This window comes from Chiloscyllium plagiosum, chromosome 19 (genome assembly GCF_004010195.1).
Source record: "Chiloscyllium plagiosum isolate BGI_BamShark_2017 chromosome 19, ASM401019v2, whole genome shotgun sequence".
Taxonomy (NCBI): Eukaryota; Metazoa; Chordata; class Chondrichthyes; order Orectolobiformes; family Hemiscylliidae; genus Chiloscyllium; species Chiloscyllium plagiosum.
The window spans coordinates 18,697,846-18,836,596 of NC_057728.1; the positions used below are offsets into that span (position 1 = coordinate 18,697,846).

General features: G+C 40.6%; 1 protein-coding gene across 5 annotated transcripts; it reads right to left on the minus strand.

Annotated features, from left to right (window-relative positions):
* Positions 1–20,362: 20,362 nt before the first annotated feature.
* On the minus strand, positions 20,363–121,522 carry kiaa0930 (KIAA0930 ortholog). 5 transcript variants are annotated; one of them, XM_043709229.1, is made up of 11 exons: positions 120,705–121,520; positions 62,063–62,211; positions 55,879–55,983; positions 45,905–45,982; positions 44,739–44,840; positions 43,148–43,288; positions 40,964–41,158; positions 38,553–38,585; positions 29,348–29,522; positions 24,756–24,911; positions 20,363–21,503 (listed from the first exon to the last, which is right to left on the minus strand). In XM_043709229.1, exons 1-11 carry the CDS (start codon positions 120,835–120,837, stop codon positions 21,463–21,465), a joined length of 1,308 nt encoding a protein of 435 aa, XP_043565164.1. In that variant the 5' UTR covers positions 120,838–121,520; the 3' UTR covers positions 20,363–21,462. The 5 variants fall into 5 exon arrangements, with proteins under 5 accessions (XP_043565164.1, XP_043565168.1, XP_043565167.1 ...); XM_043709233.1 differs by lacking the exon at positions 120,705–121,520 and adding an exon at positions 119,722–119,851; XM_043709232.1 differs by lacking the exon at positions 55,879–55,983 and having other exon boundaries at positions 120,705–121,522.
* Positions 121,523–138,751: the final 17,229 nt, after the last annotated feature.

A 138,751-nucleotide genomic window follows, 5' to 3' on the forward strand; every position in this document is an offset into this window, starting at 1 on the left:
GTATAATGAAACTTCAGGACTTAGTAATTGCCCAATATTTAGAGCACTGCAATAGCCGATTTATGTCCTGAGAGATTTGGACAAAATTCATTCATTCATTGATTTTCTTGCTGATGGACTAGGATTAAACTTTGTGCAAGTGGGAGTTCTGGGTCTGTGGTAATCAGGACCAGAGCTGGTCTTGATTGAAGCATCAGCAGGAAGTTGCAGTGAGATCATTAACAAGGAACATCCAATGTTAGACTGGGAGAGTGGAGTGGAATGGGCAGTTTGTATGTTAAGGTGGAATTTGGGGAGGATTAAAAATCTATGAACTATAAAGATTGAAAAAAAAAGAATCCGGCTATAACATTAATGTGGAAATTCACCACTCTCCATGCGGACACAGGCTGAATTTTCCCATGTTTAGGTCATGATGTTATTGAGGAGTTTGATAGAGTATTTTTGTCATGCCTCACAACAACCCTCATTCAACCCTCTGCTGCTTATACAATCGGACCCACTTGAAATCATGCAGCAGCAAATGTGGAAGTGCTCATTTCTGCCAGGACTTTGCACCATTCATACAACTGGCTCCATATTTCAACCCCAGGTGTGTACCACTTCAAACTTTCTGAAGTAGGACTAAAAGAAATGCTCAGCAGAGCCTGGAGAAGGTAAACAGCAGGCTTCACTCTGCAAGGGTAAGTGCCACCATCTTCTCCCTGCCTTCCCACTCTCATTGGATCTCTAGCCTTGGTGATGTTACTGTGCAGTGGCAATGTTCTAACACTCACAATTGCAGGCAGCACCTTTATTCGGCAGCTCTTAGGTACCTCATCTTCCTAAAGTACTAACCCTTTGTTCCCTCCCTATGAAATAGGGACTACTAACCCTTTGAAAAACAAATGGAATAGGAGCAGATGTGGACCATTTAGGCCTGTGAGCCTGCTCTGTCATACAATAAGATCACAGCTGATCAGTTTGTGTTTTGAATTCCACATCTCATCATACCACTGGGCCATCATCTCCCCACTATACCTGAATCACTCGTCTATGCACAGCTATGTGTTTTTTCCTTAAGTTTGATGCTATCCATAACTTTTTCAGTTAACCACAGGAGGGGGAAGATTAGGTGGATTCTTATATAAATACAAAACAACTGTCCAGTAAGGAGGAAAGACCTTAAATGCATTTTATGCAGATTCCTGAGCTGGATTTGTGTCCCTGCCCATGGAGCAGCCTGGGAGAAGAATTACAATGTTAGGGTGATCTTCAAAATACAGCAGTGAGATGCTGAAGTATATTATGAGTTAGTCCAAGCTCGATCATGATGAAATGGTGAGGCTGGTGTTTTTCCAATTCCAACCTTCATAGACATAGGGCAGAGGTAGTCGCTATCCTTAAAATCTTGCCCAGAGATGATTATGAATGGATCGTAAGAAGAAAGCTACGAGAAGCAAGTGGTGAGCTATTTGACAGGTAACTACTTTGACTTTCACATCAAAAACCTAATGCCATCTCATTTTTTGGTGGTGGGCTAGAGAATCACAAGCTGTGTATAAATTAGGCAAGCTTTGCCAGTAGTGGGGTACAAGTGCATGAAAGTAAGATGGTCGCCACACGTTTGTGACATTCAGAACATACCATTGAAACTTTGAGAAAAATCAGAATGGTTTCTCTTGATGTCAAGAATCACGTTTTTCCATCTTGCCATTGGCTAAGCTGCTCAAGGGCTGGAAAACTTCCACCCCCATATCCTCAAAGTGCTGCTGCTTGTCATCTCTAAAGTTATGATATCTTGTTGGCTGTGTGATCCTTTCTCTTTCAAGATCCAGAATCATTATTAAAAAATAAAATCTGTGCATGATTCAAGCAACACAAATTCCTCATTGCTCTGAATCTTTTAAGAAAAGACAATTATGTTGTTATAGGATTGACACTGAAACAGAACTACCCTTTAATTAAAAACCTTAAATATTCTAAGATAGAAAAACAGGGAGTGGTGTCTTCCTAGCTTATTAATTATTCTCATTTAAGAGCCATTTCATAGAACACAAGATCTAAAACACTCAAGTCTTGAATGCTTAAAACTTTAAACTGGCATCTTCCTGGTTTAGCACAGTAATGGAACAGCTGCAGAATCATTTACAAAACAAGTTGAGGAAATTGCTTTTTCTTGCTTTAATAACTACTTCTAGTGAAGTTTAATTCATAGACAGTAGATAAGATTGTGTAGAGGGCTACAACAGGCCAATCAACCTTTATTTTCTATAAAATCCTCTGCACACGATAAACAAAATAAAGTTTAGCAATGTGTTATTGAATTCACCAACATGTAAAATTAAAAAAGCAGATTTCATAACTAGTGGCTCATATTTAAACTTGCAATTATCTTAGAATGTTCTATGGCACATAAAGGAGCTACATAATTGAAACTTGTCCATCTCCAACAGTTAGAAAGAGAAAAGCTTTTTGCTTCAATCAGGTAATGATATTCTTTCTCCATACATTCCTCATTGAGTGTGGAGCTATGAAAAATGCCAACTTTAATTGAGAAGCAAAGTTCTGCTCTCAGCTTTGTGCCCTTTAGAAGAACAAAGTAATGCACACTAGCTACCAACAATGTGTTTGGAAAACTCAGGAGTGCTCCTCCAAGCCCAGTCAATGTATCGTGAGGTAGGTTGTGGCAGTATGGGACAGCCTGTTGTGTAGTAGATTTGGGAGTCTACATAGATTTCGCCAGCCACACTAGAATTTTCACCAGCACAATCTGTGCAGGTTACTCAAAGTAAAGCAGGAAGACAAGAGCATAAACTCCAGCATCCTGATCAAAGCCTTTCCTTCAGCATCATTACCATGATCAGGTGAGATTAGCTGCTCTGGCCTACACACTAAATAACTAGCTTCCAAAGCAGATACTCTTTGCTCAACATAAGACATATTTTAAGGACATTCTGAAGGCCTTATTGAAAAGGGGACAAATTGACCTCCGTACGTGGGAGGAAAATGATGCCAATCATGCCATCTAGAGGAGTCTAACTCAACAAGACAAAATGTAGTCAGAAACTGACTGCATAAACCCTGCTGCAAGAGATATCACAAAAGCAGAGCAAAAGAGAGGAATCCTCTTCCCCGGGATCAACTCTTGCCCTCTGCCAAAGGCCAATGGCTCCAGGGTTTGTCTGCTAAGTCACCCAGGCTACAAAAATCAGAGAGTCTGGCAGATACCATCATTGTTTTGAGTAATGACAATGCCAAGTAACTGAAGGTGAAATGGAAGAAGCAGGGGCAGCCAGGAAGATTGCTAGAGTAGACATCATCGATAACTGATTCTAATAATTCTCACATCTGATCCTGAACTAATCCAGATACAAAAGAACCAGCAGTATTTTCAGAGTTAGTATGGTCCATTTTTATCTCATTTAAAAAAAAGCCTTTACAAAAAGCAAAATGTTAAGGACATTATAGATTACAGTGTTTATAACTGAATGTTTCATTTTTCCATGATTTGTCTTTGTAAATGTTTAATTACTCTAATTATATGAACTCTTACTTCATATCTGCATGTGCATGATATTACATTAATCTACATTAAGCTCGAAATAAAATTGACACGACTGCCTCCCGAACCACCCTGAGTACTCTGATCACCCCACTTTAAGCGCACGCATGCGCGCGTGGGGAGGTGGGGAGAAGATGTTAAAGAGACAAAATAATATTTTCTTTAAAGGGGAGAATCTGGATGCAATTTATTAAATATATTTGTGGGTATTCCAGCTTTAAACAAACTCAGAACCAAAACTGGATCAGTCAAATAATTAACTGAAACATAGGTGAAATTTGTTTCAGAATCATAAGTGATGATTTGATCTCAGAACGTATATATCAGAAAGATCTGCTCATTGTTTTTCAGGTACGTAGGAGAGCAAACTATATTAATCAAAACTCGCAACACACACTTAGTGCATACAACTACTATTAAAACAAATTTATTTTCCTTGACAGTATTTTGGATCAAGGTTACAAATTTCATTTCATGCATAATTTATTGATATATGCAAATGAAATAGAACTATAATATGCGATAGGCTATTTTCTTAAAGATACATTATTCAACCGTATTATGTCATAGTTACTGAAGTCTTCCTAATTATGTTTTCAATTTAGGAATTTCTGCAAAAAATGCAATAAATCTCAGTGATAAAACAGAATTCTTCCACTAAAATACACAAACATGAATTATTTGTGAGGTACGTGCTGAGCTTGTGAAGTTTTATACAAGAAATTGAAGCAATCTCGAGATGCAAAGTCTTTTCAGACACGGTTAAACAGATGGTTTGTGATCTGATTGCATCTGAATACCAAATTACCAGCAACCACATTGCAAAGCTTGATTCTCAGTAATTCAATCATAACAGAACTTCCTATTCCAGGTTTTAATTATGGCTCACAGAACAAGCAGCTGGAAAGCATATAGCTACAATTCTGTTCTGTAATAATTGTATTAATTCTAATTAGAGCAGACACTCTCAGGGCAGGAAGTAATCAATGCATAATCAGAAGAAAACAGATCACAGAATATTTAAGTTGCTGGAAACGCACTAACTTATTGGGATGTTTATACAGTGTGTGCAGGATGCCGTGGTGCAGCTGGCTGCTCTTGCCCTTCTAAATCACTTTGAGCCGTCTTTTAGGGCGAGATGGGATTTTGTGTGGTTTGTTTAAATGTTAAGAGACACCATAGTTATTGGTTGCTATAGACTGTGCATAATACATTGGATTGTTGTTGGTAAAAACAAAATGGAAACAATGTAAAACCACACTGAGAATAGGACAGAGATTTGAAATTCGCCACATCACTAGGTTTTGAACTTACTTCCTCATAAAATCTGGAGATATTACATTTACTTCCGTCATCTAAACCATGAAAAAAATATTGTAAATACTGGGGTCCAAGCACTGATCCCTGTGGTACCCCACTAGTCACTGCCTTTGGAAAAAGATCTGTTTATTTGTATTCCGTGTCGAAGGAAATTTCACCTGATCATGGTAATGATGCTGAGGAAAGCTATACATCTGTACTGCGTTTCTGAAATTCAATAGCCTTTTCACATCAAGTGTTTTTTAAAATCCATCTCAATATCAGTGAATAGATCAAAACAGAAAATCCATGTGGATATCACTTCTCCACCCTGGGACCCCTGACTAATCTGTAACATCTCTACTCCACCACAATTGAAATTGATAAACACAGGCTGGTCCAGCACCAGAATTGCACCGTGCTATGTCTCTAAACAATCATTTACCTTTCCACAAGATGGCATTAGGAACAGGTATGTTCCATCTCATGCACACAGGTATAAAGTCTGCTATTCAACTTATGACTCTCTGGCCTTTATACTTGAAGTTTAAAGCTGGTCTAGAAGCATTTTAATTCTCAAACTTTCATTTCATATATGTTTTATTTGCTTTTTCTTTCAGATTGTAAAATCTTCATTTTCATCATTGCTCTCCCTCTTCTCTCAACGTTAGCTCATTACTCAATGAAACTTGAGTTTGTCGATCGATGAAGGATTCACACTTGATCACTTTTTGAACCATAGATTGGTTGAACCATCTTTATTCCTTTCCCTGCCCAATCTAAAACTGGGATAGAACCAAACATTTTATTTTAATCTTTAAATATATTTGCTAAATTATGACAATATATGCTTTCCCTGGTAGGGAATTGGTTGACAGATAAGCAGCAAAGAATACAAATAGACAGGTCTTTTTCCAAAGGCAATGACTAGTGGGGTACTACAGGGATCAGTGCTTGGATCCCACTATTCACAATATTTTTTCATGATTTAGATGATGGAACTAAATGTAATATCTCCAGATTTGCAGGCAACAAAACTGGGTGGGAAGATGAACTGTATAGGTAGTGAGAAGTTGATTCAGTATGATTTGGACAAATGGAGTGAGTGGACAAATGCATGGCAGATGAAGTATAGCATGGATAAAAAGGTGATATTATCTACTTTGGTTGCAAAACCAGAAAGGCAGATTATTATCGGAATGGCAATAGATTGGAAAAGGCAAAGTGCAATAAGTTTCAGCTGTCCTTGTGCACCAGCCACTGGAAGTAAGCATACAGGTACAGGAAGTGGTGAAGGCGGTAAATGGTATGTTAGCCTTCATAGCAAGAGGATTCCAGTACAGGAGCAGGAGCGTCTTGCTACAAATGTATATGGTATTGGTAAGACTAACCTGGAGTATCACATGCAGCTTTGGTCTCCTTATCAGAGGAATGATATTCTGGCTATGGAGGGAATGTTTACTAAGCTGATTTCTGTGTTGGCAAGACTATGTATAAAGAGACTTGATCAGTTAGGACTATATTCACTGGGGTTTAGAAGAATGAGAGGAGAATCTCAGAAACCTATGCAATTCTAACAGGACTAGACATGGGAAATGTAGGAAAGGTGTTTCTAATGACCAGAGGGCACAGCTTAAGGATATGAGGTAAGGCCAGTTAGGGCTGAGATGAGAGAGATTTCTTCACCCATCTGTGACAGAGAATTCCACTGGCTGAATGTGGCCACAACACTGACTATCTTCAAGAAAGATTTAGATATAGTTCTTAAGGCTAAAGGGATCCAAGGGAAAAAGCAGGAATGGGATATTGATTAGGATAAATCAGCCATGATCAGATTGAATGGTGGAGAAGTCTTGAATGGTGAATGCGGGGTTTACATCAGAGTGGTGCTAGAAAAGCACAGGTCAGGCAGCATCTGAGGAGCAGGAAAATCGATGTTTCAGGCAAAAGCTCTTCTTCAGGAATAGAGGCAGGAAACCTCCAGTGTGGAGAGTTAAATGGGGGTGGGTGGGGCTGGAGAGAAGGTAGCAAAGAGTACAATAGAGGAATGGGGGTGGGGATGGAGGTGATAGATCAGAGAGGAGGGTAGAGCAGATAGGTGGGAAGGGAGAATGGCGGGTAGGACAGGTCATGAGGACAGTGCTGAGCTGGAAGGTTGGAACTAGAGTAAGGTGGGGGGAGGGAAAATGAGGAAACTGGTGAAGTCCACATTGATGCCCTGGGGTTGAAGTGTTCTGAGGTGGAAGATGAGGCATTCCTTGAATGGTGAATGGCCTACTCTTACTTACAGCATTCACTTGCCTGAAAACACTAATTAAATGTACAATAGTTTTGCAATGTTTATCTGTATCTTTTGTAATTTTGACAGCTTCAGGGCTTTCTGACTGGTGAGGCATAGTTTAAACCTTGACATTCAGCTATGTGCGCACAAGATCAAGGTAGAAAAAGAATGAAAAGTTGTCATCATTAGCGGACAGTACAGGGAACAGGAGACTCAGATTGAAGGGTTTAAAACAAGAGATAGAGAAGGACTGTGAAGAAATTGTTTTATGCAGCGAATCGTAATAACTTGAGACACGTTGCCTACAATGCAGTAGAATGGGAGATAAAGAATATTTCAAAAGGAAAAAGTGTGTGGACACTTCAGTTTTAAAAAAAACTGGTATTTCCTAATCAATCTGTTCAGAGAAGTTACTACACTGCTGTGGAGCAGGTGGGACTCAAACTTGGGTTTCCTTGCTCAGAAGCATTACCACCATGCTAGAGTAGCACATTTTTTAGTAAACAATTACACGGATATAGCAGGGAATGGGCCTGATTGCATTGCTGTGCAGAGAGTTGGCCTGAACTCAACAATTAACTTTGTTAAATTGCACAGAATTACCTTGAAGACCCACTCTGGGATGGTACTCTGGTACACATGCTGCAGATTAAAGCAGGGAGTTGAGAAGGTCCAGGATTTGGTGACTGTTTTATCTAGGCCTCTTCTCAGCCAGCAGATCTTTCCATTCTCCTCACCTCAAGCAAAGCCCTTCCTAAGAGGTGGCAGTGATGGCCAGATATCTGAAGTTAATGGCCATTAGCAGCATAACATCAGTAATGCTTTATAATGCAGTGTGGAAAAAGCATCCTGGTCCATTGCCTGCCTTCCTGCAGCTGGTGGTGATGCATTTTGCAGGCAGAGAGTGTATCCACGTGCCACTGAAGATATTCCTCAACATGGAATGCATCAACTGTATTGGAGTTGGTGGACATGTCTACACAGCTTCCACTCAGTTCTGGGTGTATCAGTAGAGAGACACCCCATACAAATGGACTGTAGAACTTAAAAACAGTATGGGCACCAAAAGATTTCTCTAATTTCATTTCATCCCCACCCCTAATTACCCTGGACAAGATCGTGAACCACCATGCCTTGGTGTCCCATTTATCTACTGCCCTAGTCATTTTAGGTGGCAAATGTGGAGGTGCTGTCAGGGGAGCCTATAATGAGTTACTGCATGAACAGGTCATTGTTAAAAAAGTAGAAGTAGAGAAAAATATTAAAAAGACAATGTCATGTCTAAATCACTATGGACAAAGCAGCAGTAAAACCCAGGGGTTTTGAGACATGTAATTATGCAAATACATAAAAATAAACTGTTGAACATCTGATCAATTCATTCAAGAATTGGAAAGCCTGAAGATAAGGGAGAATGAACATTAGCAACAAACGTAAAGAGATATAAAAAGATATCAGCATAAGATTCAAGAGAAGCAAGCACATCTCCCTCATCAGGGATGAGTTGTAAATTTATTTCCAGTAAATTTAAATGACAGTCTAATTACTTGAAGAATGGGAGATTTTTGTCTTTAAGTGCTTAGACGAAGAAAGATTGTTTTTTTTTTCCCCATTTTGTACAAACTAAACAAAAGCTACAATTGATCTTGATAAGGATATGGAAGAACAGTTTGAATGTCTAGGCTGCAGTATATGGGAATTTGTGGATAGTCAGACTGTTCCAAACATGCTTATAATAGATTTCCATCTTGAATCACTCCAGCTCAGAATCAATGAATTGGATTGACAGTCATTGAGATTGACTCACAAGAATGCAACAATATCTGGACAATTTGTTCCACACTTTGGTCACTCAACAATAAGTCTATGTTCATGAAGCACGAATACAACCAATAGTGTGCAAAATAAGGAGTACCCAGATTAGATAGACAGCAATGATCTGCAGAAACTGATGCTGTCCAACAGGCACAGCGTAATTTACTGCCCGGAGAGGAATGGTAGGGTGCCCCAAATGAACCTTAGATCAGTAAACTGTCCCAAGAGATTTAATTTGATATTAATGAGTAGCAATTCAGTTATGGGCAGAGGCAGCATTATTTTGAAGGTAGATATATGATGTGTTGTGTATAGATCTGAAACTACATTTTCTTTGCAACAGGCTATTTCAGTTAGAGCAAATGGTAGCTATTCTTATCAAGACCATACAGGTCCTTGAGAAATGTATACAGGGTGATCTGGTATAACACGATAGTAGAGTTCCTCTGCAACTTGTGCTGTAGAAAATAGTGTTGTAGAAAATCACTCTGTTCAGTAGAAATTTTGTGTTACCAAAACAGTGTTCACAAATCATCAATTGCATTATAGCCAATTTATGTTGACTAAACATTTGTTAGATTAGACTAGATTCCAGAGATTTCCTACAGTGTGGAAACAGGCTCTTCGACCCAACAGGGCCACACCGACCCTCCGAACAGTAACCCACACAGACCCATTTTCCTCTGACTAATGCACCTAATACTATGGGCAATTTAGCATGGCCAATGCACCTGACCTACACAGCTTTGGACTGTGGGAGGAAACCAGAGCACTTGGAGGAAACCCACACAGACATGGGGAGAATGTGCAACCTCCAACACAGACAGTCACCCGAGGCTGAAATCAAACCCAGGTCCCTGGCACTGTGAAGCAGCAGTGCTAACCACTGAGCCATCGTGCTGCCCCAAACAGAATGACCTGCAAGCAGAAAAGTATTAGTGGCAACACATACAAGATTATGTTTAGCCTGACCATACGACATGCTGTCAAATCTGATGGTGAGTGAGGGACATCTCAAATTGGCTTGAAAGGATTTTGGAGGGGGGATGGGTCTTGTCTTTGTCATCATTGTCAGGATCCAACAATAATAGGAACAGCTGCCAAACAGTCCAACAGAGAGAGTACAAAGAATGGCTACTGAATGATAGAACAGAACTGCAAAGAAGATGATTTCTGCAGCCATGTGAAACTTTTAGGGATAGGTAGATTGAGGTGGTGAACATGTGGCATGGGCAACTGACACCAATATTTGGCCAGGTTGGAACATTAATAGTGGGATGGCTCCTTTGTAACTGAATAGGAACTAGGGTCATGGAGGAAGAAGTGAATAGAGAGGTCACAAGGATTTTAAACAAGATGTTGGGGGTGGGCATGAGGTGGGTAAAAGAACTCTCAAGGAACAGGTCATGTAAATAAAATACTTCTCTACTCAGTTAGTTTGGAACTATCAGAAATAGTGCTTAAGGCACGACAGGTAAAGGGAAAAGATGCAATGTGTTTAAGGCTGGCGGGAGAAATAAGAAAGTTAAATCAAAGTGATTACTGCCCAGAAGGAGGACATTCAACCCATCAAGTCATGCAGTCTTTCTGGAAGAACAACTCACCTACTCCCAATCCCCCACCTTTTCAGCACCCTGCAAATTTTCTATCTTCACATAATTGTCTTTTGTTTTTTGAAAGCCACTCCAGAAAGTACTTCACCCGTTTGCATCCACAGGACATCCCATAGACCAAATTTTTACATTTTTACAAAGAAATTCCTAATCACTGTTGCTTCCTTTACCAATCAACTTAAATCAGTGTCCCTTGGTTCCAGATCCTTCTGCAACAAAAACAGTTTCAGATCTATTTTATCTGGACCCCTCATGATTTGGAGCACCTCCAGCCAATCACCTCTCAATTTTCCTTAAAAGGAGGAACAGCCACAGCTCCTTCAATCCATCATTTTAATTGTAGCTCTTCGCGAACAGAATCATTCTCGTCAATCTTTTCTGCACCCTCTCAAACACCTTCACATAATCTTTGAAGTCTGATGTTCAGAATTTGACACAATACTCCAGTTTAGGTGGAGCTAGTGTTTAAGATGTAACTAACTTGCTTTTGTATTCCATGTCCCTATTTATTAAGCTTGGGATCCCATGCCCTTGATTAACCGCTTTTGCGATGTTTGATAGAATCATAGAATCCCTGCAGTGTGGAAACTGGCCATTTGGCTCAACAATTCCACACCGACCCGCTAAAGAGTATCCCACCCAGACCCATTCCCCTACCCTATTACTCTACATTTTCCCTGACTAATGCACCTAACCTACACATCCCTGAACACTATGGGCAATTTAGCATGGCCAATTCACCTCACCTGCACATCTTTGGACTGTGGGGAAAAAACTGGAACAACCAGAGGAAACCCGCGCAGACATTGAGAAAATTTGCTAGCTCCACACAGGCACAGTTGGCCAAGGCTGGAATCGAGCCCGGGCGCTGTGAGGCAGCAGTGCTAATGACTGAGCCACCATTTCCTGCCATCATTGTTAATTTGTCCTCTACACCAACAGGCTTTTCAAATTGTGAACTTGCTTTTACATTATCTTTCTCATTTCTCTTACCAAAACATGTCACTTCACATTCCTTTGCATTCATTTTCATTTTATCCATTCCATCAGCCATCCCATGGTCCTTTGAAGATTGTTCTCCTCACAATTCATTGTACTTCCAAATTGTTATCTGCAAACTTTGGAATAGTGGCCCACACGCCCAAGTGGAATAGATAATCAAGAAAAGAACAGACCCTAACATCAATCCCTAGAAAATCCTGCTGTATACTATCTTTCAGTCTGAAAAGCAACATTGAAGCAACTGCGTATCCATATTGTAACTGCTCCTTTTATTCCTTTGGCTTTAATTTTATGACAGGCCTGCAGCACTTCAGACATCCTTTGGAAGTTTATTCTAATCACATATCACCAGACTCTTCAGTCACGAGAGGGCCCATGAAATAAATATACAAGAATCCATCGCAATGGAGGTCCCTGTGCAGCACATCAACTCTCTCTATCACCTCTTCAAAAGTTAATCAGTGCTAGCTTTCTGTACTTTTCCAAATTTGGAAATTATAATTTTTATATCAAAATGGTTTCTGAAAGCTTTCAAAAACCAAAAAAAAAGTTAAACAAACTGGACTGAACAATAAATAAAACAATGAACTATGGCTACTGATTTAAAAGAAAAACAGCAATTTCTGGAGAAACTCAGTAGCTCTGACAGCATTTGTGGAGAGAAACCAGAGTTAATGTTGCAAGTCCAGTGACACTTTCTTCAGAATTGGACTACAGTCAATGTGTTTATTCTATTTTTTTTAAAAAACGTGATACAATATTCACAATTTTCCAATTGTTTGGATAACCACAATACCCGAGGATCAGAATTTAATGACCAGCACTTTCACTTATTCCATCCTTCATTTTTTGAATACCATAGAACATCTGTAATAATTTACTAACTGTAAACACAGCTAGCCTATGTAAAACATTATCTTTCTGTTTACTTAGACCAGCCATTATTTCAACATACACCATTTTCATCATGACAAGAGTAGCATCTTCTTTCTCGGTAAGGATAAATTTCAAACATTCATCTTGTCCCTCATCTAAACCTTCCTTACTTCCATGCAGACATATTGAAGTCCCACTCCTCCTACCACCATCTTTTTACTATTTTTATGCCTATATAAAAAGTCTATTTTTAATTATGTTAGCTTCTCGTCTCTTTTTATACATTTTAGCTTTTCTTCAAGAGTTTCTATATTCTACCCAGTTCTCTCATACATTAGCAAGACAACTGTCTGTGCAGCTTTTGTTTGAGTTCACAAAAGCATGGAGCTCTAGTTTTGTTTGTCGTACCTTACTCCCTCATGACAATGCCCTAACTTTGAAGGCAGCCCATTTTTCAGTTACTACTTTTCCCCTTCAATCTTGGATTCCAATTTATCTAGGCCAGGAACTTTCTCACTCCATTTGAACTGGAGTAAATCATTAGAGAATGACAGGCTAGTGTGTATGGCTTAAATAAGAGTTTTTCTCCAAATGCAGAGCGTAAGAAGAACAAATTGAATGAGTTGTAGGTGCAAGATTGACTTGGAAGGTATAAATCATTGCTATTACTGAGACATGACTGTAAGACTAGTCAGGCCACACTTTAGGAAAGATATATCAATCTGCGGAGCCAGTGTAGAGATTTCCCAGAATGTTAACTGAAGTTCACAAACTTAATCATGCGGAGAGATTACACAAAATGAGGTTAGCACTGACTGAATTGTAGGTGATTAATGGTGATTTGATTAAAGTTTTCAAGATATTGAGGGGATAATAGATAGAAATGATTTCTGCTGGTTGTGAAATCCAAAGTCAGGGTGAGATATTTCAGAAATTGTAATAGAAAACACTTCTACGCATTAAAAGTGAAAGTTAGAATTCTGGAACATCCATGCAAACAACAATTAACATTAGATCAATTGTTACATGAAATCAGTGCCTGATAATATCTTTGATTCACAAAACTGAAGGGAAATAAAATAAAAACAGGTACGTAGATTTGGGTCACAGATAAGCCATGATCTTTTTGAATGGTGACAGAACAGACTCTAGGGACAAAATGAAAACCACCTATTCCTATTTCTACTGTTAATGTAACTTACCGATTACAGCAATGTTGTTACAAGATCATTGCATTATTATAGAAACTAACAACATGCTGAATGTTCCTGATTTGCAGTATTATTGTACAGAAATTATGCTTTCTTTGGTATCAGCCAAAGAATTTGCAGTGATATACCAGCTTTATATTTACAAGTTGGGGAATTTTGCTCTTGGGGAAAATCAACTGCAATTTCATTATTATTTTGATAATTGCTTGTATACGGTTTTAAAAAATGCATTTTATTGTCCAGACTTCTAGCCCTTTGCTATCTTCAGTACCCATTTCCTAATGAACAAGCCCAACTTCAGAAAAGGTGAGATGTAGCCTTAAAAGTAGCATAGAAGCTACCCTGCTCCTGAAATGAGAGATAAAACAGCAGTTGATAGGTTAATATGAAGCCATACTTCGGAGTTTCTCTCTCTCTCCTGCCCCTGGTTTGTTTTTTTTTGTTTAAACTTCCATCCGTCACATTGGTTTATGTTTTATTTTCCCTCCCTAACATTTTGTTCCTTTTATATAACGTATTCAGCACAGTAGCCTTTACAGTATGACTTAGATGGATAGAAAGGTCTCCTACTTTATTGACAGTACTACATAAAATGCAAATTCAACAATTCTGGTTCCAACACTTCAACATTCCCATTATACAATGTTATTCAAATCATACAACAGACTGACAATAGACTCATCTATTTGTTTATTATTAAAATGAAGCATTAGAATCTTTAATAGTACATTTACATAGAAGACTGAAGCCTACATTCTACAACTTGACAGCATTCCTATAATCAAAATGTGTTAAACACATCGCTTTTGGCTTCAACACTATTTCGGTAGCAAACAGCGGTAAAGCTGAATCTACAATCTGTTCTCTTTATCTGATTCAACACAGTTAACCACAAGACAAATTAGAAGGCTGGAAGAAAGCTTAAATATGTAAAGCTTTAGCTTTTGTGTACTACAAAAGAAATATCTAGAAGACAAGAAGATTGGTGAGTTATTGATAAATGGAATTTGAAGGCCTTGGGAGAATGAATCACAACAATAAACTGCTCAGCACTGTTTTTGAATCATAGCAATCATTCTTTGCTGCTTATTTTCTTGCGGGTGCTGTCAGTCCTTAAAATATAGCAGCCTGGATCAATATGTCTATCACTGATTCAAGAAAGGAAATACAAAAGAAATTCAAAGTGATCTTTAGAGGATATTTTTAAAAAAGCAATATTGCAGTATTGATGAATTGAGGCAGGACTAGCCTATCCTGGGTTCCACAGTCAGCAGACTGCCATTTCATGAAAGCTTCAATACAGTAGAAGATAAATTAATCTTTTGATGATGAAACCAGTTGTATTTCTCTATTGTAAAATGTCACTGATTCACTGAAGATTGTAAACTATGCAGTCCAAAGCACAGTAGTAGTGTGTCTCATGAGGGCATCTACATCTGAATGTTAAAGGATACTGAAAAGCCAATTAGAACACTAATTATGTTTCACCAATGTTAAAAGACCAAGGACACAGAGGTTAGTTAAGAAAATCTCTGTACAATTAAACTTCTATTTTTAAATTTTATAAACTTCATTGTTGCTCTTCTTCCCAGCACAAAAAGTTGCTAAAAACAGAAATCAGCATTGAAGTTCAGCTCTGAATGGTATCTGAAGTGAAGGTTAATGGAAATGGAGCATTTGTAGTTCTTAAGGAAATATACTTTGTTTTAATAATATTCTCCCTTTGGATTCTGCTGCTGTAAGCGGCAGGTGACCTTTTTGCTAGGCAAGCCATTGCTCTATATGCCTAACCAAGCCAGCATGTTACCATGGCAACAAGCCCTGTGGAATCCCACCACCAACCTTACAAGCTGTATCTTTTTTCCTGTTTACTCAATGCTTCTTTTCTATAAAGCCTGCACATGCAGACTTAGATTTAAATAAATACAGTTAAAACATAGGCAATTAATTAAAATAGACGCAGCAGAGCATGTTTAGATCTCATTTATCAGAATACATTGACTTTTGGAACATAGGGTTTTTGAGGTAAATCATGGCATTTTGCCTCAAACGCCTAATGATCTTTGTAAACAGCTATTTTTCATACACAATACACCGGTCCCCATCATTCTTTAGTTGTCCCATTCTTTTTCAATGTTTTTAGTACATTTCAGGGCCATTTCTGTATATCACTTGCTATGAAGTAGTGTAGTGTAGTGTAACCTGAATTAATAAGTAATGAACAATTTAATCACAGACTACAATTTATCAGAAAATATCCTACGTACATTTTTCTTTTTTACAATCCTCTGTGGAAAGCTTTGGAGAAACAGAAAAATCCATTGTATCTTTCGTAAATAACTGAACAATGACAAGGTTTCCTGTCTTCCAAGAGTTGGTCAAACCAGTAAGATTTTAATGAAGTAGCTCTAAAACAATGAAATAATGAGACGCTAAATGAACAATGATACTGTATAAAAATTAGAAGTTTTTTTTTAAAACTAGGCTTCAAATAACATTCAGGATAAACTTGAGCCAGTTACAGTACCCATTTAAAAGGATGATTCTGTCCCGTGCTCACAAGTTGCAAGTGCAATGCTTCTAATTGAATCCTCCAATTAATCTACAACATAATTGCAATGTTAATATAATTTAAGTTCATACATCATAGCGGAATACAAACAAAAAGCACAGTGCATCCTAAGTTGGGAAATCTCTACTTTGCAGATTCTGTCTTTGGAAGAAGTCGCAGTTTGTTCAACTGGGTTATCACTTCCAGGCTTAAATAACACCTTCTGACTAACACAACGCCTGTGGCGTCAAATAGCACTCATTGGTTTTGATCGACTTCAGATATACTGCAAAGTCTTCATTGCAAATAAATGTGAAAAATTTAAAATGAAAAATAACATTTTAAACCAAGTGACTCAGCATTTTTGTCAACTCCATACACATGGGTAAGAGTGTTTTGGCTATAATTTCTCTTTTGCCTAGAATGGATTTTGCAGCCATTTTGCTTTTCATTCTGAAAGAAACATCTATAGTTTATGGAAGCAACTCAGCATTTGACAAAGTAGTGAATGTATATTTTTAACAATCAAAGTGACCATTCAATTCCCTACTAGGACTCTGAGCCGATACAGATCGCTATGTGGGATATAGGTAAAGTAGTGTTACTTCTGCCATCATAATTACTTATGCAAGGTAAATGCACTCACACCGGTGTATAATTGTTTCAACCAAGAGCTGAGTCAACAAGAATGAAAACTATGTGGAGGAAATATATAATTGTTTTTGTATTAGCTAAAATGTGCATACAAGAATGAAACCTGCCTGCAAACAATGGTAGATGTTACAGACAACTAGATAAGGTGCTGAGGGTGTAGGTTAAGCCAGGTATGCTTGTACAAACAGTAGTTATAAGCATTTGGTTCCCACTTCTGCAAAAACACAAAAACAAACCCCAATTAAAAGGTCATAAAGCTCAATATGGATGAGGAATGGGAGGAAATGTTACAAGTAAGGGAAACAGACGGTAGTGAAGGAGGATATACCTAACAATGGACCACAGCAGGATGTGGTGAAATGGCCAAATAAAACTTGTACTTTGTTATGCACAAGGCCGGATAAGGCAAGAGATAAACAATAGTGATGGGCACCGGGTTTGGAGTAGTGAATCGTATAGGATATGTACTTGCTAAACTCTGGGTGCCTTATTCCAGGCACCACACTTGCAAGCATATAATAAACATACTGATTGCTTCGGATCTTCTCTCGGACTGAAATTATTGAAGTGAGTGAGCTTTGTTTCTCACATCTATAAGTTAATGAAGTGACCATTTAAAATACTTCACACCCACCTCAAGTGTTGAAGTATTACAAGTATTAAAGTATTAAAAAAAATTAGCAGAACACTCCCAAATATGTACCAGGTAAATGTTTTGTCTTAAGAATGATGAGGTGCGAATCTCCAATCTGAAAGTAAGAACAAACAAAAGAAACATCCAACGTTTGTGCAAACAAGTTAAAATTATTCAGTATTGGTAAAGTGATATTTTCTTTAAAATCTGCTAAGATGCTATAGAAATGGTGCCCTTTATAGTGCACTTTTTCTAAGAAGAAAGAGAGACTGCCTACAGAAAACTTTAGAGTATGTTCCTGTATTGACTTTGGAGTTTTTGAATTGGAGAAAAATGTAATGACTTTTCATCTAATCAGAACTTGACATGGCTGCCCGAACATAAAACAGAATCAAACATTTCAGGTCACTTTTCACTAGAGACCTCTTTCAGGTTTTTCCTTCTTAAAAAGGTCTCTACTGTTGCACTGGCATTTTTTGCTAAAGAAATGGGATGTACTAATCACAGCCTACATTTTGCGATCATCACATGGCATCACAGATTAACCTGCAGAGTCATATAGAAATAAAAGGTGGATTGTTGTGGTGGAGAGCACAAAAATAAGAGAGAAAAATAAAGAACAGAGGAAACTAAGATGAAAGAAAGTTCACTTTAAAGAATTATTTCTCATTCTCCAACCAGATATATTGAACTGCTCAAAAACATATAATGAGCAAGTATGATGTATTTAATGTTTCTAAATGATTGAATTGATACCATTTCTAAAAGCAATATCCATAACATTCCTTCAACTATTCATATTTGTTCCCACACTTTGGAGATGGCCTTTGCCTAGTGTTTCCATTATACTGTCTTGTAGTGAGAAGGTCATAGTTTAATTTTCTGCAAGGAACCTACCAAATCAATATAACATTAGAAATGTCAGCCTTTCAGAAAGGCCATGGGAAAATTCTAAGGTATGCAAAGAGAGGCAGCAGGGATAGTGTGTAGGAACTGATAGCTGAACACCTCCATAATCATATTGGAGTGGGTCAGACTTCTACATTTCAGCAACCAACAACAATTACAAAGGCCTTAACTGGATAGCAGCTAAATCAAATGTTCAGGAAAACCTTTATATTAAAAAAGGAGAAAACTTTAGTGATTTTTAACATCTGTCACTTTCTTATAACCATCAATGAATTGTTATTGGCATCTCCACAGATGCCGCTCAGTTGCTGAGTTTTCACATTCGTTTTAATTTTAATTTTAAAAATTATTTCTGTGGACACTTTGCCTTCTGCCAAAAGACAGAAGTTTCAAACATAGATTTGTTTCTGACCACAGTAAGATTTTTCAAATTCAAAATGACATTTGTTAGCTTTTTGCTAAATTATCATGACTCCAAACATAATTATTCCCAATAGCAGTGCACAAATATGAACTCAGAATGTTGGGAACCAGTCTTCCAAACACAAAGGAATCTAGTGTTGTACTGCTAGAAAAAAAAACACCATATTAAAAAGGATGGTTTTAAATCAGGATTAGATCCCCTACTGCACTATAAAACAAACTTGGTGGCTCAGTCAACAGTGAATTCTGTATCCAGCAATTAGCAGTAAATACATTTTAATCACTGTTCAAATTGGAGCAAAAAAAAACCGAGCAGACTCGTGCTCGAGAGTCACTGAACATCTAATATTAAAAATGTAGCAGCCATACATCATGATAACTGAAGTATGGTTCTCAGGCTGAAAGTTAGGCTACTATTTTTTTTTAAAAAATCAACATTTCAGACAACAGTGTCCAGGAAAATGGCACTGAAACAATGAACCAGTTAAGCTGGCATTCAGCCAGTACATAACAGTAGCTATTTTTCCCTTAAAAGCAATTGCTTCTTGGGCCTCTTGTTCCATTTAATATCCATCGCCACTTTAATCAAGTGGTGAATGCTACACTCGCTCTTTTACAAAAAGGGTATTCACAGAAAATAATAAAACTTTATAACAAACTAAATGAAAATATACTATACAACATCAAAAATTATCACAAATCCAATCTAGTTTTCTTTTGGTAGAGAAATGGTGAGATTATTTTTATATATGTCAAATGTTCCCTTTTAGAATTCCAAATTCTCTCACACTGATTGGCATTAGTACTGTTTTGCCACATCACCTTATGTTCTTTCAGCCTAAATGTCAAATGCTCCAGCAGAACATCTGGATGCTTCAACAGAGACAGAAAATAGAATTTCTATTTTACTATGCACAGAGTTGCCACCTGTTCATTTTTGGAACAGCGCATTCAGAAAATGTCTGGCTTTTTGAAAGAAATTGAACTTAGAAAGTCAATTTTTCCTCCATGGACTTGGATGTTTCACAATGTGGAAATATTTGTCACCAATTTAAACTCCACAACAAAGGAGATTTTTTAAAAAATCAAAATCAACAGCATATTAAAATGTTCAACTCAAACCACGACTGCATTCACATTCTCGTCCCTATTCAGTGTTTGGTCTGCATTTGGGTACACTAAAAAAAGGTGGCAATCCCAGCTGTTCACTGCAGAAATATGCCACGCAAGCATTGTTAATCTAACAGCAAATATAATTAACACTAAAAACAAAGGCAAGCTGGCTCCTGAACAGGAGAGGGGCAAATGAGTGTAAAAGGCTGCCATCAAAATATTGCCTGCAGAATAGAAGGAATAGAATTATGAAAAACAAAAACTTGGCACATAGGTTTGATGAACAATTCAAATAGCTGCAGCAACCCTATTCCAACAAGCTTTTGGCTAACATTTCAATTCAATTCTGTTCAAGAAAAGAATAAGAAATGAGAATGTCAAACTTGGTGGGTGTCAAAATGCTTCAGCTGGCGAAAAACAAAATTAAGACTCTCGAGTTGGAAATATTCTTTTTCCTATAATTCATATATTCATTTTTTATAGTCCAGTTTGTCTCAATATTTTTTACTCGAGCATTTTCCAGATGCATCCCCATAGGTGGCTGCTGACAGAACCAATTGCAATGCTGCTGGGTTCTCAGGGTAGAATAGTCTTCATTGCACAAAATCAGCTTATCAGCGAGAATGACCTAAGGTCATGAGAGGCTTGCAGAGTGCGCCACTTAAGTCACATCTCTGCAGTACACCCATTATGGCAACCATCCAGGCTAGTGGATTACAGAAAAAGATCCATTTCACCACATGCAAAAATCAATATTCTCAGAAAAGGGATTCTGTAATGACATTCATTGTTACAGTTTCTAAACATGTTCAAAACCTGATATATACCTGTAGAATACAAGCAGCACAAAGACATCTCCCAAACATTTGTTTCACTCTAAACATACTTGGGTCTTGAAAAAAAAGGTCAATCCTCCTCCCACCCTCCCCACCCACCCATCAGCAAGTTTCACTGATTACTAGAACAGATCCATTAAATATAACACTGTACGGTCCCATTGATTCCTGTCTCTTGTTGAACCTTTATCTCATTTTTATAAAGTGAGCAATTATTCTACATTACTGAATTTAAGTACGCAAATCAAATGTTGCTTTGACAAAGAAGAGGGTATGGGAAGAAAACTGTACTGTGCTATCTCCGCACTAAGCAAACTTCTTTGAAGATTAAACTTGAAGTTTTTTATCAATATAAAGTTCAGCAAATATTTCCCTTCACCCACCAACCCTCTCCCCACCCTATGTTCGTGTTTACTGTTCTTGTTAGGTACAAAGTAATTGTCTTGAGACATTGTTCATGAAGCATTCCTTATTGGTTTCATAGGAAGCAGCAGCTCCTAACTGGACTCTATCAAAACACAAATGCGGTGTGATTGGAAAATGAACACTGGTGATGTCCTGTGGGCAGGTGAAGGAGGCACTTTGATTGGCTGGTATTCTCAAACTTTCCTTCCATCCCAACACTAGGTGGTAGTGTCGCCAAGAATCCAGTTCCAGTTAGGCACTTGGCTGCGAGTTTATAAGGCAGTGCCTGCTGTCTGCTATGTCATCAAGATTGGCTTCTGCCGTATTTCTAGAATATCTGAAGGAAAAGACAGATTCAGAACTCTTGAATAAAATAAAATCATTCAGAAGCTTAATCAAATATTATGTAAACCTGAATAAGATCTCAAAATAATTAACGTTCTATGGGTGGTCAAAGTAGTCACAATTTTGTTGTTACTTAAGAGTGAAGGGATCAAGCACAGGGAAACTTGGATACAGATAATTGTACATTGCTCATCCAAGAATCTATTTCTGGATCACTTGACAGGGTGTTGGTGGTCAACTGTTTTTAACACGTAATCTTGTTCCAATTCAGTCAGTTGATGCAAGTCATTTTACTTTGAAACTGTATTTATTCAACGTGTTGGCAAAAGATTATTTTTAAAAATCACAAGTGAAGGTTCTGCAGAAAACTTTAAAAAAATGTAAAAGAAACATGTCCAGAGGAAACCACATGTTAGCCTCACATTTGTAGGACCTTTCTCTACAAGATTCTGGTTTCAAATACCAGCTCAGTGTTGAGCACAAAAGCAAGCCTAATAGAGCACAGCTGAAAGTCCTACCTTTCCATAGAAACATTAAACAGAGTCTCTATCTGCCCTCTGAGATAAGCATAAAAGACTTCATAGCTCTATACTGAAGTGCAGACAAGCTCATTCTGGTGACCTGGTCAACATTTAGCCCTCAACCAGCATCACAAAAGCCGATATCTGGTTGCTCACTATGAAGCATTTTTGACTCACTTTAGAATCCACTGTGCCTCTTACTTATCCCTCCTTCAAAATATTGCACCTTTAACAAACTTTTGACCACTCTTCCTAATTGCTCCTCCATTCCAATATTTGTTGCCCCAGTTCATTGTGAAGGAATTTGGGTGGTTAATATTGTTGCATTCACACAATCGATGGTAATACTGGCACATTAGACTTAAGTCCACTGCAATTTATCATTGTTTTGTAATGATGTGGAAGTGCTGGTGCTGGACTGGGGTGCACAAAGTCAAAAGTTACATGACACTGGGTTATAGTCCAATAGGTTTATTTAAAACCCCAAGCCTTCAGAGACCCCATTCCTTCCTCAGGCTGCCTGCAACTCTTTTAAACCTTCTTACCATAAAACTTCAACTATTGGCACCATTATTTAGGGTGGCACAGTGGTTAGCACTGCTGCTTCACAACACCAGAGACCTGGGTTCAATTCCCACCTCAGTCAACTGTCTGTGTGGAGTTTGCACATTCTCCCAGTGTCTGCGTGGGTTTCCTCCGGGTGCTCCGGTTTCCTCCCACAGTCCAAAAGTGTGCAGGTTAGGTGAATTGGCCATGCTAAATTGCCCATAGTGTTAGATGTAGGGGAATGGGTCTGGGTGGGTTGCTCTTCAGAGGGTGGACTTGTTGGGCCAAACTAAGTATTCTAATTATGGAGGGAAATCTTTCTCCCTACCTACACCTCTCAGCAATTTTTATTAGTCGATTCCCCTTAAACTTTTTCTGCTCGGAAAGAAAAACAGCTGCAGTCTGTCTAGTCTCTCTTCATAGCTGAAATACTCCAGCCCAGACAACAATATCCTGGTTAATCTCTTCTGCACCCTCTCTAGTACAATTATATCCTTCCTATAGTGTAGCAATCATAACCGCACACAATATTCCAGCTGTGGTCTAACTAAGATTATATACAGCTCCATCATAACCTCTCTGCTCTTGTATTAAATGCCTTAATTAAGGGAAAGTATCCCATATGCTTTCTTACCTACCTTGTCTGTCTTGTTGCCTTCGAGGATCTATAGACAAAGTTCCTTTGATCCTCTGTACTGCCTAGAGTCCTACTAAAGTGTATTTCCTTGTCTCATTACTCCTCCCAAAATGCATCCCCTTTCACTTTTTAAGGCTAAATTCTATTTGCCACTGCTCAGCCCATCTGACCAGTCCTTCTATCTTGTCCTGTAGTCTAAAGCTTTCCTCCTTGCTACTTACCACACCAGCAATTTTCATGTTACTTGTGAACTTACTAATCACACCTCTACATTTCACGTATAGATCATTAACTTAGCTACAAACAGCAAGGTATCAGACACTGAACCCTATGGTATGCCAGTGGACATAAGCTTCCAGTGATAAAATCGCCCTTCAACCATCACCCATTGCTTCCTACCACTAAGCCAATGTTGCAGCCAATTTGCTAAATTGCCTTGGATCCCATGCGCTTCTTAAATTTGCCATGGGAGACCTTGTCAAACAATACTATGGCTAGTTTCCTTTAGCTAACCCACCTGTGTGATCATTGGTATATTATAAATGTACAAATACATACAGAAAGTCAAAAATCAAACGAACTGAAAACCTTGGAAATAAAACCATAAAACAGCAAGATGTTGGGGATACTCAGTAGATTGTAACAGCATTACCTACAACACATGGACTGCAGCAGTTCAAGGTTGCAGCTCACCTTCTCAAGGGCAATAGCAACAACTAATCCCAAAAAAGAATATCTAATGAAAACATTTTAAAATAAAGAATAATGAGGAGTAATTTTAGATCAGATTTGAATAATGAACAATTTATAGAACTTTTATTTATAGACATCAGTGTTTTTAAATAAGAGAAAAGGATGAGTTAATATATTGAACATAACAGGATTAAAATTAGAAGAATGTTTTTATTGCACAGGTGTTTAAGTCAAGATGCTGCAAGCAGCTTTGTTCCTTGCAGACCAGCTACAACAGTAACTTTTTTTTAAAAAACGAGCCCAGGTTCGTATTTGTACATCCATATGCTTAAGACCTCAGCCAGGCAAGGTATTCATAAGAATAACACATCGGACTAAAAAGGAGGCCATTTGGCTCATCGAGTCTAGTCCACCAATCATGGCAGATCTGATGCTCCTCAACTCCACTTCCCTGTATTTTTTCCATAACCAGTGAACCCCTCGCGGATTAAAAACACTGTCTGTCTCAGACTTGAATATATTTAATGACCCAGCCTCGAAAGCCCTTGTGGTAAAGAACCCACAGAATCACCACCTTCAGAAAACAATCCTCATATCTGCCTTAAAGGGATGACTTATGATGGCCTAATGCACCACTGAATGTGTTTGGGAAAGGGAACTTAGGCATTATTTTGATTAATCACATCAAGTACACTTAAATTTACAAGGGAATGAGGAAGGAGTGCCACGCTTTCCCTTTTCCTTGCAATATCCTTAGCAATAATCTATTCATATAGAATTATCAACACATTTCACTTTTCACTGGCCCCAGTGGAGCAAACTTCAGGGAACTTCTGACAGAATTTACCTGTTGTGATGCGATGCATTGGTAAAGTAACATAGGTGAGATGTGCATAGAGTAGAAAATTTACTTCTGTTCGATTCAGCTTTAGCCAAGATCCAACCAAGGACCGTCCAGTCCCAGACAATGAGCGAGATCGAAGGTTGGACACACCATGCATGTCTGCAAAGATACAGAAAAAGGAAAGGTTCATCCATTTATTTCTTTTTTAAATGAAAACATTCATTGTAGCAGATTCTATTTCTAAATGAGAAAGAAAGAATACAGAAAAACACAACGAAATCCAACAATTTTGAACAAAGGTTTCAGAGTAACCATAGCAACGGTATTCAGTGCCTTTGGGGAATGAGTTTTTCCCCTGGCCTCGGATGAGAGAAAGCTGATAATGGTATTCCATTATTACAAGGCACCTTTTGCGAGCAGTCTTATGAAATGGTTCTTCGAAAACATTGACAAATTGCAGTTGATTTGAGGAATTAAGCTTAGTGTCGTCTTGGAAACCAATGTTACCAAGGACTTGCACGAATGTAATATCCAACAGAAAAACATCTCAAGGCCCTTCACAAATTTATTAGGAAAACATGTACTGAGCCAGATGAGGAGAAATTAAGAGGGTTGGACACATTCTTATTAATGATGCATATTTTCAAGAGGGTCTTTAAAAGGAGGAGGAGACGCCAAAATATGAGACCAGATAGTTTAAGGCACTGTTTGCACAGAGTGTGTGTAACAGGCTTTAGATTGATGAATGAAAAGCTGCAGGGTGGGAGGAATATGTAAAACTGAGGTGAGCATGAGTTTTATAGAGACACTGCGACACTTGAAGTTAATGCCAGTCAGTGAATTTGCTGATTATAATACTAAAATAAGACAGAGGCATCATTTTGTATGAAAAGCTACAAGAGCACAAGACTAGGTTAAAGGGAGGCACAGGGGCCTTGGATCTGAAAATCATTGGGTTAATGAATTTACAGTGACAATGACATGAATGAGAGTTTCAGCAAAGAATCAGCTGAGCTGGTGACCGAGATGGAAGATGTCATGTAGCAACGTTGTGATGGAAAGGACATAAATTCAGAAGCTCGGTCCTGAATCAAACACAGCTCCAAAAAATTGCAAGTGGCATTATTCAATCCAGGGACACAGCCCCAGAGGGAATGGAGGTGATGATGAGGGAATGAAAATTGTGCTGCAAGTTGAAAGCTGTGATTTTGAATCTCCCAACATAAAGCTGGTAGAGCTTACCACATGTAAAATCCAGAACAGTGAGAATGTCAATAGGGGAATATGGGAAAATAGAACTAGATGGTAATATTTGAATAAATATAAACAGACAAGCCAATTCCATGGCTATGAATGATTTCACAATGAACGATCTGTAAATGAGGACAAGGAGGGAGCCAAGGACATATACTTGGCGAACTGCTGAGGTTTATGTCTTTGAATGGATATCTAGGAATATAATGAAGGGCATTCCCCTCCCCCACCCCAACCTCCCCTGTAAAATAGTGACTTTTGTCTGAACAGCTGTGTTGAGTGTTGCAGCTCAATAAAGGAAGGGGAAAGATGGCCTACATTGACAGAAATCTGTCTGAAACTTTGTCAAGAGCATTTCAGAACAAATGGAAAGGGCAAACATCTAATTGGAGGGATTTCAACACAAACAGTGGTAGGATGACATTAGTGGCAAGGTCAGCATTAAACCCTCCCCACTCAAAGGTTGATGCACAAAAATGAGGTCACACTGAGAAATGCTAAATTGTGGGAAACACAGGTTTGGAAGGTCCAGTCAGAGGAGGTTTGGAGAATTGCTCCAGCACCTTTTATAGAAGCAGTGAATATTCAAGGCAGTAGGGCTAGGGGGCTGGGCGCCAAGCAGGCTGCTTTGACCTGGAAGATGTTGAGCTTCGTTACAGCATTTGGGGAGTATTCCATCTCAATCCTGATGATTTGTGCCTTGCAGATGGTGGAGGTTCAGGATGATAATGACATTGAATGTGGACGCTTCTGCTAATGGGTTGCAAATAAGTGTAGTATGCTGTGGATTGTTTCTGTCCTTTTGGGGATGGTTATTTGGGGATGGACTCACAAATGTTACTTGTCAGCTCAATGTGGATGTTGTCCAGGTCTTGCTGCAGATGTACACAGACTGCTTCAGTATCTGGAGGTGTTACAAATAGGACCAAATGCTGCAAACAATGGCAAATATCCTTAGAACTCTGACATCCTGATGAAAGGAGATCATTGATGGAGCAACTGAAGGTAGTTGGGTCAAGGCCAGTGGAACTCTTGCAAAAGTCTGAGGGCTCAGATGATTGTCCCTCAATAACCCTACAGCTTGAACAAATGGGAGATGGCAGGCTCTAGCCAGTGGAGAGAATTCTTCTGTTTCCATCAACTCCAGTTTTATTCAAGCTCCCTAATGTCCCACTTGATTAAATGCTGCCTTGATGTCAAGGAGAGTGCTTTCACCTCTTGAATTCAGCTACTGGTCACCTCAAATCCAAACTTGGAATGTGCTCTGGAGCCAAGTGATCCTGACAGACCCCAAACTAAACATTGGTGAGCAGCTTATTGCCGAGTGAGTGTCACTTGATGGCACCATCACCAACATTTTCCCTCATTTTAATGAGGGAGCAGACTGAAGTGGTGGTCATTGGCCAGGTCAAAAGTTAACGAGGCAAAAAGTTCCCTACCATTTTTAGGCAAACATATCTGGGTCCTGATCTCTCCGCGCCCACCCCCACTCCAGCCTATCACCCTCACCTTAACCTCCTTCCACCTATCGCATTTCCAACGCCACTCCCCCAAGTCCCTCCTCCCTACCTTTTATCTTCGCCTGCTTGGCACACTCTCCTCATTTCTGAAGAAGGGCTCATGCCCGAAACGTCGATTCTCCTGCTCCTTAGATGCTGCCTGACCTGCTGCGCCTTTCCAGCAACACATTTTCAGCTAATTTTCTACGTTGTCAGCTGCATGCCAGTGGTTTTGCTGAACCAAAACAGCTTGGCTAGGAACAGGATGTCAGATCTGCAATGGGATTTATCAGGGCCCACAGCCTTTGGAGTATTAAATTCAGCAGTTTCTTGATGGCATGTGGTGTAAACCATATTTGCTGAAGATTTGCATCTGTGACTCTGAGAATCTGAGGAATGAGGTAAGATTAATCACATATGTTCTTTCTGACTGAAGGTGATCGCAAAAGCTTCAACCATTTTCACTGTGGCTCCCCTACCATTGAGAATGAGGATAACCTTGAAACCACCTTCTCCGATCAGTTGTTTAAATAACCCACCATTGTTTAGAACTTGACGTTGCAGGATAGCAGATCCATTGGTTGTGTAATTGTATTCTGTCTATCCCATGCTGCTTCCATTATTTTGCATGTTTGTAGCCTAATTTTTGGGTATGGCTACTGTTGGACATATTCTTCGACACTCCTCGATGAAACAGGGTTGATCCCCTGGCTTGCTGGCAATGACATTTGGGGATGAGGGGGTGGGTGATGTGCCAGCCCCTGAAGTTACAGGGGATAGTCATATGCAATTCTGCTGCTGGCCATCAGTACCTCATGGATGCCTAGTTTTGAGATGCTAGTCGGCGGCACGGTGGCTTAGTGGTTAGCACTAGTGTCCCAGGTTCGATTCTGGCCTCGGGTGACTGTGTGTGGAGTTTGCAGATTCTCCCAGTGTCTGCGTGGGTTTCCTCCGGGTGCTCCGGTTTCCTCCCACAGTCCAAAGATGTGCAGGTCAGGTGGATTGGTCATGCTAAATTGCCTCATAGTGTTAGGTTACATTAGTCAGAGGGAAATTGGACTGGGTGGATTACTCTTTGGAGGGTCGGTATGGACTGGTTGGGCTGAAGGGCCTGTTTCCACACTGTAGGGAATCTAATCTAGACTGGAGTATATTCTAGTTGACACACTTGCATTGCCACACAACACAAGGAATATGTCCTCATTGGAGGTGGCACAGTGGTTAGCACTGCTGCATCACAGCACCAGAGACCCGGGTTCAATTCCCGCCTCAGGCGACTGACTGTGTGGAGTTTGCACGTTCTCCCCGTGTCTGCGTGGGTTTCCTCCGGGTGCTCCAGTTTCCTCCCACAGTCCAAAGATGTGCAGGTCAGGTGAATTGGCCATGCTAAATTGCCCGTAGTGTTAGGTAAGGGGTAAATGTAGGGGTATGGGTGGGTTGTGCTTCGGCGGGTCGGTGTGGACTTGTTGGGCCGAAGGGCCTGTTTCCACACTGTAATGTAATCTGTAAATCTGTAAATCAGGACGTCATCTCCACCAGGACTGAGCACAAATCATTCCTATTTGTGTATCATCGATAGAGACGTCTGTGACTGTTGGATTGGGTGAGGATGAATTCAGGTAGGATCTTCCCTCTTGTTAACTCTCACCATTTGATCAAAGTGCAGTCTACCACAAAAAAAGCATTTAGCCAGCAGTGGTACCATTGAACCACTCTTAGTGATGGACACTGAAGTCCCTACCCAGGGTAAAACAAAAAGGTCAATTTGCAATAAAACACAATATTGTAAAAGGAAACACAAGCAGCTAAAAGGAACTGTACAAGAAGAAGCTGGAGATGCACCTTCAGAGTCTGCATTGTCTGAGCCATGCCTGAAGAATTCCTCACTGTCATTGGCTGAATGAGACTTTTTCATTTCTGCTATCCGATTTTTGGGGGTCTTTCTACGCAAGGAAGGAGAGAAAAAGGACGGGCGATTGTTGCGTTCTGGAGTTGGTGGCGTGCTGAAGGAAGTTACCTAAAGTCAAACCCAAAAACAAAAGATGTAAGTTCCAGCAGTATTATCCAAACATGTCTAATATTAGATTGCAGTCTTCAATAAATGGAAATGAGAAAGCATATGAGGGAGACAATGTCATTACTAGCACTAATTCCAGTCGATCAAAAGGCTGAGCAAGTTTAATAGAAGACTATTTATGATGGTCAAGCATTGGTGACGAGAAGCACCCAACTTAAAATGGTCACTGGGATAGTCAGGAGAGAGAGATTAAATGTCTTCATACAGGCACTAGCTGGGTTATGACATGCCTTATCGCAGGAAGCTATTGAGGCAAAGCTGTTGCACCTTCTCCATAGAAATAGGGTGAATATTTGTTGCAGGAAAATGCCCCACTATGGGCAAAGATATCTGCTTCAAGGTAATTTCAGGTTGTTCTAAAAAATACTAACATGGAAACAATTAACATCTTTCAAAATACTACTCCATCTCATATTAGCTGACTTCAAATGATAGCACACTTGCCACAGAATCAGAAGGTTGAGAATTCAAACTCCACTCTCGGAATACACATCTGTGCTGACTTTCAATGCAGTACGCTGAGAGCACTCGCTTATCAATGGAGCTCTCTCTTGGAGACATTAAACCATGCCCCACTCGCCTGTTTGGGAATGAGACCTTTTCACTCGACTTGAGAGAGAGTGAGAGATACTACCTGCACTGAGCTATAATGGTCTATTCTTGATCATTACAATTTTACTAACGCTAGATATAATTAAAATTACACAATTAAACTTGTAAAATAGTAAATTTACTTCATTTCTGAAGAGCTGGAGAGTGCAATTTAAAGTGATGCAAAATCATTCATTTTGGAATTTTACAACTATTCAACATCTTTGCCTTTTGTGCCTAATATTTAATTTTATATTTCCCATTTGAAACCGGGCCTCAATCTCTCTTGCCATCCAAGAAAATCTGGTTAGTTCACTGTTTTTCACCTTTGTTGGAATGTACCCAGCCTGGATCTGAACCATCTCCTTAAAAAGAAAATCATGTGTTCTATCACAGATTTTCCTGTTAACCTTGGGCTAGATCCTTTCTCAGCTTATTGAGGATACTCCACTTCCCACTTGGGAGTTCTACTTAAAACCATTCCTTGCTTTTCTCATTATGAATCTACCCCTTATGTTACGAGAGTCATTCAAAAGCATTTTCCAGTAGACACATGCTCCACCTTATGCTCAAAACCAGCAATGCCAGCCTTTCTAATTGGAATGAGGAAGCATGATCAATAAAGTTCTCCAAGGCATACTTTTCCACTGTTCAGAAGTTCTGAAAAGGGTCAATTGACTGGAAACATTTAACGGTTTCTCTCTCCACACGTGCTGCCAGACTTGCTGAGTTTCTCCAGCATTTTATGTTTTGTTTTGGAATTCCAGCATCCACAATTTTTGGTTTTTGTTTAATGCTTTTCCACTCTTCCTCTTCGCTCTAACATTATCCCAATGAATACTTGCACATTAAAGTGCCCAAATACTCCTCTAAAGGCTTTGTACATCAGATTACCCTGAAGATTTGCTGCTCCGTCTTTCTCTCTCCCACTCGAGACCTTTAAATATTCCTGAAAAGTGATTATCAAGAGAAAGAGATAGCAGCAGCATAAAGGCAAGTTCAGCACTCAAAAGCTCAGAAACTGGTAAGAAACAGCAGAAGAGGAGTTTGGGTGAGAAAGAGAGAGACAGAGAAGCCAGCCACATTTAGAGAATATCTTAGGTTAAGGAGATTCTGTAAGAAGCAGCAGAAAATTCCCAAAGATAAAAGTTAGAAAAGGGAAAAGGAAATAACTTTAATGAAAAATGATTAAAAAAAACAGAAAGGAAAGGTAAGGGAGTACGAAAGAGAGACTTCTCATCTGTCACAACAAGTATTTCACCACCAATATTTCACTCTATAATGGGCATTGGCAATGCAAGTTCCAGAAAGCAAACATAGGCACAGGCTTCAGAACCTATCCAAACAAAGTAAGCAGATTTCAAGAAATTTAGAGAAAGAATTTTGCAGAAGAAAAGTCAGGAAAAAAATGATAATTTAAAAAAAAGGATCAGGATTCAGTAATTAAGCCACAAATTTGGCAGGAAGATTTAAAACTTGTAGCTTGGGAATTTTACTTAGAGATGTTTGTAGAAGATTGCGTGGGGTTTTAGACCACGATAATGGAGTTAAAATGGATGCTTTCTCAGAAGGAAGTGGGTAACTGCACCTTAGCTGCAGAAAACTGAAAATACTAGAACTGTGGGTATCCACCGATTCGATCAAGTGAAGGCCAGGAAAATCCAGTAAGCTGTACAGAGTTAAATATTACAAAGAAACCAATTTTAAAAGCTGGAAATCAATAAATCACTTCAGAACATCACTTAAATGTAACTCAAAGCATTATGGAAGAATTTGCTAAAGTATAACAGCAATTGTTTGGATAGGTTCTGAAGCCTGTGCCTATGTTTGCTTTCTGGAACTTGCATTGCCAATGCCCATTATAGAGTGAAATATTGGTGGTGAAATACTTGTTGTGACAGATGAGAAGTCTCTCTTTCATACTCCCTTTTTAAAAACTGGCTGACAAAGAAAATATTGCACAGAATTTATTAAATCCTAGAGTCATTTAATTTATAAGAGCACTGGTGAATACAATCTTAAAAACCAGCAGATTTTGAAGTATAGAAATAATATGTTTAAATAACATTACAGTAATAAGATTAATCAGTAATGTTCAGAAGAACTGGAAAAAGATAACAGATCCCTAGCAGATTCACAAGCAAAGAACCACAGCAAGCAAGATTGAACTTCATGGAGGCATTTGTTTGCAAGATATTGATTTGCCTCAAATCTAAACAGACTAAGCTGAGCAAGTCCATACAGTAGTGTATTTACCAAGTCTGTTTGTGAACAATGCCATTAATACACAAAACATCACAGTACAGACACCATTGAAGAAAATAACTTCTGATAATTTCTTCAATTTATAAACACAAAAATCATGAAGAAATATTTAGCAGTAGATTCCCCTAGAAGCTGGACTTAACCATTTCTGTCGATTAGGGGAAAAACGGAATGTGGAGTTTTGAAATTTGAACTCACAGGAGACAAAATTATTGTTGGTACTCTTGATGAAATCGTGAGATTTCCTATAGCTCAAGGAAGATTTACACTTGGAGAAAGCTATTCAACTCCTGTTAGAAGCAGAAACCAGAGAGACCCAGATTCTATGAAGAAAAGTCCAAAACCACCTCAAAAGGACAACAGAGTGCATCTAATTTATATGGCATGGTTGCAAAAGAGAGGCATGTTACAAGGGCAGCAGGACAACAATGCCTCACAGGCAGGAAGAATATCCAGCCATCACAGAGAAATACTACATCTATAAAATTGTAGGTCACCTTCAGAAGGTTCCCATAGTTAAGACAGTTTCAGAACAGTAGAAATACAAGTGGTTAATGGTAAAGAGATTTACACAATAGACTCTACACTGCCATTACAAAAGATACCTGATAAATGTACCTGATGAGATGCTTCCACTGGAGAACATACCAGATTCATTCCTACAGGAACGAACTAATCTAGACAAGCCTGAACAGAAGCAACATGGCTAAGTAAACGGGCAGCTTTGATTTGATGCTGTAGCAAGAATCACTTTCATATCAAAGCAGTTACCATGGCTGGAGAAGTTATTAAAGCTCATAGAAATAAGACTGCATGGTGTTCATGAAGTAACTACCTGAAGTTGTGAACTCCACAAGTTACGCTACTATGCCATGCAGAACTGTGGAAAATACACAGTTCACAATTAATTAATTTCACTTCAAAACCTTACGAGGGTCTCGACCACCATGAAAAGAGAGTTGGAGGAGATTGTAATCCCCCCGGAGAACAACTCATCTAGAAGCAAACAGCTGTCTAAATCCTCCTCCAAATACAAAGAGTTATTGACCAACCCATCAAGGGATAACGAGAAGATGGATTCATAGACCTTCCCAGTTTCACAATGAATCCAACAGAAGAAAGAATCCAGTGAGATCTCTCACATTATTATCATCTTAGGAGGAAGTCACAGATCTCACAGGGCTGGTAGGCATGTTCAATCCGCTACTTTCTAAAACGGAAGGGTCAATGTCAGAGAGACAGAGATAGTGCTGAGTGAGCAGTAACCTTTTAGGAGCAAGGCTGACAGTCTGATAAGTTTTTTTTCCACTAGTTGAACAGTGACAGTGGGCAGCTGAAGGCTTTCAGCCTGAGCAACAACTCTAGGGAGGTTCGGTGCATCTGATTCCATGGCAACCAGACCAATAGGTCACTGATTCAGGACATGGTCAAGACAACAAAACCACTCAATTATCCAAGATACTGTTAGAAGGCAAAATCTTCCAATTAGACAGAGATTGCCGAGTCCAGAAATCCTGCATATTGCAAGGAAGAAAGTACTTATTTCAACAGAACAGCTGTCTTTCTGGAAGGAAGGTCTGGGAGATAAGGACCTTCCAAGTTAAGGTAATGGACAATGTCTGTAAAGAATAACTGACCTGCTGCGCTTTTCCAGCAACACATTTCCATCTCTGATCTCCAGCATCTGCAGACCTCACTTTCTCCTCCAGTTAAGGACCTTCCAAGTTAAGGTAATGGACAATGTCTGTAAAGAATAATGTCCTCAGTGAGGGATATCAAGACATTTTTAAAAATTCTCCAGCTGAGAAATGGATCAGAGGTGGGTTTAAAAAGTGCTCAAGTGAGGATGTGCCATTCTTCTGTATCTAATAGAGCGCATCTGAGAAATATCCAGACTCCCTCTGCATGTGTGAAGTCTGAGACTTGGGAAGGAGAAGAAGCCAAGATAATAGTATTATTTATGTACACAAATTGTATAAACATGTTAATGTGTGGGGAAAAAAATGGAGTAAAATAATGCTTCTGAAGGGGTTCCTGTTACACTGTGATGGCAGTAGAATAGGTAGAGCCAGTCTGTGGGTGGAAACTAGGAATTCTATGGTAGCTTTTGCAGGGAGCAGACATACCTCTATCAGCTCCCTAAAGTAACTGTTCCTGACCAAATATAATTGTACTTAATTGCTATCACATATCAAACCACTTATGTAGGAACAATGCCTTTTTTTGGTAAGAGGGTGGTGAAGCCTCTATTACTAATCACTATATAGATCCAAGACAAAGCAGAGATAAAAGAAAGTTAAAAATCTCACAACATCAGGTTATAGTCTTATTTATGGCTATAAGTTGTGTTTTACGATCTTATACTCCACAACCACCTGATGAAGGAGCAGCACTCCGAAAGCTAGTGTTTCCAGATAAACCTGATGGACTATAACCTGGGATTGTGCGATTTTTAACTTTGTACTTCCCAGTCCCATGCACGGCACCTCCAAATCAAGACAAAAGAAACTTTGGGATAGCTAATTATCTCAAATAATCCTCACCTGGTAGTGTTGGCAAATGTCACAAAGTACCACCAGTGATTATCTGGTAAAATACCACACTCATCATTTCTGATAGGAGGAGTCATTTAGATTACAACTGGGAATATTAATACCATTCTATAGACATACATATTTTGCAAGAGCAAATTCCTCAATGTTCACAGGATGTTCCCGATGACAGGGTATCCAGAATTAAGGGGTCACAGCTGAAGAATACAAGGTGGGACATTTTGGGACCGAGATGAGGAGAAATTTCTTCATCCAGAGAATGGTAAGCCTGTGGAATTCTGTGCTACAGAAAGAGGTTGAGGCACGGTGAAGGTGAAGGTGAAGGTGAAGGTGAAGATGATGATGAAATAGCTCCTGGGGCTAAAGAGATCAAAGGGATGGGGAGAAAGTGAAACAGTTGGATAATCAGGCATCATCATAGGACAGAGCCAAAATGGTCCACTCTTAGCTCCTAGTTTCTACATTTCAACCACAATGAGTGCCATTTTAGATGTTAAGCTTTCTCAAAGTACAATCAGTTACAATTCCATTAATATACCCATTCACTTCAATCGCATCGCCATATATGAATAGGAAGGGTTTGGAGAGATATGGGCCAGGTGCTTGCAAGTGGACTAGATTGAGTTGGGATATCTGGTTGGCATGGATAAGTTGGACTGAAAGGTCTCTTTCCATGCTGTACATCTCTATGACTCTATAACTCTGTTCATTTACTCAATGACTAGCTTGTTTGTGAAGAGCATTGCAGTGTGCCACTAATGCTACAGACTACACATGCGATTCAGGAAGCAGACTTCATGTTCTGGAATTGGTCCTCACAGTCTTTGGAATAGGCTATCAGCTGCAAATCTGCTCAAAGCTGCCACTCACTTCAGGATAGATGGCCGTGCCATCAAAGCAAGGCCATCAGCAGGAACTTCTATTTTCAAGCTGCTGCAGGCATTTAATTCCTGAATCTGCACATGATTCCCTTCCCCCTCCCTTATAGAGTAGCACAATATTATAGGTTGGAGGTCATTGTCACTGTTCAAACCAGCTAATCTCAGGATCTCAGACGGTTACAGAGAGTGGTGAACTCGGCCCGGACAATCACAAAGGCCAACGTCCCATCTATAGAATCCATCTACCAGGCCCACTGTCAAGGAAAGGTTGCCAATATTCTCAAAGATCCATCCCGCCCTGGCAATGGTTTTTCTACAACCTTTACCATCAAGGAGAAGGTACAGATGCCTGAACACACATGCCAGCTGGTTTTGAAACAATTTCTACCCTACTGTTGTTCGAATACTGAATGGACTCTCAAACTCTTAACATTCGCCTGTACCTTTGTTTTTGTCACTGTTTACTTATTATTTACAATCTATGCTATTTAACTCTATGATCTGCCTGTATTGCTCGCAAGACAAAGCTTTTCACTGTGCCTCAGTACACGTGATAATAAATTCAATTCGATTCAATGATGAAGTGCAACTAGTCAGACTGTCATGAAGGAAAGTATTGGGGCTGTGATTTAGATATTTGGTCTTCGTATGCTCCTTACTTGAAACCAAAACTTTGGGGTAAAGCAGCATTCAACCACATCACCAAAAGCACCAGTGGAAATAAATTAAAGTTTTCTAACCTCTGTCGCCAGTAAACTGCACAATGCCCTAGTAACTGCATTTAGATCCACTTCATCATTCCAGAAGCTGGCTTTCAATAAAATTAAAATAAGTTTCTCTTTAAAATACAACAAATACAATATTCAGGATTTAAAATCAAATATCTAGAAAGAGGAAGTGATTGAGCTGAGTTAATACTCACTGCATGGATCACTATAGAGCAAGTGATTTACTTCAGCTCAGGAGAAATCAGACTCAAAATATCTTGTGTGGAGAGCTGGATTCCACATTACACACAATGGATCTCAATAGAATCCAAAGCAAACTAAGAGAGAATTACTCTGGCTCCACACAGCTGATAAAACCCAGGCAACCAACTGCTCCTGCCTCTGCATTAACTGCAAACAAACCCCAGCCTTGCTCTAACTATATTTAATAAACAGAGAGGGGCTTGTCAGATCTTTGCATTCAGCTCAGTTACACTGCAGTCTTAATCACAGCTGTCAAAGCACAGTTCATTACAATGCAGTACAGAACTCCAGCCTTGCAGCAAAAAATAATGACTTTATATATCTTGATATTTCAACAGAGGTGCAAGGGAGAGAACCAGAGTGAACAGAGATCGAGGGAGATCGAGGGAAAGGGGGGGGGGGGGGGAATCTAGGGGAGAGGGGGACTCTGTGCAAGAAGGAGAAGGCAGGTAGACGGGGTGTCTGAGACAACAACACAGTGGAGGTGGTCAGGAGAAAGTCTGAGAAGGAAAGGGGGGTGGAATTGAGAAAAAAAAAGTACAATCGTTACATTGATTAATTAATTAAAGAATCTTTGCTCATTTTAGAGAATAAATAGATAATATCTTCAAGCAGTCATTAATAATATCAATGCATAGCACAAAATAATTCAAATAAAATGGGTTCAAATCCAGACCAAGACGATTTCTGCCCTCTTTCTCTGCCCTCTCGCTTGGAAGTGTATTTGAGCAGCCCTCAACCAGCATGTAAAAGAGCCCCTGCATAGAACTCACCATCCTTCAGTAACGGAACATTAAAAAGCCAATTTAATTATTTTATATTTACATAAAATATTTATTGGATTGCACAAATAATGATCACAGCCAGAGAAATTATTCCCCCAGACGAAGCAAGGCACCTAAATAGCTGAGGAACTGAGTTTTGAGCGTTCATCATATTCATCCGATTTTGTCGATTAGTGCGATCTTATTTGTTGGTTTTTTCATGCTCAGATTAAGCCAGATTTTGTTTCAAGGCCGCAGTGGTTTAGTTATTGATTACGATACATTATTAAACATGGATAAAAAGTAATTTTTTTCCAATTCAAATGCAACGCATTCACAAAGCAATTGTTTTACATAACATGACATTCCTGATGGTTAGAACAATTTATTTAGAAAAACAAAATGAAAGCCTTTTGTCTTCACTGAAGTGGCCAATTTGTGTTTCAGAAGTAGATTAATTGTATTCGCTGGTTCCATGTTGGGCTGAACTAAGAAAATGTTGTTCTGTCAGTATCACAATAAATTGAACAATGCCCAGGCCAGGATGAAAGGGAGGGAAGTAAAAATCAGCAACAGCATATGGACAGAACCCGTGTTGGGTGGCAGGTGGCATGCAACATGCAGCTCTACACAAACAAAACAGATTGACATCTTTGGCCTGCACACCTTGGGTCAGCTACTACCAGCAGCAGGATCTCAATATCACCTGGTAGCTTTTACATTAGTGGGAGCTGTACACAAGTTTTTAAACAACATTTACACATCAATCATATTCATGCGACATTCCAGTTACAAGTCACTTTCTTTTCCCATTGGGTGAAAAAAAAAGGCGAAATTACTATCAAGCAATGTTTACGAGCCAAACTATTCCTTAATATCTAAAGGGAGGCATACAACACAACACAACACAGACTACTGATGGAGGGATTGGGGAAGGTTAACCTACCCAAAATGCACTGCAGGATGGAGAAGCATCCCCCTGGTGGTGAGAAATTGCAATGTTACAAGTTGGATGTTGTCACAATATGGTAGAACATGCTTCAGAACAGTTGCCAAGAGGCTCTTTGCCAAAGTGTAGTTTTAACAGGACACATTCCAATGACATAACTAAAAATGAGGAGGAGAATAAAATCTGGTGTCCATGGGAAACATTCCCACATCTTCTTTAATAAATTTATATTTCAAAAGGGTCCATCCTCCTTCCCATATTTCATATTTCCTCTTTCACCAGGTTAAAATTAATGTTGCCAGCAAGCACCAATTTTCATCTGTAAATGGTCATTCAGGGTTTGGGACCCTATATGGCACTCCATGACACCTGACAGTAAAGAAACTTTAGAGCTGAACTAATCCTGCTTTCAACGAGGCTCCCCTTGTTAGCCAGAAATCCGTGCTGGAAATCAGTCTGGTCACTGGAAACAGTAATACTGCAACTGAGTTACAACTATGCTTTAGACATATCATTGTCACAAATTTTAACTTGCAACTTGAAGTATAAACACTTGCGGAGTTGTTAATGGAACAGTGAATGTCCAGGCATGTCAAGAATGGGCATAACTCGCTCTTTGTAACTGGATGAAGTAGCAAATGTAGCTATCCCATCCTAGTGGCAATGCAAACCATGCAACTAAGCCAGTTATGGTAAATCAGCTGGAGGTACCAAAGAATACCATGGGGATGACACTTTTTTTAGGTTCACTGCTTCCTTTCAGGAACTCCCTATCTCTATTCAGTACCACCTTAATAGAAAGGGCAGAACAGGAACCATGTACAAAATTCTGAGGGGTCATGTATCCTTTTGTGGCAAACTCTAGAGCAAGGGGTCACTGATAAAGGGGTTGCTCATTTAAGTCAGTGATGAGAATTTTTCAGAGGATCCTGAAAATTTCAAACTCTTCCTCAAAAAGCAGTGGAAGCAGAGTTTGCATAAAGTCAGAGATAGATGGATTCCTGATAAATCAAGGGGGTCAAAGGTGATCAGAGGGTGGCAGGAATCTGGAGTAATCAGATCAACTGTTATCTACTCTGAAAAGCCCACTTCTCCTCATTCATATGAATGTCATATTCTGCCACTGGCTGGCGATATGGCAGTTCCCACATTAGGTTAGATTTTCCAACTTGCCATTTACCACGATCCATCCATCCATGGGCATTAATATCCATTGGCTTTAATGACAATAGGGTGAGACAGTGTCTAGGATGGGCAGTATGTTTTACACTAATGTCAGAAGGCAGACATCAACTCTATCAAAGAAATGGAAACATTACATTTACATTTCACGAGACCGCGATTTGGGCCTTTATGCCTGTGCCAGCCCAAGACGATTTATCCAGCTTAATCTCCCTTCTCAAATCTCAGCCCTTGGCCCTGTGCAAATCACATTCAAGTTTAGGTTTTAAAAGTAATGTGACGCGAGTTTCTGCCTTTGCTACCCTTTTGGACAGCAAGTTTCAAACTCACTCTGAGTGAAAGAGTTACTCTTCAATTTCTCTCTAACCCTCTGCCTCTTAGTTACTCATCTCTCTCAGAATAGAAAGAGAGAGTGAATACAATGAACCTATCTAGGCTCCTAAATTTTATATAGCTCCATTAAATCTCCTACTGGCCATCCTTCCTTCAAGACAGTGACCAGAACCAATGCAAGCTTTTCTCAACAAAATTCTCCCTTCCAGCAGTCACTGAAGTAAGCATTCTCTATACCCTCTCTAGAGTGAGCACATCCTTCCTGTAACAATCAAACCAGGTCTGAATGCACTAGTGTTTTCTACAGTTCCAGCATAATTTCCCTATTGTTTGTGTTATTGGTTAAAGTTTAAAAAAAAGTGGCCTGCATATTTTAAAATCATATCACCTTGTCCTGCTACTTTATGGATCTGAGAATTGCCTTTCAAAGTTCTATAGGTCATCTATTCTGCTCACGTTCCATCACTAGATCTTCCTTTGTTTTATTTGCCTTCCCAAATGCCTTAGTTCACATTTCTGAGGATTGAATTCCAATCGCCATTTTTCTGCCCATCTGATATCATTCAGTGGGCCAAGGCTTTCTTTCTCACTAGCCTAAGTGGCTAACAGTGCTGGGGGTCATGAAATTGCTAATGAGCTGGCAGGACCATGGTAACGCCAACATAAATAATAAACCCAACAGCTCTAGACTGCATAAATGCTAAATAATGCCAGAACCAAGGGAGACATTTCATCCAAAATAGTCAACCTTCAACAGTTGGGGCTTTTGCCTGAAACGTTGATTTTACTGCTCCTCAGATGCTGCCTGAACTGCTGTGCTCTTCCAGCACCACTAATCCAGAATCTGGTTTCCAGCATCTGCAGTCATTTTTTTACCTAGTTCCCATTCTTACCTGTTCATGCAAAGGGGAGTCTGGATCAGAGCCCTCCTCTGTCCCATAGGGTGACGTGTCTCCCGTTGCAACACGACTCACGGCCATCTCAGCGTGCCCCTTCCCCTGTGGGCCCTTCATCCGGACAAATTCCATGTTGTTGTATTTATAGAAGCCAAACGACATTTTCTGGGCCATCTTAGCAGCAACGCTCACCTGAAAGAAAAAGCACACTGCTTTATTCATCAACGCTCTTTAAGTCCCTGTCACAGTTGCTAGCTCTCCAGTTATTTCCTTTCTTGCACGAATTCAAGTAGTTCCAGTGCACTACCCTACTGGCCTGCTACCTCAGCTCTAGCTCTTTTCCTACTTTCCATCGAGACATCAAGGAGTAGCACGGTGGCTAGTACTGCTGCGTCACAGCACTAGAGTCCCAGGTTCAATTCCAACCTGGGTCGATTGTCTGGGTAAAGTTTGCTCATTCCCCAAGTGTGCGCGTGGGTTTCGTCTGGGTGCTCCGGTTTCCTCCCACAGTCCAGAGATGTGCAAGTCAGGTGGGTTAACTGTGCTAAATGCAAAGTTATGGGGAGAAGGTGGGGGTGCTGGGTCTGTTCGTAGAGTCAGTGCAGACCCCATGGGCCGAATGGCCTCTTTCCGCACTGTAGGGATTCTATGATTTTAATGTTCCAGCTTCTCTCCTATGATTCTATGATCACTGGATAAAAACTGGGTCTAGGAACCAGGACGGACTTGCCCATCTCTTTCGTTGTTCAGCGGTCAGTTGTACTGCTACCATTGCCGTCTTGGCCAGTATTAGCTCATTCAGATTAGTGGGTCCAAACTGGAACTATAATGGCAAACAGCTCTCATTTTTTGGATTTATACATAGAGGAAAAGGCACCAGATGTTACCATTTCCTTTTGTTAAACAAGCCAATTTAGAGATGACGAGAAGTGGCAGAGAAGTGGAGTGAAACAAAAAAAAGTTATCACATTTTTAGTTAGCACAGGTCAGCTTGCCAGTCTCTCTCAAACTTGGATGGATGCTGCTATTACTTACATTAAACAGTGAAGCACTATTCTACAACACTTAAAAGAAAATTCTATGCATTTGCACATGACATTGGTCTTCAGTTGGTAACTTTAAAACAAAATTAACAATATTTACTAAAAGCAGAGGAAAAACATTTACTTCTTAATCAAAATTATTCAAACAGCCGAATGATGTAATTGCTAGTTTACACACATTTAAACTTGGAGCAGCTGGGTGAGCTACAAACTGGCACTTTCAATGTATCTGGGAGCTGGTTACTTATCTCACATTACAAGAACAGCAGTTTTTTTTTTAAAAAAGTAGCTTTTCATTCGCTTTAGAGAGGAAACAGCTTCTCTGTACGGAATCTCTTAAATCCCTTGGTTAGGTCAGAAAGATGGCTTGGTTCCCATTCCAACCGAGTTGAAAAGTGTGGCGCTGGAAAAGCACAACAGGCAGCATTCGAGGAGCTGGAGAATCAACGTTTCGGATATAAGCCCTTCATCAGGAACGATGAAGGTAAATTTAGAACTTGCCTACTCACTCAGCCCGACAGTGGAAAGTAATAATAAACCGCCACTGACAACAATAAAAAAAACTTCCAAGAAAAGCCCGGAATGAAGCATCAAAAGACAAGGAGTGAAGGGCCTACCTTCAGGCTTAATTCTCAATGAATGAATGAATTTTTTTTTTTGGAAAAGAACTCAATTTCTATCTTGAGCATACTCAACGATTGAATAACTATAGCCCTCATGAATATAGATTCCCAAAGGTTCTCAATCCTTTGAATGAAGGAACGCTGCCTACCTCAATCAGAGCCACCTCCTACTGTGAAACGGTGACCATGGGAAGCAAGCTTTCAAATTCCCTAAGAATTTTAATTTTAATTAAATGGTCTCTCAATCTTCTGAACTGTAGGCAATGTTAGTCTAGTCTATCCAATCTCATAACATAGGCACACCTTTTCAAACCAGGGATTGACCTCTTGAAACTTTGCAATTCCCCTCAGCCACTGGATATCCAGTGAATATATATGAAGAAACCCTAAACAGTACACAGCGCTCCACGTGTGAAGTCAGCAAGACCCTATATAATAATTTTCATAAAAGATTTCAGCTGCAAGACTACAAGACCATTCGAGGTTTGTATATTGCAGAAGGGTAGTTCACTTACCCGGTTATCATAGACCTTTTTGAGTGCTTCGTATCTTATGGATCCCTGGAATATTACTCCTTGAAATGTGTTGTTTTTATCACTGGCGACAAGTTCAACACAGACCATTTCGCCCTCACCCACAGACATGTCACTGAATACCTGTGATTGCACATAGAAATGAGTTAGGTTACACAGCAACAACAATGCAGACAGAATCACTGGTTCAGACATGTATGACAACTGAATACAAATGACAAACTGGACCTAGAACAATCAAGACCTCAATATTATTGATTACACAATGCTGTTTAAATCACTCATCCACAAAGAATGCCAAAAACCCATTTTGATTGTTCAACATGATGCACAACAAAATACACCGCAGTTCATTAACGCCATGAGCTGATGTCAAACTTTTTAGCTACAACTATAATAACAAAGCTTCAACAGGGTAAGGAAACATATGCAACCAAAATAAACTGCTGGAATATATACACAATTTGAGGGAGACGATCTAGCCAGAATACATTTTTTGTTTGGGCTGAGGAAGTTGTTCTTGAGAGTATTTGAGTTATTGAAGCTAAAAGTTTGTAAAATACGTCATTCTATCAAGGCAGCGGAGATCACTTGCATCCTCCCAAAATGACAGGCATCAACTCCTACTCTGAACAAAACAGTCTGCAGTGATAAACAAAAACAGAAATTACTGAAAAAGCTCAGCAGTTCTGGCATCATCTGTGGGGGGTGAGGGTGGGGAGGGCAAAGGATCAGAGTTAATGTTTCAGGTTGAGTGACCCTTCCTCAGCCCACCAATGGGTGCAACAGTTAATACCGCTATAGGCTAGAATTAGAAGGCAGCAGAGGGCCTTTGGAGGACATTACACACATCGGGAGGAATTCAAAAACAATAATGTTCAAATGAAAACAGAAAATGCTGGAAATATTTGACAGAAGCTGCCAAACCCGTTGGGAGGGAAACAGAGTTAACAGTTCCAGTCACGTCCTTGCATCAGGAACTCTGATGAATGAGTAACGAACTTGGTTTCTCTCCACAGATGCTGCCAGACAGGCTGGGTATTTCCAGCATTTTCTGTCTTTTATTTCAAACTTCCAGCAACCTCAGTACTTCGCTTTTTCATAATTGTGAGAATTTTAAAATCAAGGCACTACTTAATCAGGAACCATTTCAGGTCGCAGGGTGAAGGGCAAATGGGGAGATTCAGATTTCTTCAAGTTACAATAGGTTAAGTTTGGGACTTTTTATATTGACTATTCCAACAAAGGTGTCTTTATTAATATCTTTGTTAATGGATGCCAGCTCCCTGAGAAGTATGGTATGCATGCATGAAACATAAACCAGTACACTCCAAACATTAACATTTTGCTGCAGGTGGAAAATAGTTATTGAAGGAGGAAGTATTGACTCGGAGCCTGAATTTTTACAAGCAACTATAGTTTCAAGAATTTGCCCATTTGGATCACGAGGTCAGAGGCAAACTTCATTGCTAATAAAAATTCAATTGCTGGACATAATAACAATGTCCCAAACCCATTTAAAATGCGCAGATTTTCTCTCCAGGCCTTCCAGAGAATAATAGAAAAAGATTACCTCTTCAAAACTGTCAATCATGAAGAAGATATTTGGATAACTGATTTTGGATTCCTCTCCTTTACTATCCATTGGATGCTTACTTGGGGAAGCGAATACTTGCTGTTTCAAAAAGCAAAAGCAGCAGAAAAATGATTTTGATTTCAACAGATGAAAGCACTGCACCCCAATACAAACTTAAATATTACCATGGCTAAGAGCTTTGCAGGACAATTCAGAAAATAAAAACCTTCACTCTTTCACAGAATCGGAACTATTGCTGATATTCACTGTAATATTTTGAAGGTAATGAGTATTGAGCAGAACCTAATGTTGACACTGCTCACCACAGCTGGTAACTAACCCATTGAAAATCCTCTTGTACAATCATCACCAACTTGGCTATTCAGCTTAGAGCAGCAATTATGGCTTTTGTTTCCCAGTACACTGGCTGAATTGATTATTTGATTAGTAGCAAGGAGGCTAAATAGGAAAATAATAGATTCAAACTTGCCTGGAAAGCATTTATGATGGATTAAAACAAGGCCAAATTTGAGATATGTACATGCACGAGTCCAAGCAAAAGTAATACTATGCGTTGGTGTTCACTTTAAATGTACTGAATCCCCATGGGCACATTATCAGTACAGAATTGCCCTGTTTACCAAACTAGTTCCATTTTAACTGATTGAAAATTGGTTGAAGAAAAGTCAAGGCTGAAAATGTGTTGCTGGAAAAGCGCAGCAGGTCAGGCAGCATCCAGGGAACAGGAGAATCGACGTTTCGGGCATAAGCCCTTCTCCTATGCCCAAAACGTCAATTCTCCTGTTCCCTGGATGCTGCCTGACCTGCTGCACTTTTCCAGCAACACATTTTCAGCTCTGATCTCCAGCATCTGCAGACCTCACTTTCTCCTCCCTGAAGCAAAATCAAACCATCTAAAGTGTTGCCTGTGATTAAACTAGGAGAAAGTGAGGACCGCAGATGGAGATCAGAGTCGAGTGTGTGGTGCTGGAAAAGCACAGCCAGTCAGGCAGCGTCCAAGGAGGAGAATCGGTGCTTTGGGCATAAGCCCTTCATTAGGAATCAGCCTTATTGATGCTGCCTGACCTGCTGTGCTTTTCCAGCACCACACTCTCAACTCATATGACCATACGTTGCTATGAAATACGGAGTTGGTGACTCACCTGTGACTTTTTCTTGTGAATGTGAATGTCTCCTCCATCTGACCGTGTGCACACTGCACACGTTACTACATATTCCAGCTACAGAGAAAAACACAGGTTTTACAACAATTTTGCAGCTGTTAAGATTTGCATGTGAATCAAACAGCACCAAAAGGCCATTCGACATTGCGATGCATCATACTGAAGACCCATTCTGCTTTCACCAGATATCCACATTTGTGTATTACATAGCCATTGATGCTGGATTTAAGTGAGGAATAGGATAGCTAATATGTTCCTATACTCTAGTTCACTGAGCTTGGTTGCAACCACTCCATTGGTGACCTGACTAACAAGATCTAATTCAGTACAGACTAACATTTAAAGCTGTATATTTGAGAGACCAGCATCTTGCAGGTGCTCCTGGGGATTGCAAGCATAGTCGACAATTTATTATAGTTTTTTTTAAGAACGTTATTGCAGTCATTATAGTTTACCAATATAATAGTTTTATTCATTTTGTTTCATTAGCATACAAAAAAACCATCACAGTGATTTCTTAAACTGAATTTTCAAATGTGCTATATAGGGTCAACAGTGACTGGCTGAGATCAAAAGAGAAAATGCTGGAAAATCTCAGCAGGTCTGGCAACATCTATAAGGAGAGAAAAGAGCTGACGTTTCGAGTCTAACTGACCCTTTGTCAAAGCTTGGCTGGCTGAGGTATTTTTTATTCTAAATACAGAAATTGTAAAAGGTAGTTTATTTTATGTACAAGGGGTCATAGAGTCAGAGATGTACAGCATGGAAACAGACCCTTCGGTCCAACCTGTCCATGCTGACCAGATATCCCCACCCAATCTAGTCCCATCTGCCAGCACCCAGCCCATATCCCTCCAAACCCTTCCCCCATATCCCTCCAAACCCTTCCTATTAAAAGAAGGGCCTGTGCCCGAAACGTCGAATCTCCTGTTCCCTGGATTCTGCCCGACCTGCTGTGCTGTTCCAGCAATAAAGTTTCAACTTTGATCTCCAGCATCTGCAGACCTCACTTTCTCCTTCCTATTCATATACCCATCCAAATGCCTCTTAAATGTTGCAATTGTACCAGCCTCCTCCACTTCCTCTAGCAGCTCATTCCATAACTGTACTACCCTCTGTGTAAAGAGGTTGCCCCTTAGGTCTCTTTTATATCTTTCCCCTCTCACCCTCAATCTATGCCCTCTAGTTCTGGAAAAGACTGTCAGTTTCTCCTATCCATGCCCCTCATAATTTTGTAAATCTTTATAAGGTCACCCCTCAACCTCCGACGCTCCAGGGAAAATAGCCCCAACCTGTCCAGCCTCCCCCTATAGCTCAAATCCTCCAACCCTGGCAACCTCCTTGTAAATCTTTTCTGAACCCTTTCAAGTTTCACAACATCTTTCCCATAGGAAGGAGACCAGAATTGCACGCAATATTCCAACAGTGGCCTACCCAATATCCTGTACAGCCACAACATGACCTCCCAACTCCTGTACTCAATACTCTGACCGATAAAGGAAAGCATACCAGACGCCTTTTTCACTATCCTATCTACCTGCGACTCCACTTTCATGGAGCTATGAACTTGCACTCCAAGGTCTCTTTGTTCAGCAGCACTCCCTAGGACCTTACCATTAAGTGTACAAGTCCTGCTAAGATTTACTTTCCTAAAATGCAGCACCTCGCATTTATCTGAATTAAACTCCATCTGCCACTTTTCAGCCCATTAGCCCATCTGGTAAAGATCCTGTTGTAATCTGAGTCATTGAAAATTCCTTTTTTGTAGGCTTATTATTAAGGGCACATATGAAATACAGGGTGAAATGGCTAATAGATTTAGAAAAGTTATTACACTTCAGGATCAGCCATATAGATGGGTGATTGTCAGGAAAGGTAAGAAGGCAGTTCAAAAGTCTCCGATGGCTATTCCTCTAGCAAATAGATATTCTGTTCTTGGAACTGTAGGTGATAGTCTCTGAGGAAAATGGAAGGGCAGTCAGTTATTGAACACTTGGAATGATTCTTATGTGAAGTAACATTTGACAAGATTTAATAGAATTACTAGTACTACAGGGTACTCTCCTGTCAGCAGCATAGACTGCTGCTTGTGGCAGTGAGCATGAACTTAGGATGGTTTGTTTCTTTCTTGGTGCTAGGATTAAGGGCATCTTTAAACATTTCAAGCATATTGTTAAAGGGGAGATTGAGAAGCCAGTAATTATTGTACACATTGTTTGAAATGACATTTTTCAGGGAAAAGATTAAAGCAATATAGAGTTGAATTTAAGAGGTTAGGTCGAAGGTTTAAAAAAAAAAAAAGAAACTTTAAAGTAGTAATTTCTGGTTTTCTCCCAATGCTAAACTCAAATGAGGGAAGGAACAAAAAGGTTAAAAGGCGATAAATCAATAGCTGAAGAGCTGGTGCATTCAGGGATTCAGGTTTTTGGACAATTGGAATGTCTTTTGGGATAGAAAAGACCTGTGCAAAAAAAAAAAAATGGGCCTAACCTAAACTGGAAAGGGACCAATCTTAGTAGGGAGAGTTGCTCATTCTATTAAGGGAGGCTTTATACTGATAGTGAAGGTGAGTGGAGGAATTCTAAGTAGCAGCGTAAATGGAAGGATTGATGGGGAAGGTTCTGAATGAGAGGACAGCACGTCAATTAGAAAAGAAAGGCAGAGTCAGTCAGAGTATGTAGCAACTCAGAAGAACTAAAATGCATTTATTTCAATGCAAGAGGGCTTCCATGCAAGGCTAATGAACTCAAGGCATGTTTAAGAACATGGAATTGGGACATCATAGCTTTTACAGAAACTTGGCTGAGTGATAGACAAGACTAGCAACTCGGTGTTCTGGGTTTTAGATGGTATAGGAAGAATAGTAAAGGAAGGGGATGGCATTTTTGGTTAAGGAATACAGTTCTGCTGTAACTGGGGAAGAGATTTCTGAAAATCGTCCGGTGAAAAAATATGGGTAGAAATTACAAATAAGGAAAGAAAGATCACTGATTGACTGTTTGGGGGGGGGGGGGGGGGGGGAAGGGGCCTATAATACAATCAGAGGGAAATTGTGAAACAAATATGGAGGGAGATCTCAGCTATAATGAAAGATAATAAGGTGCAATAATGGGGGATTTTAATTTTCCAAACATTGACTGGGGCTACCATAGTGTTAAAAAGTTTGGATGATGAAGAATTTGTCAAAGTTGTTCAAGAAAATTTATCAATATGTGGATGCTTCTACTAGGGAAGGAGCAAGATTAGATCTTCTTTGGGGAATAAGGCAGGGCAGGTCACAAAGCTAGGCCCTTTTTTCTAAGAGCTATTCCTTGGCTCAAGGATATTTTGTCCTTTATCTTTTTCAGAGGGGTAATAAACCAGGCCGGGCTCTGATCAGTCTGGTTTGGCAAAGAGATGGAAAGGATTTTGAGAGGCCGTTTGTTTATTTGTGAACAGTTGAGACTTCAGGCCAAAGTGGTCATGATTATAGGTGACCTGTATCATGAAAGGGGGTGGTCAGCTCTTAGCTGAGCAGTTTAGTTCAGTCTTGAGCTGGTGAGGAGTTCAAACGAGAGCTGTCTGGAAACACTCTCTCTCGCTCTTTCTGCCCTTCAACATGTAAGCACATGTTCCATTTATGCTGGGTTTTAAAGGGAGTTTGTTTATTGGGACTGTTGTGTATGTTCGGAACAGCATAATTAAGTCTAGTTTGGATAGATTGAGTTCTGTAGGGGTTCCTTATTCTGTTCGTGTTTCATTGTGTAATTTTGTGAATAAATTTGCTGTCTGTTTTAAATTTGGTAGTCAACCTCGCTAACCTAATCTGGGTAATTTTCCACTGTACACGTACTGAAAAAATTGCAAAGTTATAATCTGGGATGTCTGCTTAAGAATGCTTTGAGTGGTCTGGCCTAGTCCATAACACAGGTGACTGAAGCAAAAGTGGGGGCACATTGAGTCTAGCGCTTAGACTTCTATTACTTTGAAAGTGATCATGGAAAAGAATAAGCCTTCCACAAAAGTTAAAGATTTTAATTGGAATAAGGCAAATTTTTAAATGGTGTGATTAGAGTGGACTGTTCGCAGGTAAAAGAGCATCCGACAAGTGAAAGGTGTTTAAGAATTTGATGATGACAGTACAGAAGCATTTTGTTCCTGTCAGAATGAAGGGTAAGGCTGATAATATTAATGAAAAATAGATAAATAAAGATATGAGGTTCTGGTCAAAAATAAGAGAATCGTAGCTTCACTATAGACAACTTGGTTCAATTGAATCTCTTAATCAATATAAAAAGTGTAAGGGCATTCTTGAGAGAGAAATCAGGAAGGCAAAGAAGTGAGATAGGATTGGCAGATAAGATTAAGGTTAGTCCAAAAGAGATTTTACAAATACATTAAAGAGCAAGAGAGTAACTAGAGAGGGGGTAGGTCAAATGATCAAAACCTGTGTGTGAACCTCATGAGATGGGAGAGATGCTAAATGAATATTTCAAGTTGGTTTTATCATGAAGAAAGAAATGGAGTCTAGAGATTGCAGGCAAATAAACTTTGTTTTAAAAAATAGTTCACACTACAGAAGAGGAAGTTTGGAAGGTCTTAGAGACTATAAAGGTGAATAAATCTGCAGGACCTGAGCTAATGTAGGTGGGAGGTTAGGGAGGAAATTGAGAGACCCCTTGCATCATCTATAACTAAAGGTGAGGTGTCTGATGACTGGAGTGTGGTGAATGTTGTACTTTGACTTAAGAAAAGTTGTAAGGAGAAACTGGGAAACTATAGTCCTGTGAGTCTGACTTCGGTAAATTGTTGAAAGGGATTACAAAATATAGGATTTATGGACATTTAGAGAGGTAAAAACTGATTAAAGGATAATCAGCATAGTTTTGAGAGAGGAAAATTGTGTCCCACAAACTAGATGGAGTTTCTTGAGGAAGCTACCAAAAAGAAAGACTGAGGGCAGAGCAGTAAACATTGTTTATTTGGACTTCAGCAAAGCCTTTGACAAGATTCCGCATGATAGTAAAGTTAGGTCATATGGGATTCAGGGTGAGCTTGCCTATTGGATGCATAATTGGCTCAATGGCAGGAGAGAGAGAGAGCAATGGTGGAGGGCTACTTTTCAGACTGGAGACCTGTCACCAGCAGTGTTCCACAGGGATCGGTTCTGGGTCCTCTTTGGTTTGTCATTTATATAAATAATTTGGATGAGAAGAGGAGTCATGGTTAGTAAGTTTGCAGACAACACCAAAATTGGTGGTACTGTAGACAGTGAAAAGGTTTTCTAAGATTACAAAGGAATCTTGATCAAATGGGTCAATGGGCTAAAAACTGGCTGATGGCATTCAATCTGGATAAACGTGAGGTATTGCATTTTTGGTACAACAAACAAGGGTAGGGCTTATACAATTAATGCTGGAGCCTTGGGCAGTGTTATAAAACAGAGGAATCTAGGGGACTAGGTTTATAATTCTTTAAAGTTTGTGTCACATAAACAGGGTGGTTAAAAAGGCATTTGGCACGCTTGCATTCATTGTTCAGTCTTTTTGAGTACAGGAGTTGGGAAGTCATGTTGAAGTTACACAGGATATTGGTGATGATTCGGAGATGCCGGTGTTGGACTGGGGTGTACAAAGTTAAAAATCACACAACACCAGGTTATAGTCCAACAGGTTTAATTGGAAGCACACTAGCTTTCGGAGCGACACTCCATCAGGATATTGGTGAGCACTCTTCTGGAATAATGTGTCCAGTAACTGAATGACCAGAACAGGAGGGATATTAAGCTGGAGAAGGTTCAGAAGAGATTTACCAGGATGTTGCTGGGTATGGAAGGTTTGAGTTAAAGAAAGGGTGGATAGCTTGGGACTTCTTTTCACTGGAGCTTAGGAGGTTGAGAGGCAACCTGACAGAAGTTTATAAAACAATGAGAGCTATCCTTGTGCATCTGGATGGAAGAACTGCTCATGGGTTGGAAGGTACTGTCTAAGGAGCCTTGATGAATTTCTGCAGTGCATATTGTAGATAGTACAAGCTGCTGCTACTGACCATTGGTGGAGGGAGTGGATGCTTGTGGATGTGGTGCCAGTCAAATGGGCTGCTTCGTCCTAGGATGGTGCAAGATTCTTGGGTATTATTGGAGCTGCACCCCTGGCAGGTGGGGAGTATTCCATCACATTCCTGACTTGTGTCTTGAAGATGGCCGACAGACTTTGGGGAGCCAGGATGTTGGTTATTCATTGCATGATTCAGAGCCTCTGACCTGCTCTTGTAGCCACTATATTTATATGGCGAGTCCAGCTCAACTTCTGATCAATGGTAAATCCCCAGGATGTTGGCAGTGGGAGATTCAATGATAATGTTATCAAACATCAAGGGATGATGGTTAGATTCACTCTTGTTGATGATGATCATTGCCAGGCATTTCTATGGCATGAATGTGACTGGTCAATCTATTTTTGGATAGGGTCAAGATCTTGCAGTCTGTGTCTAAATGCAGCTTCAGTTTCTTAGGAGTTGCAAGTGGTGCTGAAAGTTGTTCAGTGAACATTCCCACTTCTGACCTTTATAATGGAGGGGAGGTGATTAATGAAGCAGCTGAAAGTGGTTTGACTGAGGATATGGCCCGGAGGAATTCCCGCAGAGGTACGCTGTTCTCATAAGGAGGAAGAGGCTGTAGCTTTAGAAGATGCTGTTGAAGGAATCTTGAGGAGTTCCTGAGTGCTGCCATTGTTTATTGTTGGTGGATAGGATACTCTGTTGTCCTGGATGATGTTGAGCTCCAGAAGTGTTGTTAGAGATGCAATGTGTAAAACTGTGAAGCCATCCCTAATAGTATAAAAATTCACATATAGGCCAGACAGCAGAGAGGGTCTGTAAACATCACTACACATCTAATAAGAGAAACAAATTTGAGTTTTGCACTTCAGCTTAACTTGATAGATTACACAAATCTAGTTTCACGGTTTCTCACTGGTTAAATTCCTAACCTGTGAACTGGTGATCAAACCTCATGCCTGTTGAGTTACCCTACATGAGCCAAAGTTCCCTGTCACTAATGTGTATCTGAACTCTAATGATTATAAGTCCACCCATAAAAAAATCTACTGCTGGTTCGTTAACCACATTTCAGGTTTCCTCACTAATACTCAATCTCTAGATGATGATAATAGCAGAGATACCCATCACCACACAAACCACAAGTTCCTGTTAACCCCATAGGATTACAATAAAATGTATTTTAATCAAGATTTTGTTTAAAAAGCATGAATTTAGGGCAGTGATACAAAAGTAGAGGCAAGCCTCTCATCCTAAGAAAAACAGAGAAATTGGGACTGCTCTGCTCGAAACAAAAGGTTAAGGAGAGATTTAATTCAAATTTTCAAATAGTGAAGGATTGTGAGAAAAAAATAAGGGAAGCTATTTCACTGGTAGGAGGATCAATAGCCAGAATATGACAATTAACAGAAGACCAAAGAATGATAATAAGGACTTATTTTTTTTTAAATTACAAAATTATAATCTGTAAAGATTTGTTTGAAAGGGTGCTAGCAAAAGATTCAATTATAGCTTTTGAAAGGAAATTGGATATACTTGACAGGCAAGCATTTACAGGGCTGTGGGAATGAGCTATGGGATTAATTGGAAAAGTCTTCCAAAAAGTTACATAAGCCTATTTGGACATTTCCTTTGCAGAAAAAAAGCCTTGTAATCTATTGTTAAAAGAAGAGATAAATGGTATTAGCAATTATACATGCATAGTGTTGCAAATTTAAGGTGACAGCAGATGGGAATTCAAGAATCGCACTGCTTTGTTGTTAGCTTGGTAAGGGTGGTATCTCCGATTGCCTTGCGACTGGTACTGCTGTCCCTGCACACAAACTAAACCAGTCCCACAATGTTGCACAGCCATTTCAATGTCATAAGTGTTAATTATTGTCAAATGACTTTTTTGGCACTGCAATTAACAGGTACAAGTGTTGAGCCTCAGATTGTAATTGTTATTGGAGATTTAAACTGCAACAAAACAATGTTTCTTTTCCACTATCCTTTTTCTCTACCTGATTTAGTATTGATTTGATAGATTTCACAAACTTTTATTCTGCTTGTTTAGGAACACGGACTGTTGCATGTCCTGTTCACTCAGGTTTTCGCTCACCAGCTTCCCCCTCCTCCAGTGGTTTATAGCCAATAAATCAGATTCAGAACTGAAAACTCAATCGTCACTAGAGGGTGCTGTAGCTCTAATGCAATTGGGGTAATAGAAAAACTGCTAACGATTTGGGAAATTTATTCCAACTACAAGAAACTCAAAGCAGCAAGGAAGAATTTGGGTGCAATGATTACATTTACAGTTTGGTTGATTCAGGTCGTATGGAACGGAAAGGTGCTTATTTCATGCTAAATATCTTCCTGCTCACATAATTTGGTAAATAAAACATCTATTCAGGGAGTAGAAAATGATGCATTATTGAGTTGTTGCAATAGACAGATGAAGTCAAACAAGTTTTCATTTAAAATTTCCCATATGCGCAGGTACAGCAGGAGTGACCAGGAAAGGAAAACCTGAAACTTGCCTTATCACACCCTCAAGACATCCCAATGTGCTTGACAGGAATTAGTTACTTTTAAAGTTGTTGTTCAATATGCAAGTTCCAAGTGTCAAACCCTGGTTAGCTTTCCCCTTCCTAGACACTAGGTTTAGAAACACCCCAGTTCCCCAATGGTCTGCACCACACGGTTGACAATTTAGTTACGTTTTGCCTGCTTCCCTGCATCAAATACTCCATTTAGTTAGTCAAGCCTAGAGGCAGAAAACCAGCCATGAATGAGGATTCTGGGTAATCCAAGATGGAGAACAGGGAAAATTTCTGGCTGTAACAGCTGCTCCTTTTTTGGAGGTGTTTTAGGTGTTGGAGGTAACTTCCTCGAATTCCAGGAGCAACAATTACTTTGGGGGAAAAAGTCAAAACAACAGCATTTTAAAAGGGAGAAGAACAGACAAAGGAAGCACATGGTGAGGTTATTGCAGGAGAGAGAGAGAGAGAGAGAGAGAGAGAGAGAGATAGAAAAGTTGAAGTTCTAAATTGGAGAAAGGCGAATTTTGACGGTATTAGGCGAGAACTTTCAAAAGCTGATTGGGGGCAGATGTTCTCCAGTAAAAAGGATGGCTGGAAAATGGGAAGCCTTCAGGAATGAGATAACGAGAATCCAGAGAAAGTATATTCCTGTTAGGGTGAAAGGAAAGGCTGGTAGGTATAAGGAATGCTGGATGACTAAAGAAATTGAGGGTTTGGTTAAAGATAAAGAAGGAAGCATATGTCAGGTATAGACAGGATAGATCGAGTGAATCCTAAGAGTATAAAGGAAGTAGGAGTATACTTAAGAGGGAAATCAGGAGGGCAAAAAGGGGACATGAGATAGCTTTGGCAAATAGAATTAAGGAGAATCCAAAGAGTTTTTACAAATACATTAAGGACAAAAGGGTAACTAGGGAGAGAATAGGGCCCCTCAAAGATCAGCAAGGTGGTTTTTGTGTGGAGCTGCAGAAAGTGGGGGGGGATACTAAACGAGTATTTTTCATCAGTATTTACTGTGGAAAAGGATATGGAAGATAAAGAATGTAGGGAAATAGATAGTGACACCTTCCAAAATGTCCATATTACACACAGGAGGAAGTGCTGGATGTCTGAAATGCATAAAAGGTGGATAAATATCCAGGGTTAGGATATCTAGTTGGCATGGATGGGTTGGACCGAAGGGTCTATTTCCATGTTGTACATCTCTATGACTCTAAGTGCATTTAAGAGATATTTTAATCAATTGACAGTCGTAGAGTAGTAAAGATAAGAATATACAACCGGTCAGACCATTGAAACCCATAACATATTGGTGGTCATGAGTCTGAAACAAAATCGGGTATAGCACCTCAAGACGGAGCATGACCATTCAGGAAGTATCCAGTCTCAATGTACCTTTTGTAAAACCAGGTTCAGGTAAACACTCTCCTCCCAGTCAATGTCTGGATCACCAAGACCAGGCAGCTTTTTGGAATCTCGGCGGTAAACTTCAACTTCAACCTGACAACACAACAGGAGAAGACAGAACCAAAACACAGTCATTTAATATTCCCAGATGGAATCATCCTGATCAGTCAAGTTACTGATTTGTGGTAATTTAGAGAATCATTTTTTTTTTTTGCACATAGCATTCTGGGTTTTCTACTGATGTTTCCAAATAGATGGATGTTACAGAAAATTGTCACAGTGGTTGCAAAAGATGGAGCAGTGGGAATACAGATGTGGAATAGAGGTGGCATATTGTGAAATAAAACACTAACTATAGGGAAAGTATACTCAGCTTACGATAGTAAAATTAAAAAGGAATTGGCCTTGCTGTGCATAATAGAGACTATTAAAGGTAGCCATAGAGGCAAAACATTTAGCTTTCTTCGAGCTTGCATGGAAAGCAAGAGCAATGATAATATTAAACTTGTACAACAATCCAGGAGAACAGATATATAATAACTGTGGAATGACTGAAGTGACTGTCCAGGATGTTAGGGGTGTCAAATACAGCTATACAGCGAAACCTGAAGTTAATGTTCCTTCTACCCGACTTGGTCAAAGAGAATGAAGGCCTGATAAAAGGAGAATTGAGTTATTACAAAGAAATAATTAATGATGTGTTGTTCCATCAATTGGCAGGCTGATAGCAAGACAGGTCCAGAAAAGAAAGCAGTGCTGTTTAAATTTTTTATTTTGACTATTTTAACTAAAAGCAAAACTATATAGTTTCACCATGAAATAATTTGGTCCAGGTACACTTAGGCTCCAACAATTCAAAGTCTGGATTAAGGATTATAATGTATTTTTCTCACATGGACATAGATTAGAACCCTCAGAGTCATGTTTTATCATCACACAAAGGTAAGGAGTTGTTCAAAGCACCTGTTGGACCGAGTTTTCTCTAATGACTGTACAAAAGTATTGTATTCTTTGTATACACTGGTGCTTTTGATACACAGACCACTTATGAATGTGGCAAAAAATCCAAGTCCTAAGGTTATTTGGAAAACGTAGACGCTAGTGGGCTTTTCTTTCCCAAACAGGGAAGGAAAGCAAGTTAACCTTGACGGTGTAGTATTCCCTACACAGGTTCAGTCAGTTCTGTATTATCTTGCCTCATTGTTCAGCGACTTTGGAACTTACTCTATTTACACTAAAAATACTGCTTGTTTACCACAGATACTTCATTGTGATGAGGACATTTTAGTACTAATCATGCACAAAAAAACTTCAGTCAGGATGTAACTTGATCTTTGGTTAGTACACAAATTATTCTAAATAATTTTTATTGCATTTTTTTTAAAGGAACTGTCAGGGTGCTCAGATAAGGGTAGTGCAGTAGTCGACATGGACTTCAAGTACGACTTTTGACAAGGTCTCCCATAGCTGACTAGTTAGGAAGCTAAGAGCCCATGGGATCCAGGGCAATTTGGCAAATTGCATCGAACATTGGCTTTGTGGCAGGAAACAGAGGGTAATGGTGAGAGGGAGTTTTTCTGACTGGAAGCCTGTGTCCAATGGCTATTTGTTGTGTACATTAATACATACATCTATACATGAATGTAGAGGGTATGATCAGCAAGTTCACTGCAGACAGGAATAGGTGGTGTGTGGAACAGCAAGGAGGGAAGAATTAGACTACAAGACAGTATAGATGGCCTGGTCAGATGTGAGAGGTGATGTTTTTGGAAGGACACATTCAATGGTTGGACCATAGGAAGCGCACAGGGTGAAAGGGACCTAGACATGCAGGTCAATAGACTCTTGAAGGCAGCAGGACCAGTATAGATGGCCTGGTCAGATGTGAGAGGTGATGTTTTTGGAAGGACACATTCAATGGTTGGACCATAGGAAGCGCACAGGGTCAAAGGGACCTAGACATGCACGTCAATAGACTCTTGAAGGCAGCAGGACTGAGTTAGGGTTAAAAATAAAAGAGCATACACAATGTATTCCATGCCTTAATGAAGAAAGGGAACTAAGAGCAAAAATAGAATGATGATAAAACTGTGTTATGTTGGTTGGGCCACAGCTGGAGTACTGTGTGCAGTCTAGGAAGGATATGATTGCATTAGAGAGGATGTAGAAAAAATTCACCAGGATGTTGCCTGAGCTGGAGCAATTCAGCAATGAAGGGAGACTCGATAGGCTGAGGTTATTTCCCTTTGAATAGAGAAGGCTGGGAAGGAGTAGGTGGGGAAATCTGATTGAGATGTACAAAGTTCTGAGGGGCATAGACAGGACAGGTAAGGATAACTGTTTCCACTTAGTAGCAGGGTCAATAACCAGGGGGCATAGTTTTAACAAGCTGAGGAGCAAGTTCAGAGGTTTTAAAAAAGGCAACAGTATTTCACTCCAGGGTTGTGGGTATCTGAAACTCACTGCCTAAAAGGTTGGCCGAGGTCAGGACCCTAAAGACATTTAAGAACCATTTACATGAACCTGAATCACTATGGCATACAGGGATCGGACTCAAATGCTGGTAAACAAGATTAAAATGGATGGATATTTAATGATTGGTGTGAACACGTTGGGTCAAATCAGCCTGGTTCTGGAAAAACCAACTCATGAGTTGAAGCTTCTGCCTCCACGTATGGAGGTCCCCCCCTTCCCCTTAGTATATAGCAAGATGCTGAGACAACAAAGCACCAAAATAAATCTGCAAAGTTTACATTTTCACATCTATCTACAGTCATAGGTCTAATAACTCTCTAGAAATACCTCACTGCATGGTTTGGCAAAATAATCCATGCAACCTATTCAATCACCACAGCCACAAACCAAATCAGAAGTAACCAGTTTAAGGGTGTGAATGTCTCCTGGAACAATACCTCCAGATAACTTAACCCCCTCCATGACACATTGCAATGTCTGAAGTTATGACTCCAGCTCAATAATGCTGAGCTGCTGATGTGGTTGCTATGGAGTAATGCAGGGGATCACCAGACCCCAACATGCTATACGTCACCTGCTGTGCTATCTTTTCTTTAAAAAAATTAGATTTCAAGATTCAAACATCACTTAATAGTTATCTGCAACAAAATGTAGATTTATCTCATTACTCTAAATTTCATAACACTTAAGTCTCCTCAGTACCATTTAAACGCCTATCCCAGTTTAGATACAGCTGGTGTGTGGAACTGATGAGTCACATTGATGGATTGATGTTCTTTTTACTTAAAAAGATATTAACATACTGCATCAGTTAAATCAACAAGAAGAATAACCAGAAGTAAGTGACCAATCATTTGCTTCAATTGGAAAATAATTTAGTAGCCAAAAATAGTTGATGAGAAAAACAGAAATCTTTGAGCATATTATTTGTATTTGAAGTCTGAATACATTTGCTAGGAAATGTACATGTTGTCCAGTGCTAAATAATTACTATTCAAAGTAGAACTAATTAAAATCTGCAAGAAAGAAAACTTTAGCCATGTCCACAGTACAGCTCATGAATAATTATTCAAGTGCACATAATCCCTTGGCAATTACCAGAGAGTTGAATTCTCCATGCTACTGAATAATTTGCTTTTATTGGGTGGGTGCACTCCCTAAAAGGAAGCTGTATGGAGAAAAGATGATCCTTAAATTTAATGTTGTTTGCTGTCTAGCTGTGCCCAAAAATTTGAAAAGCCAGGGAATCTCATTATGCTAAAGATGCTGTACCTGTAACAATACTGTGTGTAAAACAAAAGGCAAAAAAATCAAGAGTGAAAATCTATTCAAAGTGGCAGTGGTGTAGAAGAGAGAGAGATTAGAAACCATTCTGGAGGTTTTTTTTTAAAAAAATGAGACAATCCTGAATTGCTGATCTTTTCCCATCATCCAGTATAACATCCCACAAATATACAGTATTGAAATTGCTGTGTTTGCTGCTCCATGTGTGATATACCATGGTGTTCCATGACTCAGCACATGCTGATATCACTGGCTCCACTGCACCTTGTAATTTGCCTCAAATCTATTCAGATCGTTTCCATCAAATTCAATTTTGGGGGGTTGGGAAGAGGAGGACAGGGATAACCACTCTACTTTATGGCTCAATAAATTTAAGTGAAGGCAATTCTTAAAAATCACATTAGAAGTGCTCAAACATTTTAATCTTAATCAGTACAGAATTTACATGCATCAAAACAATACGATCAGATTGGCAATCTGTCAAGATTGTCCTGAAATTTTCAGGAATTACTGATTTTTCAAAAAAGTAAAAACATAGCACAATTAGCAGTCATTTTACAGTGAATAGCAGGAGGAGAGTGGACTCCCTCATCTTTGGGATGACAAGGACATCATTTCCTGATAATAGAGACTTGAGGAATATTCCTTTGCAAATAATGAGTCTGTACTGTCAGATATGACCACAACATACGATCATTAAGTATGCTGACCACATCATTGCACTTATTTCCAAGAGCCCAACAGCAGAAACAGTATATTTTTAAAAAGCAATTCAGCTCATCAAGCTGCCTTTATCCAAGAAAGTAACAGGGACAGTAACCATGTGAGAGCTGCATTTAAGTTATTAAGGATGCTGCTACATTTAGATGTAGTCTAGATGACAGGGAGTGTCAGTTTCTTTATCCTGTTGGCAGACTGACTTTTGTAAATCTGCAATTCTGTGATTCTGCCAGTGTGAGAGAGTTATTTATAGCTATGTTTATAGAGCAGCTTTAATATAGTAAAACGTCGTAATGCATTTTGGAAGGATATAATCGGACAAAATTTGATATAAAGCCACAAAAATATACAAGACTATTGACCAGAAGCTTGATCAAAAATATCAGTGTTAAGGAGTGTCTCAAGATTGTTGATTAAGCTTTGAAAGTGAAGAACATTGTGGAAGAACATCTTTTTTTAAAAAAAGGAAAAAAATCTAAGTGTGCAAAGAAAACTAGAGCAATTCCATTGCTGTGAAATTCCTTTAGGAAAACACAACTGACCGGAGTTGTACAAGTTGCACAGCTTTGAAATGCCAGCCTGGTGTTGGATTAGGATTTCCTTCCATCTAATACCCATTAAGCAGCTTTCTTTCAACTGCACCCTCAAATCTCAGATGGAGTGGAAATGCAGTGTGGTTGCTAAAATGCTATTCAGGCATTCTGCTGAAATATCACAAGAGAAAGGAAATTGCTTTTGTTCATCTTACACAGACAAATATTAGCTAAGCAAAGGGAATCTCAAACAATGGTCAAATATACCTGAATTGTCCTGCCCAATTTACTTTATAGTTTATAATGTATTCCTTCCACAAGACAAACTACAAGTGTACTTAGGGCAAAAAAAAAACCTTTTTACTCAGGATATTCATTGACGAGAGTGAATATAATAAGGTAATCTAATCTTTATCACCATGAAGAACTCCAAAGAAGAGTGTGTGTCTGGGACCTTCCAGTTTGACTTTAGTTTAGGGCAGCAATGCAAGAATAAAGCCATGTTGCTGCATGTATGGCCCATCTTTCAACAAGGTCTGGACTGATCTGACTGCTCAGCATTTGGTGTGGGGAGCTAGGTGGAGCTTGCTGTTGAACCTTAGTCTGCATGTGACATGCCTATTAGCTTTCTGCCAAAGAGAAGAGGGTGGGCATATCATGTAACAACTTAAACTACACTGAATGGAAGGTCTTGTACCGCTACAGGCACAGTCCCTGTTCTGAACTAGAAGCTTCAGGTCCTGTACAACTTCTATGAAACTTCGCATTTTTATATTCTATTCCCCTTGCAAGAAGCACCAAAATCACCACAATGACTCTGACCCCAAGTGAACTAACTACTGATCTGAATATATCGAAACAAAATGTAACAGTTTCTTCCCCGTTAGCTTTTATGAAAAGTTTTAATTTCATGAGGAGATTAAATTGATCAAATACAAAAATTACACCCAGGGAAAAGATTCCCTAGAAAGCTCTCTATTTAATCATTCCTTACTTGATATTTATTCATTTAAAAGGTATTGGAACAACTAATAAAAACTGAAAGGAAGCCAAAAGATTTGAATGTTCAATTAACAGCAAGTCATTTGAAAACTCAGAAAAACAAGACATGGACTAACTAACTAACATGAAACATCTTTAATTTCATCGCCTGTGCCTACCTGCTTGCCGTCACTGCTGTCTGGACCAACAAAGGTCAGCTTGCGACGTACGTAGAACAACATATCATCTTGTCTCGAGGCCCATTTCTCCATGAAGTAAGTCGAAAACATCCAGGTCCAAAAGACAATCCGGTCATCTTTGAAACAGCCTAGTAAGCAAATAAATGTTCTAAGTGGAAATCTGATAGGCAAAATGTTTAACCAATGTTCTATTAACCTCTGCCAACAGCTGTTCAACGCTGTTAGCACTATCGAATACATAGTTCTCAATCTTTTCGACAGTGGGCAAAACCAACCGAAAGGTCCATGTTTTGTTTAATAAGCAAAATTTGCTGTACAAGCTAATGGTTCTGAAGTGGCTCATATTAGTGTTGTATGGTGTCTTCATAGCACAGGTGTAGCCAGTCTCAGAGACAAGTTCTACTCTTAGGTTTAGGGGGAGATGTATTTGTATCAGCTCCCCAATGTCTGAGTAATTGTGTCTGACCAGATGTAGTTTTACTTATTGCTATTGTGCAGTAAATCTTATCTAAAAACAGTGCTCTTCCATAGATTTTATACACACCCACAAAAGAAAATCACAAACTGTTCAATTTTGTACAATAGCAGATCAAGAAAACAAATATTGGAGTTTGACTCTATCCAAACAAACCAAAGACAACTCTTACACATACAAGAGTACATTTACATGCATTTGACATCCAATAGCTGAAAGGCCCCTCATTTAACCCAGTGGTCTTTCCCCACTGCATCTGGCAGCAGCTGCCCCAAGCTGCAGTACATCCCTCAGCATATAGTCCTCGGCCTTGGATCGTTCCAGTCAGAGTCAACTCTTTGTTCTGGAAGACCAACTAATTTCAAAGCAGACCAAAGAGCACCTTTCAGCAAGTTGATGGTTTTCCAGACACAGTTTGTCTCTTTGCGTGTCCCAGGGAACAGCCCGTGGAGCCCAGTCTCTCTGTATATATTCTACAATGGTGTAGCCTCCGTTTACTAGTTAGGGAGCACTGGTGGCAATAAACTACCTCAAACAACCCTGACCTAGTACCACATACTGAGAGGGGTGGCAAATTTCACAAAATATAGCAGCTATGGTCATTTGGAAAAATACCACATAGATCTGCAGTGCTGCAGATTTGACTGCCAACATGAGGAGAGGTCCAGTTGAAAAAAAAGAATTGGAAGCATATAAGCTTACCATTTTAAAGAGTAGAACTGCTTTAATATGATGGGTAATTATACTTCAGCTCTTGACTGACATCAAGACAGTAACAGCTTTGGAAAACAGCAAAAACAAAGTCAAAGTGTGTGGTACTGGAAAAGCACAGCTGGTCAGGCAGCATCCAAGCAGGAAAGTTGACATTTCAAGCATAAGCCCCTCATTCCTGATGAAGAGCTTATGCTCGAAACATCGACTCTCCTGTTCCTTGGATGCTGCCTGACCGGCTGTGCTTTTCCAGCGTCACACTCTTCGACTGCAACGCTCCAGCATCTGCAGTCCTCACGTTTCTTCCAAAAATCAACAGGGCAAGATCAACACTTCAAAGTCAAAACTGTATTCAGAAACTGGTTAAAAAATACTAGGACAAGACAGTGGGCCTGAAAAAGGAAGAAAAGCCAGCTATATTAATGAAATAGAAGTCTTAGTGAAGGAGGCTTTTTAAGGGAGTAATAGAGCTCCAATAGTAAAGAGCTCCATGGGATAAGGAAATAACTTTTTCAAATATAGTGCAAAGACCAAAAAGGGAAGATCTGGGAGCATAAGAGAGAGTGTATCATCTCAGAATGATCACAGCTGCCATCAACATTAGGCTCCACAATGAAACGGTCCTAAAATAAACTTAGACCAGGCTTACAGAATGACAAGTCTTCAGAATTTATTATAGCTGATAGTGAGGAAATTCAAAGGCATCTAGTGAAAGGAATCTAGCACAAGAAAAACCAGGAAAAATTAAAACTCAAATAGACAAGAACTCAGTAATTAAGCAGTGATTCAGTGGGAAGATTTATAGAGCTGCAGCCAGAGAACTACATGGTAATATTTGTGTAGAGCAAAGTAGATAATGCCGTAGACCTGAAGAAGGGCTCATGCCCGAAACGTCGATTCTCCTGCTCCTTGGATGCTGCCTGACCTGCTGCGCTTTTCCAGCAACACATTTTTCAGCAATGTTGTAGACCTCACTGGTGGGAATTCATTTATTTTACCCAGCACAAAGTAGGAAAACTGTCATAGCTGCAGAAGATGTACAAACCCAAGAAAGCAGGAAGCCATCATGTTGATCATTAAAATACATGGTAAAACTCAGTGATCAGTGCAGAGGTATAGTAATACAAAGAAACATTTTTAAATGCAAAACCATGACTTATTATACAATATGTAGTAACAATTTAAAGCTTTTTAAAGGAGTATTAAAAATAAATTTTAAAAAAAGACTAGCAAGAGAATATCCTGCAATATTGCTCAAGGCACAGTCTAGCAAACTTGACATTCATTCAGTTTAAAACAGAATTGATTAAAATAGAAATCCAAGCTGAAAGAATAACAGATTTGAATCAATATTGAAATGGTAAGGTTTAAAATATCTTTATAATAATAAGATTAATCAGCACATCAACAGGAAAGAAAAGATAAACTACTTCCTAGCAGATTAAATGTCAGAAATGGACCACACAGCACTCAAGTCTAGACTTCAAACAGAGTCAAAAGGTTCATAGGAACAGCATTGTTTCAAAATTAAACAAACAGTCTGATGCTGACCAAGTTCATACACTATTATTTTCCAATTATGGATGTTACTCCTCAAAACACCAAAGCATGCAGACACTTTTGAAGCTGTCCTAAGAGATTTTGGTAAATAACTCAAGAACAAATAGAACTTTGGAGAAAGCTATTCAAAAATGTGCTGGAAGCAGACACCAACAACACTCAGACAGATGCAGAAAATACAACCATACTTCAATGAGCAGAGTCTCTTCACTTAATAAGATATGGGCACATGACCAGCTGAGCCCACAGTGAAAACTAGTTAAACATCTGATGCAAATGACCAGAGTCAGTGCTGCAGGATAGCAAAGCCTCATAAGCACAGACCATGTCCAGCTGTTACTAAGAAATACTACATTTGAAAAATTATATGCCTCCTCTAAATGAGATGCAGAATTGGGATCATAATCGCAGAACAGCCCAAGTACTGGTGGTCACTCAGAGGCCTACACAAAAGGACATTTGCGTTCTTTAGAAAAAAGATCATTGGAGAAGATACCAGAGGGATTCCTAGGGGAACTAACCAATCCTGATGAGCCAGAAGAAACAGAATATTTCTACAATTGGGGAGGTCCTGTTGATTTTGATTAAAGCAAAATACTGCAACTGGTGGAAATCTGAAATAAAAGAAATTCAGCAGGCCTGGAAATAGAAACAGTTAACGTTTGAATCCATTAGGACTCTTCTCTGTTCATACAAGGCTTGATACAGGAACAAAATGTTACAGTCCTATCAAACCATTTACTATGGCTGGAGGTGTTAAAGCTCACAGAAATAAGACTGCATGGTGTTCATGAAGTAACTACCTGAAGTTGTGAACTCCACAAGTTATGCTACTATGCCATGCAGAACTGTGGAAAATATACAGTTCACAATTATTTAATTTCACTTCAGAGCCTTCATGCAGGTCTCGACCTTCATGAAAAGAGTTCGAGGAGATTGCGATCCTCCTGAAGAGCAACTGGTCCAGAAGCAAACAGCTGTCCAATCCCCCCTCCAAACACAAATCATTATTGACCAACCCATTCAGGGACAACTAGAAGATGGGTTCATAGACCTTCCCAGTTTCACAGACAAATCCAAAAAGAAAGAATCCATTGAGATCACTCACATAAGTTAATAATATTAACCAAGGAGGAAGTCACAGATCTCACAGGACTGGTAAATATGTTCAATCCTCTGCTTTATAAAAACAGAGGACTCAATGTCAGAGAGAGAGAGAGAGAGTGCTGAGTGAGCAGTAACCTTTCAGGAGCTGAGTGTCTGATAAAAGTTTTTTTTCCACCAGTCGAACAGTGACAGTGGGCAGCTGAAGGCTTGCAGCCTGAGCAACAACTCTAGGGAGGTTCGATGCATCTGATTCCATGGCAACCAGACCAATAGGTCACTGATTCAGGACATGGTCAAGACAACAAAACCACTCAATTATCCAGGATAATGTAAACAAAAAAAGGCAACAAAATCTTCCAATTAGACAGAGATTGCCTAGTCCAGAAAGCCAGGATATTGCAAGGAAGGAAGTACTTAGCTCAACAGAGCAGCTGTCTTTCCGGAAAGAAATTCTTGAAGATTCAAAAGGTAACGGACAATTAACAATATCCTCTGAGAAGGATAGCTAGGAGGCAAAATTATCTTCCAGTAGAGAATACCAACAGATCAGAAGCAGGATCAACTGTCCTCAAGAGAGACCTACCATTCTTTAAAATCCAAAAAGTGTGTTTTTTTTATATAAAATTTATTCCTGTGATGAGGGTATCCCTGGTTAGGCTTGCCCCTCCCTAGTTACCCTGAGGGCAGCTAAGAGTCAACCACATTACTGTGGACCTGGAGTCACAGGTAAGGATGGCAATTTCTTTCCCTAAGAGGCCATTACTGAACTGGCTGGTTATTCTGACAATTGACAATGACTTCATTGTCATCATTAGACCCTTAGTTCCAGATTTTTTAAACTTGAATTTAAATTCCACCATCTGCCAAGGCAGGATTCGAACCCAGGCTCCCAGAACATTACCTGTATCTCTGGATTAACAGTATTGAATTGAATTTATTGTCATGTATACCAAGGCACATTGAAAATCATCTTCTTGCGAGCAGTACAGGCAGATCACAGTTAAATAGCATAGATAGTAAATAATAGGTTAAAAGCGGCAAAAACAAAAACACAGGTACAGGCAAATGTTAAGAGTTGAAAGTCCATTCAGTATTCTAACAGTAGTAGGGTAGAAACTGTTTCAAAACCAGTTGGTGTGTGTGTGTTCAGGCATCTGTACTTTCTCCCCGATGGTACAGGTTGTAGAATAACATTGCCAGGGCAGGATGGATCTTTGAGAATGCTGGCAGCCTTTCCTTGACAGTGGGTCTGGGAGATTGGCCTTTTTGATTGTCTGCCACTCTCTGGTCACCAGTCTCTGTAACTGTCTCCGATCGTGAATGGTACAGTTGCCACACCAGGTAGTGATATATCCAGACAGAATGCTCTCGATGGCATACCTATAAAAAGTTGACAAGGGTATTCGCCATCATGCCAAATTTTCTCAGCTACCTGGGAGGAAGAGGAGATGTTGTTGGGCCTTTGTAACCAACGGTTCCACATGAGGAATCCAAAGAAAGCTTGTTGTGGATGACCACTCCCAGGAGCTTGACACTCTCCACTCGTTCCACCTCTGTGCTGTTAAATGTGTAGGGGAGCACGAGTAACATCCCGCTGAATGTCAATAACTAGTTCCTTGGTTTGGCCGGCATTGAGAGCTAGGTTGTTGGAGATTGGCCTTTTTGATTGTCTGCCACTCTCTGGTCACCAGTCTCTGTAACTGTCTCCGATCGTGAATGGTACAGTTGCCACACCAGGTAGTGATATATCCAGACAGAATGCTCTCGATGGCACACCTATAAAAAGTTGACAAGGGTATTCGCCATCATGCCAAATTTTCTCAGCTACCTGGAGGAAGAAGAGACGTTGTTGGGCCTTTGTAACCAACGGTTCCACATGAAGAATCCAAAGAAAGCTTGTTGTGGATGACCACTCCCAGGAGCTTGACACTCTCCACTCGTTCCACCTCTGCGCTGTTAAATGTGTAGGGGAGCACGAGTAACATCCCGCTGAATGTCAATAACTAATTCCTTGGTTTGGCCGGCATTGAGAGCTAGGTTGTTCTCAGTGCACCATTTTTCCAGGTCTTCCACCTCCCGCCTGTAGTCTATCACCACCAGCCGAGATTCGACCGACTATGGTGGTGTCATCAGCGTCCTTCTAAATGTTATTTGGCGATGCAGTTGTGTGTATACAGTGAGTACAGCAGGGGCCTGAGTCCACACCTCTGGGGGAGCTCCAGTGTTAAGCGTTAGTGAGGATGAAATATTGGGCAGCAACTTTCACTGATTGTGGCCTGTGGGTCAGGAAACTGAGAATCCGGTTGCAGAGAGTGGGGCTTAATCTGAATTCACTAAATTTAGTAATCAGTCTCGAGGGGATAATAGTATTGAAGGCTGAACTGTTGTCAAGGAGTAGGATTCTTACTTGGCTGTTCTTGGTGTCAAGATGTTCTAGGGAGGAGCGAAGGGCAAGTGATATGGCACCTGACATGGATCTGTTGGTCCGATAGGCAAATTGGAGTGGGTCAAGAGTAGTGGGGAGGCTGGAGTTAATTAATGCCATGACCAGCCTTTGAAAGCACTTCATGACCACCGAGGTTAGGGCCACTGGTCGGTAGTCATTGAGACAGGCTGCATGAGCCTTCTTAGGTGCAGGGATGGCCCTCTTGAAACAGGCAGGGACAGTGGCCTGTTGCAGGGAGAGGGTGAAGATGTCCAAGAAGACCTCTGCCAGTTGATCTGCGCATGCTCCGAGTGCACGGCCTGGTACTCCGTCTGGTCCCATCGTTTTCCTTGGATTCACACAAAAGGAAAACTGATTTGACCTCTGATGCAGTGACTGTTGGGATAGGTTCATTAGGAGTTGTCAGAATGGGTGTTACCTCTCCACCGAAATTCTGCTCAAAACGAGCATAGAAGGTGTTGAGATGATCTGGGAGGGATGCGTCTTTGTCTGCTATCTTGCACTGTCTCTTTTTAGAACCGGTGGTGTCATTCAGTCCTTGCCATAGTCGCCGGGTGTCTGTCTGGGTCTCTAGTTTGGATCGATATTGGTCCTTGGCTATCTTAATGGCTCTGTGAAGGTCATACTTGAATTCCTTATACTTGAGTGGATCTCCTGATCTGAAGGCCTCTCATGGTTTCTAACAGATTCTGTATGTCCTGGAGTTTAGATTAGAGTGGTGCCAGAAAAGCACAGCAGGTCAGGCAGCATCCAAGGAGCAGGATGCCCCTCAGATGCTGCCTGACCTGCTGTGCTTTTCCAGCACCACTCTAATCTAAACTCTGGTTTCCAGCATCTGCAGTCCTCACTTTTGCCCTCTATGTCCTGATTCATCTAGCGTTTCCTGCTGGGAACACCCAGATTAACTTTCTCGGTATGCAGCCCCCACATACTTGCTGATAAAGTCTGAGATGGTGGTGGCGTACCTGCGGATTGTTTGAACATGGCCCAATCAGCCAATTCCAGACAGCACCAGAGTTGATCCTCTGCCTCCTCCGACCAGCACTGGACCTGTAGGCCATCGTCTCCCCAATAGTGTAGAATAGTGCAAATTTCCTGGAATTTGGTATTTGTGACAGACATTTTTGGAGGGAAGGGGAAGAAAGACCGGATAGGAGTAAGAATATTACATGTGATTAAATAATGATTTAACTTTGAGGAATAAAACTCAAGAGACGTTATAGAAAGTAATGGCTCTGGACTTCATCTTACACGGACTTCTACTCAGGGCACACGGTCTGTATGGAGAAAAGGAATTCAACCCTAGCTTTTGGAGCAAGATGTTTATGAGCCTTCCAACCATAGTCGAAATCCTAAAATAGCTTAAATCAACATATTATACATGAGGACTGCTCTCAACACAATGAAAGCTTGCCACGTTTGGAAGTGTTGCTGGCTTGCCATTCATTTATTGCACACATCGGCTTTTCACCAATGATAACAGGAACACATGCAAATTAAATTTCATAATACACTTCCTAAAATGTGTTGACTCTAAAATTAAATATGGTAATATGTTGACTCAAATGTGCAATCCACAATTTCAGTTCACTTTCAGTAACTGTGGGACTGGTTAAAAAAACTGCAAGAACTGTGGATGCTGGAAATCTGACACACAAAAAACCAATTGCTGGAAAATCTCAGCAGATCTGGCAGCATCTGCAGAGAGAAAACAGAGCTAATATTTTGGGTCCAGTGGCCCTCCCTCAGAAATGCTGAATTGGTTTGATGATTTCACACGTCACCAGTATTCACTCAGGACACCCAGCCTTCTGAGAACCTGGTAAACACAGGATCAACCTCAGATAGATATCGATCAAACCCGCAGCAGTGGGTCATTATTGATGACTGAAACTTTGCATGTAGCATGAAGACAACAATTGACTTGTTGAGCACCTTCAAGACATGCAAAGATCCCATGCCACTGCAAGATGCAGGAATGGCCTTTGTGATCTCATATTACTGCACCAACCCAAGAAATAGGCATTTAAAAAGTGTAAAAATTAAAAATACAAAAATCCTGTTATTGGCAGATTTTGCATTCATTCCAATACAATTTATCCTAGAGTGTTAAATATTATATTTAATGCTTTTTAGTACAATAAATTGAGCCTTAGCAACTGTAAATGGCTATTAACTCAGAGCTGGATGCAAATTGCAAAACTGGTAGGTGTAATTAATGAGCTCTAGTTTTGAATCAAGTAGATTGTATCACTATATTAAGTACTTGCAAATTGAGGAACAGTCCTTTTTGTGTTGAGTCAACTTACATGTGTGAAACACATATTACAGTTACTTCTGCAGGAGACAATAAAAAAGTAATAAATCAGAATATTGACAATGTTGAAACTTCACTGCTATTTCGGGTCATCAAGTATGAGTACTGAAAGTTCGAGTGGCAGAGAACAATAAAGTTTGGTGACTGATGACCGACTGCAGCATTTACTGTGAGGAGTGCAATAAAGTGACAGACATTCTGTATAAACACAATCCAAATGGACCTTTGTGGGGATTTCACCAACTCTCAAATGCATCCAAATCCTTTTGGACAGCACTAGGACAGGCAGGAAGAAGAGTTAGGGTCACTGGAGTATAAAAGTTATACAGTCTGGGTAAGGGAATAGAGAGAAGTAAAATACTGTAACCCATACCCAAATCAATTACTTTTTCATTTACCACTTTCTTCCAATGGATTCCAAATTCTAGAAGATTTCATTTGCAGTGAAAAACCTTACGGTGTTACATATAGTTTGTGATTATGTCTCCTCCAATCAATGAGTGGATGTGTATTACAGTCAGTTAAGAAACATGCTCATGATATCATCAATGCACCATTTCCAGAAGGCGAGAGATTTCATGCTCCATCCTATCACAGTTCACTTGAAGCATGACACTACTAAAAACTTTCTCCTCTGCTGGAAAATTGTAGCTTAATATTAGCTCAAACACTGATGCACCAGAGGAATATATTGTTTGTATATAATAGTTAGTTGTCATAAATACCTTTGGATTCTTCGATGCCATGATATTCACACTTAGTTCTTACATTACAAAATGTAAAATACCCTGTTAGAAGGCAAACTCACATCTCCAAATAACTACAAGTTTCCATTCTGCAGTTAATAGAAGAGTAAGTGAGGTCCTAGTAGTCATAAACCTCACTTTGCTAATAATTCTTTATCTCTTATTTACATTAATGTTCTTATTATCTTAGTATAAAATGTTTCAAAGATCGTTGATCCCATCCTGTGTTATGTAATGTTTGCTCCTTCCCACATTTTGATCTTTTTAGAGAGAGCAAGTCCAAATTCAATTCCAAAATGGAATCTAAACATCGGAATTCTTTAAAACATAACTATAGCGCTATTACATAGACTGGAATTGTGAGAAAGTACATAATATGGCATTAATCTTTAAAGTTACACTGAAAAGGATGGTTTACACATGCATATTAATGGCAAAGTAATAAACAAACAAGCCATAAAATAGGAGTACTTGTTATAATGAACAGAACATGTCAGACCTTATACTGATGAGCCATGTTATACAAAAGGGCATGTTTTTAATAAACTGCATCAAACAATGAATCAAAACACTAAGAAAGGATGGCCTGCCCAGGTATAAAATCTCTAGGGAATTCAGTACAGGTCATTCTGCTATAATGAGTGTTGCGTTAACGCAAATTCACTAACACGGTTGACAAATTGGGGAGTGTTTCTCAAGTGCAAACCTTTTAAAAAGGTGCTGCCTGTAACACAATTACATCACCAACACTTTAAGCGCTGTTTCTCAAACGTGATTTTTCTATAATGTGGGGTTGCTCAAGGATACAACCATTGCCTTGTAGAACAACAACCTGTACTCTCAAAATTAAGGAATCCATCCTGAAAAAGGTGTCCAAGACCAAGTTAAAAATCACAACGCCAGGTTATAGTCCAACAGGTTTAATTGGAAGCACACTAGCTTGGAGCGTCGCTCCTTCATCAGGTGGTAGTGGAGGGCTCAATCCTAACTTACAGAATTTATAGCAAAAACTTAGTGAGATGTAACTGAAATTATACATTGAAAAATTGATTGTCTGTTAAGCCTTTCATCGATAGTTTCACTTCTTGTGTAAATCACAAAACCTTTTTTAAAAAGTTGCATTCTCAGGCTAGCTGTTAACAATGGTGATAGCTAGACAATATGTTGAAGGTGTTGGCCCCCTGTGTTCTCTGTTATGTCATGATGTTTAGATTGATTCTAATCTAAAAAGTGAGAGAATGGAGTTTTACATGAATTAATGCAGTTTTTGAGCAAAGTACAATCTAACCCTGCAAGTACAAATTCACGGTGACACAGTGGTTAGCACTGCTGCCTCACAGCGCCAGAGACCTGGGTTCAATTCTCGACTCAGGCGACTGACTGTGTGGAGTTTGCACATTCTCAGTGTCTGTGTGGGTTTCCTCCGGGTGCTCCGGTTTCCTCCCACAGTCCAAAGATGTGCAGGTCAGGTGAATTGGCCATGCTAAATTGCCCGTAGTGTTAGGTTAAAGGGGTAAATGTAGGGGAATGGGTGGGTTGCGCTTCGGCGGGTCGGTGTGGACTTGTTGGGCCGAAGGGCCTGTTTCCACACTGTAAGTAATCTAAATCTAAATCCCACAAAATGTGTGTGTGTGTGCATGCATGCATGTGGGTCTTTGTGTGTGTGCACGCGTGTGCGTCTGGGTTGGGGGTTGAGAGTGAAAGTGAGTGTGCGCGCGTAGTGAGTGTAGAGTGTCACCTGTAATGTGACATGAACCCAAGGTCCCGGTTGATGCCCTCCCTATGGGTACTGAACTTAGCTATCAGCCTCTGCTCGGCCACGTTTTGCTGCTGCCTGTCCCGAAGTCCGCCTTGGAGGATGGTCACCCGAAGGTCCGAGGTCAAATGTCCTGGACCACTGAAGTGTTCCCCAACTGGGAGGGGACCCTCCAGTCTGTTGATTGTTGTGCGTTGCCCATTTATCCGTTGTCGTAGCCTTTGCTCGGTTTCCCCAATGTACCTTGCCTCCGGGCATCCTTGCCTGCAACGTATAAGATAGACAACGTTGGCTGAGTCACATGAGTACCTGCCATGTACAAGGTGGGAGGTGTCCCCACACGTAATGGTGGTATCTATGTCCACACTCTGACATGTCTTGCAGCGCCACCGTGACAGGGTTGTATGGAGTTGTCCTGAGAGCCGGGTAGCTTGTTATGAACAACGATCTGTTTGAGGTTTGGCGGTTGTTTAAAGGCAAGTAGTGGAGGTGTGGGGAAGGTCTTGGTGAGGTGCTCATCCTCATTGATAATGTGTTGCTGGTCACGAAGAACATGGCGTCGTTTTACAGCTCTTGGGAAATACTGAACAACGAAGGGTACCCTGTCGGTTGCAGCACGTGTCTGTCTCCTGAGGAGGTCATTACGGTTCCTTGCTGTGGCACGTCGGAACTGGCGGTCGATGAGTTGGGCATCATACCTCGTTCTTGTGAGGGCATCCCGGAGTACTTCCAGGTGTCCGTCAAGTTCCTCATCTGAGCAGATCCGGTGTACGCGTATGGCTTGTCCATAGGGAATGGCTGTTTTAATATGTTTTGGGTGGAAGCTGAAGTGTAGCATTGTGAGGTTGTCTGTGGGTTTGCGGTAGAGTGTGGTGCTGAGGTGTCCATCCTTTATGGAGGTGCATGTGTCCAAGAATGAGACAGATAGTCAAGAGTCGTCCATGGTGAGTTTAATGATGGGATGAAACTTGTTGATGTCACTGTGTAGTTTTATCAGTGACTCCTCGCCATGGGTCCAGAGGAGGAAAATGTCATCAATGTACCTGGTGTACAATGTTGTTGGAGATCCTGCATACAGAAGTCTTGTTCGAACCTGTGCATAAAAACTTTGGTATATTGGGGTGCAAATTTGGTCCCCATGGCTATTCCATGTGTCTGGATGAAGAACTGGTTGTCAAAGGTGAAGACCTGATCAAGGATAAATCGGATGAGTTGTAGGATGGTATTTGGAGATTGGCAGTTGTTGGTATTGAGTACGGAGGCTGTTGCTGCAATACCATCATCGTGGGGGATGCTGGTGTCCTCCAAGGTGGACTTCAGGACAGGCAGCAGCAAAGATTGGCCGAGCAGAGGCCGATAGCTAACTTCGGTACCCATAGGGAAGGCCTCAACCTGAACCTTGGGTTCATGTCACATCACAGGTGACCACCATTGCACTACACACACATACAGATGCGCACACAGACACCCACATACACCCTTACAGACACACATTCCCACACTCACAATCCCCCAACCCAGACAGACAGAGACAAAGACCCACTTGCACACATTTTGTGGGGTGAATTTGTACTTTCAGGGTTACATTGTACTTTGCTTAAAAACCACATGCATTTATGTAAAACTCCGTTATCTCACTTTTTAGATTAGAATCAATCTAAACATCATGGCATAGACAGAACACAGGGGGCTAACGCCTTCAACATATTATCTAGCTATCACCATTGTTAACAGCTAACCTGAGATTGCAACTTTTGGGAAAAAAAGGTTTTCTGATTTACACATGAAAGAAGTGAAACTATCATGGTATCAAACAGAAGAAAGACTTAACAGACAAATCAATTTTTCAACGTATAATTTCAGTTACATCACTAAATTTTTGCGATAAATTCTGTGTGTTAGGTAACTATTAGATACAAGACAATGCTGAAAATTTAGTTTCCTGCAGAAAGTTTGGTAACACATCATGACAGTAGTCAAAATAGATGAAGATGGAATTAAATTATCAATAGAAATCAATAACGTAGAAATCGCAGCTTATCATTGTGGGACATATTCAGATCCCATAAAACAGAGGAGCTCAAAAGGTCATCTTCAAAAGAAATATCATTCACAATAGAGTTCTACCAGGGACTTGAGTTCATTGTTCAACTATTGGATGGGTCTCTCAACAACACCAGAGTGAAACTGCACAGTAACTGCTTTTGCTGTTTGAATTCATGTATCGCTGGACATCGGAGTGCATCTGGGAAAATTAACAAACAGTGAAATTCACAACTGACCTTGGAGGAACTGTTTGGGCGAAGTTCACAGCACAATCAGATAAGTTAATTCTTTTAAGTAGCCCACAGAAAGTCTGCAGTAGGGAGTAGAGTAGGTTCTTGCTTGATTATATGTTTTTTGCGATGTGTCTCTTGATTAAAATATAAGCCATAGCTATTAATCTAACCTGGGGCAGTGTTTTGTAGAGGAATAAGATGGTGTTATTTTCTGGGTCTGTAGATCGTGAAGGAGCAAAAATGGCCTTTAGTAGAGCAATATGTGCTTCTTGTCAGATGTGGGAGTTCAAAGAGTATTTGACTGCAGATGATATCTGCAATAAATATCAGTTGTGAATCTTATCAGATCGAATGGATTGGTTGGAGAGTCAATTAGAAGCAATGAGGAATTTACAACAGCAACCGTATGTTAATGGATGGCAGTTATAGGAAGGGGAGGTGGGGAGTCTCAGATACAGTCAAATAGATGGGTCAACTCCAGGAAAGGTAAGAGAGATAGGCACCTAGTGCAGGTGTGTTCTGTGGCTATACCCCTTTCAAACAAGTATGCGGTTTTGGAAAACGTAGGGGGTGATGGATTCTCAGGGGAACGTAGCACGAACAGCCATGTTTCTGGTATTGAGACTGGCTCTAATGCAATGAGGGGTATGTCGGGTTCCAAGAGATCAACTGTGTTAGGGGATTCTCTAGTCAGAGGCACAGACAGACATTGCTCTGGCCAGAATGGTGTGTTGCTTCCCTGGTGCCAGGATCAAGGATGTCTCAGAGGGTGCAGAATGTTCTCAACTGCGAGAGGGGCCAGCAGGAGGTCATTGCTTCCAATGTGTACAATGACATAGGAAGGGAAAAGGTTGAGATTCTGAAGGGTGATTCCAGAGAGTTAGGCAGGAAGTTAAAAAGGAGGTCCTCGAGAGCAGTAATATCTGGATTACTCCCGGTGCTACGAGCTAGTGAGGGCAGGAATAGGAGGATAGAACAGATGAATGCATGGCTGAGGAGCTGGCGTATGGGAGAAGGATTCACTTCTTTGGATCACTAGAATCTCTACTGGGGTAGAAGTGACTTGTACAAGAAGGACAGATTGCACCTAAATTGGAAGGGAACTAATATACTGGTAGGGAAATTTGCTAGAACTGCTCAGGAGGATGGGACCCTGGGAGATAGTGAGGAAAGAGATCGATCGGAGATGGGTACAGCTGAGAACAGAAGAGTCAAACAAACAAACAAAGTCAGGGCAGGCAGGGACAAGGTAGGACTAATAAATTAAACTGCATTTATTTCAATGCAAGGGGCCTAACAGAGAAGGCAGGTGAACTCAGGGCATGGTTAGGAACATGGGACCGGGATATCATAGCAATTACAGAAACATGGTTCAGGGATGGGCAGGACTGGCAGCTTAATGTTCCAGGATACAAATGCTACAGGAAGGATATAAAGGGAGGCAAGAGAGAAGGGAGAGTGGCATTTTTGATAAGGGATAGCATTACAGCTGTGCTGAAGGAGGATATTCCTGGAAATACATCCAGGGAAGTTATTTGGATGGAACTGAGAAATAAGAAAAAGGGATGATCACCTCATTGGGATTGTATTATAGACACCCTAATAGTCGGAGGGAAATTGAGAAACAAACTTGTAAGGAGATCTCAGCTATAAGAATAATAGGGTGGTTATGGTAGGGGATTTTAACTTTCCACACAGACTGGGACTGCCATAGTGTTAAAGGGTTAGATGGAGAGGAATTTGTTAAGTGTGTTTAAGAAAATTTTCTGATTCAGTATGTGGATATACATACTAGAGAAGGTGCAAAACTTGACTTACTCTTGGGACAGCACAGTGGTTAGCACTGCTGTCTCACAGCATCAGAGACCCAGGTTCAATTCCCACCTCAGGCAACTGTCTGTGTGGAGTTTGCACATTCTCCCAGTGTCTGCGTGGGTTTCCTCCAGTTTCCTCCCACAGTCGGAAAATGTGGTTAGGTGAATTGGCCATGCTAAATTGCCCAGAGTGTTAGGTTAAGAGGTAAATGTAGAGGAATGGATCTGGGTGGGCTGCTCTTCAGTGGGTCGGTGTGGACTTGTTGGGCCGAAGGGTCTGTTTCCACACTAAGTAATCTAATCTAATCTAAAAATAAGGCAGGGCAGGTGACTGAGGTGTCAGTGGGGGAGCACTTTGGGGCCAGCGACCATAATTCTATTAGATTTAAAATAATGATGGAAAAGGATAGACCAGATCTAAAAGTTGAAGCTATAAATTGGAGAAAGGCTAATTTTGATGGCGTTAGGCAAGAACTTTCAAAAGCTGATTGAGGGCAGATGTTCTCAGGTAAAGGGACGGCTGGAAAACGGGAAGCGTTCAGAAGTGAAATAACAAGAATCCAGAGAAAGTATATTCCTGTCAGGGTGAAAGGGAAGGCTGGTAGGTATAGGGAATGCAGGATGACTAAAGAAATTGAGGGTTTGTTAAGAGAAAGAAGGAAGCAAATGTCAGGTATAGACAGGAGAGATGGAGTGAATCCTTAGAAGAATATAAAGGAAGTAGGAGTATACTTAAGAGGGAAATCAGGAGGGCAAAAAAGGGGACATGAGATTGGATTCTACTTAATTCTATTTGCGAAAGCTAAGGGTTTTTACAAATATATTAAGGACGAAAGGGTTACTATGGAGAGAATAGGGCCCCTCAAAGATCAGCAAGGCGGCCTTTGCGTGGAGCCGCAGTAAATGGAGGAGATACTAACCGTGTATTTTGCATTAGTATTTGCTGTGTAAAAGAATATGGAATACATAGACTGTAGGGAAATAGGCAAACACCTTGCAAAGTGTCCATATTACAGAGAAGGAAATGCTGGATGTCTTGAAACGCATGAAGGTGGATAAATCCCCAGGACCTGATCAGGTGTACCCAAGAACTTTGTGGGAAGCTACAGAAGTAATTGCTGGACCACTCGCTGAGATATTTGTATCATCGATAGTCACAGGTGAGGTGCTGGAAGACTGGAGGTTGGCTATGTGGTGCCACTGTTTAAGAAGGGTGGCAAGGACAAGCCAGGGAACAATAGATCAGTGAGCCTGATGTCAGTGGTGGGCAAGTTGTTGGAGGGAATTCGGAGGGACAGGATGTACATGTATTTGGAAAGGCAAGGACTGATTCGGGATAGTCAACATGGCTTTGTGCGTGGGAAATCATGTCTCACAAATTTGATTGAGTTTTTTGAAGTAACAAAGAGGATTGATGAGGGCAGAGCGGTAGATGTGATCTATTTGTGCTTCGTTTGACAAGGTTCCCCATGGGAGATTGGTTAGCAAAGTTAGATCTCACTGAATACACGGAGAACTAGCTATTTGGATGCAGAACTGGCTCAAAGTTAGAAGACAGAGGGTGGTGGTAGTGGAGGGTTGTTTTTCAGACTGGAGCCCTGTGACCAATGGAGTGCCACAAGGATCGGTGCTGGGTCCATCGTAATTTATGTAAATGATTTGGATGTGAACATAGGAAGTATAGTTGATAAGTTGCAGAAGATACCAAAATTGGAGGTGTCGTGGAAAGCTAAGAAGGTTACCTCAGTGTACAATGGGACTTTGATCAGATGGACTGATGGGCCGAGGAGTGGCAGATGGAGTTTAATTTATATAAATATGAGATGCTGCATTTTGGAAAGGTAAATCAGTACAGAACTTATACATTTAATGGTAAGGTCCTGGGGAGTGTTTCTGAACAAAGAGATCTTTGAATGCAAGTTCATTATTCCTTGAAAGTGGAGTTGCAGGTAGATTGGATCGTGAAGGCGGCATTTGGTATGCTTTCAGTTATTGGTCAGAGTATTGAGTACAGGACTTGGGAGGTCATGTTGCAGCTGTACAGGACATTGGTTAGGCCACTGTTGGAATATTGCATGCAATTCTGGTCTCCTTCCTATCAGAAAGATGTTGTGAAACTTGAAAGGGTTCAGAAAAGATTTACAAGGATGTTGCCAGGGTTGGAGGATTTGAGCTATAGGGAGAGGCTGAACAGGCTGGGTTATTTTCTCTGGAGCACTGGAGGCTGAGGAGTGACCTTATAGAGATTTACAAAATCATGACGGGCATGGATAGGATAAGTAGACAAAGTCTTTTCCCTGTGGTTGGGGAGTCCAGAACCAGAGGGCATAGGTTTAGGATGAGAGGGGAAAGATATAAAGAGAGACTTAAGGGGAAACTTTTTCACAGAGGATGGTGCATGTATGGAATGAGCTACCAGAGGAAGTGGTGGAGACTAGTACAATTGCAACACTTAAAAGGCATTTGGATGGATATATGAATAGAAAGGGTTTGGAAGGATTTGGGCCTGGTGCTGGCAGGTGGGACTAGATTGGGTTGGGATATCTGGTCGGCCTCGACAGATTGGACTGAAGGGATCGGTTTCCATGCTGTACATTTCTATGACTCTAAGTCATTTAAGGATCACATTTGCATCGAGGCAGGCGGACAGACGAAGGGATGGAAGTAAGCACGTTACTCCTCTTGACGTTTTGTGCAATTTTGTTATCAAATCTGGGGATGCAATATTGCAGTCACCAGACCATTCAAAAGAATGTGGAATATGCTTTTCTGTGGATGGAGAGGAAGGTGATCTGTTGTAGAGATGATTCTAACTAAAGAGTGGGCTCCTTACAATAATGCTTTAGTTAAAGTGAGTAGGAATGAACTTGAACGGTGTTAGAGATCAACAACAATGAATGAAACAACTTTTAAAAAGTGATTTGATTGTGGTTCAAAGGATAACTTTATAGAATTATCACTGATTTAATTATTACCAATATGAGGTTTACTTTTCAAATATCACAATAGTAATCACTTAGACCAACAGTGACAGTTGACATTTTTTATTCCGAGAGCAACTTGACCCCTATTTTAGGGAGTACTTTTTCAGGCTTCAGAGATCAATTTATGTGCTGTGATCTACATTAAATCTGGCTACTGTTGTATCAGTGAAAACAGTACAGCCCTTGGTACAAGCCATTCCCATCTTTGAACACGTCTATCCCCATACATTAACAGCGCAAAGGTGGAATTGGCAGAGAGTGTCAAGCTCCTGGGAGTGGTCATCAACAACAAGCTTTCTTGGACTCATGTGGATGCACTGGTTACAAAAGGCCCAACATCACTTCTTCCTCAGGCAGCTGAGGAAATTTGGCATGACGACAAATACCCTTGACAACTTTTATCGGTGCGCCATAGAGAGTATTCCGTCTAGATGTATCATTACATGGTGTGGCGACTGTACCATTCAAGAGCGGAGATGGTTACAGAGAGTGGTGAACTCAACCCAGACAATCACAAAGGCCAACCTCCCTTCTATAGAATCCATCTACCAGATCCACTGTCAAAGAAAGGCCGCCAGCATTCTCAAAGATCCATCCCTCCCTGGCAATGTGTTTCACAACCTCTACCATCGGGGAGAAAGTACAGAAGCCTGAACACACACACCAGCCGGTTTTGAAACAGTTTCTACCCTACTTTTGTTAGAATTACTGAATGGACTCTCAAACTCTTAACATTCACCTATACCTTTTTTTATTTTTGCCACTGTTTACCTATTATTTACTTATCTGTGCTACTTAGCTCTGATCTCCCTGCTTTTCACTGCCTCAGTACACATGACAATAAATTCAATCCAATTTGAAACCTCAGATAGTGGCGCACTCACCTCCAGGTCAGAAAGGTCACATTCCACTTTACAACTTGAACATGATGTAGGCTAACACCCCAAACATCGTGTTGATGATTTTGATTTGATTTCAATCACAAATGAATTGGAAATTGTGTCCAGCTGGCTAAAAAACCATCACCATGCCTAGTCCTGTTTTCTCAACTCTTAATATGTTCAACCTTCTGGGGTGGAAGGGATGGATGGATTATACCATTCAAAATAATAGCAACTTATGCATTAACCTGCATCACATGATAGATGCAGGTTAATGGATTCCAGAACCACGGTGGCTGAGTGGTTAGCACTGCTGTCTCACAGCACCAGGGTCCCAAGTTCGTTTCCAGCCTCGGGCGACTGTCTGTGTGGAGTTTGCACATTCTCCCGTGTCTGCGTGGGTTTGCTCTGGTTTTCTCCCACAGTCCAAAGATGTGCAGATCAGGTGAATTGGCCATGGTAAGTTGCCCAGAGTGTCAGGTTGCATTAGTCAGAGGGAAATTGGACTGGGTGGGTTACTCTTCGGAGGGTTGGTATGGACTGGTTGGGCCGAAGGGTCTGTTTCCAAACTGTAGGGAATCTAATCTTATCTGGTGCACAGGAAGAGATGATAGGCAATCTCATTGAAACAGACAGGATTAAGGGATTTGACAGGATAAACAATGAGAGGATTTTACCCCTCTTGGTAGAGTCTAGGACAGGGCACAGTCTCAGAATTAAGAGCACCAGCTTAAGACAGAGATTGTGAGAATTTTCTTCTCAGAGGGTTGAGTATCTTTGGAAGTCCTGGCCCCAGAGAGCTATGGGACAAACGCCTTTGTGTGTATTCAAGGATGAGAGATAGTTCTTGCTTAGTAGAAAAATCATGGATTACAGGGAAAAAGCAGGAATAGTGGATCAGCCATAATCCTATCGAATGGTGGAGCAGGCTCAGTGAGCCAAATGGCCTACTCCTGTTCATATATCTCATGGATTTATGATCTTCGAGACTTACGGAAGACATGGAAACAAATCCTGTATTCCAGACCCAATTTCTCATGGAATGTCCTGCCCATGCATTCAAAGATTTTCACGTTGTGAATCAGCCTGTTTAGTTACAAAGATCTGTGGCAGACACTGGTGATCAAGTAAACTTTACCCTAAATGGAGGGACAGCTGATAATGCTGACAATAGGAGTCCATGCCACACTGTCAGAGGTATTAAACTGGCAGCTTGCCAGCTCTCTCAGGGAGACTTAAAAGATCCTGTGACATTATTTCAAAAGGTGACCACAGACATTATTCCTATTGCCCTGGCCAATATTTATCCTACACTGGAGGTATAATATGATTCTATTGACTAACATCTCCAGATCAGATTACACTCCCATTCGGGAAAGCTTGCTGTACAGAAATTGGCTGCCAAGTTTCCTACATTAAAACAGTGACTACAATTCACAAGTATTTAATTGGGTGTAAGTGTTGAAAGATAATATATAAATTTAAGCTTAAAAAAACCTCTCCTTTACTTTTGTTTCAAAAAGGAAGAGATTTATTTCTATAATTGCAGTAACTGTCAAAAATGCTCACTTTACAGGATCTGATCAGAAACTTTTATTAGCAAACTTTAGATAATAGAGCATATTAGAATCTCCTTTGCAAAATCTCTGAGGCATATATCTAATGAAGGGCTTACACCTGAAACGTCGACTCTCCTGCTCCTCAGATGCTGCCTGATCTGCTGTGCTTTTCCAGCACCACACTCTGACTGATCTCCAGCATCTGCAGTCCTCGCTTTCTCCTGGAGGATTGCAGGAAGTGACATGATTTGTCCTGGGAGCTGACTGATGGAGACAACTTGTTGCTTATCAAATATCAATGAGTAAAACTAAAAAAGTGGGAGTTTGGGGAAAATACTGTCGTGGTGCAGTGGTAGCGTCCCGACCTCTGAGCAAAGAGGCATGTGTTGAAGCCCCACTTACTCCAGAGTTGTGTAATAACATCTTTGAACAGGTTGAGGAGTAAATATAAAAGGCTACCCAGTCACCTCAGAAAGGGCTTTCAGAGATTCCAGCTGGTAGTGAGCTGGGACTTAACAGTATGGGAGCTAGGTTTTAGAATGTTAAGCGTTTTCCTTTTGCTTTTATCCTAGAGTTAGGTAAAATCAGTCATGCTGCGGAAATTTCAATGACTGATTCTACTAGCCTCCCAGTGAAATAATGCATGCAGAAATTGTGAACACACGCAGTTTCACAGCCATCTATTAATTGGCACAACTGTGTGCTGGAGGGAAACAAACTAACCGTAGTGGCTTCAAAGACTTGGGAGAAATTAATTACAGCTTCCAGGAAGAGATTTCTTTAAGCTCCACATATTGTGAAAGTTATCTAGTTTCATCAAGTGATAATTAACTTAATCTGAACAACTACACACACAAGAGCAGTTCTTGTAGAATGTCAGAGTCCCCTACACTGTGTGGAAGCAGGTCATTCGGTCCATTGAGTCCACATCTACCCTTGGAAGAGCAGCCCATCTAGACACACCCCCTACCCTATCTCTGTAACCCACATTTCCCAGAACACCTGCGAGTTAAGAAAAAGTGGACTTTTGGCAAGAGTCTGGAAACTCCCATCAAATCTATTGGAGAATGGGGTTATGACCACAGTGCTTTTTGTGGGATCTTGCTGTGCACATGTTGGTTGCCCCTTTTGTCCTGTATTACACCACTTCAGAAATTTGGAACATTCTGATATTGTGAAAATTTTAGATTGACAATCCTCTTTTTAATATTCAAAAAGATGTTGGATGTCAGATGCAAAAATCATTTGGGACTGGATGCTAATTTTTTGTAATCCTTTCCTTTTAAAGCAAAGTTGGTTTTTTTTAATTAAAATTTAGATTTCGTTGTATTTTATCTTTTATGTCAAAGGTAAACAGTTTCTCTGAGATCCAGCATCCTTTTCATTCAGATTGCTAACTAGTCAGCTATGAACACAGTCACCCCGTGCCTCCACAAGCACTTTAACATTTATATTTGTTGTCTTTTCTCAAAAAAAAATTTTAATTGAGAGTTTTTGCACAATTACAAAATTGCTACCAAAAAGCATAACGATCTTATAGCAACAGTAAACAAACTACTACTCTATTCCACAATTTAAAAGAATAAAAAAGAAAAAACCTACGCAAACTGATTTATTAGATAACTAAAAAACACAAAGTTAAACCAAATTGAACCAAGGCAAATTAAATTAAAGTTAAGTTACAACACCACGCAATCCCACCAAAGCTCCCCATCACCAGGAGCATTAGTAAGCAAACCGTATTTGTTCAGAATTCTTCTTCCCAGGGTCCCCCAGCCCCTGGGAAAGAGGGTGCTGACAGAGGGTACCAGTGGATCGAAGTACTCTGCTCTCCACTTCCAACTAATTAGGGACTAACCATTAATGCAGTATTTTTCTGTATAAAGTCCCTAATCTGAAAACAACAAAAAAAAAGATCCCTCTTAGATAGCTCATATTTCTGGCTTAACTGATCGAAAGGCATCACGACCTGCCAGTCAAATAAATCTCCCAAATAGGAAACTTGTCTAGACTCCCAAAGCCTAAATCCAGAATCCATCCATTCCCGGCCGAAATCCTAACATTCCTACTATGGGAGTACAAGGGGAAGTCTTTTGTAAATTGCCCTCACTTTTGTTGCATCATTCTAACAGTTGCTTTAACTGTGTTAAGGACAATCTGGTTTCTGCAATGGTCCATAAGTCCTCATCTTGTCCATAAACAACAAATTAATGAGGAGCCATTTTGCCTGGGAGGTCTCTGTGTCCTGCCAAATTGATCTCGGGTCCTGGCAAGCCTAATTAGCCACATAGGATAGTAGGGAACTCAATTGATATTTTTTAAAGTCTGGAAAATCCACACGCCACCAGCTCCGTACCCCCTCCCCCCCACACACACACAAAAACCCCTGCAGGAGCGGCAATTTGGCAAGCTTAATAAGAGGCCGCCTATGATGCCAGGTAAAATAGCCAAGCTAACTGTTAAGCCTCTATAGCACCTGTCTAGGCAGCAAAGGGAGCATTCCCATGGGATATAATAAATGAGGAAGAACATTCACTTTGACCAGAGCTATTCTACCTGACCAGGATATCGGAAGATCCTCCCAGTGCTGAAAGTCCTGTCTTATCTTCTCTAGCAACTGCACAAAATTATTTTTATATAATTGATTGAAGGTCAGGGTGATAAAAATGCCTAAATACAGGAAACCTCCCTGTGACCACCTGAAAGGGAATCAGATTCCGCCTCCAAGATCGAGTACTCTAAGAGCCCCCACAGGGCATGGCCTCAGACTTCATAAAATTGATTTTATACCCAGAGAAAGAACCCAACAGATTAATCACTGGTATTAAACAGGGCACAGATATTGTCGGGTTAGTCAGAAAGAGAAGAATGTCACCTGCATAAAGACTGATCCTACCTCCGGGGCAATTATATTGGGGTTCTCCGGATGGCCTCCGCCAACAGCTCAATCGACAATGTAAATAGCAAAGGTGAGAGGGGGCACCCTTGTCAGCTGCCTCTACCAATACTAAAGTTGTCAGACCTTATTCCATTAGTGAGAACCACTGCTTTCGGGTCACTATATAATACTGCCACCCACCTGGCAAAGACCCCTCCAAGATCAAGCCGTTCCAGTATATGAGAGGTATGGCCACTCCACCCAGTCAAACACTCTCTGCATCCAGGGAGACTACCAAGCCTGGAATTGACCCTTGCTGGCAATCCTGGACCATGTTTAATACTCTAATATTATTAGAAGACCTGCGACCGCAAATAAAACCGGTCTGGTCTTCCTTTGCAATAAAAAGGGCAAGATCATCTCCAATCTCAATGCCAGCATGTTCGACAAAATTTTATAATCAATGTTTAATAACGATATGGGCCTGTACAAAGTGCAATCCTCTGGTGCTTTCCCTCTAGAGAATAAGAAAAATATTTGCTTCTGTCAGAGGAGGAGAGGCAGTCCTGACTGTACGAGTAATTGTACATATCCAACACTGGCCTGGCCAGCATGTTTATAAGACTCACTCTGAAATCTGTCTGGACCAGGCGCTTTACCACTCTGGAGCTACCTCACTGCTTCCTGTATCTCGAATTGTCAGAGGGCCACACAAAAAAGAGATGCCTGCTCTGAAGTTACACCTGGGACATCAAAGTTCTTAAAAGGCTCCATCACTGCCAACCTGTCCTTACAGCCCTCCGACCAGTGCTTCCTGAATGCTGCGTTAATCTTTTTGGAATCGCAAGAGAGAGAGTGTACCAGCACACTCTCTAATGTGATAGATTGGGGGGGTGGGGGGGGCACTTTTTTCTGGGCAGGTACATCAGATATCTAGCCAGATCACTCAATCCCAGAGCACCATAGGCTACCCTTTTATTATAGAGAGCCAACTGGTGGTGAGCTTAACTAGTCAGTCAGTCACCATGCCTCAAGCAAGGGAGAGATTGAGAAAGTGGGCCTTCAACGATGACCTCAACCAGTCCAGGAATTGAACTTATGCCATTGGTGTCATTCTGCATCACAAGTTAGTCCTACAGCTATCTGAGCTAGGGATTGATAAAAGATGCAGTCTTCTGAGATTTAAAAGGGCATAGCATACAAGAACAAGGGGGTTACACTGAACTTGCAGAAGACACTGGTTTGGCATCAGATGGAGAATTGTTTCATGTCTTGGATGCTGCACTTTAGCAAGAATCTGAAGCAATTGGAGACAGTGCAGTAAAAAGATCCACAAGAATTAAACGTCAGGGATGACGATAGATTGGAGATGCTGGGATTGTTCTCCTTGGAGAAGAGAGATAGCCAAGAGGAAATCTGACTGAAATATTCATAATCTTTGTGGACCTAGACAGATTAGATATGGACAAGCTATTTCCACTTGTGAAACAATCACGAATGAGGGCACAGATGTAAAATGATTCGAAAAGCAAAAAAGTGACATAAGGAAGAATCTTTTCAGGCAGCAAATGGTTAAATTCAGAATGTACTGACTGAGGTGGAGGTAGGTTCAATTCAAATATTCAAAAGGGAAATGGACTGTAACCTGAAGAGGAGAACCTGCAGGATTACAGGGTAAAAGGGGACTAAAGGTAAGAGACTGGCCCTGAGTGAAATCGTTCATTCGAGGGGCAATTGCCAAATATATCAATGCAAAAAAAAAAAATTAAATAAGGACAAGGAATAGAGATCTTATAGCATTAGGGATAAATTCCAGTCTGTGTGTTATGAACTTAGGATTCTTGAAATATTCCCATGAATTGATACATTTCCCAAGTGATGATGTATACATGCATGCTGACAAGTCAGTTCAACCACATAATTACAGCATAAGACAAATCCACCAACTTCAGAATTTCTTCACAGATCTTACAATTATTCATGCCCAGAACACATTTGCACAGATGGAGAAAGAGCACTTAAATTGTAGATTTAAATATAACCCACAAATACCCACAGGCTATGCTGGTACAGGATGTAAATGCCCTCACTGGATTAACACACAGGAATGGATGCTGCACTGTGTTTTCTCCTTGAAAACAAATTGAATAGTAATCAAACAATTTTCATTGAAAAAGTTTAAACTTTGTTTGCTGAGAAGCAACCTTTCTAGATTTAGGCAACAAATAGCACAATTCATTTTCATGGTTACTTTGTCTGGATGTCAGTTTTAAAAAAACCTACATTGATATAACACTTTCCACAACCACAATGTCTCAAAGCACCTCACAGTGAAGGGCTTGCTCATGTAGTCACTATTTCAACGTCAGAAATGTGGCAGCCATATTTGAACTTGGCAAACCCCCTCAAATAGCGCTGTTCGAAGGACCAGGTAATCTATACTTACTGATGTCAATGGAGAGATAAATACAATAGACAATAGGTGCAGGAGTAGGCCATTCTGCCCTTCGAGCCTGCACCACCATTCGATATGATCATGGCTGATCATCCTTCATCAGTATCCTGTTCCTGTCTTATCTCCATAACCCTTGATTCCACTATCCTTGAGCGCTCTATCCAACTCTTTCTAAATGAATCCAGAGACTGGGCCTCCACTGCCCTCTGGGGAAGAGCATTCCACACAGCCACCACTCTCTGGGTGAAGTAGTTTCTCCTCATCTCTGTCCTAAATGGTCTACCCCATATTTTTAAGTTGTCCTCTGGTACGGCACTCACCTATCAGCGGAAACATGTTTCCTGCCTCCAGAGTGTCCAAACCTTTAATAATCTTAAATGTCTCAATCAGATCCCCTCTCAGTCTTCTAAACTCAAGGGTATACAAGCCCAGTCGCTCCAGTCTTTCAGTATAAGGTAATCCCGCCATTCCAGGAATTGACCACGTGAACCTACGCTGCACTCCCTCAATAGTCAGAATGTCTTTCCTCAAATTTGGAGATCAGAACTGCACACAGTACTCCAGGTGTGGTCTCACCTGGGCCCTGTACAGCTACAGAAGAACCTCTGCTTCTATATTCAATCCCTCTTGTTATGGAGGACAGCATGCTATTAACCCAGCAACCCCAGGAAAACGGCGGGCAGCCCCTTCTTTTCAAAATCTGGAAAAGGCAGATTGGATCTCAGTTTAACATCTCAAATCAATAGACTATCCGATAGTGCTGTGCTCCCTCATTAAAAAGATGCTGTTGCTCCAGTACAGTGCTCTCAGCTCTGCACTGGAGTGACAGCCTCTATTTCTGTGCTTAAACCCGGAGCCTAGATGAAAACTGGTCCTAATTTGGCCACAATGCCATTCAATAAATGATATTAGATTACATTACAGTGTGGAAACAGGCCCTTCGGCCCAACAAGTCCACACCGACCCGCCGAAGCGCAACCCACCCATACATTTACCCCTTACCTAACACTACGGGCAATTTAGCATGGCCAATTCATCTGACCTGCACATCTTTGGACTGTGGGAGGAAACTGGAGCACCCGGAGGAAACCCACGCAGACACGGGGAGAACGTGCAAACTCCACACAGTCAGTCGCCTAAGGCGGGAATTGAACCCAGTTCTCCAGCGCTGAGGCAGCAGTGCTAACCACTGTGCCACCATGCCACCCACTGATATAAAACACTTACTAGGGATTATCATCTTGTTTCAACAGCTCACAACTCCCCATTAATTTAATAATTCTATAAATATTGCATAAAAGTGTGGGGGAGCAGGTGCAGAGTGTTTAGTCATGAAAGACAGTTATCACCTTACCACAGGGCAGCATCCTGACTACTCATGAAAGCAACTGTTAAAAAAAATGTTGTAAGCGTTTTAGAAGCATATGGTAAACAGATGTTCTTGGCTTACATAAAGGGGTGCAAAGATGCCATTTTATGAAAATGAAGGTTACCTTACAAGCCACCATCGTAATAATGGGACGCGAGAGGGCCTGTGCCTGAATCTAGTGCTCGAGAAGAGGTTTAAATCAGGCCACAAAGGATCAGCAGCACAGATGTGGGCAAACCCAGGTGTGGAGATCACAAGGGACCACACTGCCTTCATGATGGAAGCTTGAAAAGGGTCTTCATTTAAAAAATGGTCAATTATTAATTTGACAGTTGTTTCTTCATCCTTTTAACTTCTATTATGAACGCATGTTGTGATACAGCAATCCTCTGCACAGATGTACAGCTACAGTATTCTTGGTCATTACAAATTACTGACTGCAAAAACCATTCTGACTATGCATTGGGCTTAATGAATGGAGAACTCTGGCAAAGGAAAGAGGTAAATGCATTTGCCCTTCAAATGTTTGCAATCAAATTGAACAAGGAGCTATTTCTCGGAGACAGACTCTTAAGTACCAAATTATGACTCATTTAGTTCAGAGCCATTTGTTGACATACAGACCAGCAGGGGCAGAGAGTAAAGAACTGGAAATGTGTTGCTGGAAAAGCGCAGGTCAGGCAGCATCCAGGGAACAGGAGAATCGACGTTTCGGGCATAAGCCCTTCTTCAGGGCTTATGCCCGAAACGTCGATTCTCCTGTTCCCTGGATGCTGCCTGACCTGCTGCGCTTTTCCAGCAACACATTTCCAGCTCTGATCTCCAGCATCTGCAGACCTCACTTTCTCCTCAGAGAGTAAAGAACACCAACTGGCAGTAACCAGACAGCTGGCTTTGAAAGTTAGAATCTCAAATCTGCAAGTCGCTCAAGGAGACACAGCTGAGGTGGCCTTTGGTTTGGTTTGCCAATTGGAACTAGGTCACCTATTCTGCCCATTTGCTGCCCCATTTCCTGCTCATTCTTTTCAGCTCCAAAAGATGCCCATTTCCTTTTTGCAACTCCAGGCTCCCAAAAGATGCTGTTGCTCCAGCAAATCACTTCCCAGTTAGGATTCCTGAAAATAAATGCTGCCTCTCTTTAAAATATACCATTACTCCTTTGATGCTGTTTTTCAAAAGTGCACAGACATCAGCTTCAAACAAAACTAGTTCTGCCCGAAACGTCGAATCTCCTGTTCCCTGGATGCTGCCTGACCTGCTGTGCTGTTCCAGCAATAAAGTTTCAACTTTGATCTCCAGCATCTGCAGACCTCACTTTCTCCTCCTAGTTCTGATGCATTAAAGCTGGGCCAATGGATGTTGAAGTTCACAGGCTTACCTACTCCTACCAATGCTTTTGTTCCCTTCAGCTTATACCACCAAAAAGTGGATTCCTCCAACCATAGAAAACAAATTTATTTTTACGCATTGACGAGATTGCTTCCAAAAGCCAAATGTGTTTTGCCAAGTATTCAACAAGTCAAAGGCAGTGGAAATTCAAGCAGTTCATTCATTCATTGCTATAGCAGAGCCAGAAACAGGCACCAGTGCAAAGTTCTGTCAATTCAAACTTCAATACCCACTGCTTAGGCAGGTGAAGTTTCACACATACACAATGTTCCAATGGTACATGCTATCTAAGTGATATATCTGTATTGACCCTCTGCCTGTCTACTACCCTTCCACACAATACCTGTGTTACCTGCCCATTTACACAGGTTCCCAATGATAAAGAGAAGAGCTGAAATGATTCCTAATAGGAGTCACAAGATTGCCAGGTTCACACCATTTGGTGTGCATACAATTTTAGCTCAATTAAAAAAACCCATTCAGATCAGATAATGGAAAAGCACATCATTTTAAAGTGTAAATGCTGTCTTCAGATCTAGGGAACAAGGATGTAAGTATCACTTTGCTTGGTCACACACTATTTCTTACTGTGTTTGCCAGAATGAATGAGAACTTGCAGAAGGAACATCAACATTAAAATGGACATCAGAACTGTATTTCTGGAGTGTGGACTCAATGTTGGGAGTAATTTTCCTGAATCATTGGCATAATTTACTGGATTTGCAGTTATCATGCAACATAAGTGGGAATATAATTAGAAAAATGTGGGGAAATACTGAATCAACATATCGGTTGGATTGTGAAAAAGGATAAAATTAGCAATATTGTTCAATTGGTTAAATGGTAACAGAGATCAAAGGCCACATGCTCAAAGAGGAATTTCATTCCTTTTGCCATGTGACAGGCAATTTACTGCTGCCTGCCCCAGGTCCCAAAAGCAAGAACAACCATGTGTGGTGGTGCAGGAACCCAAACTCTCAGAGCAATTTCCCGTTTCAAAAAACATGCGAGAAGCTTCCTTTTAAAAAAAAGGATGGACTTTATTATCAAGGAACAATAATTAACTCACTCCATATGAGCCCATCCTGCAGCTGTCTACACTGTGGGCAGGCTAAATGGTACAGCTTCCACCTGGCACTTGGGAGGGCATTCCACTGATTAGATGACAGCTCCTGGTAGTGCCAGAGCTAGAAAATGGATATTGCCCAGATGGAATTATCAGGCTCTTCACTGCCCTGAGGACTTGAGTACTGGGGCTTTATGGCAGTGAGGAACTAGAGTCCATACAGCAGTGAGGAAGGGAGGTGAGGGTTGTCTCCTGATCAAGGGAACCACTATGTAGGAAGAAAAAATTGTGTGCAGAAATAAGACCCATTTTGAAGGGAGCAAATACAGAGTAAATAAAAGTAACTACTGCATGTTAATTGTAAACTGCAAACTGTACAGATATTTATAACAAGAACCCAAATAGCCACACATTGACAACAATCCCAAATGTAATCTGTCAAATCAGGTGCAACATTGTGACCGGCCATTCACTTTTCATTTGAGGTGACACGAATCTCACTTGCTCAAACTGCTCTAAGTTGTGGAAAATAAGAGACAATTGTATAAAAGCACAACTCAAATAAATGTACAATATTAGCGTGAGAAAAACCAATTCACCAATAATTTCAGAGTGGATGTTTGACCTTGACAAGAAGCAACAAGATAAAGATCAACATTAATATAAATTAACAGTGGGCTCAAGTCAAGCGACCATAAAAAATGCAAAATCAGTTCTACAACAGGACGTGAGAGAAAGTCTCAAGTTGCCACCGCAGTTAAGAGCTTCAAATAAGTTGATGATCTGCATACAAAACCCATCATGGTCCAATACTAGGGTTTGGGGTTTCCTGATAACTATGCTTCATCACCTGAAATGAGGCACTAAAACAAAAAAGAAAGTCCTTTTACATCTGCTTACTATTAACAAACAAGTGCAAACAATCAAAATCATCAATGAAGCTTAAGATATTTACTAAGTCAACCTCTAAATAATTAGTTCAAGTTCAGAAAACTCCTTTGGAAGAATAAAACAAATAAGCTGAAAGGAACTGACCATATGCCATACAGCTAACTGCTGTTGAATATTTCCCCATGGTTGTTCTATCTAGCCAAGTCAGAGGCTAGTACTTCTTGACCTCCAATGATAGTGTTGGCTCAATGGTACTCTGATGCAATATTGGGAGAAGGCTGTAGTTTTACAAGTGTTAGCTTTTGGATCAGGCCTCTAACCAAAGCCCTGCTTACCTGACGGGACAGACTTGGAACAGGGGAGTTCTCCTTATGCTAAAGTATGTGGCTTCAAACCACCACCACTTCAAAAAAATTCTGATAGTTTATCTGACTGCGGTTTATGGAACTTTGCATTACAACAGTTTCTGCAACTCAAAAGAAAAAACATGAACTTTATTGGTTATAAATCATTCAAATCCTGAGCCCTGCAATGGCATCACCACAAAAAGGTAAATTCCTTTTGTTTTTCCATTCAGTTATTATTCTGAATTCATCTTTTATAGAAAATTAGAAGGTAGGAGGAGTAAGCCATTGATACCTCAAACTTGATCCACATTCAATAGGATTATGGCTGATCAGAGCTCATAATCCTTGTCCCATCCTCTCAAATGCTCTCATACTTTTTTTGTTTAAAATATTTCATGATGTTTTTCTAATCTTTCCTCAAACCCTAACCTTGATGGTAGTGATCAATCTTGACTGCTTTAGACTGGTTAAAGGCTTCCCTTTACTTCAATGACCAGAACCAAACACACAACACTACAGGATACAGCTTCAGTATGATGTCACAAATTCACCATCCACTGATGTGGTAACAAAACTCAGCCTTACATTTGCTATGCTGATTACACCAGTGTGAGAAATGTATGGCCAAAGACCTCACTAGCTTCTCCCTGGTCAATTCAGTGCCGTTCATTACACATTTTTCTATTTTTATCTCCCAATCTGTAACACCCTGTACACAAATCCATACTGAACAGTATTTCTGATAGTTAAGTCCACTTCAAAAAATTTGTTTTCATCCATCAAAAGATCTTTTGCTGCTTGAAGTTCTACCCACTCCCATCTCTTCGACGTCAATGAATCATTTTATGGAGTTTAATTGCATTTGTGAACTTAGGTCAAGTATATAAATTTGAGCAATAAGAAAACTCAACCAGGAAAGTACATCTCCCAAATGAACACTATTGGCCTTATTCATTCAATTCGAGTCACTAAGTTTCACACTACCTTGAGCTTCTGTGGCAATAAGAAACAGAAACAGGAGTAGGTCGTTTGCTTCCTCAAGCCTGCTCCCATTCAATAGGATCATTGCTGATCCAACATTCCTCATGCCCAGTTTCCTGCATTTTCCCTGTAACCCCTGGTTTCACTACTGATCAAGGATCTCTCTAACTCGATCTTACATACACACAAGGACTCTGTCCCCACACATCTGTGGCAAGGAGGTCCAAAATCTCTCAACCCCGAGGAGGAATTTCTCCTCATCTCAGTTTTATTCAGAGACTGCGCCTTCTAGTCCTGAACTCTCCCATGAGGGGAACATCCTCTCAGCATTTACCGTGTCAAGATCTTGACGAATCCTATATGTTTCAATCCAATCATCTCTCACTCTTCTAAATCCCAGTGAGTAGAGTCCTAACCAGTTTTAACCTTTCGTCATAAAACAATCTCTCCACTCCAGCGATCATCCTCGGAACCTTATCTGTACTGCCTCCATTGAAATCTTTTCTTAGATAAAAGTGGACCAAAACTGCACTCAGCATTCCAAATGTGGTCTCACCAGCACCTTTACAGTTGCAGTAGACTTCCCTACTCTTCTACTCCAACCTCCTTGAAATAAGGGCCAACATTCCATTATACTTCCTGGTTACCTGCTGCCCGTGTGCTTGCTTTCTGTTTTATGAACAAATATCCCCACATCCCTTTGTGGTCCAGCTTTCTGCACATTTCTCCATTTCAATAATATTATTATTTTGTTCTCCCTTCCAAACTAAACTTCACATTTTTCCATATCCTATTTGCTAAATTTTTGCGCACTTCGTCTATCAATATTTCTCTGTAAACCATTTGTATTCCACACAACTTGCCCTTCCAATTTTTGGTTACAATACATTCACTTCCTTCCTCCACGTCATTAATATATTGTAAACCGTTCCAGTTCCAACACTGATCACTGTGGGAACACCACTGATCACTAACCTGACAAAGAACATCTTTATCAGCCAATATATTACCTCCAATATCATGGGCTCTTATCTTTTGACTTATCCTTCTGTGAGGTACCTTGTCAAACGACTTCTGGAAGTCCACACACAGCACATCTCATCCATGCTAAGCAGATATCCTAACCTAATCTAGTCCCATTTGCCAGCACTCACCCATATTCATCTAAACACTTCCTATTCATATACCCATCTAGATGCCTCTTAAATGCTCTAATTGTACCAGCTTCCTCCACTTCCTATGGGAGCTCATTCCATATACGCACCACCCTGTGAGAAAAAGCTGCCTCTTAGGTTCCTTTTATATATCTTTCCCCTCTCACCTTAAACCTATGCCCTCTAGTTCTGGACTACCCCATTTGAGGGAAAAGAATGTCTATTTATCCTACCCACGACCCTCATGATTTTATAAACCTCTATAAGGTCACCCCTCAGCCTCCGACGCTCCAGGGAAAACAGCCCCAGCCTGTTCAGCCTCTCCCTATAGTTCAAATTCTCCCAACTCTGGCAACATCCTTGTAAATCTTTGCTGAACCCTTTCGAGTTTTAAACCAAACTCACACTTCAGATTTTTTTAAAGATTTTTTTAGATCACTTAGTGTGGAAACAGGCCCTTCGGCCCAACAAGTCCACACCGCCCCACCGAAGCGCAACCCACCCATACCCCTACATTTACCCCTTACCTAACACTACGGGCAATTTTTAGCATGGCCAATTCACCTGACCTGCACATCTTTGGACTGTGGGAGGAAACCGGAGCACCCAGAGGAAACCCACGCAGACACGGGGAGAACGTGCAAACTCCACACAGTCAGTCGCCTGAGGCGGGAATTGAACCCAGGTCTCTGGCGTTGTGAGGCAGCAGTGCTAACCACTGTGCCACCCACTTCATCTGCAACTTGCCTTCTCCTTCCATCAGCCTACGTCCACTTGAAGTCTGAACTGTAATGAATTTGGTCACAATACTTCCAGTATTGTGCCATCTTATATTTTAAAAGTTGTGTCTGCAACATTCCACTTCGAGATACTTTTTCAACAGATAATGCGTAGCACTGACCACTATCTCACCTTTCTCTAATCCAAAAAAGACTTTTCACCACTATCATTTCCCATCCTTCAGCCAATTGTGGGGCAATGCTTCCACTGGCTCTTTCAACACCATGGCATCAGCTTTACTGACCAACCTCCATTTGAAATGGGTGTACACCACAATCATTACTCTACCCTCAGCAAACTTTCTTAGATCACTAAAAAGGCAATCACTCTAGTTAAACATTATTAGCCTTACAAATATGTGCTGTCTCTTTAATTCATTAATTAATAAAAGTGACTGTTTATTTTTTAAAAGCTTTTCCATCAAAGAGATTAAAAATTACCTTCTATGCACCTTTAAGAAAAGCAAATGTAGCATTTGCAATTCTCCAGTGCTCCTCTACCTCTCCTGATCCCATGCAGCATCAGAAGAATATGACCAATACCTTTGTAATTTCCAACTTCATTGCAACAACTTCAGATGCGTCCCACTGGCTTGTCTACGCTCAAGTACAGCCAGCTTTTCCAGCATCCTCTCAATACAATTTAGTTTGAAGTATGTGGACTCCCACCCCTTTTGCAGTAAGATTTTCTTTAGTGAAGGCAGATGCATTCAGTTTGTACCTGGGTCATCTCCTGTCTCAATTTTTGCCCCTTATTGGCCCCACCAACTCTCTTTCTACCAGTGTAGTACATATGCCTAGAGAAAACAATTTGATTCTTTTTATGCCTGTTAGTATATTTCCATATTTTGCCCATCTTACTTCACTTCTTACTTCTGCTCTGAACTTTCTATTTTTAGTCTTGTTCTCACTTGTACTATTAGCCAAGCATCTGTCATGTATGCCTTTTTTAAGTTTCATCTACTTAAATCTTGACCTTATAATACCATAGCCATTGCTCTCAAAAAAATTCCACAACTAACTTGTTCGCCTTTGCTCATGTTCCTAAATGAGGCACAAATATCTCCTTCCTCAAAGTGGCAATTCCCTCAAATGCACTTCCAAACTTGGCCCCTCTTCTGTCCACTGTAGTATTCCATCCTGGACCATATAAGGTAATAAATGAATTTTCTATTACCACTACTTTATGCTTTTCTATAACTTACTACAAATTTATTCCTCTGTATCCTTCCTATTAGCTGCTAACCTATAGAATATACTTAACAGTATAATGGCACCCCTTCGTTATTTCTTAACACTAACAAAAACAATTTGTCTTGGTCCTCTCAAGAACAGCTAATTAGGTGAACATTGACAATACCTTTGTACACACTGATGCTTTTGAAAGATATACATGGTAAAAACAAATACAAACCTTGACAAGATTCGTGGCTCAGTGGTCTTTGATCTGAAGAGATACTTAAAAAAAGGGCATGCTCCTTTAAATTTGGGTACTGCAATGGTTTAAACTAGAAGTCAGAACCAATTGAAAAAAAAAAGGAAGTTTGAGATTGTTGGAATTAAAGAGTGTTCAAATTTGACAACTATCAAATTGAAGTGTGGAAAAGGCTCTCCTGACAGCCAATGAGCATCAAACGCACTTGAGGGGTGGGGCAGTGGCATAGACAAAGACAATTTATTTCACATGAAAACAAAGTGCTGGAGAAACTCAGCAGGTCTGGCAGCATCTGTGGAGAGAAAGCAGAGTTAACATTTCAGGTCTAGTGAGCCTTCTTCAGAACAGGAAGACCTGCTAAATTTCTCCACCCAATTCTGTTTTTGAAAGAATGTATATGTTAAGAAATAGAGGGATATGGTTATACTGTCAAGTGTATTCTAAAAAGACTACCAACTTAGTAGTAAAGATACAAAGGATTGGAGGACTGGCCTAGTGGCAATATTTGTAAATTTTTTTTTTTAAACAAAAAGAGACCTAAGGGGCAAGTTTTTCATGCAGAGGGTGGAGCGTGTATGGATAGATCTGCCAGAGGAAGTGGAGGAGGCTAGTACAATTATAGCATTTAAGATGACATCTGGATGGGATGTGAATAAGGAGGGTTTGGAGGGATATGGGCCAAGTGCTAGCAAATGGGACTGGATTAATTTAGGATATCTGGTCAGCATGGATGGGTTGGACCAAAGGGTCTGCTTCTGTGCTGTACTTCTAAGATTCTGACTGAATAGGAACTCAGTGCTCTGAGCTGATGTTCTGGAACATGATTCTCCATGGCAGATGGTGATATTTTAATTCAATTCTTTTAAAGATTGGAATTAAAAGAAAGATTTTTTTAATAACTATTGATCGTTGTTAAAAAACACATCTGATTTACCCCTTGAGAAAGGAAATCTGCCACCCTTAGCTGATCTGAACTACATGTGACTTCAGACTTGCAACTGGCTCTTGCGGACCTCTGGGCAATTATGGATTGGCAATACATATAGGCCTAGCTAGCAAAGCCCACACTGCATGAATGAATAAACCCTTTTTACGTATGTACAAAGTAAAGAAGGGGGCTCTTGTGGTGTCCCTACTGAAGCTCTGAGCCAGGAGGCCCAGGTTCAAGTGCCAGTGACTCTGAAAGCTTGCAGTTTCAAATAAATCTGTTGGACTATAACCCAGTGTTGTGTGACTTTTGACTTTATACCATCTCTGAATAGGTTGTTTCAACAATGTAACCCACTGAAGGATAGCCACAGAAAAACAGCAAAATACACAAATTGTCAATCAGACAAGGTAAGAGGACACCCAGAAAGACATTTGCCCAAAGGGAAAAAAGTCAGGAGACATGAAATGAACAAAGATTAATATAATAGAAAAGTAGTCAGCTTCATTAACATTATTTGAACCCAAGTCAGAGATATTTGTTCTAAAAACAGAAATATTTGTCATATGTCAAACTGAAGACAGATTCTAAAATCCTGAATCTTGTAATTGCATCACATTAAACTGAGCCCAACTAAAGCTGTGTAACTATAATGCTAAAATGAGTTGCATGCTATTATACTGATCCTATTCAATGGTGTGTTATTGCAATGCCAAACCACACTGATGAACATTATTTGAACAACATTTATCACTACTTACACAGAGACAGCAAACAAAATGGTTGGTGATAATGATTCAAATCCTATTCGCATTCAAAACGAGTGAACAACACTCTCCTCAGGGGTGTCAGTTAGCTCAGTGGGATGGACAGCTGACTTGCAAGGCAGTGATGTCATTAGCACGGATTCAATTCCCACACAGGCTGAAGTTATTATGAAGGCTCCCCCTGCCTTTTCAACCTCATTCCTGCCCCTCCCCCCCACCACAAAGGGGCACATTGACCCTCAGATTAAACCATCACCAGTCATGTTTCTGCAAGGACAGAAGAGACTGACAGTCCTCTGGTGACTTAACCTTTCGATTTACAATGTTACAAATTGCTAGAATTATTGTTGGATTAATTCAATTTTGAACAATTTCTGTAGAACAGCTCAGCTAAATTAGATGTACAATATATAAACCATAGAGACACACATTAATTCCAAAATATTTTTCCTACAAAACATCAATGCATTCTAGCTTTCCAAATATGGACCTGGTAGCTTCTCTGCTTGCCCACATAAGATAATGAACTCTTCCCCTATCCCTTTACACAAAAGCAATTGACATTGCATCCCCTTCAAAGTTCAATCTTGAATCATAAATGAACAGTAACTGCAGTATGTTAATTTAAGAACTGCAGGATAAAAGGAAATACTTTTGGATTAAATCAAGTAAAGCAGGCCAGTGCTGGAAATAAGCAGACATTCTCTCATTTTAAACCAGCATCAAGTGAAGCACGGGTCAAGTACAAACTAAAATTTGCTGAATACCACTTCCCTGGTAATTGGAATTTCCTCTTGAATTCCTCCCTCCCTCTTCCAGATTTACAGCTCTTTCTGAAATGTTACTTGTATCTTTTAATGAAAAAAATCCATTCAATTCATCTAACATCTCCTTATTTTTCCATTAGTACTGTCCCAGCTTCTCATTGTATAGGACCCATGGTCACACTTCATTCATTATTTTCTTTTATAATGATTGTACTTACTGTATTTATATTTCTAGCTAGCTTTCTCTCATTCTCAATTTTCCCTCCCCAGTACTCATTTAGCCACTCCTTGCTGTTTCTTTTCACATAATCTGTCAAGTCTTCTGACCTGCCACCCAACCTTGTAGAGGTTTATAAAATCACGAGGGGCATGGATAGGGTAAATAGACAAGGTCTTTTCCCTGAGGTGGAGTCCAGAACTACAGGGCATAGGTTTCAAGTGAGGGGAAGATACAAGGGACAACTTTTCACAGAGGGTAGTGTGTATGGAATGAGCTGCCAGAGGAAGTGGGCGAGGCTGGTACAATTGCAACATTTAAAAAAAAGGCATCTGGCTGGGTATATGAATAGGAAGGGTTTGGAGGGATGTGGGCCAAGTGTTGGCAAATGGGACTAGGTTAGGTTAGTATATCTGGTCGGCATGGATGAGTTGGAAGGAAGGGCCTGCTTCTGTGCTACACTTCTTTATGACTTTACGTTTGCACAATTATTTTCTTTAGTCTTATCTGTTGTACTCTTTAAAAATTTATCCTTTCAATGGAGGATATCCTGTCATGGTTTTGTAGTGATTGCAATGAGGTCAGCCAGGTTGACAGGTTAACAACTCCAATCAGGTAGTCCTGGCTGACAGATAAACAGGAGCATCAGGGGTTCTGTCCACTCGAGGAGTTGGCTCCAAGCTAGCTGGGTCAGTGTTGTGTACTGTGCACATGTAAATAAGGGGTGCCTTGATGATGGGATACTGGCCTTCATGGAGTTATTTCAGGTTATTTTCAGACTGATACTCTATCTCACCTGACCCTTCCTCTGATTTACCAGATTTGATCCCTTGGTCCCAGTATTACACCCAATAGAACAATTCCTATTTTCCTTCGTGTTAGTGCCAGTGCCTCATGAAGCAGAGCCCACTCTACTGCATAATCATTTCTTTAATCAGGATTGTCAAAATCAGCTCAGATCAATGCCCAGGTAACAGTTCAGAGATTTACACCTTTGGTGCTCAGTTTCTGCATTCTGTTCCTGGCTCTCTCACTGCACAAAATCTCTTTCCTCCTCCTGCCTTAGTTATATGGACCACAGACTGGATCCTTCCCTTCCCAATGAGAGTTCTTCTCGCTGGCGACAGCCTTCTGGATTGCACGGTTTACTGAAAACAGCAGAGTCAATCCCTTCACTATACTATCCCCTACGATCACTTCCTCAACTTGAGGGGCTTCTTTCCCCATGGGGTCATGATCACCCATGCTGTCCCTCACCCAAACCAATTTTTAAATGCCAGGTTGTGAGAAGTGTCACACTTCAAATGTAAAAAGTGCTATTAAAAAAAGTACTCATTCTGGTGTAAACTAGTTCAAAGATACTGTGATAAAACACTTTCAGGCTGGTTAAAAACCAGCAAACATGTGCCACAGTTAAGAATTCCCAAATTCTCACATGATAATAGAATCAAACACCTCCAGGTCAGTCCTCCTGTATAGGACAATACAATCTGTTTCAATAACCACTTGGCTTTGACAACAGGGAATTCATTCCAAAAGGAGCCACAGTCAAATTAAAAGCAATTATTTTGCCAAGCACATGCTGTCATCAAATCACAAATAATAAAAATCACATTACAGCATCCTCCAGTTAAATGAAATAAATCTGATATCTTTGCATCTGACAAATGCAGATTGAATCATGGGGAGGGGGGGGGGGGGGGGAAAAGAGAGAAGAGCAATCTATTTACCTTCCAGAGAAGGTAAATTGATGAAGACCATGTGTTCAAATAAACTAACATTTAAAACTGGTTGGAGGAAAACTTCAGAAGTATCAGAATTATTGTAGTCAATTAAAATATCAGCAACTTAATGAAGTAGCTTGACTCAATGACAGAATTCTGTATTTGTCCCACTCCTTTGAAAACTACAACCTTCTGCCATAACCCTTTATTCACTCTCTAGCAAATGCCATCATGAAAACTAAGGGTGGGGGTGTTATTTTATCCCAGATAAATTGGCTAAAAATTCCAATTATTTGCATCAGAACTACTGTTCACAGGTTAAAGCAAGCCTTTAAAAAATTTCCTTTATAAAACAATCATTGTCTAAAGTGCTGTTCAAGGACGAGACAGTAATAAAAGTTAAAGCTTTTAATCAAAAGTTTCAGAAACCCACAGTATCAGTAAGTATAGTAAAGGGGTCACCTATGTAATCTGGAACATTTAAAAAGTTACCTTCAAAAACAAAAAAGGGCATGACAGGCAAGTACATGAAAGCCCCGTGATGGCTCACCTTAAATCAAAGCAAACGCTGGTTTCCACATTTAAAATCCTGTTAAGTAAAATGATACTTAATGATCCAGTACTGACAATGGGCCAAATGGCCTCAGCCTGTGCTGTAACAATTGCGATTTCAGTCTGAATTGCTGCAATCACCACGATGATGTTATTGTCAATTTTTTTTAAAGCATACATTATATCTAGCTTCAAACTGCTGTGAATATAAAACTGCTCCATTTTAGAATTGGGGAACTAAAACATCACATTATTGTACATCTTAAATCATCCAATTATGCCATTTTGCTTAAATTTCAGCAGAATTCAAACTCGCAGAATTCACTTCATTTGATAAATAGTGCCTGTTCTTTTATGCTCAAGGCATTCCTTGTATTTGACTAATCAGAGACAGAGAGCCTGTTAAGCAAGACATCTTTAGTTCCCTTTTTTTGCTATTACCACTATTTCCAGCCTGCATTGAACACTAAAAGCAATGTCAGCCATTCCAGAACAGCTCACGGCCACAGCTCTTTAATACATTTAATTTCTACTATTTAACTGGTACATTATAAAAGGAAAAAGGCAGACTGGGGTCTTCTTTTCAAGTCATGTTGCAAAGAACTATGCTTGTGCACCTTCTCTGGGTCGTCCCATAGCAGCACAGCTAAAGCTTGAAAATAAATTGACTATTTGCCCTCTCAGTAAAAGGGAATACTACGTGCATAAATTACACAATGTAGCATGCAGCAAGCTAGCGAGAAACCAAAAATACAGAAATTGAACAAACAAGTTAAAGAAATCAATTCTGTGTGACAGAAATTGACTGATGAGCTTTGCGAAACAGAGCTACACTCAAGTTTACACAGAGCTACAGCAGTCCCATTGTTTCATTAACGAAGACAACAAGCAGCACTGCACTTCCAAAAAGGAATGGTGTCCTGGCTCAAGGAGGGATGATTACACTGTTTTTACATCAGATATGGTTATTAGAAGTTTCCCAAAACCTCAAGTGGGCAGCACGGTGGCTCAGTGGTTAGCACTGCTGCCTCACAGCACCAGGGTCCCAGGTTCAATTCAGCCTTGGGCAACTGTCTGTGTGGACCTTGCACGTTCTCCCAATATTTGGGTGGAGCATGGATTTCCTCCCACAGTCCAAAGATATGCGGGTCAAGTTAATTGGCCATTCTAAATTGCCCTAGTGTTAGGTGCATTAGTCAGAGGGAAATGGGTCTGGGTGGGTTACTCTTCGGAGGGTCGGTGTGGACTGGTTGGGCCAAAGGGCCTGTTTCCACACTGTAGGGAATCTAATCTAAATCAAAAACCACAGTTCATATTAGGATCCACCTCAATGCAGAATCTTGCTTTCCCCCTGATGAACCATGCATCAGTGCATTTTTCAGGCAGCAACATACTTTAATGTCTAAATATTTTGACATTTGCAAAGATTTAAATAAAACTGAATTAAGAGGCCGGTTATGTACATCACATAGATCCGAAAAAAAAAAATCTTGAAAAACCTGACCTTCAATCACTTTGTTGTCGCAAGCTACAAGCACATAGAACCTCGAACAAAAATGGTGAAATGTCCGAACTAAGTGTCAAAATTTGAGGCCAAGCTACAGTAGGGTGTTAAGACAAGATAAAAGGAATATTCTTTCAAGGAATGTGTTTTTTAAAAAAAAAGACATGAAGGGGTATAGGGAGGAAATGCTGGATCCAAGGGCCTTACTGCTACAGGCAAGCACCTTAGAAATAGGGTAATTAAAATCAAGGATGCAGAAGAGAAGGGGCATCATTCCCTGAAGGTTATAAGATTGGAGGGGATCATGGACATGGAGGCTAGAGACCATGGTAGGATTTGGAAAGGAGGATGAAATTTTCACATAAACTTTCAAGTACAATCAATGCAGATCATTTAGCAGAGGGCCGATGGGGTCAAATGAGACCTGGTGCAAGTCAGGATAGGGCAGGACTTTGGAGTGAATGGAAGTTGAAAAACGGGATACAACCGAGGGCAGAGATGGAACAGTCAAGTCCAGAAGTAGCAGAGACATGGGCAAAGGTTTTAGAAGCAGATGAGCTGAGGGAGTGTCAAGTCTTGTGATGCTGTGGATGAGGAAGTGAGCAGTCTAAATTCTGTTGTGGGGATGTGGTTGAAAAGGTCATTTCAGAGTCAGCAGATTTGGTTCAGCCTCAGTTTTCCTGGAAAAGGCTGGAGATGGGGCTGGGAACTGCATTTACAGAGGGAACCTAAGATAAAGACAATGACTGCAGCCATTCTGATATTTAGAACCATAGATCAAGATGGCTAGGACACAAGGAGACCATTTGACCCATCAGGCCGATGCTGGCTCCAACTGTAATTTAGCTAGTCTCATTCCCCTTCTGAATGTAACTCTGTCATCATCTTTCCCTTTCTCAACTCTTGCCCATTCCCACTTAACATCCTCAGCTGCTCCCCTCTAGGAGAAGAAAGCTTTGCTAATTCTGGACAGTGGACAAACTGACTGAATGGAGAGACATGGAGGGCTAGAGAGAGAGTGCACGCTGGTGGGTAGGCAAATCTGGATGTTGGCAGCATACACATGGATTCTGACTCATGTGATTGGAACACTTCAACCAGTTTTACTCCAATATATATGATATGAAAGTTATAAGTATATTCACTATGATTACCTAAATACAACCCCTACCAGATTAGTCTCTCCCTTTCTCCCATGAAATTAGATTTTCACCTGGGATACAGTTCCACAAATTAGTTGGCTTTTGATATCTGTCCCAAATGATCAATTTGAGTCAAGAAATCTGGGTTTTGCAGCCTTAAAATGTTTGTCACTATGACCACACTTGGTTACATTCAGAATAGCAAGGAAGTCTATCTGATATTCTGCCCCTAACTTAAGGGTACACCTAATTGTAAGACTTTGTACAGAGGTCAATTGATTGAACCTGGAACCTTCCTGATTTACAAGACCCATGATGAATAAACTCTCAGACGTCAGGGAAAGCCAAAACATGTTCTAATTACAGAAACATTCACTCCTCGTCATGATCATTGAGATACCCAATGTGTGCACTGACAAAATAAATGGTCCAAGTCGTCTTTACAAAGTAAAGAAACTCTGCCTAGGAACAGGGTAGACTGGAGACATTGTCCATTTGCGTTCTGTAACTTTGATAAATGTTTCAGAGTTTGAAGAGGCAATGCTTAGTTTACAATCCTGAATTAAACCAAAAAGGGAAGGGAGAGCAGATGGAAAATGATGCTAAATATTGCCCATTCCCCCACCAGAGTTACTAAAATGTGTTATTTTATGAAACTATTGAACAGCAGCCCTGTCTGCAAACATGAAGATTCAACACATCCAGTATTGCAGGGAGAAGAGTAATACATAGTTCCAGCCAAGGTAGCAGGAGTCACTGTTGGAAGTTCGCAGAAGTTCCCTTCGGCATCTAATGATGGCCACTTCAGAGCTCACACACAATATTTAAAAAAACTCATTCCAGATCAAAACCTGCTCCAGTATTTTCCACTTTAAGAAAGGGATATGACAGTGTCAAACATCAAACTGACCAGTTATCAATAAGAAATTAAACTGAAAATTTATATAAAATATTTGGAGACCAGCAAAAGAATGATAACCTCACTCTCCAATTATCTGAAAAACAGCCAATTTTGGGGTCTCGATATTTGTTTTAGAGAAAATAGAATCCAGCAGTTTTACACTACTCAACAATTAAAGAAAACAAACTGCATTTCTTTAGTGCCTTTTACAATTGTAGGCTATCCCAAAATACTTTCCAGCCAATTAAGAACTTGTGAAATGTGCTCACTGTTGCCATATGGTAAACACAGCAACCAGCCAATTTGTGTAAAGCAATCTCCCACAGCAATGTGATAATGACCACATCTGTAGTCAGTTTTGTGATGCTGATGGATACATACTGGACAGGAAGGTGGGGTAAACTCCCCCTTTGTGATGCATCACTGCCTCAAAGATGACAAGATTTCCATGTCCACTTCAGATGGTAGATAGGGCATCAGTCTAAACTGTCAATCATTCAAAATAAAACACAGCTTCACCAGCAGCGCAGCACTCACTCAGTACCAGGCTGACTGTCAGCCTGGGTGTGTATGCTTAGGTCACTGCAGTGGGCCTCAAAATATATACCTCTCACTGAGCCATGGGTGACAACAGTTTGAAGTAACTATGGTGTGTTCCACATGACAGCCCAACATTTTCCAACTGTATCAAAATGATAAATATCAGTCTACCATTTTAAAACAGTTCTAAGTTTTATTCAATTAGCCTTTTCCTTCAGTTAACAAATATTAAATTTCCTTAACAAAATAAGAACGTCAAAATTTAGGGACAATAACTAGTTTATTGCTGTCCCTCACAGAAACCCACCATTCCTATGAGACTCATGTCCTTTTTGTGACCAATATTGTTTGAAACTATCATGCAGATCACATTATAGCGTCGGTGACGATCACATTTTTCACATTTAAGGGGAAGTAGTTGAGTTCTAAACAACAAAGCAAGGATTTAATATAACAAGGGGCAAGCACAATCCCTTTGTGATATAGTAGCTCATTTGCATGATTTTCATTTGCATGCTAGGAGAGCAATGGATCTCATTACTAGGTGTACACAGCCTGCGAAATCAGAGCATAGGGAGAAGATTACCCCTCTGCATTAGGCCAAACAAACAATATCCTTTTAAAAATGGATTTACAACTGTTGTTATGGAGGAAACATTCAAATTCTTTCCAGGTAAAAGATGACAAAAGGCCTTTAAATATCCTGCATTTTTTCTCCATGAATGGTCACATGCTACAATGAGACTTTTCTTAAAAACAAAGTGTTCTTCAATATGTTCAATAATCTTACAAATTCTGCATATTACTTCATTCGCTATGTCAGACATTCTCATGCTGAGTTGCAGAACACTACATAAATACAGTTATGTCGTAAGACTATGCTTCATCAATTCCAACGCTATCTGACATCAGGATGAACTGTACATTAGTTTGCTGAATGTCCCATCCTTCCCACAAGTTCAAGGAAAGGTTCCAGTGGATTGGAGGACAGTATTGTCTAAATAACTCACTTTATTCATATCATAGTCTCCCTGGTAATACACAGAACAGAAGGTCCCATCAGTTTATGCTGAGTATGTTGTCTAAGAATAGCATCTTTATTTTTGTGTCTTTAAAAACTGTGGACTGCAAGATTTTTTTTTTGAAAAAAAAATCAGATTTGCCAGAATGGCTACATATTTTCACAACCAGGAATTTGATACAGATTGTAAATTCGGCTTTTTGTTGCAATGGGTTCCTGCAAATATGCAGATGGTCAGGAGCTGAGGAATTATGGGCGGCACGGTGGCACAGTGGTTAGCACTGCTGCCTCACAGCGCCAGAGACCCGGGTTCAATTCCCGCCTCAGGCGACTGACTGTGTGGAGTTTGCACGTTCTCCCCGTGTCTGCGTGGGTTTCCTCCGGGTGCTCCGGTTTCCTCCCACAGTCCAAAGATGTGCAGGTCAGGTGAATTGGCCGGAGTGTTAGATAAGGGGTAAATGTAGGGGTATGGGTGGGTTGCGCTTCGGCGGGGCGGTGTGGACTTGTTGGGCCGAAGGGCCTGTTTCCACACTGTAATCTAATCTAATCTAATCTAATATCATTTACAAGTGGAAGTTGATTGGTTCTCAGCTAAATGAGCAGATTGGAACTGGAAACAAGTTAGAGGTAGATGAACATACAAAGACAAGATGCTGACTGTTCTTTGCAGTGAAAATTTAAAATGTTAAAGTTATTTTCTTTCAACAGTTGTGCTGAACTGTGAAGATTTAATCAATTCAATCAATGATATTTTACAAGTGAATGAGTCGCTGTGTACAAATTTTCTTACAAACCAGTGTAAGTTTCCAGAAAAAGACAAGTGAACACCCAGGGCCTGGTTTGTCTGAGAGTTAGGTAAACTGGGGTCGTGTATGCATTTTAAAATTGTTAACATCTGGTACAACTCAGAATAGCAGGCCTTGATTTAAGATGTTCTACCTCTGTGTCACTGATGGTTGAGAGGAGCCCATCAGATCAATGCAGACTGCAGTGATATATGGTTGTTTGGGGAAAAACCATTGTGTCGTGGAAAGAACATAGGCAATAAAACTTTTAGGGGAGAAATCAAGAAGAAAACTACCAGCAGCTTGATGACTGTAGCTGACTGGGGTGTGTTTGGGAAAGAAAAAAAAATTAACTAGTGTCCCTGCACTTGAGTCCACAAAGAAATACAAATGACAAAGAAAACGAGAAGCAGGCTCAGCTATAACATCAGTCCAAGGTCCACTTAACTGCTAGTATTAATTGATTAAGAACGCATTAGAGAGTCAATGAGACAGAGATGCTATACAAGTATGAAACAATCCTAATACTGAATTTCCATAAAGAAAAAGAGTCAAATCAAGAGGTATTTTTAAGTACTGCCTGGTTATTAGACAGTGTGAATACTGTAAGTAGTGAAAAATGTGTAAACTGTAGTTGACTGAATACTGAATCTGGTTTCAATGACCACCATGACTGCATTACTTGCATTTAAACAATTGACTGAACACCGTATGATCTGCAATCAGAAAAACAGACCTCACCTGAAGCCAAAATTCCTTTGAAGACTAGAATCATACTCAGCTAAAAACAACCACGCATATTGATCGCCAATGTACTGTGAGATCGATAATGGGAGATTAGTGATAGGCAGTTGGAAAGGTCAGTGCCTAATTACAGATAACAATTTGTTCTTTAGCTGTAAACATTCAACACTATTTTCCTGCACTGCGTTTATAAATAAACATTTCCTTTGGGTTTGTGGAAGAATTTCCTACAATAATTGACTTTTTCCTGTCAGGTTATATCTTTCTATGAAGAAAAATTAGCTTTTTTTGCCTAGCCCCAAAATATCCTTCATGATAAAGTCTAGTCAGATGAAACAGGCTCAGTTATCGCATGGTGTTATATTTCAATTCCACTAGATGCTGATGCTCACACCTTCTATTTAGAAATCTCACTGTGTCTTGGAAGCTATTGTTAACTGTTATTGTCATCAGGTTGTGAAAGATATGCCTAGAACTATGGCCCTCCTGGCAATTCCACATTCAGAGGCACTTCAAAACAACACAATGGAACAAATTCTTGTCTCAAAAGATGTGAACTTCAGCCACACTTCTCCTGCACAGTCCAGCAATATATTGTTCTGAAGATTAATCATACTGGACTCAAAATCATTAACCCCATTTCTTTCTCTCTGCACACAGAGGTTGCAAGGCCAGAGTTTCTCCAGCTTGTTGCTTTTATTCCAGCAAAGCACTGTATGAAACAAAAATCTGCATTATTGAAATATTGTTTGATCAGGATATCCAACAGTGAACATGCCAGCATCCTTTGTTTTAACACTTCCACCAGCACATACCCAAAAGTGGTCCCAATACACAGATGGCTCTACCTATTACTTACTTGTGCAAACACCTCAACTGCACGATTTTATAAACACTAATACTCTCAAAAAAAAACCTCAAAAGAGCCTAAAATTTGCATGAGCTGACACTTCCATTAGCAGGCGCAGAATGTGTTTTTAATTTCTCAGGAGCTAAGCTCCAAAGCAGACTTCATTGCATCAACTTCAGCCTTCCTAGTGATACTCTGTCACCAAGTAGTTTGTCTACCTTCTAACTAATTACCTTATACAGTGTTGCAGACATGGGAAAGACAGAGTGAACGCCTCTAATCTCCTCACCTTCTGCCCATAACCAAAGAGGTTTCATTTGAAAAAAAGCTGGGTGTTTCCCAAACCTGTTTGTGAGGTCAATTTTAAAGTGACTTGCAGCAAACTCCCTCAGGTTTAGGCCAAAATGTTATTTATCCACATATTCAAACCTGGAATAGTCATTGCTAATTCACACAAGTGAGGTTATAGCAAAGGAGGCAATCTGACACTTATAGGTGTACTATTAGAATGTTAATATTTTGAAATAAAAAGTGCAATTATCAATTCAAATGAATATCAGAGTACAGTAAGAGAGGATTTCCTGCATCCAGAAGCTCGGATTCAGGTGAAACCACAGAGCAGAAGACAAGAGTTGTAGAATTCCTCCAGAGTTGAAGTTGGTACGGTACTTATCGGTCGGATATCTGCTTTTCAGACAGATACAAGAATCTTCCAAAAGGAGCAGCAATAAATACAAACAACTAATCACTACAGAAGAGTGCTAGGGTCAAAGGTGAATATCTCCCCTGGACCTGGATGGAATGTATCCTGGGATATTAAAGATTTGGAGGTGCAGGTGTTGGACTGGGGTGTACAAAGTTAAAGAAGTCACAACACCAAGTTTAGTCCAACAGGTTTATTTGGAAGCACTAGCTTTCAGAGCGCTGCTCCTTCAGCAGGTGGTTGCACAATCACCTAAATGAAGGAACAGCACTCCAAACGCTAGTACTTCCAAATAAACCTGATGGACTACAACCGGATGTTGAGAGGTATTTAACCTAGGATATTAAAAGGAGGTATATTATATATATATATCTCCTAGGATACTAAAGATTGTAGCTACAGAAGTAATAGATGCACTCATAGGAATCTTCCAATAATCCTTAGATTCTGGAAAAGTCCCAGAAGATTTGAAAACTGCCATTGTTACACTTCTATTCAAGTTTAATTGGCAATAGTCAAGGCAAAGGGACATTGGCCTTTACTTGAAAGGCCAACATTGTATAAGAAATAGGGAAGTCTTGCTAAAACTATACAAGGCATTGATGAGATCATAGCTGGAATGCTGTAAACAGTTTCAGTTCTCTTATTTAAAAGGAACATACAGTAGCATTGGACATAGTCCAACCGATCCTGGATATGGAGGTTTCGTTTCAAGGACAGGTTGAACCAGTTGGCCCTGCACTCATTAGATTTGGAAGAATGAGAGGCGACCTTATTGGAATATATAAGATTCATTGTGGTGGTGGTTAGGTGGTGTTGTGCATGACATTTTGGATGCAGAAAGATAGTTTTCCTTTGGTGGGAGCATCTACGCTCAGAGGATAATTGCAGAGCAAGCAGTTGCCCAATTAGCACAGACAGAAGAATTCCTTCTCTCAAAGGGTGGGTTGATAATTTATTCAAGGCTGAGAGAGATTTCTGATCATTAAGGGAATCATGGATGATGGGGAAAAGTCAGGAAAGTGGAGTTGAGGATTATCAAATCAACCATGATCCCACACAGTCCTTAAAGAGGGTTATACCTGAAACATTGACTTCTTTACCTCCTGACACTGCCTAGCTTGCTGTGTTCTTCCAACTCCTACTTGTCTACGTTACTGAATCATTGAGCAGACTCAATGGGTTGAATGGCCTATTTTTGGTCCTATTTCTTAGTCATCTAGAAACAGGTTTCAGTGGCTTAAACCCTCAGTCAGGTTCACTGTTAGCCTGAAATCCTGCTTTTTATTGCTGGTATGACGAACTCAAAAGTTCAGAAATGTTGCCAAAACTCTTCAGAAAGGCTGTATTGCTGACATGGCCACATGCACACTATGCTTTAAGTCGCAGGTGTGTGAATTTTGAGGTGATGCGGCAGGGGCAAGATTGGGTGTCGGAGTGAGATTGGGATGGGGATAGAGAGAGATTGCAACGTCGTGGGGGTGGGTGGGTGGGGGGGGGGGGGGGTGCACATGCACAGTAATGCATTTGTGCATGACATCACAGCACAAAGTTTTGACATCAGTGCTCGGAACACAATGTGTTTCCGAATGAGCACGCATGCGTAGTTCTTGGTGTCTGCTAATACTGCCCTTCAAAGATTAAAGGGGCGATTCAATTGTGTGGCTCACGAAATTGGTGTGTAATTCTGGGAAAGAAACACACTTGTTAACCCAAGTTGAAAGTCCATTTAAATCTTTAAGAAACAGATGGAGACTTTTAGCACCTCTGCAGGCATAATGAGTTTTGATAAGTCTCTGCTGTTATCGGGCAGGGCTCAGACAAAGGAAGTCAGTGTTGTCTTTGTTCAGCATTCATCCAATGGTGAACTCTCCAGCTTTATCCTTCTGTAGTTTTAATGTTGGAATGCTCCAGAACTTTCAGTCAACTTGTAAACCCTGTGAGCTGTAGCAGCCATTTCAAAATCCAAAGTTAATTCAAAATAAGATAATCTTAAAACAAGTTTTAAAATTCATATGTCACCCAGACATGACCTTTGTCTCAGTGAGTGCATCAACAATTTATAACAGCCTGAAATTTGCAGTCAGCAGTATTCACCACTGCCCTGGAGAAAAGCTCAAAAGGTCTAGTGATCTCTGTGCTGTGGATTTTTCCCTTAACACTGGTGTCAAACAGGATAAATGACCAATTGCATTAAAAAGTATTCTCTCAAAACAATGCACTGCATTTTTCAAATTTAATTAAGATTTCACAGAATGCAAAATAAATAACTGAGACATGCACAATTTTGGGTTAGAAACTGAAATACAAAAGCCTTAAAAAGTAAAAGTGATAATATTATGATGGAGACAGTTAACATTCCACAAGTGGCACTGTGGTGGCACAATGGTTAGCACTGCTGCCTCACAGCGCCGGAGACCCGGGTTCAATTCCCACCTCAGGCGACTGACTGTGTGGAGTTTGCACGTTCTCCCAGTGTCTGCGTGGGTTTCCTCTGGGTGCTCCGGTTTCCTCCCACAGTCCAAAGATGTGCAGGTCAGGTGAATTGGTCATGCTAAATTGCCCGTAGTGTTAGGTAAGGGGTAAATGTAGGGGTATGGGTGGGTTGCGCTTCGGCGGGGCGGTGTGGACTTGTTGGGCCGAAGGGCCTGTTTCCACACTGTAATGTAATGTAATCTAATCTAATCAGTATAAAATTGTTGAGGGGTGGTGAAGTTGTTCAGGATGTAATTATGAATTTAGTATAGAATTTAAAAACCAGTCACACTGTATTCAATCAAATGTTACTTCCCCAAAAACATTTGTAGATAGATAAATAGTTTAAAAAGGAAACATTTTTGGCAATTCAGTGAGTTCAATTTCATTGCAGTTTGGGGCTACTTTAACATCATACACTTGGGAAAGTGTACAATCATCACTGTAACTTTGAATTTCAAATCAATGCATGCAGACCTCAAAATGTGCTGTCAGTTTCAGAGTAGTGATAACAAACATTGTGACAGGAGCAATGGCAAAACTGTTAAAGTCTGGACCATAAGTCTGGCTCGTCTTGGATAATTCCAGATGTTTGGTTGCAGCAAAGGTGTCTATAATTGGCAAGCAATTCAGAGCATTCAGCGTAGACAAGAGATTTTGTGCATTCATGTTGACATCATTATTTCAGGGAAACAACATCATAAAATTTTCAAAGTAAATACTATATATAATAATGTTTATGCATACATTGGTGTGTGCGCAGTTCTGGCTGCCACACCATAGGAAGGAGGTGGAGGCTTTACAAAGGGTGCAAATGAGGTTTACTAAGATGTGGTCTGTATTGAACTGTATTAACTATGAAGGAAAGATTGGACAAACGAATTGTTTTTGCTGAAGCATCAGAGGGGTGACTTTATAGAAGTACAGTATGTAAAATTAAGAAAGAAATGGACAGGGTGGATAGTCAGAGCCTTTTTTCCCCCCCAGGGTGAAAATGTCAAATACTAGGGGGGCAGTTTAAAGATGTGCAAGGCAAGTTTTCTTCTTACACAGAGGGCAGCAGGTACCTGGAATGCACTGCCAGGGGAGGTAATATGAGCAGATACAATAGTAATGTTTAAGAGGCATCCTGACAGATACATGAAGGCAGGGAAGAGGGGGATACGGACTACAAATGGGATTAGTTTGGATAGCATCATGGTTGGCGCAGACATGTGGGCAGATGGGTCTATTCCTCCCTGAATAGCACGGAAACAGGTCACTTAGTCCATACTGATATTTGTACTCTATAAAAGGCACATCCCCCTTTGTTAAACACATCAATAAATTTATTACTTTTCCTCTTGCCTGACAACTTCTTCAATGCATTCATGCTATTCACCTCAATTACTTACCATGAAACAGATTTACATATTCTAATATTTCTCTAGGTAAAGGAAGGTTCTTCTAAATGTCCAATGCATTTATGAATGACAGTTGTATTTATGACCCTTAATTCTGGTCTCAGCTTCAAGGATCTACTCTATCAATATAGGAACAAATTGCAGATGCTGGAGTAGATGAAAGCAACAAATACTGGAGATCAGTCAGACAGCATCCATACAGAGAGAGAAAACTAACGATGTGTCTCGACAACTCTTCAGAGCTTTGATGAAGATCTCCAATTGTGATCTCCAGCATTTGTTTCTCTCATCTACTCTATCAAACTATCTTAAAGACCTCTACAAGATCATCCTTTTTGTAGAGAAAGTGCCCCAGCCTATTCAAGCTTTCCTAAAACTCACTGAAGCAATCTATAGGCTAACCTCCCTAAGATTACCTAACTTGAACCGGAGAGCATCCAAAATTCTGGTGTTACGTTCTTACTTGCATCAAGTTTGGTTGAGGAGATGAAGCTGTCATTTCACTAGGAGCCAATTTTAAAGCATCATCTTTCCATTTAAATTTGACAATACAATGTCCATTCCCTGCCTCTAAATGCCTTCAACCCTCTCATACTTGCACTTTAACTGTGACCTCAAAGATCCTTGCTTTTAAAATTGTTTCATCATCCAATGACTCTGACGATCAAAGTTCTGTAATTCCCTCTAAACCTCTCCATCTTTCTTCCCTCCTAACATTCACCTCAAAGCTTTTGGTCATCTGCTTGAGCATTTCTCTTTATCAGTATCACATTGTGTTTTCATCCGGTGTAATTCTGTGACTTTCCTTGTTCTGCTTCCCTGTGATATTCAGGATGGAGCATGGAATCATAAGCTGACGGAGGGCAGATCAGCTGGAATTACCAAGTTCCCCTGCTTTGTTTAACCTTCTGCTATATGACTTTATAGGATCTGGTGTCAACGTTGAGTGCTCTTAGGGCCACTCCCTCCCATACGGCAGAACCTACTCAGGGATGGCGATTGAGGAGGTTGGGACATTAGCTAAAATGTATATTCTGAAAGTATGACTCTCTCAGGTGTTACACGACTAGCCTGTGAGAACATTTCCCCTATTCTGGGGCAAGTTCCTCAACACTGGTGAAGCCAACTTTTCTGGGTTGCGTGGACTGTGTCATGCCCGGGTCAATGCTCGGTGATCTAACAGTTATATAAAACTGCTATGCGAAAACTAAGTGGTTTACCATGCTATTTCAGAGGGTAGAGAAGCATCAACCACATTGCTGCACATGTATAGGCCAAACAGGGAAAAGTCAACAAATCTTCATCTTAAAAAAAAAAGTGATTATTGAACTAGCTGGATTTTTATAATAACTTAGCAGTTACATGGTCGATATTACTCCTACAAAATTTTTATTTGCTTAATTGAAATTCAATAGCTGCTTTGGTAGGACTTAAACCCACCTCAAAGATCATGCCTTTGGATTAGTTGGCAAAATAACACAAGGAGCAAAAGTAGGCCATTCAGCCCATCGAAGCTGCTCTGCCATTCAATGAAATCACACTGATCTGATAATCCTCATTTCCTGCCTTTTACTCAGAAAAGTTAATTCCCTTATTGATTGAACATTGATATTACAGATTTGAACATAATTCATGATCTAGCCTCAATAGCAAATTCACTACCATCAGAAGAAATTCCTCATCTGTCTTAACCAGGCAACACCTTATTTGCAGATAATGTCCTCTGGCCCAACAGGGAGAAAAAACACCTCAAAATCCACCCTGTCAAGCCCCTTAAGAATCCTACATGTTTCAATAAGGTCATCTCATTCTGAGAAACTCCAGTTATTCTACTGCATCTCTACAAAAACCATAACACATTAATAATAATTTCGAGACACTTCTATTAAATATGCAAATTATCTGCTTTAATGAAAAGAGGCTCATGCGTTAATGGAATCATTTGGTCCAGGCATATCATTTACCAACATCTAACTTCCCGTTACAGCAGTTTGAAAATAAAAACGGATATGGGAAGGTCAAAATAAAATTGATCAACATTTTCGGTTTTTGCTAATTAGCGTGCTTTGGAAAGACTCATGTTTGACCTAATTCAGTGCCAGTGGAACTCCAGTCCAATCGCTCAATGATTAGTTGTAGCACTGAGCAGGAATTACACTCATTTATTCAAAGTACCAGAGGACAAGCATGTAAACACCACTTGCTGCTTTCCTGAAGTTCCATTGTTACAGAGAATCGCCAGATGACCAACTAATTTACATTATAATCAAGTACAGCCTAAGTATATCCCATTTCTAAACATCTTAAATTGGAGGCTATAAATACTCCTTAATGTCATATAAATAAATGACGGACAATAATATCCCTCCCTAATGGTTTAATGGCAAGCGCATGTATATGACAGAGGGTTGTTTTTCAGACTGGAAGCCTGTGACCAGTGGAGTGCCACAAGGATCGGTGCTGGGTCCTCTACTTTTCATCATTTATATAAATGATTTGGATGAGAGCATAAGAGATATAGTTAGTAAGTTTGCAGATAACAGCAAAATTGGAGGTACAGTGGACAGCAAAGAAGGCTACTTCAGATTACAACAAGATCTTGATCAGATGGGCCAATGGGCTGAGAAGTGGCAGATGGAGTTTAATTCAGATAAATGCAAGCTGCTTCAATTTGGGAAAGCAAATCTTGGCAGGACTTATACACTTAATGGTAAGGTCCTAGGGAGTGTTGCTGAACAAAGACCTTAGAGTGCAGGTTCAAAGCCCCTTGAAAGTAGAGTCACAGGTAGATAGGATAGTCAAGGCAGCGTTTGGTAGGCTTTCCTTTATTGGTCAGAATATTGAATGCAGGAGTTGGGAGGTCATGTTGTGGCTGTACAGGATGCCACTCTGAAAAATTACTTGCAATTCTGGTTTCCTTCCTATCGGAGGGGTGTCGTGAAACTTGAAAGTTTTCAGTAAAGATATACAAGCATGTTGCCAGGGTTGGAGAATTTGAGCTATAGGAGAGAGGTTGAATAGGTAGGGCCTGTTTCCCTAGAGCATTGGAGGCTGAGGGGTGACCTTATAGAGGTTTATAAAATCACGAGGGGCATAGGTAGGGTAAATAAGCAAAGTCTTTTCCCTGGGGTGGAGGAGTCCAGAACCAGGGGGCATAGGTTTAGGGTGAGAGGGGAAAGATATAAAAAAAGGACCTAAAGGGCAACCTTTTCAGGCAGAGGGTGGTACATGTATGGAATGAGCTGCCAGAGGATGTGGTGGAGGCTGGTACAATTGCAACATTTAAGAGGCATTTGGATGGCTATATGAATAGGAAGTGTTTGGAGGGATATGGACCAGGTGCTGGCAGGTGGGACTAGATTGGGCTGGGATATCTGGTCAGCATGGACGGGATTGACTGAAGGGTCTGTTTCCATGTTGTACATCTCTATGACTAGGATTCTCTTTAAAAATATTTGATGAGATCTTTTAGAATGGATGATCTGATCCAAACGTTAGCCATCTTATTGATCACTGTACCCACAACACTGAAAATAACACCTTTTCAAAATAAAAAGAGTTTGAAACAACATTTGATTTATTTAGTCACAGAATGTGGGCATCTACAAGGCTCTGTGGTTCAGCAAGCAGCACCCTGGCATGTAAACCAAATGCTGCAGGCTTGAATCTCACTCCAGGATCGATAGCATATCGGAGAACTCAGCCGTAGGTGCAGACCAATCAGCTGGTACCTGTACAGACCCACAGCACTGATAAGTTGGCTGGGTTACTGGCAGAAAGGCCATCTGGCTGTTAAAAATCACCCACCTAATCAAAGAATGGTGTTTGGCATGAATGGATATGACAGGAGGATAGTCACCAGCAATATAGCAGTGTCGTGGAACATGGGAGAGAGAATAAGGTAAAAACAAGGACTGTAGATGCTGGAAACCAGATTCTAGATTAGAGTGGTGCTGAAAAAGCACAGCAGTTCAGACAGCATCCAAAGAGCAGGAAAATCGACATTTCGGGCAAAAGCCCTTCATCAGGAATAGAGGCAGATTGCCTGCAGGGTGGAGAGATAAGTGAGGGCTTTTGCCCGAAACACCGATTTTCCTGCTCCTTGGATGCTGCCTGAACTGCTGTGCTTTTCCAGCACCACTCTAATCCAGAGAGAATATAAGAACTGATAGAAATGCTTCAAATTAGTGGCTTTCCTTCATTTCCTTTCCCCCCCCCCAAAAAAAAGGATAGTAACAGCTTGTTAGGCCAAATGAAGGGCTACTTAAACTCAATTTGAAACTGGAGTCACAAATAGCTCAAGGTGGGAATGATGCCAGTGATGGACTGAAGTGGACAAAGTCAAAGTCACATGACACCAGGTTACAGTCTAACAGGTTTATTGAGCTCACTTCATCTGATGAAGGAGCAATGCTCCAAAAGCTTGTGATTTTAAGTAAACCTACTGGACTATAACCTGGTGTCACGTGACTCGAGGGAATGACAGGTACAATTTCCTAAAACATAAGTGAACCTGTATTATTTTAAAAAGCACAACCCCACAGCACCACAACTATTTTACATATAGCAGTTTTTGATGCAGTTCCAAATCTAGCATGCAATAACTGACTACAGTTCAATAAATATTTGCCACTAGAATTGGAGTTGCGGCAGTCATAGTGAAAATAAAAATTTGAAAAATAGGAAATAATTTGGTATTTTGAACAGTTTAATCCTCACTGGAGTAAAAGGTACCATAAACTAGCTAGTTATGCGCTGGGCTATTATCAGTTATACAACAATAAAGAATGCAGACATTTTATCAGGGGACAGGTGCATCTATGCTGCTGGAAAACCTTTCGCAGCTGAGACAATCTGCAACAAGTGCTAGTGTAAATCTGCCCTCCGTTAACTTTTCCAGTCCAATTTGACTTCTTCGGCTCTCATGTTTCTGATGCTGCCAGCCCTGAGTTTGCTCCAGCACTCTTGTGTTTGTATTGCAGTGTGAAGCTGCCCTGATGAGATCAGCGCAGATGGAGGTCCAGGGTGGCTCCACTGACAATTACATCATCCCTTTCTGTCAGAATGGGCAACAATGCGCGCTGTCCCTTGCCGACCTGCATTCTGGAGGTTGTAGTCCGCTCACCCGTGCAACCCGCGGTGAACCTGGCTCCCAGAAACTACAGTCCCCAGGATGCGCCGCGCACCCGCGCATGCTCACTGCCCACCTGCGGCTTCCTTTGAAATTGCAGCTTACCTCATCCAGAGCTTCACACACCGGGTAATTGAATCAATCACGGGAAAAAAAGGGAGAGGTTTCTGGTTCATTTCTTCCATTTTTTTTTCGAAATAGAAACTAAAATCCAATTGACAAGTCCGGCAAATATAAGCCTGACATATCTTCATGGTAAAGAAAAACCACAATAACCATTTAAAATGTTGTGCTCAACTCCCGGACAAGTCCCACAGTAATGACAGGAGCTCAGTAAAACATCAGTGTAAGCCAGCTCTGCTGAATGTGCAAAGGCGATACAATGATTTCGAACCTATCCATCCAACTGAATGTTCAGATTTGGCTGTCATTGTTCACTAGTTAGTGTCCAATGGTCAGATGGCTGAGGAGTTGCCGTCTCCACACCCACCATTATTCATGTAAAACCCAGTACACCTTTAGCGCATCATGTGAATACAATCAAATAATGGAGGCAATTTTTGCAACTTAAAATTGTGAATGCAACATTCAAGAGCAACGACCGGAAAACCCAGGGCTGGCGGTAACATTAACAAAACATCCAGTTAATAACAAGTCATCTGTAAACTGCCAGCACTCGTTCGCCCTGCCGTAGCTATTGAATAGTTTAGACTACCCAATGGGTTTAAACGGGCTCTTTACATTCTTCCCCAATTAACGCTTGCAGTTTGATATTTAGAAACCAGGCGTTTGTGAAACTGGATTCCGAAATCCTATCACCCCCCCCAAAAGTGATCTGTCAAAACCGAAGGGCGTCACTTCACTGAAGATCAACTTGAACAAGACTAACTCTGGAAAGTCAGTAGTCTCCTGGCGGTCCGAGAAGTGGAATTGTTCGCTAGGATTGACCCAGAAGAGTGTAGTGTTTTAAAGTGTCACATTAGAAGAATCGCCTTAACAGACACTGGTAGTCCAGCAGGAGAGCCTTGAGCTGGCTTGTAGCGATACCAGTGTATGCAAGAGGGAGGAACAAGTCCCTTTGCACTTACCCAGGCCACTCATCTCCTGCTTGAGGCTCGCTCTGATCCGCTCTTCCTCTATCGCCGTCAGCATCGTGTGGAGAGAGCCATCCTCGCCATCCTCTCCTTCGTCTCCAGTTCGGCTCTGTTGAATGGATGCCATCCCTGACCCTCTAACACTCTTCTCATTGCAGGTATCTCTTCCTCCTGCCCACTTTAATTCCCTGACCCCCTGCCCACCCTGAGCCCAGCTCTTCACTCACAACTGAAGCAATAGCACCGCTACCCTCACCCCACCATTACCGGGCTTCTGTTGGGTTGAGACATTCAAAGTAAAGCGAACAGACTCAGTGCCTGTAACAGCCATACACACACTCACTTCCGTCTCAGAGAGATCAGCTGAGACCTGAAAGGTGGGAACAATATCTTCACTTCCTGCCCTCCGCAGCCAATTGAAATGAACAGACAGCCAGACTACAGCAGACAACGATCTTGAGTTGTGCTCTTAAATGTACAACCTTTTTTAAAAAAAAGGTTAAGGAAATCCTGTGTTACCCACCCCCCAAAAAATAGAAGTGGCCCCGTTACAGAGAAGCAGAGGCAATTTTTGACATTATATCTGCAAAACAAACACTGACCAAATTTAGCAACATGTATCCACTATACAATACTATCTTGTCACTACTCCTGTCCCCACGGCACACATCGGTCACAAACATGTATGACATGTTTGCTAAATTCTCGTGTCCCATCAGATCTGTTCCATATTCCTGATCAAAACATGTATGCGGCTTCTCTCTCCACGCTTACTGAATCTCCCAGAATTTTCACTTTGTTTTTGCATGCATGAACTGAACTTGCCCACCAACCTAATTCTACTTGTCTTGACCAATAGATTGAGACCAGAACAATTGATACATAATAAATTATTCTAATTAAGTGGTAATGTTCAACAACAATTTAATTATTACTGTCGTTGTAGTAGGAAATTGCTCAGTGCCCACCTTATCATTGCTTTACATGAACCAAAGGCTTCAACAGTGATATACAAGTGAGTAAAAGCGAAAGATAGTCATGTGTGTAGAGATGCATGAAAGTCCACAAGATTCCTTCACATTTAGGTACACAATGACTAAACGTCACAGAACATGCTTGTGTATACTGCTCCCAATCAAAGTTAAAAATCACACAACCCCAGGTTATAGTCCAACAGGTTTAATTGGAAACACGCTAGCTTTCGGAGCGACGCTCCTTCGTCAGGTGATTGTGGAGAGCTCGATCGTAACGCAGGATTTATAGCAAAAATTTACAGTGTGATGTAACTGAAATTTGTATAATTTCAGTTACATCACACTGCAAATTTTTGCTATAGATTCTGTGTTACGATCGAGCCCTCCACAATCATCTGATGAGGGTGTGTCGCTCCAAAAGCTAGCGTGTTTCCAATTAAACCTGTTGGACTATAACCTGGTGTTGTGTGATTTTTAACTTTGTACACCCCAGTCCAACACCGGCATCTCCGAATCATGGCTCCCAATCAAGGAATTGTTCGGTGGAATTTAAACGATTTGGCCCATCACGCCATTTTACCATAACTTGGTCCATTTAAATAATTATCCAATGTCTCTTCAATATTTTAATTTAACCTCTTCCACCGTACTTCCAGGCAATGCATTATGGACCTTAATTAACTGCAGTGTTGATACGTTTTTATCTCTCCTCCCATTTGCTTCTTTTGTAAAAAATGTCAAAAACCATGGCCTCTGGTTTTCAAACTATTCATAGGTAAGAACAATTTCTTCATATCAACTCTGAACAAAGCCCTCATAATTTTGAAATTTCTATCAAATCCCATCTTAGCATTCCCCTATCCAAGGCAAATTGTCTCAACTTCTCCAATCTTTTATGCTAACAGAAATGTCTCATCCCTGCAACCATTCTTACACCTCTCTGCACTCTTTCCAATGCATTCATATTCTTCATGTAGTGTTGCATCAGAACCATACACAATTTTCCACCTGAAATCCAACCAGTGTCTTATACGTTCATCATAACCTCCTTGTACTTGTATTCCATGCCCCTATTAATGAAGTCCATAATGCTGTATGCTTTGTTTACTGTCACCTTTAACAACTTATGTACACATACATCCAGCCTTCCCTACTCCTGCACATCCATTACAATGGTACCCTCTCTTTTATACTGTCAGTCCAAGTTTTTACCAAATTGTATCAACTCACACTTTCCTGCATTGAATTTCAACTGTTCACCTTCTGCCCACTCCACCAGTGTGTCAGTCTTTTTGAAGTTCTACATTATCCTCCCAAAGGTTTGCAATGTTTCCAAGATTTGTTTGTCTCCAAATGTTGAAATCATTATCTGCACACCAAGATCCAGGTCATTTATAACTAGCAGAAAAAACAAGGGTGCCAGTACTGACACCTGGGGAACTTCATTATAAACCTTCTTTCTGTCCAAAATATGACACTGTATCTGCCTCCATTCAAGCTGCTGAACAAACCTTGAATTTGAGTTATCGGGAGGGGCTGAGTTGGCTGTGGTTGTTTTCCCTGAAGCGTGGAAGCTGAGGTGTTTATAAACTCATGTGGGGCATGGATAGGGTAAATAGATAAGGTCTTTTCCCTGGGATGGGGAAGTTCAGAACTAGGATTAGGATGAGAGGAGAAACTTTTAAAATGGTCCTAAGGGGGCAATCTTTTCAAGCAGAAGGTGAATGGAATGAGCTGCCAGAGGAAATGGTGGAGGCTGGTACAATTACAACATTTAAGAGGTACCTGGATGGGTATATAAAGGGTTTAGAGGGATGTGGGCCAAGAGCTGGCAAATGGGACTAGATTAGTTTAGAATATCTGGTCAGCATGGGGACGAGTTGGACCAAAGGGTCTGTTTCTGTGCTGTGCATCTCTATGACTGTATGACTTTGCTATTCTAACGCACAAGTTCTCCCAATGTTTCTACCCATTGTAAGCTTGAGTTCATTCCAAAACTCTACTTCCTGTGTTCTAACTTCCACCAAGTCCCATTCATTCATCATCCCTGTGCTTGCTAACCTAGTTAAGCACCACCTTAGTTTTAAAATCAGATAAAGTTTTTTCAAACCCCTCTTTTATCTTTATGCTGTAGCATCACAGGCCTCTAAGATATGTTCTATTAATATCCTGTTCTTGAGAGTCAGGTACAGAAGAAGTTAATCATTCTGTGAAGTCAAGGCCATGCATCCTATGAAATATTCAGAACTCTCCATGTAAAATTGTGCCATCTGTCCACTCTATTTCCTTATTTTGGCTTATGTTCCATCAACACAATTCAATTCACAAGGCAGCAGTTCCCAATTATATCAGACGAGTTTATTGATCATTCTAAGGACTGAATGAATCATTTTTATAAGGTAATAAATTTTCTTTTTTCTCTTGTGCACATATTTTTGTATACCATTGAATATGAACATTAGGAACGTCACCTCCAAAAATTCCTTTCTTTCTATTACTTTCTCTGCTTTCTTTCACTTTCACACATTTAGGTCCAGAAGACAGTAATGTTTCAATTAAAGACATAAACATGTAATTTGGATTTTTGGTCCCAGGAATGTAGGCAACAGAATATTGTTAGCTATATACCTATAGGAATATTCAGGAAGAAATATATGAGGAAAATGTGAGGGCACTGGTGGATGAAATTTAATGCAGAGAAGTGTGGAGTAATGCATTCTGGAAAGGAAATTTAGGAGAGGGAATATAAACCAAATGGTACAATTTCATAGGAAGTGGAGGAATCTAGGGAGGAATTTTGGGGTGCACAGACACAATTCTTTGAAAACTTCATAACAAAATGAAAAGACGATTAAACGTTGTACATTGTCTAAGGATAAATAAATCTCTATAGTCAGAGCTATAGAGTGTGAGTGGCATAAAAATATGGTAAAACTTTATAAACGACTGGTTGGGCCTCAACTGGTGTGTTGTGTCCAATTCCAAGCCCCTTTCTTCAGCAAGCTCGAGCCAGCACTCAGTGGTTCACTAGAATGATGGTAAGAGTGAGGTCTAGAACTAGACAGCATAGGTTTAGGGTGAGAGGGGAAAGATATAAAAGAGACCTAAGAGGCAACCTTTTCACACAGAGTGTGGTACGGGTATGGAATGAGCTGCCAGAGGAAGCTCTCGATCATCAGTAAAGTGATGGAAGGTGTCATTAACAATGCTGTCAAGCAGTACCTGCTCAGCAATAACCTGCTCAGTATCACCCCCTAGGTTGGGTTCTGCCAATGCCACTCAACTCCTGACCTTATTACAGTCTTGGTTCAAACATGGACAAAAGAGCTGGATTACAGAGGTGAGGTGAGAGTGATACACCTTGATATCAGGGCTGCACTTGACTGAGTGTGGTCCGAGTGAAACTGGAGTCAATGTGTGTTGGGAGCAAACTCTCTGCTAGTTGGAGGCATTTCTGGCACATACGAAGATAGTTGTGGTTGTTAGAGGTCAGTTATCTCAGTTCCAGGACACCTCTGTAAGAGTTCCACAGGGTAGTGTTCTAGGCCCAACCATCCTCAGCTGCTTCACCAATGACTTTCCCTCCATCATAAGGTCAGAAGTGGGGATGTTCACTGATGATTGCTCAATGTTCAACACCATTCGTGACTCCTCAGACACTGAAGCAGTCCATGTTCAAATGCAACAAGACCTGGACTATACCCAGGTTTGGGCTGACAAGTGGTAAAGCATGTTAGGCATTGGCCAACTCCAATAAGAGACAATGCCCCTTGATATTTAATAGTGCTACCAGCAGCAAATGGCCCACTATCAACATCCTGGGGGTTACCATGAACTTAACTGGACTTGCCACATAAACAGGGTGGCTATAAGAGCAGGTCAGAGGCTAGCAATACTGTGGCAAGTAAATCACCTCATAATTCCCCAAAGTCTATTCACCATCTACAAGTCACAGGTCCACAGTATGATGGAATACTTTCCATTTACCACGATAAATGCAATTCCAACAACACTCAGAAAGCTTGACACCATCCAGCACAAAGCAACCTGCTTGATTGGCACCACATCCACAAGCATCCATCTCCTCCACCAACAACATTCAATAGTAGCAGTGTGTACTGTCTACAAGATGCACTGCAGAAACTCACCTAAGACCTTCAGACAGCACCTTCCAAACCCACGGCCACTTCCCTTGAGAAAGACAAGGGCAGCTGACACACCTGAACACCACCATTTGCAAGTTTCCCTTGAAGCCACTCAATATCCCAACTTGGAAATGCATCATCATTCCTTCAGTGTTGCTGGTTAAAAATCCTGGAATTCCCTCCATAATGGCATTGTAAGTCCACCTATGGCATATAGACTGCAGTCAGTCAAGAAGACAGCTCACCACCGCCTGCTCAAGGCCAATTAGGGACAGGCAATAAATTCTGGTCCAGACAACAACACCCATATCCCCCAAAATAATTTTTTGAAAAGTCTCAATGGAAGTTGGGTGTCAATTGCTGCAGTACGACATAAGGCTGTTTCCTCCGTGTCGGCAGAGTAACCCTAAAGTTAACATCCTGCCATCTTGCAATAAAATTCAAAGGTCATTTAAGATGAAGGGGCTAAGACAGCAGCCAATTTATTTAATCACTCATAACGCCAGAATCTTATATCAAAGGCTTTTAGTGTTATCTGAGTCTGGAAAATTTAATTGTGAGGAGTAAAATTAAAATTAATTCACTACAAACAGATCGTTTGAACTTCTGGTCAGAACATCTTAGGATTTCAGTGGAGTGAGTCCTAACACCTGGTGTTCCTTGAAGACATTGTAACAATGCATATCATCTGGAACTAGTTGCTCACCTGCAACAGAGACTCTAGTTAGACCAGGAAATAATTTTCCTCTTAAAAAAAAACCTAAAGAACTGCAAATTCTGGAAATTGGAAACAAAAACAGAAATTGCTGAAAAAGCCCAGCATGACTGGCAGCATCTATGAAGAGAAATCAGAATTAATGTTTCGAGTCCAGTGACTTTTCTTCAGCTGATGGCTACTTTAATGGTTTCCATCTATCACACTAGATCAAGCAGCCCTGTTATTTTCTACACTTAGAGTCATAGAGTCTGACAGTACGGAGACAGGCCCTTTGGCCCAAACTGGTCCATGGCGACCAAAATGTCCATCCACGATAACCCCATTTTCCTGCACTTGGCCCTTATCCTTCTAATCCTTTCCTATCCATGTAATTGTCCAAATACCTTTTAAATGTTGTTCATGTACCTGCCTCAACCACTTCTGCTGGCAGCTCATTCTGTATGCATACCACCCTCTGTGTTAAAAAAAAAGTGCGCTTCGGTTCCCTTTTCTCTTAAATTCTCTTCAAGAGAATTTTGGCACAATTTTACATTTCATACAGCATGCCCATACAACAGCTAGCTCCTTAAGGAATGATTGCCATTTACTTTAGTGACAGTGGACCACAGGTTAGGCTCAGAACAAGCACCTGGTGAGCTTCATAGACCAATCCTGGATTCAGGGTGGCTCAGTGGTTAGCATTGCTGCCTCACAGCATGAGGGACCCAGGTTCGATTCCAGCCTCCGGCGACTGTCTGTATGGAGTTTGCATATTTTCCCTGTGTCTGCATGGGTTTCCTCTGGGTACTCTAGTTTCCTCCCACAATCCAAGGGTGCGCAGGTTAGGTGAATTGGCCATGATAAATTGCCCATAGTGTTCAGGGATGTGTAGGTTTGCATTAGTCAGGGGTAATGTAGAGTAATAGGGTAGGGGAATGGGTCTAGGTGGGTAACTCTTTGGAGGGTCGGTGTGGACTTGTTGGGCTGAAGGACCTGTTTCCACACTGTAGGGAATCTATGTAAGGAATGGCAATGGAATCTCTAATTCCCCTACTCTCTGTCAATCACAAAAATCTTATGATTTGGAAATGCTGGTGTTGGACTGGGGTGTACAAAGTTAAAAATCACACAACACCAGGTTATAGTCCAACAGGTTTAATTGGAAGCACAGAGCAACGTTCCAAAAGCTAGTGTGCTTCCAATTAAACCTGTTGCACTAAAACCTGGTGTTGTGTGATTTTTAACAAAAATCTTAAGTTATCTTGAGAATGTGACTTAAAAGAAGTTTTGGGATTTACATATTAAAGAACCAAAACCAGCAAACCCATTCTAAAAGATGAAAGACGTAACAATCTAGGTTTGTTCAATATATCATTTCAGCTACATGACACTGTAATCTTTTGTTCTAATTTCTGTGTCTTATGATCCTGCTTCACAACCACCTGATGAAGAAGTAGCACTTCAAAAGCTAGTGCGTCCAAATAAATCTGTTGGACTCTAACTTGGTGTTGTGTGATTTTTAACTTTGACCACCCCAGTCCAATACCAGCCCCTCCAAATCACAACTTGTAGGAAGGCTGGACAACCAGCAGAGACAGACAGCACTCCCTTTATTAAAGCCCTCAGTGTATTTCTGCCAGAATGGTGTGATGTTTGGTCATCACACTCCTGTGTTAAGAGATAAGCCAGTGAAGGAAATGAGGGATCAGTTACTAGCAGCAGACAGCTTCTTTGTTCAGCACTCTAAATAAACCTAAGTGAACATCTATGCATGGCATTATATTTACATTTAGCTTATCCTTTTTACCTGATGTGCACAACTAATCGCAGACTCATATGGTTGTATTTGAAGGGAATCTCATTTAATATAACATTTTGCTGTTTAAATTCATTTTTCTTCAGCCATGAGTTTCTATAGTGCCTGTCCAATCTGCACTGTTAAGTTAACTTTGTGCAATTTTTTGAAAAAGGCAGCTAAGAAGACTTGTAAACTAACATTTTCCCAACAGCCCCCCAGTTTCCTGGATCCTGTTCTATTGTTCAGGCTGCTGCTGTGTGTTAGCTGCAGCCAGGCTGCAAATTCTCGTAAAGTACTGAAATCTCCCAGGTACTTTACAAATTTAAAAAAGGAAATTGATGCTGAGTCAGAAATGTCAGAGGTAATAATAAGGTCTACGTAACTGAAAGCTCAGGCACCTAACGGAGCTGAGGACAAAATGCAACAGACACTGTCGAGTAAAAGGTTCATTAAAGCATTAGGAGTAGTTATTGAACATATGGAGCAGGATCTTAGTCAACAGTGAGGTCAGATCACGAGGAACTAGAATATGAGTCCGTAGGGTTTCAGAGATGTCCTCTCAGTTACCATTCCAGTGTATAGTCATGATTAATATCTGGTGTTAATAATTGCTTACATTAGCACAGGCAGAACCAGAGACAAGTGGCAAGGAGCATGTTGAAGTGAATCCCAGAGACAGTACAGTGCTACATGTGAAGTGCAGGGAGAAACATGAAGTAAAGTCCAGCAACAACAGGATGTGGCATGCGGCAAGCTTTAACAGCATCTCAGGCACTGAACCACAAAGGGGTCAAATCCACATAAAAGCATGTAAAAGTGCAAGAGAAAGTTCACAGGAGGAGGCATGGTAAGCAATGTCAATATCGAATGTCAACATCCTGTCAAAATTCAGAAATTTTAGACCTGCGTAACTGGCAGCTGATCCTATGATACAATTCACCAACAAAATCATGGAAACAGCCAACAACGAGATGACCAAATTTTCTAGGCATACAGAATGGCCTGATGAGGTCAAGCATGAAAAGGACCTCAAAACAGATCAAAGTTACATAAGAACTGGGGCAGTTTAACTAACTCCAAGAGACTGCTGACCTAAAAGCTCAACTATTAGCAGTCACACTTAAAAACTGAAAAAATTAGAAGATTACAGAAGGTTTCAAAAAGCCCATGCAGAGTTAGCTTATGTTCTCACACAGTTGGCAAAATAAAGAGGTACAGAAATTGCAGGAGAAACTCAACTGGTCTAGTAATATCTGTGCAGAGATAACAGAGTTAGCATTTCGAGTCTAGTGACTCTTCATCAGAACTGATAGCACCAAGAAAAAGGTGGTATTTATGCTGCAGACGAGTTTGGGGGAGAGGAGAAAGAGAGGTGAGTGGATCAGTCAAGATCAGAGACTGATACCAGAGAGAGAGAAAGAGAGGGATATGAAAGTGGTAGGCAGAATAGGGATTGTTGATCCTAAGCCAGGATGGAGAAGAAGCTGAACAAGTGATAACAAGAGCTCAGTTTGGGAGACAATAAGGAGATTTAGTTTTACTGTTAGAAAAACGTACATTTGAGGAAAATGCCTCTCTCAAATGATGATTGTCAGTGCTTTAAGATCACTGCAAATTATTAGCTGAGCAAAACCTGCTAAAATCATTCAGTGATAATTTTTTGTTTGAATAAGAAGCTCTTGGGAGAGAAAACAAAGATATTTGTTTAAATTTGTAGAAGACAATGATTGAAAAACAAGCCACTATTAATTATAAGATTATCTACAGAATGAGAATGACATTTCGGAAAAAGAGCTTGGAAATACATCGGGAAGTAAATCAATTTGCCATTCACCATACAGACAACATGTTCTGGAACCTCATATATATAGATCCTGATCCAGATATCTAATTTCTGTTAATGTTGATACACTTTTACTTTCTGATGGAAACTGTTACCCTAGACTGCTCTTTGTTCTCAAAGTCCATCACACATGGAGGTGAACAAAGAATTTCAGTTTGTGGTCTTCCCTTTCAAGGAGCTGTGATAGTTCAGGAGTTGAGGGCTATCCTATTTTTGTCCAGATTAGTCTCCAGAATTATACAGCTACAGGCCAGCTGTCCTGAGAAGATGCCATTCCACTCTGCCCTAGTATTTACTTCGCAAGACAATAGGAAGGGAGTGCAGAGAGTCACATGTTTATGGCTGAATGTTAGTGGTTCAATGCGGTACTGCGGAATAAATTGAGAGGGAGGTACGGTTTGTAATTGGATCTCATAGAACTGGAGCCAGAGCTTGTAGGTGTCCAGAAGATGACCTCTCCTACCCACCCAATGTGTATAGATTTGCCTGATAAAGCCTGTTCATACTCCCTCACCAGTAGACCTAATCTTACGGTAGAAACCCAACTGAAAAGACAAGAACATTTGGTAAAAGATATAAGACTGGGTGAAATTGCTGAGGTAGGTGGAGTAAAATGATGGTGATTTCTAGAGGAGAACAAGGATTTGCATTTAGTTGGTGGATTTGGGAACCCAGTGAATAAAAAGTGACCGCCAAATGAACTCAGTTTGGGCAGATTCCGAGCAATCAAATGTTGGACAAGTCGTCATGGAAGATGAAGAGAGGAGAGTTTTGAAATAGTTAAATCTGGAGCTAAGTAAAGTTTATCTGAAGGATTAGCAACACAGGAGCTGAGATACGTAGGAGTGGGCAATATTAACGTCAGTGTTTTCACTATAAACATAAGTGAAACTGCCCCACCCAGTTGTTGTTACTGCACAAAATAAAACAATCCATATTATTGTTTATGCTGGAGAATTGCACACTTTGTCCACTCTCCGTATAAATACTGTCACCAGAATCTCGAACTATAGACCACAAATAGAGGCCATTCATACTCTCATATGTGTGCTTGTTCTTTGGCCGACATAGTCAGTAGACCCATCCCCCTTTCACCATTGGCTTTTAATCATTTTTGTTGGAGAGTTCATTAAAGTTACAGCGGAACCTGCTTCCTCCGTCCTTTCAGGCGATGTGTTCCAACACCTTGTACAAAGCTTTCCAAACCTGTGACCTTGACCACTGAGATGGACAAGCTGCATGGCAGAAGTACCACCATTCATTATATGGGTTCAGGGACTTCATCAATCAATGTTCCCCACCTCTTTAACCCTCAACCTTAATAATAGATTTTAACAACAAAAGATGAATTTATGCTTTTCAGAGTGGAGCAAATCATTATCTTGGCATTTTCATTTGGCCCCAATAACCACATCACTTGTGAGCTTTGTATGTGCAGCAATATAGAAGATACGGAGCCATCTTCTCACAAGCTGCTTCCTTTAAGATTGCACACTCCCTCAGCCACACATATCTAAAGCAGTCTGAAACCAACAGTTTGTGCACAAGAACAAACTGTTAGGATGAACATTGACACTGACATCTCAATCCTTGGCCTTTTACTGGACCAATGAAACACACAGAAACACACGGTCACAACCTCAGTTTTGAAACCTTTCCAAACTCAAAAATAAATTCAATTTCAGATTGTAACCACTAACCCCACTTTTGGACACAACAGCTGTTGGTCATGACGCTGCTGTTGTCAATTACATCTTGTCCAGATTCATCGAGCTACATTTTGTCAGGTCTGCAGGAATGGGCTGGGACACAGTGGGACTGAAGGGGTGGGAAGAGTAGGAATGCCAGGGAAGGAATGTTTGTTGGCCTTCCATTGCCATGGTATTTGGCCAAAGGTTGGGAATTTGGAGGGTGACCCTCCTGCCCAGTGACCAATTGTGCCACTGAAGTGGCCAATACATGTTCACTGTAATTTCATCCGTGGCAGAAGTCTTCTGCCAAGTGGTAAACTCCTGGGTATGCTCCTGGGCCTGACAAAAGGATATTATGAATAGTCCAGGCAATAGGCCATGAGAAGTTTTGGAGAGTGGGGGCTGGTCATTAGGACTGACTTTTTTCCATGGTTAAGCCTGAGCCCAGGTGTGCCTGGAGAGGGAGTATGTGGCATCCATGGGCTCCCTTCAGGCTTTCCATGACCAATGGGTACCATAGGAGCTGCATGGGGTGCATCATCTCCCATAAAACTAAATTTAGATTTATTTTAGTCAGTTTTGTTTTGTTACAGTGCTCCTTTGAGGATGGTTCTATTTTTAATTAATTAACTTGGTCATTAGTTTTCCAATGGTTTTCAATGGAACAGGCCTCTGCTGTTCCGTTAGTTAAAGCTCTCCTCCTCAGCTTTGGTTTATATTTTAGCGCTGAGCTCCTAGTTTGTGGGAACCCAGTGCAGAGGCAAGTGAGAAAATGGGGTCAGATCAGGGGATCTACTTGTTAGCTTGCTTCTGGGCCTGGCCAAAGTGACCATAAACAGGATGCACAACCTGATTGTCTGCTCTCTTCCCTGGTGATTTCTGCATTATGAGAGGTAGAGACAAAGCATGCAGTATTTGCTTGACTGAGGGCACCACAGGAGCTGGAGCGTGTACTATCAGCCTTGGGAATAACTTCGAACTTAATTTGATAAATTTCTATTGAAGTGCTTGTTACATTGCACCTCCAAAGGGCTGTCAATTTGATTAATAGTTTGAATCAAAACCATGGAAAGAGACTTTGTAGGCTGAAGTGTGCCATTAGCCTAGTAATGTTATTTTCATTTTTTTCCATAAATTTCCACTCAAGCTTTTGTTTTTCATTGCAGTGCCCCTTTAAGGTATATTTGATGGGCTGATTTATTGGTTTGGTGTGAATCATAGAATCCCTATGGTATGGAAGCAGGCCATTTGGCCCATCAAGTCCACACCGACTCTGCAAAAAGCACCCCACCCAGACCCACTTCCCCTACTCTATCCCAGTAACTCTGCATTTCCCATGGCTAATCCAACTGGCCTGCACATCCCTGGGCACTCCACCTAAACTGCAGACCTTTGGATGGTGGGAGGAAACCGGTGCACCAAGATAAATCCACGCACACCTGAAGGGAACATGCAAACTCCACACAGACTGAGGGTGGAATCCAACACACTTCTCTCGTGTAGTGCTAATCACTGAGCCATCATGCCACCCTCAAAAGAGTATAAAGAGGCCTCAGATATGGTTTCTTAGTGCAGGAGGCAGTTCATCTGTCTCATAATCTGAAGGCCCTAGTGCAATCCTCACCAGGCAGTGTGTTTTGCACACTTGCCACAGCGTGGTGTCAGTCAGTTAGTTCAGTTGGTTAAACTCTGGCTGATATTTACATAATGCATCATGTTGACAACTCTTTCCTACATTATCCAACCAAAAGGATGATTTGTTTAATAGCATTCATGGTCCAGAGAAGGCAGTAGCTGGGAGTATGCAATGTACTACAGATATTGGGTGGTTATATAGAGTGAAATCACATTGAAGGTGTAGTGGGGCCTTGCTGAGAAACAGATACTTTATAAATGAGAGGGTGCGTAAAGGTTAAGATCTAATCTTCTGTTAGTTCATAGTTGAGAGATTGTGATGCTGGTTAGACCACAGAACTAAATGTTGATTCACCATGGTTTTCACACTGAAAAATGTTTGACAATTACCCTGATGGTGAGAGAATGATATGCATTGCCCATTCCACTCATCCAGACAGAGCAGGAACACCCCACTTTAATTCCTGATGGTTTTCTAAGTAGTGGGAATGATGCAATTGGTCTTTGTACCCTAAAACTACAAATGGAGAATTGAACACAAATCAATCTGACCATGTATGTTCTCGAATAAAGACAGTGGTTCACCATCATGTATTCCTTTTGACATGCATGAGCTGGGCAAACACACAAACAGCAAATCCTTAAGAAGCACGTTCACTTTGTGGAGGGACTTGGTCAAGGCCAGGATTTTACCAGCCTTCTGAAGGTGGCTTGCTGCATGAGCTCATACAATGGGCATGGAATATATCAGGAGGGATACCTTATAACATCTCACAGTGTGGCATATTTCCAGAACCGAGAACTCCACTGATCTGTACTCACTGACTGGAGGCAGCAGCCAATCATGAACTGACCAGTTAATGGTCAATTAATTCATCCATGCCAGCATTTTGCCTGCCAGATCCAGTTGGAATTTTCAGGGCTTCCTTTCTGCTCGCTGTCTATCTCAGCAGCTCTGAAGCTACCAGGTGGGATGGCCCACCAACATATTGAAATATTTCCTACCTACCCTTCAAGTAAGCCTTCACTTTCAGCAAGGGTCACTCCTATGTCTGGGCACAGATGAGGATGCCAGACTTCCGATGGAGCTGTACACTCAGAGAGAGGCACTCGATGGTGGTCTGGGTCACAGCCAATTAGGAGACCACCACCAGTAGTGTTGCCCTGTGCTGTCTGTGAGAGCTTTGGAACCATTTTCCATCCTGGCACCAAGACATTGCTGCTCTGGACAAACTTCAGCCAAAAGACAGAAGTTTGAAAAGATGGCAGGGCATCTTAACCTATGCTGTTTGTATCAGCTCAGTGCACAAGAAAGAATTACTATTTAAGTAATTTTGGAACTCTAAAGGAAATGGGCATATTGGGAATGTTAAATAATTACAAAGTTACTCAAACCAAACAAAAATGGGAGAGGTGAGTGTAGTGAGACAGAGAAGGTTGATCATATGTTCCTCACTGGATTTAATATATTGTAAATTCCAAAGGATCTGAATATTCTGTGTGTGTGAATTGAATTACAATCATAGAGTCATAGAGATGTACAGCACAGAAAAAGACCCCTTCAGTCCAACTTGTTCATGCCGACCAGATATCCCAACCCAATCTAGTCCCACCTGCCAGCACCCGCCCATATCCCTCCAAACCCTTCCTATTCATATACCCATCCAAATGCCTCTTAAATGCTTGTTAGCTGATTTAAGGTTGTTACAGAGTTGAATCAGACAGAGAGGAGGAGACATTGTTTCAATATTGTATCATTTGGGACTATAAAAATGCAAGTTTGTGTTGTCGCTGAGGAGTCGAAAAGTATAATTGCACAGTGGTAATGAATTTATTTTTTTTAGAAAAATTGAGAGTATTTTCACTGTAACTAATAATCAGATTCCATAATGTTACATATTTCAGGCCTGTTCCTGTAATTTTAGGTCAGAATTTGCTGTTTAAATTTTACATTGTAACAGGATCTGTTGTGGTGAGGTGGAAGGGGGAATTGTTTCTACATGTCACACGGGCACTCAAATAGGGCGACAGACTAGTTTTCAATAGGAACTTTGAATTATAAGGAATGACTGGAGAAACTGAAAATGGTTTTCCTTTTAAGAGTTTTGTTGGGAATTAGGCTATTAGGATATATAAGACACTAAGTGTTATACATTAAATAAAATTATGAGAATAGGTCAAAGCTTTTGATTTGAGTTAGCAAGAGGCCATTCTAGGACTGACCAGGGAGCTCTTCTCTCATAGTCAGAATGATCAATATATAAAACAAATGAAAGGGCAGAACAGTGGAGGAGAAAGATCTTGAATCGATTAAGGCAAATGTTGTGATGGAGCAGGACTGGATGATATTTCTGGATAGATGAACTGAAAGAGGAAATAGTTCTTTTTTATGGCATCTATCTTGAAAGAATTTTGTTGAAGTGAGTATTGTACTAACAGCCAGCAGGTGGAGCATTTGTCAGTGCTAGCTTCACGAGGTTGTGAGATGTAAATGGGGCATTTTTTTATTAACTGGTTACCTTGCAACATCATGTTGTTTAATCTCACTGATTTATTAGTGGTGAAGAATGTTGTCGGAATTTGATTTTTCAAATGAAGTCATTTCTAAATCGGTTGGGAAAAAGTCTAAAGTTTTTCCACAATCCTTTAATTTCTGTTTAGGTTTAGAGAAGGAAATGATGCTATTTGAGAGTGCAAGAAATGGATCTAAACCCACACCTCCTATTATTTGATGAAAGGAGGTGGAGATGCTAATTTTGAGCAAAGGCAACCAAACACCAACCTCAAAAAATAATTTGAAATCAACCTGTCCAGAGACATTATTTCACACCTCTGATGCAAGTGGGAGTTGAAATTAGGTCTCCTCGCTCAGAGAAAGGGACACTGCCACTGTGCTACAAGAGCCCCGAACTGAAATGCCATCCCTGGGTGGTCTTGAATCACCAACCTTTCAGTTTACAGTCGAATGTGCTAACCAACCACATTACAAAAACCAGATTAAATACAGTACCTGGAGTAGTATGATACAACTAAAACAATGGCTGAAACAGAAAAGGAAATAGGAGTCCTTCACTTCTGAAGAAAGGTCACTGGACCTGAAACATTGACTCTGCTTTCTCTCCCTCGAAGCTATCAGACTAGTTTCTCCAGCAATTTTTGTATTTATAACTTCCAGCAGTTGCAGTTTTTTTTCAAAAGATAGCTTCTGGTCATTTTAATGAGTTTACTTTGTAAGCCTACCGTGAATTGTTTTATTATGCCAAAGGCTTAGAAAAATCTAAATGTAATTCCTAGTCTGTGCTACATTAGCTGGTTCTTCCTCACACTGTTTTTCCTCCCCCCTCACATCTGCCTTTCTTTCTTCTTCTTCTTCCCTTATTCAATCTATGGATCTCCCATTTCAACTGAAGTGCTAGGTATAAGCATATACATTTTAATTTATGCAGTAGTGTGGTTTCCAAGTGGAATTAACATTACGTAACTAAGAGTTTAACCTTATATTAATCTTAGCGATTTGTTTCAACCTCACGGACTGATTTCAACCATTCATTTCTATTTGGCAATGTGATGACGCTGAATTGCTGATTCATCTTGAGCATCTACGAGCTCATGGACAGCATATTTCCAAATGCAACTTTAGGATATGCATGCAGAGAGGGAATGGTGATCCCCAGGCAGTTCCGGAGTACCAAAAACAGCTCTTGTGGAGTACATTTTCCTTCCCTTCTTTTGGAAAATGCCTTTGTGTAACAGGTTAGCAAAGAGGTGTAGTGTTTTTTGTCCCAAGTCATCCCAAGCAGCTCTTCAGCACAGCATTCTGTACTGGTCCCAGGGAAGATCATCAAAATAAGCATGAACTGTGGGTTAAGTGCAGAAGCTGGAGCTGTCCTCCTTACAGAAGACTAGGTTGAGAACTGGTTTGATAGAGGTGCTCAGCATCATGAGGATGTGGACAGAGAGAGACTGCTCCTGTTGACAAAAGGGTTGAAAATCAAAGGACAACACATTAAGGTGATTAGAGAAGAAACTGAAGATGACAAGAGGACAACCTGTTTATACTGCTGCTGGTTGGGATTTAGATTGCATTCCCTGTCTCTGGTGAATTCAATTGTAAATTTCAAATGTGAAAAATAACAATTTGCAGGGTTATGGGGTAAAGCAAAGGAATGGGACTAACTGTGTCACTTCTGCAAAGAACCAGCATCGTCAAGACAGGCCAAATGGCCTCCTCCTGTGCTCTGCCCATTCTATGATTTTTATGATGTTCAAATTACCCTTGTATCCCTTATCCTTTATTAACTCTATTTCCTAATTAGAGAGATTTACTGGGCAGACACAATAGAGGTTCTCTTTGTAGTAATCTGAAGTATAAGTCCTGAGTTCATAAACTCCAATGTAATCATAGACTCCTTGCAGTGTGGTAACAGGCCATTTGGCCCATCGAGTCCATACCAACCCTCTGAAGAGCATCCCACCCAAACCCAACACCTACCCTATCCCTGTAACCTTACATTTGCCATGGTTAACCCTCGCCTGAGCATCCCTGGACACTGGGCAATTCAGCATAGCCAATCCACTTCACCTACATGTCTTTGGACTGTGAAAGGAAAGCAGAGCGCCTGGAGGAAAGCCATGCAGACGCGGAGAGAATATGCAGACTCTACACAGACAGTTGCCCGAGGCTGGAATCGAACCTGGGTCCATGGTGCTGTGAGGCAGCAGAGCTAACAAATGAGAATCCATGCCACCCCCACTGAGATAAGGGTCCTTCTAAAGCATTCTTTGCAACAAGTTTAAAAACTTAAAACTTGTTTGTGTGCTGCACTTATTTAGAATCATAGAGATGTACAGCATGGAAACTGACCCTTCGGTCCAACCCATCCATACCGACCAAATATCCCAACCCAATCTAGTCCCACCTGCCAGCACCCGGCCCATATCCCTCCAAACTCTTCCTATTCATATACCCATCCAAATGCCTCTTAAATGTTGCAATTGTACCAGCCTCCACCACTTCCTCTGGCAGCTCATTCCATGCACGTACCACCCTCTGCGTGAAAAGGTTGCCCCTTAGGTTAGATTACATTACAGTGTGGAAACAGGCCCTTCGGCCCAACAAGTCCACACCGACCCGCCGAAGTGCAACCCACCCATACCCCTACATTTACTCCTTACCTAACACTACGGGCAATTTAGCATGGCCAATTCACCTGACCTGCACATCTTTGGACTGTGGGAGGAAACCGGAGGACCCGGAG

Coding starts and splice junctions, on each gene's coding strand:
- kiaa0930 (XM_043709229.1), bottom strand. CDS start 120,837: ATGGCATCCATTCAACAGAGCCGAACTGGAGACGAAGGAGAGGATGGC. Junction 62,212..120,704: donor GCAGGAGATGAGTGGCCTGG/GTAAGTGCAAAG, acceptor TTTGCTTACTAG/GCTGTTTCAAAGATGACCGG. Junction 44,841..45,904: donor TTCACAAGAAAAAGTCACAG/GTGAGTCACCAA, acceptor TTTTTGAAACAG/CAAGTATTCGCTTCCCCAAG.